Below are 115,599 nucleotides of genomic sequence, written 5' to 3'. Positions count from 1 at the left end.
GAGTCAAAGATTAATTCTGATTTTAACAACTATAATGTTTATATTTTCGATATATTAATAATTGAGTACGGTCTATTTGTCAAAATTAATATCATGTACTTTATCCATTATTCGCATTTATTTTATAATTTAGTGGAATTTTTGTCATAATTTCTATCGTCCTGATTAAGAGAACGTATTCAACTGATTTTAATAGATTATATGTAATTCGTAAAATATTAATGAATTGTATCAAATATTAATCTTACTGGAATTCTAAAGATTATGTCGCAATGTTGATGAGAGTGTTTAATATTAAAGAACGGTATTTCAAAATTCCATAGATTATTACGGGATTTTTGAAGGTATTGAATACAATCAACAATCTCACCAAATCCATATTTTATAAAATTTAAAAAAAAAACCAACAATCGAATGTTATCAGAATTTAATGAATTTTAAATAACCACAATTGAATATCATCATATTTTCAAATATAATTTAAAATCTTAATTAAATATTACCGAATTTTTTAACATAATTTATAATTTTGATTGAATATCTCAAGATGTTGATATATTTTTTAAAATCCGAGTTAAATGCACCGAGATTTCATAGAATTAAAAAAAAATTAAATCTTGATTGAATATCTCCTTTGAGCTTCAAATCCCTCACAAGAAGCTTGACATGCTTGTTTTTAGTAGTTGAGTCCGAATTTACCCGGTTATAAGTAGGGATAATCCATAAACCTTAAAATCCAGCAATAACTTGGGATGGTTCTCATAATAAATAAATAAATAAAAGATGATTCTTGTGTAGTCTGAAGAAATAATACTCACTGCTTTCTTAACTATTTAGTGATAAAATGGAAAGTTGCAATTCATGAGTCCAGTACAGACTTCAAGCAATCTTGCCTGCAGCCTCAGAGCAAGTCCAATAAGTTACGTATCTCTTTACTTATTAATAATATAAAATTATGAATCCTAGTAAGTCTTAATGATTTAGGTAATCTATTTTTAGTGTCAACTCCAATAGCAATTCCTATATTTGTTCTCCTAAAATTATTTTAATAATAAATTTGAGAGAGAGAAGGGGAAAGGGAGGGAACATACAAAAAAATAAGGAGAGATGATTATTTTATTCATAAATATTAAATAGGTAATAGCTATGGGTTACTTATAAATAGGTAATGGCTAGGAAATTTGAGGTTGTGCTGGTGATTTAAGTAACCACTAGAAGAGTGTTGGAGTGCTTTTTTTTAAGTACATTACCTAAATGTGAGTTAGAGCAAGTTTAGTTAACCTATTGGACTTGCTCTAGTCTTAGAAATGCAGCTGTTCTTCATTCTAAACTCTTCACTGATTTGTAGTAGATATTTACATCATCTATGTAATTTACCAACAAGCATACAGGGGAATATGTGGAGTAGATAATACAGGTTAGGTCCCGAAAACTAATTTTGACTAGGATGATGTAAATCCAGCCCTGCAAGCATATCTACCACATTGCTCATAGTTGGTCTTGCCCTTTCCTGATCTTCTACACATTGCAGAGCCACTTGAACAAGAGCTTCCATCCTAGGCCTGTCATACATGCCATTCATCCGAGGATCGACAATTTCCATCATAGGCAAGGCCTTTCCAGTTACATTGTCTACTTGCATCTTGTCTCGTATCCATTTCACCAGCATTTTCTGTTCAGCCCTGCTGCTTCCATCAGTGTCATCATACACATTTGTTGTTGGGCTCCTGCCTGTTATCATCTCGAGCACTACGATGCCATAGCTGTAGACATCAACTTTTGAAGTTATAGTCTGATTTGAGATCCATTCAGGTGCCATGTAGCCTCTTGTCCCTCTGATCCTTGAAAACCTCGGATTTCTGGCCACATCTCTCTTTAGTAGTTTAGACAACCCGAAATCTGCAACTTTTGGCTCGTAATTAGAGTCCAGGAGTATGTTATGAGGCTTTACATCACAATGCAGGACCCATTCCAAGCACTCCTCATGCAAATAAGCAAGGCCTTTGGCAGTGCCTAAAGCGATTTTATATTTCTTTTCCCAGTCAAGAATGTTCAAAGATAAGTTATCTGCTAAAGACCCGTTATCCATGTATTCAGAAACTAAAAATCTTTGCTTTCCTTTAATGCAGTAGCCCCAAGTCTCTATTAAATTTATGTGATTAAGCCTCTCGATGATACTAATTTCTGCCAAGAACTCTGCCTCTCCGCGGAAGTTTTCTTCTTTAAACCTCTTAATTGCTGCAACTCGGTTGTCCTGAAGCACGCCTTTGTACACGATGCTACTGCTCCCTCTGCCAATTTCTTGACTGAAGTTATTTGTCGCCTTCTTGAGCTCATTGTAGGTGAACCTTTTGAATGATGTAGCTACCTGATGGTAAACTTGATTACTTTTATACGTCCCCATGTTTACAGAGAAGAAGTAAGCCATGGCAATCATCTCGAATCCTCCTAATGCACATATGAACCAGAGCATATACTTAACTGAATCATTCGGACTATTCTTCTTGTAAGCTCTTCCCAGATGTATTATATCTTGGCCCGAACAATTTAAGAAGGGGGAGTCTTCCAAAGGGTTGGTCTTTTTTTCATAGATTTTGATGATATTTGTTGGTAATTTCACATAAACAAAGCTGTGAACATCAAATACTTGTTGTCCATTCAACAATCGGCTCTTGGCATAACAAAGATTTTCTCCTTTAGATCCTTTAGCTCTGAAAAGGAACCCTTTACAATTGTAATGACTCAGGCACTCTTCTTTACACCTATCGAAAGTGAAATTCACAAAGAAGCCGCTGTCATAGCCATAGAAATCAGTATGAGAGAACTGCAGAAATCCGAAAGTGCTGCCACCATCATCTGAAGGCTTAAAATCTGGCTCACATCCATAAGACCAATCCGTTGGAACGTTCATCTTGTGCCCTGGTAAGCATTTGCATTTTCTTCCGAATTTTTGAGAATAAGTACACAAGCTATTTTGTCCACAAATCCCATGTATTCGACATGGCTGAGAAATAGCCTGCCATGTAACTTCCCAAACTTTCCTCCTCTCATCTAGACTGTAAACATGAATATTCCCATCCGGCTCAAGTACCAATCTTCTCCAAACCCGCGATCTAAAATCTGATGTTCTGAATTGCAGATTATCTGTTGACATAAAATGACCATAATTATCAAAAACTGCAATTCTGCTGCTATTGTACATAGTCCTATTTGTCTCTGCAGGATGTTGCCAAGCATAAGGCCAATAAAGGCTACTAACTTCAAGATTGCTGAAAGATAACCGGAGAATGTTATAATCATCAAACCGAAACTTGTAGAAACCAGAAGAATAATTAGTACTACTTCTTGAAGATACTAACAATGTTCCTCTGGTAAGTGGTTGATCTGGAAGAAGAGTATCAGTTGGTGAATCAAAACTCTGCCACAATCTTTCGCCCCCTCTAGCGCGAAGAATCAGGTTCCCATTGTCCGCGAGACTTAATGTCACTTCTGAGGTGTTAGAGTTTGTAACAGATTCCCAGACAGGTGGATGCCATTGTCCTGCATCTATCAAAACAAGATTACCATTCTTCAGAAGGGAGAGTTTTGAGCCTTTCCCATTGACCGGATAGTCGCGATTCGCTATCCAAACTATGCTGTGATTTTGTTTGTTCAGTGACTGATCAGTGAACCATATGGCAAAGCAATATGCATTCACTCCAACACTGTAGAATCCTGCAGAAAAAACCTCATTTGCTGATACTAAAACATCTTCTTTGTATCTGACATCCAGGGAGGAGCCTGTGCTTAAACTTATTCGAGTCGAAAAGGATGGAACTGGTAGAGAAGAGGCTAGAAGTATTACTACAGCAACAAAGACCATGAATAACATATCCATGGTGAAGTTTATTAGCTAAGTTGTACGGAACGTGTCATGTCAGTGCTAGTATGATCGTACCCGAAAAAGAATAAACGTCTGAATGAATAGTTTCTTTAAAGAAATAAATAAAAATCTTTCTGGACAAGCTCAATTATGAAATTATGATGCTCAATAATGAAGAGGGGCCGTAGCACATCTGGCTGTTGAGACTTTAATTACTTGATTCCCTTAAAATTCATTCAAAGATGGCCAGAGACTTTATGCAAGACTTCGAACTAAGAATGCATACATGCAGTTGCGACAAATATGACCCGCAGTCTTATAGGACCAAATTAAAAGTTGATGACTTAGAATGTCATATTTTTATTTTACTTCTAAATTCTCGAACGAGCTAGAGTCGAAACAACAACACTTGGGCTAGTGTCGATATCTTAATAATACTGACAGGTACCTTCATAATAAGAGAACATTACAGAAGATAAGTGCTAAATATCTAGTTCTAAAGTTAAATGTTTATTTTTCATCCTAAAACTGTCGTTAGATTAATTTCTAGTGCTTCTTTTAACACGTAAACGTGTTTGTTGTGTGCTTACTAAAATTAATTTACTGAATTCCTTCTTATAATTAGTTTTTTCATTGTAATTGTTTTAGTATTATGCGAGTAAGTCGTTTGTTTATGTGACTGAAATAGAATCTCGAAAAGAAAAAATTTCAGCCAAGAGATTGCTAGTTAACTTAACACCTCCCCTGTAACCTCCATCAATGAAAAAATAGGAAAATTGGTTCTGAATTAAGTCAACTGATCAATAGATTTTAATCCGAAAATTATTTATGGACAACAAGTTACTACGTGTAAATATTCCCGGTCTTTTTTTATATTTGTTAGACGTTAAGATTTTCTGGGCCCTGATGACAACTACCTCAAAGCCCAATATTCCTCACAGGCCACAAATCAGGTTAGGCCCAACTAAAGAAAAGTAAAAAACAAGAAGAAAGAGACTTGGTCTTTCATATCGAATTAGATAGATTTTTTTAAAGTTGTTCTTTATTGGACCGTCAGACGATAAAGCTATAAGAAAACATCCCTGACAAAAACAAAATATGAAAATGATTTAACGATAATGAATCATAAAATAATAATTTAAAAGAGAAAAATAATAAAAAGTGTTTTAGAGATTCATGATAAACCAAGTAAAATTTAAGAAATTATAAAAATCAAAATATTAAAATCTACATTAAAGGGATGATAAAATCAGATATCTAATAAAATAACATAACAAAACACACACACATATATATGTATATATATCATAATAAATTTAAGGATTTAAAAATTCTGCCCAACAACATGAATACCAAATATCAAACTGAATAGCTTTAGGATAAATATAAATTAAAAATAATATATGCTATTAATAAAACTGAAGTTACAGTTTGCGAGAGTAACTCAAAAAGTTTGTAAAAACAAATGTACTCTACATTATGTACACATCAACTAATTTAGTACAAAAATTTTAATTAAATCATAAGATTGCGGATCATTCAGATAACGGATCGTTATGCGAAGAAACAAAGCTGACTGAAAACTTGAAATCAAATCATAAGATTGCGGATCATTCAGATGACGGACCGTTATGTGACGAAACAAAGGTGACTGAAAGTCTGAAATGCAAGTCTAATTACTGAGACGCCCCTTCCAAAGAGATAAATTGCAGTTTAATAATTTATGAGTGGATGAGAATTGAGCTTTTATTTTATAAAATAGTAAAAGAAAACTAAACCCATTAAAAAAATTTCACTTCTTTTTAAAATTCAAAAATTAATCAAAGTACTTTCTGGTTGATCTTAATCTTGCACAAACAATCCAATGCTCTAGGTAAACGATCACTAAAATCTCACTTCAATGTCAAAACAACCGCTTAGCTGAAGAATAAAACAGGAAATTGGAAAAAAATCCGTGAAATTTAATTTGTCATTTTATTAAATTTGTCATATAATTTAAAAATGTCAAACATTTTTTTGGGTCCAAAAATTATAGTCAAATCCTATAATTATGTATTGTTCGAATGATAAAGAGTAAGAGATAAATATGAGAGTCACAGCTATTAAAGACGAAAATATCTCTTTAATAACTTATATGTAGATGAGAATTGAAATTTTAGATTTATGAAATAAAAAACGATTAAAGTCATCAATAATATTCATTGATTTTAAAATTTTGAAAATTGATATCCTACACAAATATCAAGACATCTGTTACACAACAAACCGTCACTAAAATCTCGTTTAATTGTCAAAGTAATCGATTAGCAGTTACAATTATAAAAATATTTTTTTATGGCAGAAGATAAAATAGACATCCGTTACATGACAAACTGAAATGAAAATCTCATTTGATTGTTAAAATAACCGACTAGCTGCTATAATTAAAAAACGTATGGTAGAAAAAAACGGTAAAAATAGTTTAAGAATGAAGGCTGGTAAGTATTATAACTGTCGTTTTCAATTTATTTTTTTTCATTAATCGGTAACATGTGAGAATAAAATTTATGTATGGACAAAATCATCTGACTATCATATAAAAAACCAAAATAAAATTTATGATACGTATTATTAATGGGAGAAAAATGGAAAGAAACACGTGTTGAAAGCATAGAATGGAAAGAAACACGTGTGAAGGGAAAAAGGAAAGCGGTTGGGATTAGTGTAGAGCTCCAGTAGTTTAATTGACAAAAGAAATGAGATACAGGCTGGACTGCTCCACTGACACTGCTAGTAGCGTTCGTTCCCCGATTCTGCTACCATCTTTTGTCTTCTTCCCTCCACCTCACCACCTTCTCATTATTCCATCTCACCTGTCCACACGGACTAAAATCGCTTTGAGTTGGAGTTTGAAATTTCTTTGCAGTTCCTCCGTGTCCCGTTTAATTCTATACGTTTATTTTTAATTGCTCGACATGCATTTTAATACTCTCATAAAATATAGTTTCGTAATTTATTTTTGAGATTCTTTTTCTGTATAAATATATAACATCCAAACTTTAATTCAGAAAAAAATAATTAAAAATAGATTGCACAACTACACTTTGCATGAGTATTAAATTCCGTGCCGCGTCCTCGTCTCCCAATGTATACTACTCAGGGGGCGGAGGGAGTATAAGTCTATAACTAAATTATATTAGAGGGCCGTTTGGGTTAACTTAAAAGTGGTGACATCTTACTTATACTCCCTCCGTCCCCCTCAATTGTTTACATTGGAGGGGGACACGGAGACCAAGACAATGTATGAAAAATGAGTAAAGTTAGATGAAAAGTGGGTAAAGTGGTGGGACCCATCAATATTTAATAATAGATTTGAGATAATGGAGGAAAGTGGTGGGTGTAATAGTAGTTTTTATTGTTAAATATGAGATAGTGGGGGAAGATAGCGGGTGTAATTATGGAAAAAACTTACTATTTATGGTAACGTAAAGAAATGAGAGGGACATCCCAAAATAGTAACTGTAAAGAAATGAGAGGGACAGAGGGAGTAGTAAAGAAGTGTAGCAGAAATAAAAAATAAATAAGTTAATAAAGTATTTGGAAAAAAAGCAAATCTGAGAGAGAAGTTAGCATTCTCAGCTTCTTAAAAGTGATTCAACTTCTTTACACAAACACGTCAGAAAACAGCAACCGCTTCTTGCAAACAAACACCACCTATAATCACTTTTGTTACATAGTATATTTTTGTCATATAGTCTTGATAGTAAATATAATACTCCCTCCATCCCAAATTAGATGAGCTAGTTGACTTTATGCACGTAACTTAAGGTGGTTCCAATAATTATTTTTTAATTTTTTCTTTTGCAAACGAAAATTTCATATTTAAATTTTTATTTGCAAAAATAAAATTTTAAAAATAAGTAATGTAGTTATATGGTTAATGGATTTTAAAGTGCGTGCCCGAAGTCAACGAGCTCATTATCAATTTGGGATGGAGGGAGTATAAATTTTAGACGAGGGAGGGGAGAATCGAATCTAAAAAGAATATCTTTTGCAAAGAAGAATATCTTTGCATTTCATCAATTTCATAGTAAATAATATAGACACGTAAGTGTTTAAAAATTTACAATTTACTTAAAGTTTTCGATTAGTTTTCAAAAAAAAAATTCAATTACATTTGGATCTAATTAAATATTTTCAATTTATAAAAAATCCGGATAAATATTTAATAAATACTGAATTAATAATTCAACTGATTAGTTTTGCTCAAAACTAGGTACAAATTGCAATAATGCGTTTTGATTAAGAAAAACCAGGATATTGGAAAAACGGCCGCACGTATTTTTTTACTCTTTTATGAATAAAATATTACTACGTGATTGTTGGTGTAGAAAGGAGGAGTATAAAAGGAAGAGAAATTGAAAAGAAAGGATAGAGATAGGCGAGTATATCTACCTAGGCCTAGCTATCAAGCTTTAACAAATTGTGGTGTCCAGCCTGTCTGGAGTCAATAAAGTCCCAACCGTACGCTTCACTACTTCTCTCTCTCCCCTCGTTTTTATTAACTTCCAAAACGGTCGGTGTGTCCTCTCTTTATTCTCCCCTCTCTCCTCTCTAATTATCTCATTTCCACACGGGAATCAGAATTAATCGGTGAAACCATGGAACAAGTATTAATTCAGGATTAATTGAATTGATCAGAGATTAATCAGATTGAACAGAGATTAAATCAGTTCGGCGAGTTACGGAACATGGATTAATCGGTGATTAATCGTGATTAATCACCGACTTTTAAAACAGAGCATATCAACGGTAATCACAAAAATTCGAATTTTAATTCAGATTAATTTCACCGGTCCTCCCAAACTTCAATTCAAGCTGGCTCCATATCATCCGATTTTTATTTTTATATACGGATATATGAAATTATTTAAACTCTATTAAGCACAAATGAATAATATCCGACTCAAAGTTAATATATTTCTTTATATAGCAGAGCAAAGTTTTATGAAAACTCAAAGAGATTTACTAGAGCTAAATATATTCGAGATTTTTTAAAAAATAGATAAATTGCACAAATTCTATTTGAAAATATGATACAACCTCACCATCGCTAATAATCTAAAAATCAATGGCAAACTCAGTTATTACTGTGAGTGTATTTGTGAAAATAAATTTGAAAATTATATTTTTTTATACAAGTTATTTAATATAATATCTCGCATAACTAAATTCTGAGAAATATACTAATATTTTAAAATCCAATAACTAAAAACTCGACATAAAAGCACGAAATTCGAAACCGAAATAAAAATAAATTTTCTCCCGAGATTTCTGCTCACGCTCAAAAAATCCCAAAACCCAGCTGTACACCTCCTTCCCTCTGGAAACGACACCTGTCTATCTCCAGCTGTCTGACTGTAACTGCCCCCTTCCTCCCCTCTTTACATCCTCACCTGCTACCGTCCCAACCGGTCATCCCTATCCTCTCCACCCTCCCCCTCATATAAATACTCCCCCCCTCCCCTTTAACAAGACATCTTCAAGACTGAGTATGGATCGAGTTAAAGGGCCTTGGAGCCCTGAAGAGGACGAGAGGCTTGTTGGGCTGGTGGAGAAGTATGGGCCGCGGAACTGGAGCCTGATTAGTAAGAGTATTGTGGGCCGGTCGGGGAAGAGCTGTAGGTTAAGGTGGTGTAATCAGTTGTCGCCGGAGGTGGAGCACCGGCCGTTTAGTAAGGAGGAGGATGAGACGATTTTGAAGGCCCATGAGAGGTTTGGGAACAAGTGGGCCACGATTGCGAGGATGCTGAGTGGGCGGACTGATAATGCGATTAAGAATCATTGGAATAGCACGTTGAAGAGGAAGTGTGCGTCGATGTCGGAGGAGGATTTTGTCGGGTTTGACGGCGGGTCGGGTCGGGTGGTGTCTGGAGGGAGGGAGTTGAAGAGGTCGGCGAGTCTCGGGTCGGGTCAGGAGAAGGTTGTGTTTTGTAGTCGGGTCAAGCCGGGGAGCCCGTCCGGGTCGGATCTGAGTGATTCGGGCCATTCGGGTCTTCCGCCGGTTCCCGGGTCGGGTTCGGGTTTTCGACCTGTGACCCGACCCGACCCGGTTGTGGTGGTGCCCGACCCGCCGACTTCGTTGTCGCTGTCGCTGCCGGGGTCGGAGGAGAAGGAGAAGGGTGGGGATGAGACGGCGACGGAGAAAGAGTTTTTTAAGCCGGAGTTTTTGATGGTGATGCAGGAGATGATCAAGAAAGAGGTGAAGGACTACATGAGTGGGATTGAGCAGAGTGGAATGTGTTTGGAGAATGAGGCTGTGATCGGGAATGCAATTGGAAAGCGGATGGGAATTAGGGGAATGGATTAGCGGTTAATTATTAGCGGATTTTTGGTCTCGGATATGTTTTGGTTACAAGTTTCAGGTTTGGAATTTTGAATGGAGCTGAAAATGCGAAAACGGAAGGAAATTGGACTACTGCTGTGTCTTAAAGAATAGAAGAAAGGAGTAATAAAGTTTTGGGTAGTGTACAGAAGAGGGATGAGATGGGATTAATGTTAAAAATTACTTTAATCAAGTTTGTAGACTAGGATTTCATATTTTCTTATTTAAGTCTTTTTAAAAGTTCAACATTTTGTCTATTGTTAGCATGTGTTCAATCTTTAGTCCCAAAATCCATTTTCACTAAACTTGAAAAGAAAGTTTTCGCTCTGGTCTTTTATATAAGTCATTTTGATTTTTTGCACATTGTTTTAGGGGTATTGAACACATATTTAAAGTTAATATTTTTATTTTTTTATAAAAATATAACATGAATATCAGAAAAAAATTAAAAAAAAATATTTTTAAAATATGTGGTCAATACTCCTAAAATGTGCAAAAAGTCATGATGGGAATACTCCATGTCTGAAAATCTTGAATCGATTCCGAGGAAAACGCACTTTGAATAGCTTTGAGACTCTAACATTTCGTTGTACACTTTGAAAAGAATCATCAAAGAAAATATCAGAGTGTCCTAAACAAATAGGAATGGGACTCGATAGACTGTCGCGAAAAATGAAGATTAGATCAGATTAATCAGTTAAGATGATTAATTTTGATTGTTCAGAGTTTAATCGGGTGATTATTAAATAATTTCAAAAAATTTATCACTTGATCGAATTAGAGAACATGAATTAAATTAATAATAATAAATCATGAATAATTCAATTTTTCAGAATAATAATTTTAAATGATATTGATTCGGACAAAAATGTATTTCGAATAATTCTGATAATCCTAGTATTTCGGTCTTATACCTGGTGTTAATTCTCGTAACTGTAGTTCAAAACTTGAAATGGGTCCATGGGATTCAAATCGGATTTAACTGACCTGTAGTAATGTGCATTATTGCAGTAACCGTTCAAACAATCCCAACGAGTACCTAATTGAGCGGTTTGTTGAATACGACTTGAACCCAAATTTTCAATGCCGTTCAGGTTCTGATTTGATGAGTAATGAGCTGACCTGTCGGTCAGCAGTTTAAAAACATGATCCGATTACTCCATCTGTTTTGAAATATAAGTGTTTTAATTTTTTTACACGAATTTAAGTATTTTGACCACATGTTAAAAATGAGTATTTTCAAAATTTTCTTTTTTGAATAAAAAATATTATTGATATTTTTATTCAGAAAAAATTAATAAAAAATATTGATTTTAAACATGCGGTCAAAGGAAGTCAAACAACTTGTATTTCAAAATGGAGGGAGTATTATTTATTTGTGTGTTATGGATTTGAACTGTGAAACAAACTGGGTGTCCCTCTTTATCTTTAGTCTTGCTAATCCAATTATAAATGTCTTAACAAGAATTTATCTCTTATTTACTTGTAGTAAATAAATTTTATTTTATATTGGACGATTTTACTTGCAGCCTTGGATGAGTTTTAGGTGAGTTTTTGTAAAATTCGTAAATCAATAGTGCGAGTCGTAATAAATTGGTGTACACTCTAAAGTTTTGAAAATACCATCCCCTTTTTAAAATTGATATAATCAAAAGTGCAAAGTTAATATTGGTTTGATTTGATGATATTTAAAAAAAAAATTAAACATGAATATATATGCTCTGTGATTGCTACTCCCTCCGTTCGTTTTTATTAGTCTCTTTAACTTTTTGCACGTATTCTGAGATGCAATTAAAACGTATTTGTACACGTTTTTTTTAAAAAATTCTTTTCTAAATAAAAATATAGATGTTAAAATTCGAAAAATACTACGTGGAAGTATATTTTTTATACATCTAAAATTACGTGCACGAAGTCAAAGCGATTAATATTTAGGAACGGAGGGAGTACATCTCGAATCTAGTTCAGACTTGTTCAGAAATTTAAATATATAGTACCTATTCCATCCCATTTTAATCATTTTTGAATTTTTCACACATGTTTTAAGACAAAAAAAATAAAATTCAAACCTAACTATAATTTTGCCTTATAAAATTTATATCGCACAAAGTTTTAGAATTTAAACTTTAATTTAATATAAAATAAAAAAGTTAATTAAATATTATATTTTAAATGGTCAAAAAATCAAATTTTAAGATATTTTGAGTTGGACAAGCACTTCAATTTTAGTCCACCCCACTGCTATCAAATTCAGTGCACCATATATCCAAAGGAGCACTGTTATTAGCACTATTATTGCTTTGCAACCATGTTGTTTTCATCAATGCTTGCACTGGATGGTTGTAGATTTGCACTGATTTATTGCTAGAATAGAGTAACAGAACACATTGTTTATAATTCTAGGGATCCCAATATTCTCATATAATTCCCTATTTTTATATTAAATTATAGAAACGAAAATAAAATTGTATATAAATGCTTGTGAACAGTGATCCATTCTCAACTCAGAAATGGAGTTCGGAGTGAGTAAAATGTTACTCCTAATATCTTGAGTTTTCCTAATATCCTGGGTTATAGGAGAACCGGTAACTTAACATTCGTCGATTGCCGGTAAAAACATTCATGAACTGCATTGCATTTGCTCAGACTATTACAAACTATGTAGGAGGTTGTTTTCGAGTTCTAGCATGGCGTGCTTCTCATGCCTAATTGATACAAGCCGACACGAAAACAAAGCATGAAAAGTGTTTTATCAGATTTAGCCAAAAAGAAAACTGTTTTCTGAGAGGACTGCTAAAATTCCTAATATATACCGAATGATGATCAGCAGTTGATCATTACTAAAAAAAATTCTATATATTTTTATAAACAAATCTGCAGCAAATTTGTACACATCAACACGATTAGGTGGACGCGTAAATGAACACTCAGGTGACTGAAGGTTGACGCCTAAAAGATTTTGCTATGCAGGCCATTTGTTGGATTCAGACAAATTGCTTAAGTAAAATATGTAATTAAGAAGTGTTGATGTGAAACTTATGTGTAATTAAGCAAGAAAGTTGTTGTTAATCTAATACATAATCAGGAAAGTTGTTAGAAGAATTGACTTGCAAGTACAAGACAAGTTTATTTAACACTGATTATTCTTGCTTAAAGAATGGGCTAAATATTTGTTCTCTGCTGACATGCACTTTCGAAAAATTTGAAGAAAATAAGGATGCTTGCCTTGAGGTGGTTAATGCTTCTGGTTTACGCCAGTTTGGTGGGTTGCGAAAAGCACATAATTCTATTAGCCGGACAGAGCAACATGTCAGGCCGCGGAGGCGTTGTTAATGACACATGGGACGGTATCGTGCCTGACGAGTCGCGGCCTAGTCGATCAGTACTTCGGCTCTCTGCAGGGCTGGTTTGGGAAAAGGCTCAGGAGCCGCTTCATCGTGATATTGATGTTACTAAGGTTTGTGGGATTGGACCGGGATTGGCTTTTGCCAAGTCCTTGATGCACAAGGACTCGGGTGTTGGTCAGGTGGCGCTGGTGCCCTGTGCTATTGGTGGCACGAATATTAGCCAGTGGGCCCGGGGTTCCCCGCTCTACAACCAGCTCGTCCGGAGGGCGGTGGCTGCAGTTCAAGGCGGGGGCACCATCCGGGCAATGTTGTGGTATCAAGGGGAGAGCGACACCGTGACATTAGCTGATGCAGAGTTGTACAAGGGGAGGTTTGAAAATTTTGTAATTAACCTGCGCCAGGATCTTGTGTTCCCTCTGCTACCGGTGATTCAAGTAAGTAACAACTCGAAACCCGTCATTATTCAATTATGTCCGGGGCGGATCTAGTAAGAGGCTGGGGACACGTGTCTCCCTAAAATTATTATTTTTCAACATTTTCTCATCATTCTAAAATTTTCATTATAGAAGTGCTCAGAGAAAATTTGAAAATATACACGTCTTTTTTGAATATTTATTTGGTGCCTCTAAGAAAACAGTTCTAGATCCGCTTCTGATTCTTTCAATGCATGTTTGTTGTTCAAGTCTAATACGAGCTGGTGTGTGACATTTAAGGTTGCGTTGGCATCAGGATCGGGGCCATTTATCGCGAAAGTAAGAGAAGCACAGCTAGGAACCGAGCTGCCGAATGTATGGTGTGTTGATGCAAAGGGTCTGCAGCTGCAACCGGATGGACTGCATCTGAGTACTCCGGCTCAGATTCAACTCGGAAAAATGCTGGCTCATGCTTACTTGCAAACCATTCCTAGCCCGATTCATAGTGGTGCTGCTAGAAGGGTTCCAAAATTTGATTGCTTAAGCTTATTTCATAGGATAGCAGGTCGATAGTTCATTTGGTTTATGCATAAGGTTAGAAGAATAGCCATATCTTTTGTTTTACTGTGTAGTCTTAATCAAAGACCAAAATGTGCAATACTTTAATATTGGTACTCGGTATTTATTTAAATCCTATAATTTTAATATTCATTGATGGTACTCCGTATTTATCTAAATCCATAGTATAAGCATGTGATCTATGTCTATTCGGTTTATAATCGATCTAAATTGCTGACGGAATCAGGATTACGAAATACTCATGTTAAAATAAAAATATATTAAAGATTAGATAACGGAGGTTATCCGAGATTTCAAATCACATTTTTTTTTGTTTTGCAAATGAAAATTGTGGTTTATTGAATCAGTTAGTTCTCGTGATTTTCGAATTTTAGCCGAGACCATACATACTAGTGATACTACATAGACTGACCTCGGTCCCCCATCTGAACATGAAAATATAAATCAAATCAAGATCCAAGGCAAATGGATCAGATCTGAGTGATCATGACACAATTAATCAGATGGAAGCATTGTGTTTGATTAAAGCATGTTAAGTTTAACTAAAACCAACTACTAACTACCAAAACAAAAGATTAACCACTAATTTGTGTTTATGCAGTGGAGCCTAGCAGTCCAAATCTGATAATCCAGGCCAGAAAATCCAAAGCCGTTCCCAATTATTAAATATTAAATTCTTTCTCCAATTGAATGGAGCATGAAGATTGGCCGACCTATGCAGGACCCCAGATTTGGAAGGTATACTTATAAATTGGCACTGAATTGTCAGAAACAGAATGGGCTGACCAAAACTGAACCCGCTTCATAATTTGGGCTGGTAGTCCATCAATATACATTATTGGGCCAATTTACAAAATGTTGTGGATTTTGACAATGAGGTTGATGAATACAAGAAAAAGAAATAAGCAGCTTATCCAAAAGAAAATATCCATATCGAGTTCAACTAGGAGTTCGAGTCGAGCTCATAAAATTTCGACTTAGACTTGAGTTTTTCATCAAGTCCGATTTGTTTAAACTCTGACCGGAAAATCTGTTTGAGTCAAGTATATATTCTCGAGTCGAGTTCGAGCTTACTCTGTTTGAGTTATGATTCTAATGATTCCAGCGTTATAAACATCCTTGAGTGACGATCCTTATATTATGATTCTAATGATTCCAGTGTTATAAACATTTTATAATAGTTGTTACAGTACAAAATATTAACACGGCGACAATTTGATTCTGATGGGTGATGTGTCACAAATTATGTCGAAATAAATTTATTTTTAAGCACATATGCAAATATTATTCAATTTTTTGGATACGTATTCAAATGACGGAAATGAACATATACGAAGTTATTCGCACCGGAGAGTCAGAAACCAACAAATAAGTTGAAAAATCTAATGTGATAGGTTGGACAGTTCCTCGGCACATAATGTACACTCATTCAAAAAAATAAAATGACAACCTAGCTAGTCTGGTGTCTGCATCTACCTGCCGCCTAAAGTTCATTCATTCAGAGACATATATACTTGTATGGTCCCTTTCTCCTCCACAGAAAGTAGAACACCACCAATGCGCTCTTGTTCTCGCATTCTGTTAACCCGCTTTCTTTACGAGATGTCGAGAGTTTATCAAGTGTTCTCTTCCCGAACACTTAAAAGGCCGGATTAGAGAGAAATGCAACTAATTAATTGAATTTTAGATGTCACTATACAAAACTAGATAAGAACTATAACTACTACTATTATGAAACTCCTTGCAGATTCCAAACAAGACCACAAATGTCATTAATTCAGATTCCAGGATGTTTGGACCACAGTAGAATGGACCAATGTACGGTGTGATAGGGTATAACCCGGTCGAGATACACCCGGGTCCTGTAAAGGAACTCTTACCCCCGGGTAGCCACCAACACCACAGTCAACCCCTCAACCCCTCAATCCCTCCAGGATACACCCCCCGGGTATGACACTGAACCCGGGTACCTCTCAACCACACTCCTCGACCAGGGTCCAAACATGTACCAGCCGACATCTACTGCACGAGGCACAGACTGACACAATGAGGACAAAACGTAACGGCCAACTACTGACGATGGAGACAACCCAAGGAACATTCCAAAATACTACTCCTACGCTGACACCTGGACACGTGTAGGAGATCAAGCCCCTACACGTGTAGGACCAGGATCCAGGTACGCACCCTTGAACCCTAATCCTTGGCCTATAAATAGACCAAGGATCAAGAGTTCAAGGGTAACTTCATTCTACACACTCACTCTCACACACACTTACACTCAGCATACATTCAAACACTCTCAGCCACCAGCAACCACCAGCTAAACACCTTCACCCACCACACATAGATAACACTTTCTCTAGTCTTTATCCTTCCGAAACCTACGCTTACTCTCACGCCGGAGGCGCTTTGGGGCAAAACCCCCCCGCCGGCGTTGTTTTGTAGGCTCCCATCCAGCAGCTACACCGCAGAACCGTCATCCACGGCGGAGGAAGGACCGGGATCGGAGATTGGCGTTATCATTTGGCGCTAGAAGGAGGGGAAGGTGTCCTCTGTCCTGTGGTCACGGTGCCACTGGACTCATCTTCTTCAACAAACCCCCGAAACGGGGGTCCAAATAACACCAGTAAGCTTTCGTGAAACACCCAGCTTCTCGAAACCCTCAGCCATGGTTTTTCTTGATGTGTGCATGTTAGCAAACCCTGTCTGAGCAAAACCCTAATCTTGTCTCTAGCACATAAAATCTTTTTGTCTCACACCTGCACACATTTTGTCACTTAACTATTTGTGATACTTCTGAAAATAGTAAGTTGACTACCTGTACACACTATTTCTGTCATCCTGTCACTGTCTATACTATTTGTGGGCACTACCACCCAAAACAGCAACCATATACCCTGTGTGAGTTCTTGAAACCATGACAAAAAGGACACGCTCCCACCTGGGTCTTCCCCAGAACCCGGATAACCCTCAGACAGACCAGGATAACCCGAACCAGGATCATGCCTCGGGACCTCTCTTCACCCATGTAAACCCGGAGGAGAACCAAACCATCAACCCCAATGACGCCCGGGTCACGATCGAAGCGAACCAGTACAAGTACACCGACGTCCCGATCACCACCCTCCACCTGTCCCAGCTCACCAATGTAGAGTTGGCCGAGGCCATCCGGCAGTACCATGATCGCCGGGAAAGCAACCGCAGACTTGAGGACATCGGTGAGTCTGAGGACTCCGGGAACAGCCGCCAATCCCGGGGTTCCGTCTTTGACCGAATCGGAGACAAAGCAAAGAAAAAGAAACAAAAGGAAAGTGAGGAAACCCGGCTGAAAATCTTGGCTGAAAGGAAAGAACAGATCCGGAAAGAGGAAGAAGAAAAACTTGAGCAAAAAATCGCCCTCCGGATCCAACTCGAAGAGGAGAAGTTGACAAAAGGATCCCGGTCCAAGCGATACCGGAAGGAAACAACACCCGAACTCCTCTCTGATGACGAGGATGAGAGACCGGGGCAAACCAACCTCAGAGACATGATCAATGAGCTCAACAGGAAAATCGGGAATGATGCCGGGCTTGAAATTGGGGGAACCCTGACTCCCTTCAGCCACTCCTTGGAATCCATACCCCGACAAAAGGGTATGAAACACTACAACTTCGAGTCCTTCAATGGACTGGGTGACCCGGAGGAACACCTGCACTATTTTGAACAGATAGCCCTGATCTACTACTACAATGATCTGACCAAATGCCGCTTCTTCGCATCCACATTCAAGGGAGGGGCCCAGAGATGGTTCAGCCGGATCCCCTCCCGGAGCATCGGATCCTGGAAAGACTTCAGGGAAGCCTTCCTCAGAAGGTTTCGAGCAAACAAGACACACGAACTCCATATGTGTCACCTGGAAACGGTTCGCCAATATGACAATGAGGCACTCTCGGACTACATGAAACGTTTCCAGGAAGCAATCAACAAAATTTCCAACCTGGATGAGCGCGAAGCTCTGAGCATATTCCGAAGGAACCTGGACCCGGAACAAAATGAGAGATATGTGGTCGAGTTGATCAACAAAGAACCCCAGAGCCTGGCAGCTGCCTACGCCATGGCTGCAAAATTCATTAAGGAAACCGACGTACTCCAAGCCATGAGAATGACCCGACAGGGTAACTCAAAAGGAAAGCAGGTCGAGGATAGACCCAGGAGAGAATATCACCAGGATAAGAAATTCAAACCAGACAGACAGACAAACTTCATCCAGCAATCAGGTTCCAAGAGGACCAGCCAACAGGGATCCGGGTCCAGAAGTAACCCCGGTCCAAACAAAGCAACCAGGGAACCGAAACCAGAGCCCGAATGGACTTCTCTGAACAGATCCCGCGAGGACATACTCAAGGAGGTCCGGGACAAACCCTTCTACTACCCACCAAAACCCATGCAAACTCCCCCTGAAAGCAGACCTACCAACAGGCACTGCGACTATCATGGCACCCATGGTCACAAAACTGAAAATTGCATATCCCTCAAGTACTTCATTGAAGAACAAATCAGCAAAGGCAACATGGGGCAATACATAGCCCGGAACACAGCAAACAAAGGAGATGGTTCGGGGAAACAAAAGAACATAGTCAATGTGGTCTTGGGGGGATCCTGTTCCCCTCCTCCCAGCCCGGACTCCTGTCAAGAAGTCATGTCCATCCAAGCCTTCCCTGAACAAGTCATTTCCTTCAGCAGCAAGGACTTCGAGGGTGTTACCCGGGGTCACAATCAAGCCTTAGTGGTAACCCTTGACATGGCCGAAAATGAAGTGAGGAGGATCCTGGTGGACAACGGCTCTTCAGCCAACATTCTGTTCAAACACACCATGGATCGGATGGAACTAGGAAGCATCCGGATGAACGACTACAGGGAGGACCCCTTGTACGGATTCGGGAATAGCATTGTCCCAGTCCTAGGAACCCTTTACCTCCCGGTCCGTTTCGGCACAGCCCCAACCCAAGTCGTCCATATGATCAAATTCTACGTCACAGACACTCCTTCATCTTACAATGTGATCATTGGCCGCCCGGGTCTAAACAAAATCGAAGCCATCACTTCTGTCACACACCTGAAATTCAAATTCCCAACTCCGTTCGGGGTAGGCGAAGTCAAAGGAGATTCGGAAACAGCCGGGGTATGCTACAGCCAAGCTTTGGTCATGGCAGAAACACACCTGGACAACAAAAGAAAGGCAACAGTCTTCCAAAAGCAAAAAAGCAACAAGAAGCATCGACCTTACCCGAGAACAAACCCTAAGGGTGAAGTCCAGGTCATCGAGCTTGACCCGGGTAGTCATAACCCGGGAGCAACCAACCCTGATCCCAAACAAAGCAACCAAAAAGCAACCATGAGCTCCGCTCAAGATTTTGTGGAAAAGAACACTGACGCCCGGATCCAGCAAATGATCTCGGCACAAGAACTAACCAAGGTCGAAGCCGCGGTAGAGACCGAGTCGGTCCTGATCGAAAAAGACAACCCGACAAGAAAAATCAAAATTGGAAAAGGCTTGGATACTGTCTTTAAAGAGGAACTCATCCAACTACTCCGGAGCTATGCAGATGTTTTTGCCTGGAGCCCGGACGACATGCCCGGGCTGGATGAATCATTGGCAATGCACAGCCTGGACGTCGATCCCAAAAAGAAGCCTGTTAAACAAAAACGAAGAAACTTCGCACCAGAAAGGCAGAAGGCAATAGATGAGGAAGTTGGCAAATTAATGAAGGCAGATATCATCTGCGAGATCAAATACCCGGAGTGGCTAGCTAATGTAGTCATGGTAAAGAAAGCAAACGGAAAGTGGAGGATGTGTGTTGACTACACGGATCTGAATGCGGCATGCCCGAAGGACCCTTATCCTCTACCAAGCATAGACCAGCTTATCGATGCCACCTCAGGACACCTGATGTTAAGCTTTATGGATGCCTTCTCCGGGTACAACCAGGTTAAGATGAACCCAGCAGACATAGCCAAAACAGCCTTCATAACTCACCGGGCAGTGTATGCTTACAAACTGATGCCTTTCGGGTTAAGGAACGCCGGGTCTACATACCAGAAAGCAATGAATGAAATTTTCAAAGACCAACTTGGAAGGAACTTAGAATGCTACGTCGACGATATAATCTCCAAATCCACTTCGGTCCCGGGTCACATTTCAGATCTTAGAGAATGTTTTGAGAATATGAGAAGAACTAAGCTCAAGCTCAACCCGGACAAGTGCACCTTTGGAGTTGAAGCTGGAAAGTTTTTGGGTTTTATGGTAAGCAACCGGGGTATCGAAGCCAACCCAGAGAAGATTAAAGCTATACAAGAGATGCAACCACCTAGGACTCAGAAGGAAGTCCAAAAGCTAGCAGGGTCCTTAGCAGCACTTCGAAGGTTCGTCTCGAAACTTGCTGAAAGATGTCTGCCATTCTTTGAATTGTTGAAAGGGGCAAAAAATCAGAAATTAGTGGAATGGAATCCGGATTGCCAAAGAGCCCTTGATGAAATCAAAGCATATCTATCCAAACCCCCGATCCTGACAAAAGCCTTACCCGGAGAACCTCTCTACCTATATCTGTCTGCCGGTCCCTTTGCCGTCGGGGCAGCCTTGATCAGGGAAGAAGCCGGGCAGCAGAAGCCCGTCTACTATGTCAGCCAAGTCCTCAAAGATGCGGAGACCAGATACCCCAACTTAGAGAAATTTGCTTTCGCACTGATCACCGCATCCAGAAAACTCAGACATTACTTCCAAGGAAGAGAAATCAGGATTGTCACGGACCAACCGCTAAGGAAAATCATCCACAAGCCGGACATCTCCGGGAGACTAGTGAACTGGGCAATCGAGCTTAGCCAGTTCAGCCTAACGTTTCTACCCCGGACGGCAGTCAAAGCCCAGGTCCTGGCAGATTTCGTGGTGGAATGCAACTTCCCAGAAAATCAGACAACCCCCATGGAAACCGAACCTGAAGCCCCGGTAGAGTCTAACCCGGGGTCTTGGATACTCCATGTCGACGGTTCCTCAACAACCGAAAGGTCAGGAGCCGGGCTAATCTTGAAAAGCCCGGATGGGTTCACCATCAAAACAGCAATCTCCTTCGGTTTCGCAGCAACCAACAACCAAGCGGAATACGAAGCTCTCCTCGCAGGGTTGAAATTAGTCCGGACCCTATCTATCCAAAATCTCACCATCTACAGTGATTCCCAGATTGTGGTCAGGCAGACCAATGGAGAATACCTTGCCAAAGACCCGGTCTTGACCAAGTATCAAGCCTTGGTAAAAGGCTACCTCACTCTAATCCCCGGGTGCAAGATCCTGCAAATCAACAGGGAAGAAAATGCTGAAGCAGACAACCTCTCCAGGTTGGTCCAAAATTCAGCAGACCTGGATAGCTCAGTCTATTTCGAGGAATTGCACAAGCCAACAATAGATCATGAAGAAATCTTCGCAATCAACAACAACCCTACCTGGATGACTCCCCTGATCAACTACATAGAAAAAGGAGAGTTACCCGAGGACAAGGGAAAAGCTCAAAGACTAAAAGCTAAGGCAGCAAAGTTTTTCGTAGAAGGCGGGATCCTCTTCCGCCGGACCTACTCATCCCCAATCCTGAAATGCATAGGTCCGGAGGAGGCCGAATACTGTCTGAGGGAAGTTCACGAAGGGATCTGTGGAGATCACATGTCGGCAAAAGGCCTGGCCTATAAAATCATCCGGCAAGGATACTACTGGCCAACAATTCATCAAGACTCCGTCGAGTTTGTTAAGAAGTGCAAAAATTGCCAGCTATTCAGCAACGTGCCCCGGGTAAGCCCCGTCCTACCCTCCTCGGTCTTATCCCCGATCCCCTTTGCTGTATGGGGGATAGACATCATGGGACCCTTCCCCCGGGCTAAAGGAGACCTCAGATACTTGCTTGTCTCCATTGATTATATGACCAAGTGGGTTGAAGCCAAGGCAATGCGGACGATCAATCAACAAGATGTCATCCGGTTCATGGACAACATTCTGATGAGATTCGGGCTGCCAAGAGTCCTGGTCTCAGATAATGGACCCCAGTTCATCGGGTCGGACTTTGAAAGCTACCTGACCGAAAGAGGCATCAAGCACAAGAAGTCTTCAGTCGCCTATCCTCAAGGAAATGGCCAGGTAGAGGTCACCAACCGGATCCTCCTGAGAGGAATTGAGAAGAGACTTGAAGAAAGCAAGAGCAAATGGCCAGAAGAACTACCTCATGTCCTCTGGTCATACCGAACCAGTCCCCGGACAAGCACCGGCGAAACTCCATTCAAGTTAGCATATGGAACCGAAGCGATGCTTCCAATTGAAGTCGGATCACCCTCCTATAGAGCAATCAACTTCGATGAAATCGCCAATGAGGAGGGACTCCGGGTCAACCTAGACTTGGTAGATGAGGTCCGAGACCAGGCAATCGCAAAAATGGAGAAATACAAAGAGAAGACCCGGGATCACTTCAGCAAGAAATCCCGAGTTAGAAATTTTCAAGTAGGAGACCTGGTCCTACGAGACACCGAGGCCTCTGATCCCACCAACACTGGCAAGCTGATGCCAAAGTGGGAAGGCCCTTACAAAGTCAAAGAAGTCCTAAGGCCGGGCACTTACAAACTAGAGCATATGGACGGGTCAGAAGTGCCCAACACATGGCACGGACTCAGGCTAAGGAAATTCTATCAGTAAAGACCAGATGAGAAAGAAGAATCCTAGAAGAACAGCTATGCATACCTAAAAAGCAACCATGTATTTTGAATCATTCTCAAAGCTGTGTAATCATTTTAAATATCAATGAAGTCTTTTGCTGATCATGAATCTGCTTTATTATCTACTTCCAAAATTTCAAAGGCAACAAAGCAATCAACCCGGGTAGATGCTGCCCGGGTCAATCCATTTCATTTACTTAGAAAAAATTCTAAGTGCAATCATATTGAAAGCAGCCAACCCGGGTAGACTTTGCCCGAGTCCATCCATTTCATTTACTTAGGAAAAGTTCTAAGTGCAATCATATTAAAAACAATCAACCCAGGTAGACGTTGCCCGGGTCAATCCATTTCACTTAGGAAAAATTCTAAGTGCAATCATATTGAAAACAATCAACCCGGGTAGACGTTGCCCGGGTCAATCCATTTCACTTAGGAAAAATTCTAAGTGCAATCATATTGAAAACAGCCAACCCGGGTAGACTTTGCCCGGGTCAATCCGTTTCACTTAGGAAAAAATTCTAAGTGCAATCATATTGAAAACAGCCAACCCGGGTAGACTTTGCCCGGGTCAATCCATTTCATTTACTTAGAAAAAATTCTAAGTGCAATCATATTGAAAGCAGCCAACCCGGGTAGACTTTGCCCGAGTCCATCCATTTCATTTACTTAGGAAAAGTTCTAAGTGCAATCATATTAAAAACAATCAACCCAGGTAGACGTTGCCCGGGTCAATCCATTTCACTTAGGAAAAATTCTAAGTGCAATCATATTGAAAACAATCAACCCGGGTAGACGTTGCCCGGGTCAATCCATTTCACTTAGGAAAAATTCTAAGTGCAATCATATTGAAAACAGCCAACCCGGGTAGACTTTGCCCGGGTCAATCCGTTTCACTTAGGAAAAAATTCTAAGTGCAATCATATTGAAAACAGCCAACCCGGGTAGACTTTGCCCGGGTCAATCCATTTCACTTACTTAGGAAAAGTTCTAAGGGCAATCACATATAAAGCAAACAACCCGGGTAAGGATTGCCCGGGTCCATCCATATCATTCGCTTGGTAAAATTTCTAAGTCCAGACATATTTAAACAGTCAACCCGGGTAGATGTTACCCGGGTCCATCTATTCTTATTTTACTTAGAGAAATTTCTAAGGGCAAACATGTTAAAACAGTCAACTCGGGTAGATGTTACCCGGGTACACCTGTATGAAACAATATACAAAGCAAACGAAAGAATTCACAGGCAAATATGACAAGAAAATACTTAACAGAAAACGACGAGAGCAACAATCCACAAACCCGGGTCTACATAGACCCCGGGCAAATATTCAAATCCGAGCACAAAGCAATTTAAATTACAAAAGATTGTTTTAGAGACAATGGAAAGAAACTAAACAGACGGAATATCATCAGCCGGAGGATCATTGGCAGGAGTCTCATTGGCCAGAGATTCCGAGTCGGCAGAGGAATCAGAGTCCACCTCCTGATCCGGGTCGACATAGGGTTCGGGCTCCCCTCCCCCCGCAGAAATCTTGTTCTTAGCGGCGATGTACAGGTCGATGAAACTTTGAGCATTAGCAGCCGGATCAGTCTTAATATGCTTTTCAGCCACAGTCCAACAGCGCATGACTTCAGTGGCTGCAGCCTTCGCCAAAGCATCTGCATAGGCTGCGGATTTCTGAAACTCGGCAACAACCTCTTCAGGAGCCTTCCGGGTCTCCAGCTGCAACTTCAGGTCAGCAATCTCCTTCTCCAACCCGGACACCTTTTTGTCAGCCGCATCCGCCCGGATCTCGGCATCTTTAACTCTCTGCCCGAGCTCAGCTTCCTTGCGAGCTTCAGCCTCCTTGACTTTGGTAGCCAAACTCGATTCCAACGCCTCCCGGGCCGACCTCTCAATGTCGAGGTCCTTCTCCAACTTCACTGCTTTGGCGTGATTAGCGATAGAGAAATCTCTCTCCTTCTTCAAGTTGGCCAAAGCATGGGTGTTGAACCCGGCCAAGCGTCCACCGAGCTAACAGAGAAACATCAGACCCGGGTCAGCAAAACCAGAATTATAAAAAACAAGGAAAACGGAACAAAGTACAAAAGGAAATCGAACCCGGGAAGGAAAATTACCTGACCCCATAGATCCCCGATCTCCTTGAAATTCTCGACCAGACCCTGGTCCTCCATCATCTCCCAATCCTGGTCAGAAGGGAGCTCGGACATCAATCCAATCACCTTCTTGACCGGATACTTTCCAAACTTCGGCGTCGGCCGGGAACCACTCTCGAGGCCGACCTCCAAGCCCTCCGCATCCATAGCCTCCCTACCCGGGTCCTCCACCGTCATATCAATAATATCTTTATGAGAAGAACCAGTCTTCTTCTTCTTCTTTTTTGGCTCGTGGACCGGGCTCTCCACCTCCACGGCATCAACCCCCAGCTCCGGGGTCTCAACAGGAACCTCTGGATCCGGAGTAGCGCTTGAGTGCCCGGTCCCATCCGTCTCCTGGCGGGAAGACCCGGACTCCCCCCTCTTGGCGCCCCTCTTCTTTTTAGCCGACTTATCCTTCGGCTGTGGCTTCGGGAGGGTATGAACTCCACCCAAGTTTCTCAAAGCAGCGGCAAAGGAGTCATTAGCAGACATAGCTCTCCAAAGATCCGGGTTGAAATACGGAAGACCTGTCAAAAATCAAGAGAACCCGGGTCAATACAAAGAAAAATTGCAACAAAATATTCTAAGGAGCATGCCACGAATAAAAAGACCCGGACAAGACATTAACATACAGGTAACAAACAAGAAGACCCGGACGAGATACTACAAAAAATCACAAAAAAAAGTTAAGGAAAAAATGCAACTCACAGCCGCCCTCATGCAATTTATCGTGCTGCATAAAAGTATCCCGGGTCAACTGAAACCCGACACAACGGCAGAACTCGACCAACTGAGCCCGGAACTCCCCAGCCGCTCCGGGCGCCCCGGAGTCCGTCTTCACCTTCTTATCATCCACCTCTATATACGGCATGAAAGCCAGGTCCAGACCCTTCAGCATAATTACTTCGCCGTTCCAGCCCTTCAGGGAACTTTGATGCATAACCGGGCTCAAGAACCCGGATCCCAGTCCACACTCCTTTGAACGAAAGCGGAGTTCATATAGGGGCTTCACCCCGGATTTCTTAAACTGAAATAACATACGGAACAGCCTCAACGTGGGATAGTAATTCATCTTGTTGCAGGCCCAAAGAAACCAGGTCATCCATTTGACCGCATTCGGGGTCAGCTGCATCGGAGACACTTTCCACTCATACTTACATAAATGTTTGAAGAACACATGCCATCTGGGATTCCACCCGGATCGCAGATGTTCCATCCACACCGGAACGAAACCGTCAGCAGGCCGGTGATATATCATCTCCCCGGGCTCGGGCCACCTCCACTCGACCTCCGGAGGCAGTTGGAAAGCGGTCCGGATCATCCGATCAGCCACATCCGGAGACATTTCCCTGATATGACTCTTCAACGGGAATGGAACCCGGATTCCAGTCAGCTCCTGGAACTTCTCGTCGAACTCCTCTTTATTGTAAGGACCCAGCATCCCGTTCGGGTGCTTACGCCTATAGAAGCCGGCCATGTTGGTATAAAACCCCTTCTCCTCAACCAGGGGAGCTTTGGTGATAAAGTAAGATTTAGAATCGCACCACATCCCCTCCGGGGACATAATTACTTGCTTCCCGATGGTCTTCGTTACCTTCTGGAACTCGGATACCACTCCAGAAGAGGAGACCTCTCTCTCTGCCATCTTGACCCGAGCGCGGAAGGCAAGGGTTTGAACCTCGTCACACTCGGTGTCACTAGAGAACTCTCCGGGCACAGCTGAGTAAGCAACGATCTCTCTTCTTGGCGGCCTAGGGATCCGGACCATAAACCTAAATAAAGAAGCAACCCGGGTCAGTTTTAAGGATTCACAAATTATTTCAAGTTTTATTAAGGTCCGGATCCCGTCCTAAATCTATGTGAAGGATACCAAGCCGGAAGGAAGCAATTAAACACATACAAAAACAATAAGAGGAAGCCTATACCCGGGTCCTACTCATCAAGCGCACATGAAGAAAAATACCCTGTACCCAAATACTACCCGGGTCGGGAGACTCGTAACCACACCATCATTTTCCAAGTACCAGGCAATAAGAGAAAGCCTATACCCGGGTCCACATTATCTACCCGACTCAGTTACATTCACATCTTACAAACTAACCCGGGCTCCCTCCTTTTGCAAAACTACGAGAGAAGAAAAGCACTGTATCCTAGCAGAGGACCCGGATTCTATGGGTTATATATATACGAATTCCAGCACAACAAAATTCTCCCAAGTGCGAAACAAAGCAACCCAAAACCCCTACCCGGGCCGGACACATACACCCGGGTCGAGAGACCTACCCTTCGCAACTACGTTCACAACCGTCAAACACCTAAAACAAGCACCTCCTAAAGCTACCCAACCCGGGCATACACGTTATACCCGGGTTCAGTTCAAACCCCCGGAATCTCAAAAGCCACAAACAGTTTTTAAAAACCATTTCAAACCACAATCAAAATCAAAACCGAAACCCCACCTATACATACACTCATACATATACAAACACTCAAGAACACTATGGTGTTTCTTCAACTCAAACCCAAAAAACAAAAACCAAAACCAAACACATTCGACCATCAAAACCCAACAAATACAAGCAAAAAACCCAAAACTAGACTTCGCATAACAAGAACAACGGTGAAAAGAAGCACGAATACAAAGCATAATACCAACCAAAAACAAGCATTTCGAAGAAGAAACCATGCATTTCGAAATAACAGAAACGCGATGAAAAGAGAAAGGCGAAGAAAAAGACAAGAAACTTACCGGAATTTGAGACGGGAACAGAGAAACGAAACAAGCAGCGGCACTCGAAATCCGACGAACCCCAACGGCAGAACTCGAAGCGGTTTTGAAAGAAAAAGCAGAAAGAGCGAATGGAAACTGAAATAAAAAATGAAGAAGTAAAAAGGGGGTTTATACTTATAGCCCCAGCACTAGGCCACGTGGCCACTCGCTACTGGTCACACAGCAGCTATTACAGCCATGTTCATTATTACACTTCCTCAAAAGGCGCGCCCGTTCAAGTTTCGAAACAAAAAAAACAGCTGTGAATAAAAACCCCTCGGAATTCCCTCGAAAGAACTATCGATTCACTTCCTATGGACCCGGACAGCAACACTTCCACCCGGGTCCATTCGACAAACAAAACAAGACAAAAGACGGCAACCGCTACCCGAGTCCAAGGGAAAACCCAGAACTCTACTCGGGTCTACTCAAGCAGGGGGGCTTCGGCAAAACTCAAACCTCTACCCGGGCCAACCCGGACAGGGGGGCAAACACAAATCCTTACCCGGGCTCAACCCGGGCAGGATGGCGAAAGCATAAAACCTACACCCCCACCCGGGTCTACTCAGAACGAGAAAGCAAACAACTCATATATCTACCCGGACCGGGGGGCAACAATAAGCCTCTACTCTCACCCGGATCCACTCAATCGGGGAAGCAAAAGCAAAAAACTCTACTCTACTCCCTCACATAGAAAATCTATATAAGGGAGTGGGGGGCAAATGATAGGGTATAACCCGGTCGAGATACACCCGGGTCCTGTAAAGGAACTCTTACCCCCGGGTAGCCACCAACACCACAGTCAACCCCTCAACCCCTCAATCCCTCCAGGATACACCCCCCGGGTATGACACTGAACCCGGGTACCTCTCAACCACACTCCTCGACCAGGGTCCAAACATGTACCAGCCGACATCTACTGCACGAGGCACAGACTGACACAATGAGGACAAAACGTAACGGCCAACTACTGACGATGGAGACAACCCAAGGAACATTCCAAAATACTACTCCTACGCTGACACCTGGACACGTGTAGGAGATCAAGCCCCTACACGTGTAGGACCAGGATCCAGGTACGCACCCTTGAACCCTAATCCTTGGCCTATAAATAGACCAAGGATCAAGAGTTCAAGGGTAACTTCATTCTACACACTCACTCTCACACACACTTACACTCAGCATACATTCAAACACTCTCAGCCACCAGCAACCACCAGCTAAACACCTTCACCCACCACACATAGATAACACTTTCTCTAGTCTTTATCCTTCCGAAACCTACGCTTACTCTCACGCCGGAGGCGCTTTGGGGCAAAACCCCCCCGCCGGCGTTGTTTTGTAGGCTCCCATCCAGCAGCTACACCGCAGAACCGTCATCCACGGCGGAGGAAGGACCGGGATCGGAGATTGGCGTTATCACGGTGAGTAGGGTGTCTCGGACAGAAATAATACAGCTAGTTTGGCTACATTTGCCTCCCCAAACCCCCCAGGAATGCACAAAAGACAGTGTATGAATTTCACCCCGGGTTCGGGTTCGGGTCCATGACTAACGTTTTTTGTAGCTAATCTCATCGCGCTTTGTATCTGTATAAATATATGCATATCAGGCCAATATTCTTTCTCCGGGATAAAAATTACGTCTTGATACTTTAATGTAGACGGATAATAATAAGCGCGGAAAGTTTGTTGTGGTTGATGTTTGCTCTGGAGTAAAAATCATTCGAATTTACGGATATTTATATTGAAAATTTACTTCAAATATAATTACAAATGCAGCGCTGTCTAGTCCTTTTACTTGATGCTAATGGCCAGTGCTGAACATCAGCTTGGGACATTGATTTAGAAAATCTGCAGAGTGCAGGATGGATCAGCCATAACCCGTCCAGAAATTTTTTTCTGATGTGATCCGGATCTTATATCATTAAAATCATTTGGTAACAAGTGTTTTTAAAATATTATTCAAACAAAGGTCCTATACCATTAACCGACATATCACACTAATGTGGAGTTGAGGAGTGTTTAACAGGTAACACTGTTACCTAAGCTGGTGATTAATTCGGTGTTTGTGGCCAACACTAAGCCGGTGATTAATTCGTTCAAGCGGGGATTTTCAAAAAATAATGATAATTTTTACGAAGTCAAAAAAATATAATGAATTGAAGGTCGGATTCAGATTCGGATCCCCGTTCGGATAAACCAAGCCAGGAGTGGTTGATGATTTGCCATTACAGCGGTCACGAATGGTGTGTGGGCATTCTATCTGGCAACATACATGAATATCAAGAATCCTATCCCAAAACATAGTCTTGTTCCTATCAAATCTTATACACACGGACCCCTTTCATTAATATTTTGCAGTTCTTTCTTTGTACTTATATAGGTGTTACTATGTCCTCCATTTTCAGCATCTTCAACCTTACTACCACATATTTTGGTACCCTTTGCCTCTAGTAAAATTGACATTGATGTAATACTTTGTTTACACATATAGATGTGACGGGCTGTCACATGCCATTTTTGTAGAGCCTCGCTTTCAAGTTCAGCTGATTATCCCAATTCTCTGTAAATTTTTGAATTTTATGGAAATATGTAAGTTAGCCAATTATGCAAGTGTCCAGATCACTGATGTATTGTATTTAACCGAGGTTGTAAAAATCAGAAATCAGCGTCGTGTTTTTGAAATCCGAGTACTCAGTCGAATCTTCGAGTAATTGTTTTCAACATCAGATATTTCATCGAGTATTCAATAGACTTCTTATTTTTGAGTTGTTAACCGAATTATTGAGTATTTGTTTTCAATATTCGAATATCATCAAGTATTTTAATAAATCTCTAATTTTAGAGTATTCGACATTTTTTGTAATACTGTATTTTGTAATTGCAGAGTTCAACCTAACATAAGTACCCTTTCAGTATTTAGGAGCTTATGATCTTAAATAAAAAAAATCGATGATGTGGAATTGAACATATCATAGTCGAATTCGAGCAATTTAGAACAACTCGGTTCATTTAGAGCTCTACGAAACCCATGTTTACTAGGTCAAGCGAGGACTAATGAGCCGGGACCAAACAAGTGCAGAGAGCTAGCCAAAAAGAAGATCGAGATCGATATTAACTGGAACCAACAACTCTCGCTGCCTCATCATTGTCTTTATTTATTTTCTTTTTCTTTTCGAGTTGAAAAAACAGTAAAGTCTATTCTCTTAACTAACAAAAGGGACATCTCAGACAAAATCAAAAGATACTGTCCCTTATTTTCAACATTCCTCCCCTTTCACCTTTTCTTCCTTTTCTGTGTTATTAGTGTGATTATCATGTTGTTCAATCTCATCTTAACATTCTGATCACATATCATCTTTTTTTAATCCTCCCTTATCTCCCTACATTCCGGCTTATACATAACAGTGTCGGAATCAGGAGAGACTAATCCCGACTAATCACCAAACTCAACTCGAAAGATTCGTGAATAATTTAATAAAAAAATATTTAACCCTCTGCTGATTTGGAATAACGAAGGAAAAATAAAAAAATTAGATTTTAATCCCGGTCTTTTCAAATTCTGGTTCCGTCAGTTACTTAATATCCGCTAATTATAAATTTGAAGTGTAGTTTTTTTTTCCTTCCGGCTTTCGGCGTATAGTCTTCATAGTCTAGCTGAATCTTTCCACTTGCCGCAGCACAGAATAAATCTATATGTATGTGACAAGAAAAAGTGCATGTGAAATTATTGTATATTTAGGTTATCATCAGCATGCATGCAAGTTAATATGTGGAACAGTCAACACTTGCGCGCGCATGTATAGTCAGATATCATAAGTGCTGGATCATCAAGTGTGTGCAAAATTTTGCTGTGCTCAGATTACTGAATAATTTGATCATGTATATATGTATCTCCCAAAAATAAGATCTTTTAAAATCATTTTGTAGAAACCAAGTAATCGCTACCGCATTTTTTTGTTGGATTAGAGAATTTTGTTACTCATGGATAAGGTTGTACAAATCGGTTATCGGAACTAATCGGTTGACTAATTGATTCAGGATTTATAAGGACTTATTGGAAATTCTGGTCAAATCGAAGTGTAATAAATTAATGAAATTTTTTTATTAAAAATTATCAGGGATATTTAATAGATTTTAGAATTTTTCAGAGTCGAACCCATGACGACAGAGGATAAGCCCTTAACCCCGATCGTGCTCATAGATTTTAGAATTTTAGAACACTACTAATGGTATATTTTCATGTGAGAATTAAAATTTTCATGCATGACTTTTGCTTCCTAAGATCTCATGGTTTCATACATTGAATGCACTTAAGATGTGATCAACTGATATTTTTTATTTTTTTTTTGTTTAGTGGAAGTTTTTATAAAGCACATGCTTGCCTTGTAATGGGTGTCTTTTAACTAATCTCCATTGCCATAAGTCCAAAGCAACCTCTACTACATCAATTCTTATTATTATGTGGTAGATGAGAAATATGTTGATTTTTTGCACTATCCATGATCTATTAGCTGGCTAATGCAAACGGGTCTTTATATAATCTATCACCTTCCTTTGTTTACCGCAAACTATTACCATTTCACACTTAAAAGTCATTGTGCTATTGTTTGCAATTTCACAACTCTTCCCCTTTTTTACCTTGACAATAGTGCCTAATTCTCTTTTACCCCCTTTCTCTTTTTCTTTATCTTTTATGTTGACACCATGATTTTTAAAATAACTAAAGAAAGGGAGAAGAAATCATTATTTGTAAGGATTCATACACATGAGTATGAACATGTCAATACAATATTTTTTGACACGATACTAAATCCGTCCAATCTTCATCTGAAAATATAAATTAGAAAATGTTCACATTTGATTTGAATAATTTTTACTCAAAAATTGGAGATTAATGAGAGCAAAAATAATAATTAATAATATATTATCATATCGGAATCATGTCAGAATTAACTATTGTCGATATTCTTTCATCATATACTAGTTTCAAACTAGTTGCAAAAATTGTTTTTGCTCTCGTTAAAATCGGAAATCACGATTAATCATAAATTTTTTAATAAATTCAAAAGTTTTTAAAATACAATTTTTAAATAATTTAATGGTTTTTAAAATACAAAGCAATGTGAAAGGTTAGTGAACCAGATTGCTTAACGAAGTCTAGGGATGTAGCCATGGTCGGCGACTCATTGGTAAGCTCAAGATCTTAACAAAACACACACAAGTCTCCACACAGACTAGCACTTGTTACGAGGTCAAACCCCAAAAAAGAAAATTGTAATTTTGGTGGCCGACAATTCATCCCGCCATTCCACATCCAAACAAACTTCCCCTTCGTATCTCCCATTACATTTTCTCATCATTTTTCTTCATTCCTTTTTCTTTTTTCACTACCACCCCTTTTGCCCCTGGACCTTTAATTTCTAGTTAAAGATGCATAATTGAGGTACAAACCGAAATTTAAATATTCACGCACAAAATAGTATAGACAAACTACTTGACGATACATTACCTACCCAATTATCTTAATCAGCGTTGTAAAATCACAAATCAATCTTAATCGATGAAAACATGGAAAAAAATAATCGGTATAGAACAATATAGACTAGAGTTACTCGACGATATACTACCTACCCATTAATCGTAAAATATACTGTTAGAAATGAAAATCAGACTTAATCGGTGAAAACACAAAACTAGAAAGATTAATTGAAAATTAATTGGATTGAAAAATTAATCAGTTCGACGAACTACGAAACATGAATTAATCGGCAATTAATCACTTTTGAATTAAAGGAATTTATTATTGACATTATAAGAGTTTACAAGGAGAAATGAAATTTAACTTAATACTAATGCTCTGGCTATCTTCATGTTCTTCATCTCCTTTCCTGATAAAAAGCCAACCATCTCCACCTTCAAATCTTCACTAGCATTCGAAAAAAAGTATATAGGCAATTTAACTTTCATATGAAACGAAGAACATATCATTGTTATTAACCATACTACGAGACTAAACCGGACCTCCATAGAATACAAGACTCTTCTCATTGCAGGGGAATGCTGAGGTTATCCGCAGCTGCATTGTCAAAACTCGGCTGATGCTGATCCTTATCCTGGGCCTTTCTCTTCTTTGAAGCTGGCTCCGGTGAGGATGATACAGAGGCCAATGCAGGTGTGGTCACCGACCATAAATCGTTTGAGCTATCGGAGCTGAAACACAGATCCATTACCCCTCTTGGACTACCCGGCAAAGAACCAAACTTGCGTTTGTTAATGTTGCTACCATATCCTTCAGACACTAGTTCCTGGATTAGCTTGCGGCAGTCTTCCAATTTGCCCTATAACAATTACAAATGAACTATGTCACTTATAATTCTAATTTCCACAATGCAATTCACTTGTGAAATTCAAAACAAAGATAGACAGATAGTTACCTTATCGATCCCGAGAATTCCCAAAAGCTCGGTCTGGTAATCGATTCCATCACAACGCTCAACACTACTAATCGCAAGCAGCATTGTAGCAGTTGCTACTACAGAAGGAAGATAACACATGAACCTACAATCTAAACAAACATATATAAATCAGAAGCCATAGATATCCACAAAAATTGGTGGGTTCTTAAAGATTTAAGTCAACAAGCTTACCAGATATGATAGAGAGAAGAAGACTTTCACAGTTCTTGTGAAACTCGCAGCAAATGTAGCTCTTCAAACCAAGCTTCCTTGTCATACAATCAAGAAATGAAAGTGGTGTCACAGGATTCATCTTCCACTCCAGAGTTGACAGCACCAAAACCTCCATTCTCTGAATAGTTTTAGCCTCGAAGACATAAGCAGGCTCCTCAACCTACACACCCACGAATCAAAAACATTAAAACTCACTCACGCAAATCATCAAACAGGTAATGTGCACAACAAAACTCGCAGAAAAGAACACCAACCTGAAAATCCAACAGTAGGGGAACATCAACTTCCTCCATTTTAGCAGCGATTGATAAACAAGTCACCGAAACAAGCTGAACCATCCACATCTTCTCTCTCTGAAACTCAAACCTCCCCACAAACCTATCAAAATAGTTCACAGCAAGCACACCGGTGAGCGCAGAAAACGAGTAGAACCCCACAACTCTCAGCATCCACTCCACCGCGCCACGGCGAGCCTCAGCCAAAAAAGGGTCATTTACCAACCCATCAAAACCCACGTTCTTATCCTCTTTCAAGAACAATAAAGCCAGCCCATCTTCATTTTCTTCATCAAACTCTTGGGAAAGTACACCACCATGTTCATGCTCACCAACTGTTTGATAAATGTCCTCATCGAAATGGGGTTCTTCGCAGTACAGAGAGTCTAGGTGGAAACAAGTGGTGAGGTCTTGGGAAGACATCTTCTTCTTCGAAGAAGAGGCTTGATGGGTGAGTTCATTTCATTATGTAGTGTGAAAGATGAGTTCTAAAAGATTAGAAAGATTTGAAGAAGCTTGTGACTTATTTTTCTTCTGAATATAAGTTAGTGAAGTGGTGTGAACTGCTGGTAGAAGACTGGAAGTGCAGCGGGAACTGGGAAGTAGCTGAATCTTGATTTATATATCCTGCAAGGTGAAATGTACGTATATGTATATTATTATCTCCGTATAATATTTTTTTTAAATACATGTATTGATTATTAACGTGACTGGGATCCATAAGAAAAAAGAAAACATTATAAATAAATTTTAAGGAATCTAATAATTTCTATTATTTATGAAGAATTTTATATAAAATGATAGTTATTTTAAAATTATTCTTAAAAAAATCTCAAATTCGTGACATATAGAAATTAACTATATTAATAATGTTAGTAATTTTAATATATATATATATATATAATTAAATTAGAATTTGTAAAAGGAGAAATGTAGGAGAATAATGCGATAAAAAATTTTAAATGTTTGTTAAAAAAAATCAGTCGATCTATATAAAAATATGTGAAAAAATATATTTATCATGTAATAAAATATAGTATATTCTTAATCATCAACTTAGAAAATTTAAACACGAATAACATTCTATTATTTAATTTCTTAGCATTCTAAATAAAAAAATTGAAAATAGAAAGTCGTACGATGGAACTTAGTAGTATATCATAAAATAAATATGCAATGCAGATATGAATTATGCAGGCTCATGCTTGACACGTGATACTTGTACAACTAACGTTTTACATGGCTGGATCCCGCTACTTGCTCTGCGCTCTTTTACTTTCCGCATTAAGTATTTAAATTATATATTCTTAAATACATATATAAATCATAAAAGAAAATTTCTTTAAAAAATAATATTTATAACTTTATAATCAAGATGCTATAAAATATATGCCAAAATTTGTAATATATTCAAAAATCGAGAGAAGTTGATACTTTATTTAATATCAAGTTCAAAAACTACTCCCAAAAAACTGAATTTACATAATAATTATATGTTATTTTGAGAGAAAGTATAATAAAATTAGAGTAGAAGAAAATAAAATTAAAGTCTAAAAAGAAAAAATCGGGGGATGGAGATGGATGCATGGAAATGGACAAGCGAAGTTAAAAAAAAAGTTTATTGACTCGACTAATTTGACATCTAATTTACTTTCGTTTTGTATTTTTCCGTGTTCATACTTCCTTTATCTTTTTCTTTTGATGCAGGATTTTCAGTTTGATGCTTGAGACCGAAAAAGAATAACTATATATTAATATATAGGCTAATGATCAAATAGAAACCAATTTTAAAATAAAAACTAGAAACCAATACAAGTTAGTGATATTCTCAGTACAATTTAGTGATATTCTCTTTAGGATTTAGTGATCTGTGTTGCACGAATTAGTGAAAACTTAATCTCCAGATATGTTCCAGCTTAGAATCTCCAGATCTGTTCACGTTTTCGATTCAGATGATGGTGATAGTGGTGGAGATGGTGGATGTGAAGGTGGAGATGAAGGAAAGATGATTGTAGCGGAGGTTTGGGCGGCTTGAAGTAGGGGGTTGGAGCGTTGCCGGAATAGTGGCGGCTCCGCGTTTGAAGTTGAGTCGAGGTGGAGAAAGAAGTATGAACGGGGCTGAAAGAGGTTAAAACAACGATTAAGATGGGGCTAGTGAAGATGGAGGTGGAGGTTGTGTTGTTAGAGAAATAATGGAGGTGGAGGTGGAGATGGAGGTGGTGGAGATGGAGGTGGTGGTTATGGAGGGGGCGGGAGGCATAGAGGTAGTAGTGGTTATGAAGGAGGCGACGACGGAGGTGGTGGCGGTGGAGATGGGGTTGGTGAAGATGAAGGTGGGGTTGGTGAAGATGAAGATGGAGATGGGGTTGTTTAAGAATTTAGTGGTATTTGCTTTAGGATTTAGTGATATTTCAGTTTGGTTTTTAGTTTCTAGGATAAGGAGGTTTCTATTGGAGTAATACTCTTAATATATATTTGAGTTAACTGCAATAGTACAGGCAGAAAATGTCAACATGCTAGATTCAAGTTTAAATACACAACCACGCTTAACAAGAGAAAATGATTCGGGTTTTACAGAACTACAAATAATGCCGAAATAATAAAGTTGGAGAAAATGATTTCAAATATCATTTATTGATACTAGATAATTTAGTATTTGGACGAAAACGCTAAATCATGTTGTGTTTTATTCTGAAAATTCATACAAAATGTAAGACTATTTCACATTTCGGGAGTAAAACACTGTATGAACTAGCGTTTAAGGTGTCAAAACGCTGGACCATGCAACGTTAAGAAGGCAAAAAGAGATAAATGCTAGACAATCTAACGTTTTGGATTACGAATTGATAATTAACTTTCATCTTTTTCGCCGCTGATATTTGAGTCATTTTTTCAAATATGTGACAACCCCGACTTAAACTGTTGGCTCTTAACGTTACTCTCTGACACTCATTTTAAACCATATACAAATTTCAAATTTGTAAATTATTTATTTTTCTTGTCACTAAAATTTTATATCCACCATTATTTCATGTAACGCTTTGACTTATGACGTATGAGTTGAACCGATAGTAAACAATATTTATTTTAGTTGTTTTTCTTTTATAAATTAAGATTTACATATATGTTTATTTAAAAGTTTTAAAAATAATACTCCCTCCGTTTCAAAAAGTTTGACTTTTTGCACACATTTCAAAGTGTTTTGACCAAGCACCTAAAATCATCATTTTTCTTTAAAAAAATTATACTTTAAAATTTTGACTATATACTTTTATTTAAAAAAATAAAATTTAAAAAATAGTAAATATAAGTAAGTGGTCAAAGCACTTTAAACTACGTGCAAAAAATCAAAACGTCATACATTTTGAAACGGAGGGAGTATCAGTACGGTTGCTGCTGCGAACTCGCATCTGCTCACAACCTTTTACATTCTGTACGTTGATGAAGAAGATGGGCAACTCACAACCGAACCCATAACCATTGCTTCATCAATAAATTTTATGTCAATAAATTGGGAGTAGTTCATACAACCAATTTTAATATGGAACCTATAGATTATGGTTAATATTCGGGAATTGGTGCCATTATTGGTAGTTTGGGTACTGGAACACGTTTATGCTTTCTGCTCTGCTACGCTGCGTTTGTTCCTTTTTCTTGCATCTCCCTCCCCGAGAAAAATCTTGGCTCGATGTCCGGGTTAAAGATGATTGATTTCTGCAGGGGCTCGATTCAAGAAGATGTTAAAAGGGAGGCCGGACCGATTCATAAATTATCACGACATATCTTTTCGAGAATATTTTTTTAAAAAAGTCTTATATACTGCAATTTTTTTATAAAGAATATCTAAGATATAAAAGTGATAAGAAAGACTCGAATGTTACTTGTTAATGTTGAACAATTTAGTGTTTTGATTTTTTGGAAGAAAATATAATATCATGTTGCATTAAGTCCGTAAATCATTACAAAACATAACATTATTTGATGTTTTAGAATGAAACGCTATATGAAATGATGTTTAGAACTTCAAAAATTAGATGATCTTGTGTTAACGACTAACAGACCGATAAATACTTCATGATTTAACATTTTGAAATGTGAAATGATATTTGAGACTTTCTTTTGGATAATGATATTTAGGACCTCATATCAAAAAGATGATAGATTAGACCAACTCCCACGTTCTCTTTGCTAGAAGCTTTTAATACTCACCCCGTCTTAATTTATAGGTCCATTTTGAAAAGAAAAAAAAATTGTCTCAGAATACTTGTTTCTCTATTTTTTCAATACAAATTTATCTCTATATTAATTCTGATTTTTTTGAAACTCAACTCTATTCTCAATTCTCAATGCACTAAATCTCACAATTTATTGTGATTTTTTTGAAATTCAACTCTATTCTCACTTCTCCAATGCATTAATTCATGATATATGAGATAAAATTATATATAACCAATTTTTTTTTTAATATGCGTGTTTGTTCTAAAATGGAACTATAAAAGGGAGTATGATGTATCATGTCACAATCTCGCATTTCAGGTTGATAGGATTCTCGATTGCGTAAGATTTGGAAGTCGCACCGGTTCAAATTTGATATTGTAATCGGTAAATTAAGGGGTCATTTGGATTAACTTAAAAAAAATGACTTCTTATTTATAATCAATAATATGTTTGGAAAAGAAACAGAAACTGTGAGGGAGAAGTTTGCATTCTTAGTTAAGGAAAGCAGAAATAAGAAGCAGCTCCAGCTTCTTATAAACAAACACCACTTAAATTTGATTATTGCTTTAAACATTGGCTTTGTAAATTATCTTCTTCAAAAAAAATGTAAATTATCTAAATAATACTCCTTCTGTTTTTTTATATGACGCTTTGACTTTTGGCACACTTTTAAGTGCTTTGACCGTGTAGTTAAAAATATTATTTTTTGAATTTTTTTCTGAATAAAAATTTTGATTATATATTATTATTCTAAAAAAGAAATTTTAAAAAATAATATTTTTAATTACCCGATCAAAACACTTAAAAATGTGTACTCAAAGTCAAAGTATCATATAAAAAAAACAGGAGCAATAATATTATCAATAACACTGTAATAAATATCCGATTGGCAAGAGAGGCTTGAGGACTGTACTTTACATAGCGTGTATGAGTTTTACTCCGTAGCTTCCCGGACCGACGAAATGCTTGAAATGAGAGTCCTTCGAATTGTCTCTTCAGTTGTTTGAAAACTGAAGTGCACATGATTGTTCGATACTCCCTCCGATCTCATCCGGTTTTTTACGTTATTATCTGGTAGTCATTTTGAGGTTTTTATAAAATATACTTGCATAATATATATATATTTTAAAAAATTCTGAAAAAATATTTGACACTTAAACTTTTATTCAGAAAAAAGAAAAAGTTAAAAAAATATTATATAACTATACACTACAAGAGTTTTAACGTGTAAACAGTGTACGTAAACAATCTGACGGGACGGAGGAAGTACTACTTTACACAAGCGATAAAAAATGAAGATCTATTCAATTTTTGAGTTGAGACTTAAAATTTATGAACGTAGAAATCAAGAATCGGAATTAATCAGTTGATCAACCGATTCAGAATTAACCGAGTGATTTATTTAGAAAATTTAGATAAATTATAAATTTTCAGTCAAATCAGAGACCAGTAAAATATTTTTCAAACACCGATCTTCCAAAATTATTATGAATCATGACAATAAATTGATTTTGAGGTTGAGTAATCCCTGAAATTTTATAATATTTATTATTTTATTGACCGGAGAGCTGATTTTATCATTCTAGTCAAAAGATCAAATCTACTATACAAACACATGAAGCAAAGCAAACAGTGCACTCAATAATATCCTTTGAATATCTAAATATTTGAAAATAGAATTCGAAAGTGCTTTGTTATTACTCTATTACCACAATTGTAGCATAGTATATTATCAAAGCTCTAGAGCTAGTAGCTATAGCTAAAGCTGCAGTTCAAGCCCATGCCTCAATTTCTCTGTATTTCTTCGCTTTTTCTTTTTCGAAAATTAAATTATATCAACTGTTACTTGATAGGACCTCTGGTCTATTCTCTAAATCATCACCCACACTATTGCTGCTGTATTCGTGTAAGGTTGGCTGATATTATGATTGTGGTTAGAACTTTCTTTTGAACGTATTATTAGGTATCATGTCAGTTTCGAGTCGTATCTGATATTGTCGTTCATTCCCGACATTTCAACAAATATGTACTGTGTTATTACTGTACTATTATGTTTATCAGACTTTGATTAGAAAACATAAGCCATGCTATATTTGGGCACAGCTGTTATAAATGTATAATTAAATGTTTAATAACCATAACATCCAATGATAGTGTTTTGTTTCCGTAATCACAGGCTACAGAAGTACATAAAAGGTAGTAGTGTAACTGCCACAAGCACTTTGAGCCGTTTGTCCCTTAAAGTAACAATCGGAAGTGGCTGTACTAACACCGTGCCTTTACCAGAACTCGAACTCGAGATTGAATTCTGATATCATGTTAGGTTATAAGTCTTTCTAAAATATTAAAACTGAAAGCCTCGAGACTGAATTCTGATATCACGTTAAGTGATAAGTTCTTCTAAAATATTAAAACCGAAAGACTCTCGAAGTGATCTTGATTCAGTCTGTGTCTGATTTTCGAGTGCCCACCAAAATTGCCCACGTAACAACAACAATCGTTTGTTTGATATTGTCAAATGTGACAGTTCAATTGTTAGCTGTGTGATGATACATAATGTCAAAGTGTACTACATTAAACTTCACGAGAGGCTAGTTTTTTGTTGCAAGTGCGTGCATGAAAAAACCTAGAAATTGATTCCAGGTTTTTTCTTGTATTCGAACACATTTAACTGTAATCTCACAAACACATGCCTGTGATTCAGTACTTGTTCCTAAATCCAACGGCATCCAAGCTTTGTCGCGTTTATAAAGGGCTCACAGTTGTTCTCATGTTTGTCCATTCCCATCCAAGTTTGAATCAGCATTATTTTACTTGCTGTAAAACTTAACCAAGCATATCCAGTTTCATTCGGAAACAGAGAGGAGCCTGAGATCTGATACCATATTATGTGAACAGTTCTCCAAAAACCAAAAACTTCGGGATGTTAGGAGGAGGATTTACCACATTGGTGTTAAAAACGTGATTAATTGATGCGATGTATGACAGAAATCAAACGAGCAGCTCCAGATAAGAACTCTGCGGAAGCATGAGGTCCATAGAGTTTATTGGCATTGTGTTAACACATTAAATAGCATGCTTGGAACATATGTGCATTGCCTGGTCTATTTTACCATGGATGAAACAAATTCATTTATGCGAGTGACTGTACAAAATACGCAGGCTCCCCTTTGTCTGTATGGGCATCGGGCACCATTAATTCCAGGACCATCCTGAGTACTAGCATGGCAGCACCTAATTGAAAGAAAAGGAAGCGCGAAAGAAGATGAAATAAATACAGTTTAACAGAATGGGGCAATGCCATTAACATCCCTCCAAACATTTTTCTGTTCCGCAGAGTGAATAAGAACCAGGCCTCTGTAATTTACTGGCACATCGACGACTAATGTAGTATTTGCATTTCATTATGGACAGATAATACAGGCCATCCTCAGTGGGAGTATCGTGCCTGGCTAACACGACTGAGATGATTCAAAAATTCCTAAAATTCATGACACGGTGCATGTTTTACTCGAATTTATTATTGTTAAGGTACAAGATCTCTTGAAATAATTACTGTAAACGGTTTTGGAAGGAGAATTCTCCATCCTCTGTCAGTTCTCGCTATGAATAAGCATCGGAATGTCTATACTGAGGATGGCGATCAACCTTCAAGCAACATAAGAAGAATTAAGAGCCAGAAAATTAATATGACTTTACATGCTAATAAAATCTCAGAATAAAAAAATAATGTCACATTCTTATAAGCAATCACAAGTTCACAACTCACACACTGTGCCTCCCCTGGGCTGGGCCTGTTCATGAATGCTAGTGCAGAATAGTTATCTTCTTGAATCTTTTAGAATGGGCTACACTAGAATGGGCTGGATTCTAGAGCAATGGACCATATTAACTTTAACAACAATGCTTATGAATGATGCAGGTTCTCAGATAAAATACAGCATGGTAAGAGAGAAAAAAATTAACAGTAGGCATGAGATCAAGAATTAATTGGTAGAAGTGGCGATGGTGTGGTGGCCTGTCCGCTTGCCGCAGACATTTCACTGCTAATGATCTGGGCTTGTTGATCTGTTCTATTTTATTTCTGTTTCTTAACCAATTCATTTTGTAATCAAGCAGAAACATTACAGAGCTTATTGTGCATCAAATGTTGACTAGAGCGGTATTAGAATAACAATATGATCCTGGTAAGCTTAGGTTTTGGAATAATTGGTCACTCAACATGATAACATGGTATCAGAGAACAATATGATCCTGGTTTTGAGAGAATTGATCACTTAACAAGCGGAAACATGTACCCGACCACTACAGCTATTACCAGCTCTGTGACCTGAGTCTGTTGGCAAGACTTCTGAATTTCGCGACATTCCAAATGCAAGTAACTACGTAAAAATTAATCATTAGTAACTGAAGACTTGAAAATATACATATGATTAGTTAGTAAAGCCTCTATGATTAAACAACAATGTCACTGATGACAATTGTTTGCAGCATAGCCTCTGTGATTAAACATAATCTCCCCTAACAATTGCTTGCAGCACATTACAATGCTTGATCGGCCTTTTTCTTTTTGCTCCAGCGATATAGCACATTGCATAACACAATGTTTCAGCTTGCGGATTTCGAATTCGTATGCTTCGAATGCAATGAGAGTTGGCAGGGCTTTGTTTCTTCTTTTCTTTCATTTATGTTATGTGTTTATTACACTAGCAAAGAGGTGTTAAGTTGGTCTGCAAATTCTACATGATATCGAACGGCAAAATCATAAAAAACGCGAATTGGACTTAATCGATGAAACCCGTTTTAATCGACGGGAGCTTGTGATACCAATGTTTAGCTTTCGTCAAACGAGTCAAATATCTGACGGGGAAGCCGAAAATTTGGTCCAACTTATTGAATGCATTAACTAACATTACGCATCTTGTTCACATCATCACGTGTGTATGATAATTTCCTCCACGAACTCATTACTATTTCTTAAATTTATAAATTATTATACGCAAAATAAAAGAGAATGCTAGACATAAATTTAATATGATAATATTTTAATACTCCATTCGTTTCGAATTACATGTCCACTTTAAAAAAATCACATAGTTTAAGAAAAATGGATTGTGAGAAAAAAGAGGTGTATTAAGTCATTAAATGAACATAATATGTGGTGTATGGTTGATTTTGGAAATATAAATTAGTAATATGTGAAGGAGAGTTGATTTTGAAAATATAAATTTACATTGAAAGTTGAAGTGGACAAGTATTTTAAAACAAAACTTTTTTTCTAAAGTGGACATGTATTTTGAAACGGAGGGAGTAATATTCAAATTTAATCTAATTTTTGAAACACATATAGTTTGAGTATACCATCCAAATATTTATCCTAATCCAATTTTAATTTCAAAATTATTGATTTTTTATTTTGAAAAAATTTTGGAGCAGTGTGATTCCACTCCACAAGATTTTATTATATGTCAATCTAACTAATTTAAAAGTAGTTATTACATTTTTCAAGATTTAAAATCGATGCATTGACGCAGATAATCCTAAAATAATTTAAAATTTATAAATTTAAACGAACGATGAGTACTGACCCTACATCATAAATAATGTAATTGATTATATAAAATAATATTTACGACAAACTATATGTAGGTATAGTATAAACGATACCACAATTATAAATCACAAATAAATTTTAAATTTTTTGGCTTATTATTAATTTTCACGACAATAAAATAACCATGAACATAACATATTATATATATATATATATATATATATATTAAAAGATTTTTTGAATTTACATAATCAAATCAATACTTTTTTTAAACAAAAAATTTCTAGAAAATATTAAAATAATAATAAAATAAAATAATCTTAAATATGCTCATCAAACCCACCCTAGCTTGCAATAAATGAAAACCAGATAACCAAAAACGGGAAACAAACACCCCCAAAATAAGTAAAGCAACCCCGTTTTCAACTCCGTTCCTATCCCCCTTTAATAAACAACTCATCCAACCTATACATACAACCTCCCAACCTATACATACAACCTCTGCCGCACGAATATTGAGGCCGTTATTCGGCCGCCGTGAATGGGGCAGTCCACTTCGACTCCCTCACGGCCGATCTCCGACTCTCTCTCCCCTCTCTCCCCTTCAATCTCGCCGAGATTTCTTAAAGATCGTGTTTTTATGGATTCTACCGCCGCTTGCGATCGCGATCGCGATGTCGGATTTGATTATACGTCCTGCATACCTGATGAGTGTTTGGCGTGTGTGTTTCAGTTGCTCGGATCCGGCGATCGGAAAAGATGCTCGCTCGTGTGTCGCCGGTGGCTGAGAGTCGAGGGACAGAGCCGGTATCGTTTGTCGTTGAACGCGAGTAGTGAGATTAGCGGCGCGATTGAGAGGATTTTTGATCGGTTCGATTCGGTGACGAAGCTGGCGTTGAAGTGTGAGCGGAGATCTGAGAGTATCGGAGATGAGGCGCTGGTGTTGGTTTCGGAGAAATGTCGAAAACTCACGCGGTTGAAGATTCGTGCATGTAAGGAGTTGAGTGGGGTAGGGATGAGTGCATTGGCGAGGAATTGCAGGAATTTGAGGAAGTTTTCGTGCGGTTCATGTACATTTGGGGCCAAAGGGATGAATGCGTTGCTTGATAATTGCCCTACGTTGGAGGAATTGTCGGTTAAGAGGCTTAGGTGTAATCCTGATGGAGCGGCGTTGGAGCCGATTGGTCCTGGATTGGCTGGTGGTTCTCTTAAGACGATTTGCTTGAAGGAGCTTTACTCGGGGCAGTGTTTTGGTCCGTTAATTATGGGAGCAAAGAATTTGAAGACGTTGAAGCTTAATAGGTGCTCGGGGGACTGGGATAAGCTTTTGGAGGAGATTACAAGCCGTGTAACAAGTTTAGTTGAAGTACATCTGGAGAGGATTCAGGTTAGTGATGCTGGAGTAGCAGCTTTGGCGAGTTGCGTGAATATCGAGATATTGCATCTTGTTAAGACTCCCGAGTGTACGAATTTAGGGTTAATGGCTGTGGCGGAGGGTTGTAAGCTTATTCGGAAACTGCATATTGATGGATGGAAGACGAATAGGATTAGTGATGAAGGTCTTATTGCTGTTGCTAGACATTGTCCTAACTTGCTTGAGCTTGTTCTTATCGGTGTGAATCCTACGTGTGTGAGTATTGAGCGGTTGGCTACGAATTGTCAGAGTTTAGAACGGTTGGCATTGTGCGGAAGTGAGACTGTTGGAGATGCAGAGATTTCGTGCATTGCTGCAAAATGTGTTGCTTTGAAGAAGCTATGTATTAAAAGTTGTCCCGTTTCTGATCATGGTATGGAAGCTCTTGCAGGGGGTTGTCCCAATTTGGTTAAAGTCAAGGTTAAGAAATGTAGAGCCGTGACTTCTGAGGGTGCTGATTGGTTGAGGTTAAATAGGGCTTCTGTGGCTGTTAACTTGGATACTCCTGAGCCTGAGAACCAGGAAGTTGTTGCTGGTGATGGTGCTCAGGAAGTTAATGCTGCTCAAAATCTACCAGGAACTGCCCAAGACACAGGTACGAATGTTGCGTCAAGCAGTAGTGGTCGACCTAGGTCTGTTCGGTCAGCATCATTTAAGGCTCGGTTACGCCTTACTGCAGGGAGAAGTTTAGTTGGTACTCTAAGAAGATGGTCTAGCTTCAGTGGCAGCACCTCAGGAAGTAGCCAGAGGAGAACCTGAATGGATATATAAAAGAAATTTACAAAGGCTCTGGTCTTTCTCACATTATAATCCATAGTTTGCTTTTCATTATCCTTTGTAATTGACTTCTGTAGCTGTTTACTCCTCTAAAGTTTAAAATTTGCAATCTGCAATCATGCTGTATTTGTTTAGTTTTCTATATCATCTTAAATATATATAACTCAAACTGAAACACAGCACTTCCTAAATTTGCTATCTACTCATGTGTTTTTGGTTTTGTGTGAAGTAAAATTTAGAAAGCACTACTATTGCTTATAATATTGATTCAACAGAATTCAAATTTCTTGTTAGAGAATGTGATTTTGTAGCCAATGATATTTTCTTGTGATGTTGTGCATGCATTTTACGTAAAACTCAACAAGAGGCTCTAAAATGCTTTTACCCTACGCAACTTGTTTATTTTGTTTCGTCATATTCATTGTTTGTTTACATGTTAAGATTGCAAGTAGTGTAATGAGTGAAGGACTCTTGGACTATGCTCATCTGTCAGTTATTTGTAATCGGCGACAATTTAAGTTGCTTCCTTTTGTAGTCGTCATGCCTCGTTAAGATATAATTTATTTATGTATGTTGTTGACGTTGGTTTATGGTGATAAGCTATTATGACATCTACTTGTCTCGCTACTGAGATAATAGATATTTATCATTATTACTGTTCCGGTGATAGTCATATAACTTCTCTGACACCTATATATGAAGACAGACTTGCTCACTCATTGTTGTATACGTACTCTGATATTTGTCGGTAGGGAATTTTCATGCAACTGCTATATCAAGCTTACTGATATTCGATCACTCCAAACACCAAATTTGTAGTGATGGAAATAACAAAAATGCGTCATCTATCTGTAGAAAGAGTGACTAGAATTACGACCCAAATTAGATGCAGAAGCCGAGAAAGGAAAGAATTTAATTACAACCCTACTCTCTCCATCAATAAGGTATCGCGCATCTTTTTCCTGTAAAGAGTGCACATTACAATATATGTATATCTGAAAGTTGGAAGAAGACTGCATCATCTTTTTGTTCAGCTTGTTTTTAATCTATATTTTGGCTTTTCTAATATAAGATTTTAATAGATGAATTTTGTAAATATGGCTTTGGGTAATTTGCATTTCTGTAATGGTGGTATGTGTTTCGGAGACCTTCCTTCTTTCTTAGGTGCAGTGCATGCCCCGGGTAGGTGAAACAAAGCCGTTGAATGCTGCTTCTATATAAAAAGAAGTTTGGTGATATGCCCTCCCTCCAAACAAGAAATATTCAGCTTTTGTTGGTATGTATTTCAATTATGACCTGATATCAACAAATTGTGGTATTACAAATCGCATGAACTTTAAATTTGTAAGATATTGAGATAAAATTTAGGCAAGGGGTAGTCTATCATCTATGGACTATCGTAATGACTAGTTGCAGTAGGCAATAATGAAAGGTTTTCAAAGAGGATAGTATTGTCATCCAATAAGAATTAGTGGCGCTGCAGTCTCGGTGTAATCATCTTTATAGCTTAAATAAAAGAATGTTGAATCTTCATTCAATAATTTTAAAATAGTACCTACATATGAAGCATAGGTTTCATCCTAGAACTTCTTATGTAGTTTTCACAGTTTTTGTTATAACAAATGTGTGTTAAATATAGCACAAAATCGTAGGCTTCTTGGTCAAACTGTCATAACAGCGGTACATGAAACATGTTTGATGATCATTAAATACGAAATAGAGACAAAGTCGCGAAGAAATTGTAAAACTGTTTCTCCCATGAATCTTCTATTATCTTTTATTTTGAAAACGGCAACAGTTTGAATTATTTTAGATCTTTTGTTTTTCTATAGTCTTCTATTTGACTATGTTTATAAGGTTCACTCCTTTATTTCAAATGATCCACACTTTAGCAATGGTTGTCAGTTTTTATTACATGTAACAAGGGTGAATCAGTTAAGACTGAAGACTAAACAAGGAAGTGATAAGAATCTCTCTTCTCACTCTTTCTGTTGCATTTTTGCAGGTTATTTTGGCATCATTACATGTAAAAAAGTTTCAAATCCCCCAGTTACCTTCTTCAGTCAGGTTAGATTTTAGATTGCCAATATAACATATAGTATTTTGTTAAGAAGATACAAGGAGCAGTTCCTTTTCCATTTTGGTTCTTCATGAACGTGAACATATGCTGGTTGTTTGCTATTGTAGGTTTTTGTTTAGATGCTTGATTGGACACAGTTTTAGTAGTGTTGGCTGTGAAGATAATTGCTTTTGGAGCATCTGCAAAATCTTTTTACTTGGGTGTTTGAAATTTTGAACATGCAAATGATTTGTCCGTTATTGCATATAATTTATATTATTGGATTGCATACTGAATATTTTTATCTTTAAAAAAAAAAAAATCAGTCCCGTATGCAATATATAGTTTGCTTTCCTAAGATCTCGATTGCTATACCATATTTTTATTCTAGGGATTCCTTATATTTGGATCAGTTTTTCAATATTTTGTTTTGAATTTTGTCACTACCTCCTGGCTCCTACCACCTGCCATTCTCTTTTACTGACCCATTTCAGGTCATTTCTTTAATTAAGAGAGTCTACTGACCCATTTCAAGTTATTACTTTCAGTAAAAAATTATGCTTATATTATCCTTGATTGTTCTATCTTGAGATTATTAAGTAATAAGCTCTTTGTTTCTTTGAACTTTGGTAAGTCATCATTAAACAATATTGCATTCCTTTTTTAGTTGCCATACTAGCCCTATTCCACACATATGTCATGTTCTCATCATTTAATACCGATATCAGTAGCTTTTGCACCAGCTTAAACTCTGCATTAGTATGTTACCAATATTTAGTTTCTACTCTGTAGCTTTTTGAATTTTAACGCTATCCTGCTTGACAAATGTTGAAAAAATTGTTAACTTGCCTAGAAGTAATTCTCGTAAAAATATTACTTGGCATTTTTTGAGCTGCAGACACTATTGTATTGACTTGAGAAGTAGTCCTTAAAAGATTAAATAGCTCAATGGATCTAGGCTCAGCCTCGCCCTGTCCCCAATGATAGCTAGGCTCATCGTCATCTTCCCCTTGGACTTAAAAGCTAATATGTTGAAATATATATATATTAATGTGTACCAAAAAAGGAACTAGGTGATGGATGTAATATAAGGAAATGATGACCTAATTTGTGCAGGATTAAGCGAGGAGATGAACTTGGAAGGAAGAATTAGTTTATTCTTGTGATTGTAATGAGAGAAGGGATAGATAAAATCCATAATTTCAGCAAACTAGCCTTACAATTGATTGCCACTTGAACAGTTCTTTCAAGCCTGGAAAATGTGACATATATTGATTGTTAAAATTGATTATATATTGTGATTTCTGTCACTTATGGCTTAATAAATTAAATAGGAATTTGATTGTGGGTCTAAGCAAAACAATTAACCACGGTAATTTATAAAATTATTGCCTACATACTAAGCAGTCTTGATCTGATGTGGTAAATTAGTTAGATTAGGAACATGCTATAGCGATAACTATTTAGGTGTGTTCCCCCTTGCTGGTCCTCTCTTTTTCACTCTTAAGAGCCTTGAATTATATTGTCTTGTTATCGTAAATTTGATTCGAATCTTGTCTTATCTCTCTGTTATCCCTTCCCGACTAACATTACAAGGGGTGAGGAAACCTCTGTTCACAGAGGTGTCTTTTTTCTTTGGGATAGTTATGGTGTTCAAAATACAGGGATTGAAGCATTTGTTTTTCCACAAGTAGCTGGATATATGCAATGCCCTCCGATGCACCGTGTGTTATACGTGCAGCATTTGTTCTTCCAGAAGTAGCTAGATATATGGAATGTCTTCAGTTGGACTGTGTATCTGTACTTGCGGATAGATTGAATTAGTCTATTTTGAATTTGGAAGCAGGTGGCAACACAAAAGAAGGCACTTGTGGAGCATCGAGCATGCCGCTTCCCGCTTGTATTGAATTCAGACTTGTATGGTCTGTAGGGGTTTTGGTATTGTTGTAACTTGACAGAAGTCCACAAAAAAAATAAGTGTGTTTGTCCGAGCTTGTTTTGTGATAATAGTGATATATCTTTTCAAAATGCAGAAATAAGTATTTATTTTTAGAAAACATATATTTACCTATTTTTTTTAAAAAAAATTGGTGACTTATTTCTGTAAAATATGATAAATCAAACAGGATAGATGCTATTGTTAGTGCTCATTATGAAAATCACCACAATATACTTACCTTTATTGTATTATGAATATTTCAATTATTTCAAAATAAATTATGTTTCTGCCGCTACATCTGTTTCGCCAGAACTAAATCTCATCTGTACTCAAGAGTGGCAAATGTAACATATATAAACTGAAACAAAGTGACAACAAAGTTGAAACAAGAGGAAGAATACGGATTAAACTACAGAATTTCAGTGTCGGACGTTGAAATCCAAGTCTGATACAAGAATATTAATCTAAGAGCTGATTAAATTTAAGCTATATTTTTCTCCAATGTGTGTATCAAATGATTCCAGGATCATTTTTAACAAGTATGATGACTTTCTGATGTGGCTTCAGAGCAATACTCCCACAAACCCAAATCCCGTCTCTAATCTGTCTTCTTGTCTTTCTTGACAGGCCGCTTCTGGTATGCTATTATCTGGCCTAATATGGTGCCATTGGTCAATATGCCCACCACAGATCCCATGACAACTTCACAAAATCAAAGAGATTATATTTCTGATCAGAGACGGCATATGTTCATCAAAAGAAATTCATATTATAATACTATTGGTTGTGAAATGAATCAATGATAGAGCAGGCATTTTGTTATTATAGGTGTTTGTGTAAATTTAAAAGACAGCTACGTCAAATATTCAATTTGATGAAAAGGCTCAATATGCAATGATTAAAAATGGGATCTATTGGGTATGATAATTGACCGGTAGATGTTCAGTGAGCTAGGTCAAATATTCAACTTGATGAAAAAAAGGCTCAATATGCAATGATTAAAAATGGGGATCTATCGGGTATTATATTGACCAATAGATGTTCAGTGAAAATTGACAGGCTATGGAAAAGTTAGTCCGCAAGAAACCAAGTATAGCAATTTACAGAAGAAGCATACCACTTGTTGGAGCCTTTTCCTGAATGCTGGTAAAAACTCGTACTGCAAAAGAAAAAAAGGTTGGAATAATTACACGACAGATTGACTGGAGGCAAGTGATAATCCTTCAATATAATTTTTAGTTCTAATCATCTTGGTTCTAAAAAAGTGAACGAACCTAGGGAACCCGCACAGTTCATCAAAGAGGTTAGTGAACTGAGCTCTCCGGTACTTCGGTTCTGTTCAACCAGAAGGAAACAATAGTCAAAACAGTAGCTATTCACATAAAAGGATACTGTGTGAAGTACTAGAAATTATATATACAGCTGATAAAAGACAAATATTATTCCAACATAATGCCTCCCATATGTAAACATATTGTTTACAATTAAGCCAACTTTACCTCAATGTAATTAACAGGGATACAAATTAGACTGTCCATGTTGGGTGTTCCTTTTTCGACTTTCAAGAGAATCTAACTTTCTATTGGTGATATGAAGATGAAGAGATCACCAAGAAATTTGAAGAGTTAAAGATGGATATGGCCTAGCTAGTGGTCAGATGGAGTTGTGTATCAATCATCTGGGTTTTGTTTGAATAGTACACGGGTGGTTCTTTACTTCTGTTGGTCATTTCCATTTAATAGAATAGAAAGTAAAGCAAAAAAGGAAGAGGCACGTTAATTTATTGCGTATAAGTTCTAATATGACTACACACACCATTAAGGACAAAATAGGCCCATCCTGGAATCGATATTACTTGACGTGGGACAAAAATCAAAAATGATAAAATTACACTAAAAACTAAAAAGGATAAGCTCAGCTGGGAGTAATCACAAAAAATTCACAACTGCAACGATTGCTCAAACACACAAGAATTATATATGTGTACTGCAGCCAATATTAAGAAACTCATAATACAATACCAAATCAAAGTTTATATGCTATTGTTTATGTCATGCATAACATGGGTTATTATTAGATTTGCCCTAGAAGTCAGTCAACTTAGACACATAAAGCCTCGAAAAAACTAAAATGTTAATACCCAAGTGTAAAATCTATATAATTTAACCGCTGCTCCAAGTTGATCTCCCAAATGACTCATACTGAGAAGGGTATAATATAAAGGCTTTTCCTTTTACTTCGGTTCATCCGTAAAAAAATACAGACCCTTATATATGCAACACCACTCTATATATATGGAGATGAAGAGTGAATATTTTGGAAGGGAAAAGAGAGCTTCCAGGAACAAGTGGATTTTCATAATGATCACTGTACACAATATTAACCCTATTTTCTGTAAGATTATATGGTCTTAACATTGGATGTAAATTATAATGGTCTTAATTTGCAACAAGAGAAGGCATGTAACTCCATAGGTCAAGAAGTTCTTGTCCTCATTGTTAAAAATAATTGTGGAATTCAAAGGTGGAGTTAAGAAGTTTGAGTTCTTATGAGAAGATAAAGGAAGTATAACGTTGAAAGAGTACCTCAAGATGTTTGTACATCTCCCGTCACAATTAACAAGATTTGATCTTCAATCCATATGCTTTGCTATTAGGCTCCTTCACTCTTATTCAAGTGTCTTACTTTAAAAAAGGGCTAATATGTTTATAAGGGGAGATGCATGCGTAAATACAAGACATTGTATAGGACTATAGGTTTCACATTGTTCTTCCAAATTACTAGCGGACATGAATCCATCTAAAAAACCATGTGAGCTCCACTTGATAAGAGGGTTGAAAAAGATCTCCCACTTGATGGGTAAAAAGATACAATATTTCAGAGCTTTATGTGTCCATGCCATGTCGACATGTTTAACAGACACAACTAAAAGTAATCTGCCTTGCATAGGATTCAATCATTCAAAAAAAATAAAGTAACCTAATGTACTAAGGCCTACAAACATTTGAGCTTTATCTTGAATAATCTATATTACTATATATATGTAATAAAAAGGATCAAAATCGCTATTTATTCTCATTTAACACATACATCACTTTTCACTGACATAGGCAAACTTCTTAAATAAGTATACAGAAATTTTTTTATATATTTTTCTAGCATTCACCATCATATCTGATCTTAAATTAGGTTCATAGGGTCATGTTCCACTTAGAGCCCTTAGCATTATTTCTAGTATTAATTAGGGTTCTGCAGCAGAACTGCACATGCAAAAAATGTCGTATTTATATAATATATTTTGAAATTATTTTTGAACGCATACAATGATGCAAAAAACATGTAAAATTATTTTGAACACAAACAACGATGCAAAAAACATGTATTTAGATTTAGATCCTGAAAATCTATTTAAAATTTAGGGTTTTGCAGCAAAACCTTAGTGGTTCTAAGGTTCTATTTTAAGGATTCATTCTCTCCTGAGCGCGACCCTAGGTTCATATATCATAATCAAGTAAAGAAAACAATCAGAAGTGTTGTTGTCAATTGAATATTAAAGCTAAGAATTATTGGGGTCCCTCTGAGCTAAATGTTAATCACTGAATAAGAAGATGAAAACAGACTTTGCTGAAAAAGGTCGGCAAAATGACTAAATCCTCCTGGCATTGGCCAAGTAAACTTCACTTGATGTTATTAAGTCATTACGTTTAATAACATTACTGTTACTTTTCACATAAAAGCAGTGCATTTACCCCTTTTTAATACAACAGAAAGGCATAACACGTGACATAATTTTCCATCCTCTGAAGACAACTACTATACGACATGAACTTACCTTGAAGTTCGTATAAATTTGTGGGATTCTGGCAAATAAAAAGATTGCATGCTGGATTGCCTGAAAGACGTATTATAACACGAGAGAAGCTTAGATACTAGAAAAACATAGAAAGTGTAATAAATGTAAAATATACCATATTACAAGTCAATGCAGAGAATACCATAAAAAAAAGAAGGTTGCAGGAACAGAAATTTATACAAACAAGTGAATAACAAGGTTCATATAGAAGGTTCCCACTTACATAGAGAGCTTCAAAGAGAAGGGGATCAATCCGACCAGCTAAAATGGTTGGTGCAATACCACAATATCTGTAATATTTTTACTAAGGAATGCAACTACATAACAGTGTACAACAAGAGCAATCTCTGAATATGGCAATAAGCTTAAGACGATACACAGCTTAGGCCGAAAAACAAGTCAATGAAAAGAAAAAAGGATACAGCAGTGGTCGAATCCATGCTGACATACGCATAGGCTGAGAAAAATAATATATGATTGCAACTAATATTATAGCTGCATCATATAAGACAACAAAACTCAGAAGTATTAGGTTCACGAGGAAAATAGTAATCACTAAATAAACAAATAAAGAGGAATTCTGTATAGACTGGATTGATAATCGAAACTTATGAACCGAAAAATGTGGCTATGAAGCATTGGTTAGTAAAATAGGACTTTTAATTACTTAAGTAGGTCCATATTGTAACAAATAGATATCCACACACCAGTCGGCATCTTCTTTTCGGTCCACAGTGTCAGCCTATGTATCAGTTTCCATAAATACACAACACAAAACTGTCCAAGTTTGATAAATTATGTAACAAGTTTTTGATGAACAAATAGACGATAGTCGCTTGTTTAATCTTTTGATATAAATTTCTAGTTGGCAATAAGTCTTCTGAAATAAGAAAGTTTGCATGCTAAGCTTAAGCTAGTTGGCTTTAGAAGTTGTAATAAATCACTAAACAGATATGAGATATCCATGGTTCAGAATCTTAACCATGACCTTTTAAAAGTGAAATTGTCTGAATACAATTATATGCTTCTTCCCACCACATAAATACAATGAGAAAACACAGAAGAGATGGCAATAACCGAGCATTGCTCTTTTTAATATATCAAATTCATATGCCCTCCTTCTGTCCTATGCTTCACAATACTTTCAGTATATATTGCAGTTTTCCACTAATGTCCTCGGAAATACTCTATATAAAATTATAAACCAAAAATTACCTAGTAAATATTCTGCAAAATTGATAATATTGATGCAGAGAATTCAATCTATGTAAACACACACAGATAACTGGGAGAGATAGACACACACACACACACACACACACAGAGAGAGAGAGAGAGAGAGAGAGAGAGAGAGAGAGATTTTAATGCTGAAATTATGAGGAAAGAGAAGGTGCATGTGTAAGAAATAATATTCAATTTTTTTTTAATCTGCGTGCCCAAACAAAAGAGCACATCTAATTTTTGACAGGGTAATACTCATCTAGAAAAAAGGTGATGCGTTTTCAATTAAGCCCAGGAAAGAGGAAAAAGAGAAATCTATAGGCAATTATTAAGTCTGTTACTACCTTGGATAAGAAGAAATGCCAATTCCCCGTAAGCAGAAAAAGGGATTCCCTTGTGCAGACAATATGCCAAAGCTACGGTATAACCAATTACTTCAAGTTCGAAGGCAACAAGGCTAAGTCCTCTAACACTTTTATTTTGCAATATTCTTAATATCTGCAAACAAGAAAAGACACATGAGAGGATGAACATCGTTTTGGATCCTCAAACCTAACATTATTATTGATACATACCTCAAACATATGAAAAGAAGAAATCAAAATTCTTGACAGATCTACACATTTAATTCTTAAAAGACAAACAAACCAAAAACAGCATTTGGACCTCACTTGTAAGTAGTGGCTTGGGGAAGGTATACACACACCTTACTCGTACACCTAAAACTACTTGTAAAAGTAGAGAGTTGATTTTCATCTACATTCTAATTCTTTAAGAAATGTACAACATCATGATTTAGTAAATTCCGCTCCTAAACATAAAGTAGGGTAGTTAGGCGAAGGAACAAGGCCTGCCTCAGCCCCTACTCTGCTAAAAGTAGAGAGTCCATGCCGATAAACGTTAACTCACAGAAACATGAACACCATTAATATTGAGGCTAACTTTTTCTGCAAGGCTAATTTATTAAATTACACAACTATAGATCCATCCTTTATAACACATGACTTGATTCAAAAAAATCTTAACTTTTAATGACTATCCATATAAAACTATCCAATCTTTCTCATCTAATATCATCCTATATTGAATTTAACCCCATAAACCAGCAATCCCCAATACCAAATGGGACTTAATAATTAAACCCATATATCAAAATTTACAAGTGAACCAATTACAGAGAGAGGGGGAGAGAGATGGAGAGAGGAAGAAGATCAGAGAGAGGCAGAGAGAGAGAGAGAGAGAGACCTGAGGGAGCTTAACAGTGGTAGAAGCAGCAACAATGGCATAGCCAAGAAGCTTAGAAATCAGTGGAAGCAAGCAATCTTTCTGAGGAATTGAGCCATTACTGAGAGAATTGAAAGCACAGGTGAAATCCATTCCAAGAAACTGCATTGGGATCTTGTCCATCATCTTGATCTGCTCTGGACCAAACTACAGATTCAACAAGATTATAGAGACAAGTGGGCAATTGGGGTTCTGGGTAACTCAAGACTTATGTATCGACCTAGTTGGAGAAGATGGGTTCGAGCCAGGACTCCGGAAATTTGTCAACTTTCAAGTCCTTGTTGCCAACTAAACTTGGGAGTTGGGACCGTGTAAATTATTTGTTGTTTATATTATTTAGTTTTCAATTTACATTTTCTAAGAATTTGAGACTTATTTCAAACAATTATACTCCTTCCGTACTTGTCATTTGTGTCATAAATGAATTGTGCACAGATATTAAGAGAAATATAATCCTTCCGTCAAAATCATGATTTACATTTTTCTAATATAAACAAATAAAAAATTATATATATTTATATTCTAAAATATTTAGTTTTAACTAAAAAAAAGTTAGAGGTTATCATTAATTAGCATTCCGGAAGAAAGTAGTGGAATTGAGATTTTTTTTGTTCTTGCAAATTAAATATTGCAAGTGTAGATGACAAAATAATCTGATACGACGGACATCCGATCTGAACCCGATATTTTAGATTTGATTTTTATACCCTAATTTTTTGAATCTAGATTTGAATTCAATATTTACCAATCCAAAATCCGAAATTTGATCCAAACACGATCCATACCAAAAATTATAAAAAAATACCTAAAGTATTTTACACACACACCAGAATATGTATGTCATATGTCATATATACTATTTGGAAATTTGTATAATATGTTCCAATTTAGTTGGTCCTTTTTATAATATATCCTTTTTAATTTGATAATTATATATATATGCTTTATAGTTTAATTTTATCTTATTTAAATAAAATTTATTTGTATATGTTCATTTAAAAAATGTTCATTTATATGAATTAGATAAGCATTGCTGGCTAAGCTCCAGGATTAGAATCAGCATATCGTTTTGACGAAAAAATTTCTATTTATATGCGCTCCCTCACGCCTTGCGATTGCCCGTGCATATATTATACAAAAATAAATGTAATTTCAATCAGAAGAAGTTGTATGGAGACCGTTTTTATTGGAGACCATGTATGTTTCAGAACCAGAACATTAAAAAAGTTATTATTTTACAAAGCATGTTACATAAATAGTGCTATTTTATTGAAAATTGAAAAGAAAAAAGTAGCAAGCTAGACATGTTCCGGAGAACCTATATTTTGCACCGTCTTACTTGTAAAATATATAAGATTTTTCAAGATTCTTAATTAAATAATGATTTTCATAGAATGTAATTTACAAAATTTACAATTTTGCAATGTTTAAGTTGCATAACATGCTTGCTCGCCCATGAAAAGCGGTCATCGAAAAACTTTACTCCAGCATAGTAATTTAACGTAATTATTCAATATTTATAAATCTTATCTATAATTATTTTAAATTCAATAAATAATAAAATTCCTTATCATAGGTTGATTTGTGTATGCGAGACGCTGAGACATTCGTCAAAATTGGCATTTCAACCCGAACATGATTATATGGATTTATTAATATTAAACCTATGATTATTTTAATCTCACCATGTAAATTAAATATTGAACACATATTTCGCATAAGGGTTGTAACTTGTAAGTACGTGTTATATTTAACTATGGGAAATAATTCTCCACATGTCATTATAATCATTTACTTCCTAAAATATCGATAAATACGTTGCTTGCTCACTAATATAAATTTTTATTATTTCATAATATATCATGCTCAAGAGAGAACCATTTTGCTTAAAATAAAACCACAAAATCACTCAGGTTCTGTTGTACAACCCTATTTTTTAGGATCCAAATTTAAATGCATGTTTTTTTTCATCTCTGTGTGTGTTCAAAAGTAATTTCAAAATATAATACATAAATAAGACATGTTTTTTCACGTGTACTTCTGCGGCAGAACCCTAACCGATACTAAATACTAAATAAACTAATGATTGTAAGGTTTCTATGTCTAATAATTCTATATGTAACATGACCCCATATATGTATAATAATGACACCGTTCATCATTGTAATCGTTTCAATCTTTTATAATCTTTATAATCATTTACTTCTTTCATTTATCGATGAATACACTACTCACTCATTCATTTAATTTTTTAAATATACATAATATAATATTTCATTAACGATACCGCATATTATCGTAACCGTCTCGATATTTTATAATAAACTGTTTGATTAGAAAAATAATAACAGTATCACTCATATCTTCAACTTTCCTAATACATGAGAACACCAAAATTACATCTAACGTCGTCCATCAATATTACATCAGCCATCATTCACCAATATTACATCCCGCATTCATATCGTCCACACAAACCTCAACATATAATCTTGTACGTATATATTTTCCGACTATCCGGATATTTTTTTTTACAAAATAACAAATAATAGTAATATCATAATCCTACCGTTGGGTTCTGAGTCTTGACAGAGCACAATCCTAAGTCTGACAGCCCATTAGTCTATGACACAAGTCTCGTCACGTGCAAAACATATGTTTTGTACATAAACGTGTGTATATAAGTATATTTGTTCTCTTAGTATATTTGTTCCGCATTCACAGTCTTTCTTCTCCTGTCTACTCCATCTCGAGTCAACCCAAGTCAAGCCCTCTCTCCGTTTAACCGCCGACATGGCCTCCGGTGACTCCAACTCCGAGGATCATCAAGATTTTGATGTGAAAGACCCCACACTCATTGCCAGAGAGTATGTTTTGTTCTTTTAGTTTATTTATAATTATTTATGACTTGAATTTTGTTAATTTGTTTATACATCTCTGAGTAATCTTTGTTGGTTGTGATGAATGCTAGAATTTTTTATTTGATTATTTATCTATGACTTGAATTTTGTTTATTTGTTTATTCATCTATGAGTAATCTTTGTTGGTTGTGTAGATGTTGCTAGAAATATTTATTTGATTATTATCTTGGTGGTTGGGTGGAGATTTCTCTAATAAATTGTTCATATGTTATTGTTTGTCCCTTTCTGGTGTTAATGAATGATGATTTTGTGGTCCTGTATTATTTGCAATTGCTATGGGGCTGTGGGGTTTAAGAAATTAGGGGCTGTTTTTATTTTTTTTTTTTATAAAATTTTTCCCTCTGTTAATTTTATTATTCTTTTTGCTGTTGTTTTTGGGATGGAACGGTGAAGCGAAGAAAGGAAGATATTATACAATGTTCATTCTAACCCGGTGTCTTTTCAAATGTGAATTTTGGTGATAATATATGTATAGTTAATAAGACAAGATAGATTGGCGGGTCTTTTCCTGTACCGCGGTTTTACCCTTTTAATCATCTTTACATGACAAATTTCTAGAAAAACAACCTTAAAATTTACAAGGTTGCTGTTTCTAAATGATGAAACGTTAAATATTTTTTCTTTGTTATCTATGAACGGAAGGTAAAAGGAATGTGAATTTACACTTTCTCTCAGGTATCAGACAAAACTGTGTCAGAAAGCTTTGAGTGAAAACACAATAGCCTATTTGGGAACTGGTTGTGGGAAGACTCACATTGCTGTTCTATTAATTCATGAGATGCGACACTTGATAAAGAAACCCCAGAATAACATATGTGTCTTTCTAGCTCCTTCAGTTGCTCTGGTTGAGCAGGTGACACATTATTTGTTTTGTCATTTTTTGATATATTTTTCATATTTATCCACCAAAGCTTGATTCACGTAATAGTATCCTTTGTATTTAAAACTCTTTCTGTTTGAACACAAACTTATGTGCTGCTTGAATTATCCCTTATTTCATGGCTTGACATGTATGTATATATATAAAGCAAGCCAAAGTCATCAAGGACTCAATTGATGTTAAAGTTGGCATCTACTGTGGGAGTTCTAAGCATTTGAAGCGTCATACCTATTGGGAGAAAGAATTAGCACAACATGAGGTTTGTTTCACATCTATTTTATTACATTATATTGTCTCAATTTTCATTGCAAAGGTCCTTTGGAGGTACTTCACAACACAACTTTTAGTTGTTAATGTTGTTAGTAGTTTTGGCCATTGAAGATATACAAATGAATTGCTTAACCAGTGGTCATGCTTGTGCAGGTTCTTGTCATGACCCCTCCAGTACTTCTCCAGAATTTATCGCATTGCTTCATCAGGATTGAATTGATTGCGCTTCTAATTTTTGATGAGTGCCATCATGCGCAACCTGAGAGCAATCATCCTTATGCTGAAATCATGAAGGTAAGAAGCTATTATATCATGATGTTATTGCTTCGGCACCTCATGCATTTGATAGATGTCCATACACTTGGTGACTTTTTGGGCAATATGCAGGTATTTTACAATACCAGTGCAACAAAGCTTCCTCGTGTATTTGGTATGACCGCATCTCCAATATTGGGAAAAGGTAATCCTAATTAACCCGAATTTCTTCACCCGCTAGGTTAAAGGGGCGCCTCTTTCATATGTTTTATGGTCAGTGATTATGTATTTCGTATATAATATGCTTCCAGAGGACTTAAATGCAAAACTAAGTGATATTAAATGATGTTTCTCGATATTTTCTATTTAGTCTTATAAACATGAATATGTTCAAGCCTGTTGAGTTTTCTTTTGTAGATTTTCAAACCTTTTGTGTACCTGTCAGGACACGTGCAGACTAGAACAATGCTTAGGGGTTAAGTTTTTGATATATTAACAATTACACCCTTTTTAATAGAGACACACCTTAAACTTGTGGAATATAATTTACCTAAAATTCTGAAGGTGACGCCAAGCAAGAGCATATGCATGATAGTATCTGTTATTGTAGTATATATGTTTGTGAATCAAGACATTGATATGGACTTCGAATAGCCACTATCCAACATATATATCATTGACAATTATAACATATTTTGATAGATCACATGAAACTTAAATCAAGTTTTGTTGCTAGTCAAAGTATTGTCGTCTTTATTTAGCAAAAAAACAAAGTTATCGTTGTTACCAGTATCGAACCCGGGTCATCCAGTTGACAGGCGTACCACTACACTACATGTTAAGTCTTAATTCTATTTCCATAAAAATGGGTCTTTAATTAATTCTGTTCATTTATCTCTGTCTTGCTTATGTTGTGATAGTAATTTGGTTTGAAGAATGTAGAATTTTTTTTTTTCCTGTTATGATGTGTTTTAATTATTTGAAATCATGGCCCCCCCAAAAAATAACCTGAGTAGTGCTTAGATCTTTTTATTTCATTTTTTAGCAGTAAGCCGTCAAAATTGCAATCTATAGTGTGCATTTCGTGTTGTGATTTTAAACATCATCGTCGTTCATATTTTCAAATTTGAAGAAACGTGTCTTCTATTTAAATTATGTCATAGCCTTATTTTCGCGGTCTCGTTGTAATTTATTTTAGTGTATTGCACAATAAGAAACATGTCACCCCTTTATATATGGAAATAATTATGCTTTGTAAAAGATGTAATCAGAAAATTTGTTATATTCATCGGAAAAGAGAGGTAAAGGGATTTTGCCTTCTCTGGATCTTGTTACAGCTTGCTTTTATAATTAGACACACATTGACAAATGGATGTAATGTTTATTACAAGTGACAAGGTGGTGGAACTGATTATATGTACAATTATAGCCGCACTGACCTAATCATTGTAATTTTCATAGTTCTGTTAGTCAATCACATATTCTCTTTCCGTATATGTTAAGTTGACATGAAACTAGCAAGGTCCAGCGTATTCGGTTTAGTGTTTTTGATAATTTACATTGGACAATAATTTAGTTTGTCAATGCCGTTCCAACGGGATACTCTTGGCTGGTTCGTGGAAGTGTTTCAGGCAAGTTAAAAGCTGTGATGCTCGGACACGGAAAACCCAGCCCCTCCCGTGTCGGCCTGACCCGACCCTGCCCAAATACAGACAGGATCCTAATCAGATCCACCATCTTGAAAATGTATATTTCAACTTTAACAACCTATTTTTGAATTTGACAACCTATCTGAGAGGAAGCGAAGAAGAAAACATAAGAAAAGAGAGGTGAAAATGATTTAAATGTATAAGAGAAGAATGAAAGCTTTAAAATGTGCCTTGATTTGCGCAATTGTTTCTTAATCAGTCTGATTAGGTTCCCAAATCCCAATAATTTTGCTTATACAACTTTACTCTTTTTTGAAGTATAGCAAATTCTTGTCAAACGAATAAAAAAAGTATAACATAATACGATTTTTAATTATACCACGTTTTACTAACATTACTTTTACCATTTTAGCCATCATAAATTAATATCTATTATAAATACTGTTTCACCTTTTCTTTCAAAATTTTAAGTGTTATCTATATATAAAATGTTGGTATTTATATAGATAAAGTATCTAATAAAATAAGAAGAATAATATCCATGTCCAAAATCAAGTAATGGATCCTTATAAAACGTGCCACACTCCGTTGGATGTCTGAGCATTATAGGTAAAAGAGTATCTGGACAGTGTCTTATTGCTTAGCAGTCATAGAACCTCTTACCACCATGTCCTTTGTGAAATCCTCTGATCCTAGTGTAGCTTATGAGCTTGATACTAGAAGTCCTGACGAGCTCGTGTTTCCCAAGATCTCTACATGTGGTAAGGAGCTGCTAATATTTGTTGTATACTCTCTGACAAAAAAATCATCTTCTCTAGAAACCAAAGACAAACTCATTTACCGAGTTTATATCATCTTGTTTTATTTATTTACATATATTGTCATTTATTTATTACTCGGGTTTTGTTTAACTGTATGTATCTGTGCTACTTGTATATGTATGAGTAATCTTTGTTGATTGTGTATCTGTAGGCATAAATGTTAAGTTTTTATATGTTAGACAGATTTGATTAATTAGGTGGACGATTCTCTAATATATTGTTTATGTTTTGCCCTTTTTCTGATTTTAATAAACTATCTCGTGTTCTTCCATCAGTTGATATCCCTGATTCCCTGTGGGGCTGTGGGGTTTAAAAATTTAAGGGCTGTTTTTCATTTTTCCCCTCAGGACCTGTATAATATTTTTTATATATTTTGGAATGAATGTAGAGATGTTATGCATATACGTTTTGGAAATGTTATCTTTTCTGTTAGAACATCCATATCATTCTAATTGTAATTTTTGGCTAAAAAGCTCATCTTACCTGGTGTCTGTAATCAATATATGATGTCCATAAGATTGGTGCTGGTTCTGACAGGTGATCCCCCACCCTTCCTCCATAATAGTAGATTTAAGTAATTCTGCTTCAAAGTCTCTCTTGTACTGCGGTTTTACCATTTTAATCATCTTCCATGACAATTTCAAAAAAATAAAAACAACTAAAACAACCTTAGACGTTATTCAGGTTGCTGTTCTTAAATGATGACATTTTAATAATTGCATGCTTTGTTATCTACAAATGGAAGATAAAAGGAAAATAAATTCATACCTTCTCTCAGGTATAAGATGAAGCTTTGTCAGAAAGCTTTGAGTGAAAACGCCATAGCCTATTTAAGAACTGGTTGTGGGAAGACTTATATCTTCTCTAGACCAAAGAACTGAATTCTTCACACTAGAAAGATTACTGTCCATGTTACATTAATAATCTGATTTGTTTTTTTAGTAAAAGTAATCAAACCTCCATTCATACTTCTTATGTTAAATTTTTAATTTTTTTTATTTGAATATAAATTTATTGCGAACTGTATGTCGTACATATATCCTCTAAATTAATATTGCCTGATAATGTTTCAGGTGCTTCTATCCGTGGCCTCGAGTCTTTACTACATGCTAAGGTTAGTGTCTGTTGAATATTGGGATGGGTTACGAATTTATGTAATGATTTGGCTTCCTTTATTAAGTATAATATGTATCAAGCATGACATGAGTTGTATACGTGAATATGTCCTGATTTTTCTCCTAAAATGGTATGCTAAATCTTGTAAATAGGTTTATTCTGTTGAAGACAAGGAAGAACTCGAACGGTTTGTGACACCTCCCAAAGTTAGTGTATATTATTATGATACAGCAGCAGATGGACCATCTTCCCCTCTAGTTTATTCTAGTAAACTGCAAGCGATAAAATCCCAGGTGTTTATTAGCAATTTTTTTAATTTTGTGAACATAATTTTATGCAAGTTGTTTGTTATGAATTGCTATATTTTCTTTGCTATTACTCAATTGCAGTGTGTATCAACACTGGTAGAGAATATCAGCGACATGGATAGCCTAATAAGCTCCAAAAAGATGCTCCAGAAACTGCACACTAATCTGTGTTTGTGTGTAGAGAAACTTGGTGTTTGGGGAGCATGTCAGGTGAACTATCTCATTCTCATATTTACAGCAGCATTCACAACTTAAATTAGTGTTATAAAAGGCAGAGAAACTGAATATATATGTTTGGGACATTGCACCGTTCTGTTATATTATGATGTGAGTAAAGCTTTCCAGCTAAAAAAAAGGCTTGGCATTGATATTTTTTTTTTGAGTATTAGTATTTGAGAGCCTAAAAGTCAGACAGGGCTATGTAGAGTCATTCGGACGTTATAAAGGTAGTACTTGGTTGCGATGATATATTGCATATAAGGTTGTATTAAGCTGTGTGTGAAAGTTATTATAAGTAGTTGAGCTTCAAAGCAGTCCCAGATGCACACCAACACAGACACACACAAACATATTATTCCCTATCTGGATTACATTGCGAACTGGATAAATTTTCCACTCATCTTTCTCCTAAGGAAGAAGTCCTGAGAAAAAATTGTATGTACTAATGTCTTGTACTCTCATCTCAATGTTTATATATATATATACAAAGAGAACTCAAAGACAAGTCAAAAAGTTTGCTTATATGTTTTTTTGATAATATACATACATGATTATTGTTCAAGTAACACTAATAAAATATTCTTTTATCTATATTATCAGTTTATACATTCTTAGTGTATTATATATAGTCCTTTTGAATGGCAGTTACAGTTTGAACTTATATAGAATTTTTTAGTGGATGTTTTCTGATTAAGACTGACTAGTGCATCTTATTTTACTCTTAATCATGTAAGGCTGCTCAGATACTCTCAAAGGGTGACTGCCTTGTGCAAAATGAACTAATGGAGATGGAAGTGCAGAATTCGCATGTCTCTATATGCAACAGCTATCTTTCTCAAGCTGCCATGATATTTTTGTCGGATTGCAAAAAAGGTACAGGAATGCCTTAAAATTTTGTTCACTATTATGTGGTTCTATTTATGTATGTTCTGTATTCATGCAGATACGACACTAATATTTATCACCTTTGAGTCTTTGACAACATTTATCTTCCTCGTGGATGCTTGCAGATCGAACCAAGGAGAAGTTAAATTCACCAGAAGTCCTAGAGGAGCCCTTTTTCTCCAAAAAGCTCTTGCAACTTATTAACATCCTTACCAATTTCAGGTTAGTAATATGCTCCTCACTGTCTCATTACTGCAATGATTAGCGGATAAACTTATTGACATCCTTTCCAATTTTAAATTAGTAATTCAGTATTTCAGTTGATGTTTTGTCAGAACTCCTGCTTATGTGCAACCTCCCATATTGATAATCAAGCATACATTTATTAGATACAATCTTGTTGTTTTAAAACTGTCTCTTTTCATTTTCCACCTAATCGACATGTTTGATCATTCTCTCTCTCTCCCCCCCCCCCCTGGTTTGACAGGTCCCAGCAAAACATGAAATGTATAATTTTTGTCGATAGAATTGTAACTGCCATATCTTTGTCGTCTATACTTCAAAGCCTTCAATTTCTATCAGCTTGGAAATCTGATTTTTTGGTCGGAGTCAACTCTGGACTAAAGCGTGTGTCACGAAAATCTACTAACGCTTTGCTTGCTAAATTTCAATCCGGTGAGGTAATGTTCACATACACGAGTCGGTAATTCAGAAAATTATTGAAGTTTTTTTGACCGATTATGTAGCTAAATGATTTAAAATCCAAATGTGATTCTGCATGTATTTTTATGCGATAATTTGTTTGTTTCACAATGTGAATGTTGATAATTATTCTATCATGCGCTTTCTTGTTATCTGACGTATATACATTATCTTCGAATACAAATACATGTCACATTACTATAAACTGATGTTACACAAGAATTAAAAACAAGAATTTACGGATTAAACAATTATAAGATAACTCGAGTCAATTTCCCACATAAAATTTCCTATTGTCGTAAATAAGTAAGGAAAAGATCTGTTTATAGTTGTGTTACTATAACATGGAATGTTGCTAATAATCTACATGCTAAAAAATAACTACACTTTATAATAATAAGAATTGAGTAATTTACATTATGGACATCTAAGTATTCTCTTCTGTGCAAATAATCCTCAAAGGAAAATAGCATCCACTTTAAATCTTTGAGCTTGGGTTTAGTCGGTCCGATTCTTTTTCATCCCCCCCAAATATACCCTAGTTGGATGAACAGAGATAGAAGTACATATTGATTCCATCACCTGGAACAATGGCAAACAAGGAGAATGTGCTTAGTCGGGTTGATCTGAACCTATCCTATGTAGCGTCTATTAAGTGAAGGTATGCCCCTTCTTAACAATTTTTGGTGGGTTGGGTAGATCAGGTGGGTTTTTAATTTCTCTTTCGATTTGTGTATATATGATATATGTATCAACTTATGTAGAAAAGAAAGGGGGGGGGGGGGGTTGTCAAGCATTTTTGGTAGCAAAAAATGCAGTACTTACACTACTTCAACTTTATTTAGAATTGATATGCTCTTGATAGATTCACAATGTAATCTATTCATGTGTGCATTATGGATACTCATCCCAAAAGAAGTGTGTGCATTGACTTCCGTGTTTCTTGGCAGATAAATCTATTGGTTGCAACTAAAGTTGGGGAGGAAGGTCTTGATATTCAAACGTGCTGCCTTGTAGTAAGGTTTGATCTTCCGGAAACTGTAGCCAGTTTCATACAATCTAGAGGACGTGCTCGCATGCCTCAGTCAGAATATGCATTTCTGGTAGACAGGTACTATCTTCAAACATTTGTATATAACTCCTTAATTCATTTCTGCTCACCCAAAAAATATTAATAATTGTGCCCTACTGCATGTCATAGTGGCAATGAGAAGGAGCAAAATCTTATTGACAGTTTTACTGAAGCTGAGGATAAAATGAATGAAGAAATTGAATTCAGAACATCTACTGCCACTTTTTGTGATATTGAGGAGAAAACTTATAGAGTAGAATTGACGGGAGCCACAATCAGTTCTGGAAGTAGCATTTCATTGCTTTACCGCTATTGTTCGAAACTTCCACATGATGAGTACGGTTTAGTTCTTTTGTTTCCCTGTTGTGTCACATATAGTTAGGAGAATTAGATCTGGCAAATATTAGTTACTTTTTTCAAATTCGTGCAGATTTTTTAAGCCCAAGCTGGAGTTCTCATACTTCGATGAGGCAGATGGAACAGTCTGCCAGATAATTTTTCCCTCCAATGCTCCAATTTATCAACTGTCAAGTGCTCCTCAATCTTCTAAGGATGCAGCAAAGAGAGATGCGTGCTTGGAAGCATGTAAGCAATTACATCAATTGGGTGCTCTAACCCACTATCTCTTGCCCGAACGAGATGATGAAAATGAGGACCTGGAATCTTCATCAGATTCAGATTGCTCTGATGGTAAGCAAATGTGAATATTTATAGACTAAGTGCTGGCTGATTTTATACTTATACTGCAGCTTGGGGCTTCTTTTATTTTCAGACGAGGATACGAGAAGAGAATTGCATGAAATGCTTGTTCCTGCTGTCCTCAAAGAGCCGTGGAGTGAGGCCGAGGATTCTGTCCACCTCAGGTCCTACTTTGTGAAGTTTAGACCCCATCCACCAGATAGGGATTATAGACCATTTGGTCTCTTTGTAAAAGCATCTCTTCCTGGAGATGCTGAAAGAATGAAACTAGACCTTCATTTGGCACGTGGTAGATCTGTAGCAACAGAGCTTGTACCATTTAGAACTCTGCTATTTAGTAGAGATCAGGTAAGCAAATAAATTTCAAAATATTGAACCTTTTAATAAACCTGGAATGAGAGTGGAAGTCATCCGAAGTCAGCAAAGAGCTTCAAAATAATTATATTGAGAGCATCTCCAATGGGGTGGGGTTGGTTATAATCGTTGGCTAATTTGAACCTGTAAGACATTATGTAAAATTTGTTGAACCTGTAAGACAATGTGCTTCGATGGTATTGGCTATAATTTAAAAATAGTATTTTATTGATATTTAGATTGTTATAATTTGAATATATCAGTTTAATATAGTAATAAATGATGTGTAATCTTCCTACAGATTTCTTACATGCCTGTAGAGGTTCGACAAATTTAGCCATCCATAGGAGGTTGGCTAAAATTATAGACAAGGGGTCGGTGTGGTTGGAGTGCGAATTTTTGAAGAGATTGACTATATTTTCTATTTTTGGTATGCCAACTCAATTTTTAGCTAAGGGTCTTCATGATTGGAGATGCTCTGACATCAAACCGTACCTTATTAAATGACTTAAAAGACAGGTTCATGAGGGTGACGCGATAGCCTAGTGGTGAAGGCTTATCCTATGTCCATATGTTGATCTCAGTCACCGGGTTTATATGCCTGTATTCTTCCAGGAAGTTGTGAAAATAAAACAGATAATTAACAGATCATTTGAAAACCTATTTGCATTTGTACGGAAGAAAAAGAAATAATGAATAACCTTTTCATATTCATTTTAAATTTTGCAGCTAGCTTTGGCCGAGAAGTTTCAGGAAATGTTCCTCAAGGTCATCATTGACAGATCACAGTTCTGTTCTGAATTTGTTCCCTTGGGAAGAATTAATTCTGATATATTGGCTCCTAGAACATATTACCTCATGCTTCCTGTAATCTGCTATGAATTTGAGGAAGCAATGGTTGTGGACTGGAACCTTGTCATGAAATGTTTATCGTCGCCGATATTTAACATGCCAGAAGTTGCTAAGGCTAATGAGCTTCCTCAACCCAGCGAGAAATTACATCTCGCTAATGGTCCTAAAAGTGTCAATGATGTTGTGAATAGCTTGATTTATGTACCAAGCAAGAAATTGTTCTATTTTGTTTCTGATGTTTTGTCAGAGAAGAATGCATACAGTGACTATAAAGCATCAAAAAGTCACGTTCACCACTTCTCTGAGAGGTAAATAATGTGCATTGCCTTGTTCTCTTTTGAATGACATTTATAGAGCCCGTTTGGCTGAGCTTATGGCTTATGACTTAATGTGACTTATCTTATAAGCTGAGAGCTTAAAATGTCTGTCTGGGTAATTTTGACTTATTAATGACTTATGAGTTATTAAAAATATAATAATAAAAATAAAAGTAATTTATGAGTAACTTATGACTTAGAAGTAATTTTTATCAAAAAAAAAAGTTCAGAAAAATTTAGTCACCGGAAAAAGTACCTCAAACTAACTTCTGGCTTTAAGTCAATTCCGGGCTTATTTCTGACTTTAAGCCGACTTCTGACTTATTACACAAACATGCATTTTTCAGCTTAAAGCCAGAGATGACTTAAAGCCCGGGCTTTAAGCCGAGGCAAACACGCTCATAGTATCATGAGATAGGACCAAAAATAATCTCATAGTACAGATAGTATTTTCTCTTTTGCGTACTTAGTGTTGATTGATAGTGTATGGAATGAACATATGCTTTTTTGTTTTCCTTGAAAAAATGGAAGGGGACTGTTTTCTTTCTTTAGTTGGTTCGAGACTGATTAAGTATTTTGGTGTGCATTTTATATTGTTGTATGTAGTCTTAAATATACATATGAACTATGCTATTTGTCAGTCCATGTGCCATACTCGGTAGATTTTCATATCAGCAATATATCTGTCTGTGTGTGTGTGTGTGTCATATACATATATCCTTGCTGTGGCCATCACTCTTTCATCAAGCAATAGATTATATAAAGCAGCAGTATTTGCCTTCCCACTATTTTCCTTAATCTCAACTTGATAATATCTATTATTAGTGTGGTCTTCAATTCTGAGCAGGCTTCTCCTTACAGTTACTTTCTAGCACGTGTTTAGTACTTTTTGGTTCAATTACTATTTACTAGTTAGTATTCCCTTTGCTGTAATATTTTACTGACCTCCTTCCGGTTTCTGTTTTATTTTATACTTGATTATATAGGTTTGGCGTTCATCTTTTACATCCTAAACAAGCTCTTTTAAAAGCAAAGCAGCTCTTTAGTCTGGAGAACTTACTACGAAAGAAAGGAAATTTGGGTATGTGTTCAGTTGTTGGGTTTGTTTCTGCAATTAGCCTGTCAGTTACAGGACATGTAACCTTCTCCTGACACAGTATTGCTCATGAAATTTTAATAAAATTTATGGGCAATATGGAGTATTGGATTACTTATGCCAATATCAGAATATTTTATTTTTATTTTTATACGCAATATTGTATTTTAGGATTACTGATGCCAATATTGAGAACTGTGGTTAATGGTTTTGTTCTGTTCTAATGTGCTACATCAGGTTGGGAATAGCATATAATTACATTATCATCTCATTGTTAAATTGCAGGATAATCCCAAATTCCCAGAATATTGGACTTTTTATATTTCTAAAGTTGATCCATGGACTACAATTTATCACCACAGGTTCATTTAATTGGACTAATAATACTGATTGAGAGGGTGGTATCAAATAAATAAATAACCCCTCCTCAAATGAATGAAAAAGTTATAAACGATAGCCCGGTGGACTTCTAAGGTTTTAGTATGGTAAAGTGAGAGAAATTAGTAATTAGTCCCGTATTGGAAACAACTGCATCCCCTGATTTTAGACGAATCTGGAAGGCCAAGGTGGGACTAGACTACAAGAGTTTATTGTGGTACATAAAAGTGTTAAAAACGTATGAAAATTGAGAATACGATCAGTGGATTAAAAATGAATTAAATGGAATTTTGTGTTGCTGCCTTTTTGTTTACAGTATCTGACTTGAGTGTAAGTTGATTACAGTTTAAAATATGCTCTTTTGGATCTCACTTGACTTTACAACATGAGTGACATCCAGAAGCTAAGACAATTTTGGTTTGAAAAAACAGCATATAAAAGATATATTCCTCCTTTGTAATTGGATGACCTGAATGAGCTCTGTTGTTTAACAAGAAATTGCTTGACGAAGAGTGATATATCCTTATACTCATGATATCATTTAAAATGGAAAAACACGAGTTAAATACAAAATGAGGTTGGTGTTTTTTGTTCTATTGTTCTGTGTTTTTTCTATATCTTGGTGCTTCCTTTGTTTTTGACTAAACTTTTAATGACTAGAGTGTACACTGTACTGATCAGCATCTCATGCAGAACCACGAGAAAAAGAGGAGCACTTTGTTGAATTACCTCCTGAAATTTGTGAATTAAAGATAATTGGGTTTTCGAAAGATGTTGGAAGTTCATTATCTTTGTTACCATCAGTCATGCATCGTCTGGAAAGCTTGCTTGTTGCTGTTGAACTAAAACATTTACTTTCTGTCTCATTTCCTGAGGGAGCTGAAGTATCTGCTTCTCGTGTAAGGCACCTTGTCTTTTTACCTATTTAGTTTGATCTCTGATCATGAATTTTTACTGAAACTAGAATTATATTGCGAATTTGTGGACTTGGTAGAATCATCTACTGAATGAAATTAAAATGTGGTAAATAGAATAACTTTTCAGCATTTACAATAGTTATATCTGTTTGTATTCAGACCAAACGTATGCTTTTGTATTTAACTTTAAAAATTTAATTACACAAGCCTATTTCCTGTGACAGGCAAAGCATCAAAGCTATATATTTAAAAGGCTGTGGTTATTTGTAATTAATCCCTAAATGAGCTTTGGATATATTGATAACGATGTCCAGGTCCTTGAAGCACTTACTACTGAGAAATGCAATGAACACTTCTCTCTTGAAAGGCTCGAAGTTCTTGGTGATGCATTCCTCAAATATGCAGTTGGCAGGCGTCTTTTTGTCTTGCATGATGCCCTAGATGAGGGACAGCTTACAAGAAAACGTTCAAGTGTCGTCAATAACTCCAATTTACTGAAGCTAGCGATAGCAAACAGATTACAGGTAGCTTTTTGTTGCATGTTGGTCTGATGATTTTGGGTACAAATGGTGTTTCGAAGAGAGTCTTCAATCTCGGCTGTAATATTACTTGACATTAGTTTCTGTAATAGCCAAAATGTTTTGTTAACGTTTACATGATATTGTTCAGGTATACATACGCGACCAATCATTTGACCCATGCCAATTTTTCGCATTGGGTCGGCCTTGTTCAGTTGTTTGTAAATCTGAAACGGAAAAGACTATCCATTCATCACAATGTAGTAGGGCTGCAAATCTCCATATGGAATTAAGATGCACTAAATCTCATCACTGGTTGCATAAGAAAACCATAGCCGATGTTGTGGAATCTCTTGTCGGTGCATTTATAGTCGACAGTGGCTTCAAAGGTGCAGCTGCTTTTCTTAATTGGATGGGTATACAAGTGGAATTTGAAGGTTCGAAGGTTAGCCATATCTGTTCAGCAAGTTCAATCTATTTACCACTTGCTGCTCAAATAGATATAGCTGCTCTTGAAGATTCTATCGGGTATCAATTTAACAATAAAGGTTTGCTTGTGCAAGCTTTTGTCCATCCATCATATACCTATCATTCCGGAGGCTGTTATCAGGTATGCAACTAATTTCTGTAGATGAACTTTAACTTTTTGTTAGGTTTAAAGTTTTTTATCAGTACAATCTTTAACACATTGCTGCTTGAACAGAGACTGGAGTTTCTAGGAGATGCTGTGCTGGATTATCTAATCACTTCCTATCTCTATTCAGTCTATCCAAACCTGAAGCCTGGCCAGCTGACCGATTTGAGATCCACATGTGTCAACAATATTAGCTTTGCTAACATTGCAATACGTCGGTCATTCTATAAATATATTATTTCCGAGTCTAGTGGCCTCTGCAAATCCATGGAGAAATATGTCATGTTTTCTAGAACCCATCAGCTTACTGGAAATTTAGTTGAAGCGCCCCCATGCCCCAAAGTAAATACTGTAGCTCCTCTCTCTCTCTCTATATATATATATGTATGTATGTATGTATGTATGTATGCATGCATGCATGCATGCATGCATGCTTGTCTGTATGTATGTATGTATGTATGTATGTATGTATGTATGTATGTATGTATGTATGTATGTATGTATGTGTATGTATGTATATGTGTATATATAAGTATTTCTCTCATTATATTTATTTCATTTTTTTCCACTTTAATGTTTAAGACGAGTCTGCTTGTTTAATTTTCTTTCTTCACCATCCACTTTTTGTGGTGTCATATAAAAGGGATTTAAAAGCAACTACTAGATTTGATGTTAGCGATAGTAAGGGTCGGTGCTTGTTTGGTTGCCTTTCCAATACCCAGGTATTTAAACATCCGGGAAGTAGCAACTTCCATCCAATACCCAAGATATGCTTACCAAACAATTTTTCTCACCTCCTAGTAATTTTAATTACCAGGGAACCAAAAAAGCACCGAATTTAATCAATATTTGTAGTAAGTTTGTTCACAAAATTAATAGTAACCTCTATGAGAGTTCCTTTCGAGAAAGTAGATAACTTGTTGCTGCCGGCATTACCATGCCAATGTGATATGTATGCCTTCAGTGCATGAGAACAATATTCTACAGCTTCTTATTCACAAGGTTATCTAAAAATATCGAAGGATTAGTTTTTTGTTAGCCAACACTCTGTTTTTACATGATTAGTGTGGCCAAAATTAATCTTGTAGTATGGCTACTCGGAGAAACAAAAGTTTAGTTGATCAAGGACTTTCATATGAAATATATAGAATTCATTTTTTCCTTCTCTCAAGTATCATGTGAGGCGTGTTTGTACATGAACAGTTGCGAATATGGGATAATAGAGCCTTATAAAACTGCAACTCTTGGGTCGATAATAACTAGTATAGTATACTTAATTTTCCACTTGAATGTGACTTAATTTTTTTGTTCAGGCTCTTGGTGACATAGTGGAGTCATGTATCGGTGCCATTCTTCTGGACACGGGATTCAATTTAAACCATGTTTGGAAAACAATGCTCTCCTTTCTCGATCCGGTCATTCACTTTTCCGGATTACAGCTTAATCCCATTCGAGAACTTCAAGAACTAAGTCAATCGTACAATATGGAATTGAAATTTGCATCTTCAAAGAAGGATAATACTTATACTGTTGAAATAAAGGTGAATGGGAAAGATGTTTGTGAACATTCTAGTGCTAGCAACTTCAGCAAAAAAGCTGCCAAGAGAAGGGCTGCAAAGCAATTAATTCTGATTTTGAAGGTAAAATTTTCATGTCAATCCATTTTAACCTTGTTCAGAACTGGCACTATTGTGGGCTTCTTACTCTTTTCAAAGGTTCCTGCTGGTTAAATCTGTCTAGGAGATGTGCCTGTTGACTTTAAATTAATAAATTATGATTGTGGAGAGTGAAAAATGATATGCATATATATACATATCCAGAAATGCAATTCAAAGATTATAATATAGGCGCGCCTGAAGCGTAGAAAGGAAACTATCTAACAACAAAACTAATATACTAAAGGAAATCTCTTATAATGCCCAGCTTGTTTCAAAATCACAATATTTTAGATGGATTCAGAGGCAGTCAACACATCCATACTACTCCCTCCTTCCCCACAACAATGGATTTCATAGACTTTTTAACAGCGGATGGGCATAGGGTCATGGGGTTATTGGATTTCCATTGTACTGAACTTTTTGTTTTTAGTTTTTCAGATTTTGAGCATAGAGTCTACTTGTTACATTTCTTCTTGAACAAGACTAATATTTAGCTCATTGAGTCTTTGAATATGTTGTGGGTCCACATGCTTTTTAAACCGATAGTGATGCTATAGGTTCTCCTGTACTTGTCAAACTTAAGCTAGAAGTTTGGATGCAAGTAGTGTGTGTGTGTGTGTCTGCGGTGTTCTTCTTTAATCATAATGAAAGTCATTGCATCATTAGTCGTTACTGTTCTATGATTTCATTTCCCCTTCTGGTACTATTCATTAAATATTCATGTCCATTGTACAGGAGCATGGTTACAAATCAAAGAGTAAATCGTTAGAGGAGGTTTTGAAGTTGACCCACAAGATGGAAGCAAAATTAATTGGTTACAATGAAGCACCAACAGATGTTAATGATCCATATGCCACAATTGCTTACAATGAAAAAACACCAACAGATGTTAGCGCTCCATTTGCCACAATTGCTTACAATGAAAAAACACCAACAGACGTTAGCGCTCCATTTGCCACAATTGGTTACAATGAAAAAACACCAACAGATGTTAGCGCTCCATTTGCCACAATTGGTAACAATGAAACGCCAACAAATGTTAGCACTCCATATGCCAGAGGATTTGATATCTTGAAGGTGCAGGATTCCTGTACAAGTGGTTCTTCATCATCCAAAGTAAATCCACTCGGTGTACAACTGCATAGATCTGGAGGCATCAAGATTAACCCAATTATGCAAAAATCATCTCTCTGTGACACTCGTGAATATCAGACAACAGACAAAAAAGATAGTGATAACTGCTCTAGCGATTCTCAGAATCCAGGTAATCATCATGCAATTCAGATATGGTTGTATTTGATTCTATATCATATTTCTTATTGCAAAGTATCCCCTAGGTCGTTCAGTGAAGAAGTCAGCAAAGTCACTTTTGTTTGAAATTTGTGCGGCCAACGGTTGGAAACCACCTATATTTGTATGCTGCAAGGAGACAGGGGCAGATCACTTGAAAGAGTAAGTGGCCAACTTTTTTTGTGTGAACATTATAATTTTACATTAGGCTTCAACCAGATGCTTGCAACGATCTGTAAGAGTATTTATTATGTCTGAGATTATATGGTTTAAAATTAAAATTACTTGCCAAATTCTTTATGGAGAACATTGGTGTGAAAGAACTGCATGTTTCTCCTTGGAGACTGCCTGAGGAATCTGCATAAAATCTCTCTTTTTTTACTATCACTGCCGCTAAATATCATCCACACTTGCAGGTTTACTTTTACGGTGATCGTGAAGCCTGATAGTTTGGAAAAATGTTTCATTGAAGCAATCGGAAAACCAGCCGGTAAAAAGAAAGAAGCTGCAGAGCATGCAGCTGAAGGGGCTGTTTGGCTGTTGCGAGAACGTTATGGGTAGGTTTAAATTTATAGGCCGTAGCTTTGTTCTGAAACATGTACTCCTAGTTTGTCCAGGGAACAAAATCTGTATGCATCAAATATCTATGTGAGTAATAAACCTGTTAAATGAATATTAAAGGCATTCAGTCAAATATAGGGAAGCTTTGTAAAACTTTCCAAGTCAGGCACTGAATGTGGCATACTAGTAACTAGTTACAAAAACATGATTGAGATTGTGGCATGAATTAGTATAAGAACAAGTACGAGTACTAGGGAAAAAAATTGGGAATCATGAGGGATAATATTTGCCGCTGGTTTGAGACGATATAATTTTGGCAGTTCATCCTGTGTATCGCCTTTGTTAGCAGGGGGGCCAAAAGTGTTTTTCTTTGGAGAGACGGATTTTTTTAGAATTTTTTATTGAACAATGAGCTCTTCTTTATTAGCCGTTTAAAGAAGAGAGGCTATAAAAATACAACATTGAGAGAGTTTTGTAGTATGTATATTCTGTAAAATTATATACATTAAGTTTTAAAAATTAGGTAACAACTTTCAGGAGAATATTATCTGAAAATTTTGATAGCCTCATTTGTCTCCACCAGTATGTACCCTCCAAGTGCTAGTAGTTAATATGATTGTCTAGTAACAGAAAGTAAAGTGTAACATATAACTTATTTGTACAAGTCAAAGTTTAGGTCCAAATATTTGAAGAAGCATAGAGGAGAATATTAAAGTTGAATATTTTTCTGATTGGTTCTTTTATTTGTCGTGTCATATATATGTAGGAGAACTAAACATTTTAATCTGGCAATTAATAGTTATTTATTCTATTCTGTTCAGAGTTTCAAAAGCCAAGCCGGGGTTGTCTTACTTTGCTGATGCGGAAGGAACTGTTTGCCAAAAAGTTCTTCCTTCCGACCCTCCAATTAGTCAAGTGTTGTGTGACACTCAATCTTCTCAGGAAGCATGTAAGCAATTGCCTGAACAAGATGATGCAACTGAGGACCTGAAAACCTCAACAGATTCTAATTGCCTTAATGGTTAGCCCCTAGATGGTCATACAAACTTATTACCGAATATGCTCATGCAAAAACTTTATTGATTACTGCTGGCTGATTTTTTTCATACACTGCAGCCTGAGACTTACTTTTTATTTGCAGATGATAATACCAGAAGAGAACTCGATAAAATTCTTGTCCCCACTGTACTTAAAGAGCAATGGAGTAATTCAGAGGAAGTGTCATCTTTTCGTGACGCTCGTGAATGCCAGCTGATAGGAAAAAAAGATGACAGCTGCTGTAGTGGTTCTGTGACTCCAGGTAATGACCGGACAACTCAGATATGGTGGTATTTGATTCTATATCAGATCTCTGATTAAAAGTAACCCTCTAGGTCATTCAATGAAGAAGTCAGCAACGTCAATTTTGTTTGAATTCTGTGCTGCAAATCGTTGGAAACCGCCTCTATTTGTATGCTGCAAGGAGACGGGGGCCAGTCACTTGAAAGAGTCAGTGTCCACTCGCTCTTTTTGTGTGTGTGTGTGTGTGTGTGTGTGTGTGTGTTAATATAAGAAGTTTACATGAGGCCCGAGTCAGATGCTTGCAGCTATCTGTTACAATATTGATCGTGTCTTAGATTTAGATTTTTATTTCTAAAGAAGGTACTTGCTAAATTCTATGATTCTAAAGAAGGTACTTGCTAAATTCTATGATTCTTTAGTCAAAATTTCTAAGGTTATGTTGCAGAACACTAATCCTTGCTTTTATAATTTGCAAAGAAAAGAAAGAATCATATGTTTCTAATTGTGTAGTCTTTGATCGACAATCTTTTGAAGTTTTTCTACCATATAGATGACACTGGTTTCCCAAAAATGCACATGCTTATCCTTGCAAACTGCCTGAGAAATCTGCATAAAGTCTCTTCCTTTCCTATTGGCAGTATTGCTAACTATCATCCGCAATTACAGGTTCACATATAAGGTAATTGTGAAGCCTGATGGTTTGGAAAAATGTTTGATTGAAGCAATCGGAAAACCAGCTGGTAAGAAGAAAGAAGCTGCGACGCATGCAGCTGAAGGGGCTGTTTGGTTGTTGCGAGAACATTTTGGGTAGGTCAATATTTATAGGCTGTATCTTAGCTGAGAAACATCTATACTTAGTTTGTCCAGGGAACAACTATACATGCATCAACTACCAATGAGAAAGTTAATTAACCTGATAACTGAATATAGACATTCAGTCAACAATATACAGTAGAAACTCTTTAAATTAATACTCGGTAAATTAATAAACTCTCTAAAATAATAAATTTGGCCGGTCCTGACTTGGGCCAATATAAAAAATTGAAAAACTCGATAAAATAATAAGATAATAATTTTTCGGGAGATCCCTTTATAATTTTCGGTCCCAAAAAAATCATAAATTAATAATTTATAGAAACTTGCTTAAGAATACTCTACATCGAACACATATATTCTTCTTATTTACATTTACGATACAATACTTCAAAAGTCATTATTGATTTCCAATATATATGAACACAGTAGTTACTATGTTGAGTCCCAAGATTCGCTGCAATGTAATTCTAAAAGTCATAGACTAAGTTGCCATTTTGTTTGATATGTACGGTATATTAAGTTGAAAACTCTTTAAATTAATAATTATTAATTTATCGATAAATTAATAACTCTCTAAATTAATAAATTTCTCCGGTCCCGACATTATTAATTTATAGAGTTTTTACTGTATAGGGATGCTTTGTAAAACGTTCCAAGCAAGGCATTGAATGTGGTATGCTAGTTACATATAATTGTTTGATATTGTGGCAAGAATTAGTATTAGACAAGTATGTGTGCTAGAAAAAAGAATTGGATATTATTTTTGCAGTGAGCAGGAGCACCAAAAGGTTTTTTATTAAGTGGGAGAAACAAAAGATTTTGCTTTTCTTTTTCCTTTGTTAGCCTATTTCGGAGAGCTATCGAAAATGCGATAATGGGAAAGTTTTTGCAGTATATATTATCTACAATATTTAAGTACTTCATTAGTCCCACCAATATTTCCCTTTGAATGCTAGTTGTTAATATGACTTTTTGTTACAAGTCACAGTTTAGGTCCAAATACTGAAGGAGCTTATGGGAGAATACTAAAGTTTAATATATATTTCTTGCTGGTTTTCTTTTTTCACGGTCATGTCATATACAATATTATGTAGGGGTGATTAACATTTTATCTGGCAAATATTGATTATATTTTTTCTAATTTGTGCAGAGTTTGTATGCCCAATCTAGAGTTATCATCCAAAGTGCATCCACTTGGTGGAGAACCGTATAGATCTGAAGGCAGCAAGATCAAACAGACCGGGCAAATGTCGTCTTTTCATGAGACTCGCGAATGCCAGCAAATAGTAAAACAAGTCGATGATTGCCGCTCTAGTGATTCTCAGACTGCAGGTAATGATCGGGCAGCACATATATTGTTGTAATTGATTCTATATCATATTTCTGATTTCAAATTAATCCCCTAGGTTGTTCAATGAAGAAGTCATCAAAATCACAATTGTTTGAAATCTGTGCTGCAAATCGTTGGAAACCACCTATTTTTGTATGCTGCAAGGAGACGGGGGCCAGTCACTTGAAAGAGTGAGTATCCAACGTTTTTTGCTATTCCTCCTTCGAACATTATGATTTACTTGAGGCTACAAGCAGATGCTTGCGACTATCTGCTTTTATAGTTTCCAAAGAAAAGAAAGAACCATATGTCGCAAGTTGTAAGGTGTTCTCTGTTTGATAGTCGCTGGAAATATTTCTTCTAGATAGAGAACATTGGTGTCGAAAAACTATCTTACATGTTTTTCCTTTCGAACTGCTTGAGAAAGCTGCATAAGATCTCTACCTTTATATGGAGTATTGCTAACTATCATCCAAACTTACAGGTTCACATATAAGGTGATCGTGAAACCTGACAGTGTGGAAAAATGTATCATTGAAGCAATCGGAAGACCAGCAGGTAAAAAGAAAGAAGCTGCGGAGAATGCAGCTAAAGGGGCTGTTTGGCTCTTGAAAGATCATCTTTTGTAGGTTGAAATCCATAAACATGCACTCTTAGATTGTCCAGTGAAAGTTGGTTTACTTGATAAGTGAATGCAGCTGTTTTAAACCTTCATCCATTTTGTTAGAAATTTCTTGAGTAGTAAAATAGTAATGTTATGTGTGTCAGTAGCGGACCCAGGATTATACACGTTCGATATTTATTTTTTTCGACCAAAATATCAATTTTAGTACCTGATTGTGCCGAAGACAATAGGCTGTAACATCGATTTCGTGGTTATAGTGCATGATCACTGTCAGACTATTTTTATTATTATTTGATATATTAGTTAAGATTTGTTTATATCTGGTTTTAGGGTTTTATGTATCTAATAAACAATTTCTAAGATATTTTATAATAATTTTAATTAGATGAAATTTGAGTTTTTTGGGAAATTTCTCATCTATTGCGGTAGATTCTAACTTTATCTTATCGAATTTGTGATTGCGAATTCATATGTTTTATAAATGAAATGTGCCTGTCGATCCCAATTTCCGTAGAGGAAATTATTACAAGAAAAAAAGAAATATCAATCCTGTATAGGAAGCAATGTAAACAGAAAATAATCTGAAATACTTGTAATGTAAAGTGAAATATATTGAACCGAAGGTAAAATAAAACAATTTGTAAGATGTAAAACATCAATTAATCAAGTTGCTTAAAAGTTAAAACAGAGCAAAAATCTGGGGTGGAGAGTGTTGTGACCATCTGTCAGAGAAAAAAGAACGAACGGATACGTAAAAACAACTGAGAGGGAAATTATTTCCCAATAGTCGCGGGACATCAAAAGAATTGGAGCGAACTTTCCTTCAGACAAACTGATTTCAGATTCAATTCCTTCAGCATCCAAAAGATACAAACCAGACAACTCTCTAATTGATGGGTGGAGTTTTAGCAAGTTTGTGCAACCATGAAAGTACAGCCGCTCAACAAATTCTGGAATTTCAAAGTTGGGAGTTGTTTTCAAGTTCAGAGAGTCTAACTAATAAATTATCTCCCAATAGTAAAACTGCAGACTTCTGAATCCATCGACCTAATAAGTTATCCTGCGTAATCTGAATAAAATGTGTCTCTCGTAGATTAATGTTTGTTTATTCTGTGTTTTCGTATAGCGTCAATTTTAAAGAAAGACCTGATAGCAAAATACTTTTGTCAAGGTAGTCAATAATTGATATTCCTGTGTAATGATCTGGTAGGCTCTAACATTGATATTTTCATCAAAAAAGGGAAACTGTTAAAGGAAAATATCAACCTGTATAGGAAGCAACATAAACACAAAATTAACCGAAATGTTTGAAATGCAAAGTGAAATATATTGAACTGAATGAGAAATAAAATTAAACACTTTGTAAAGATGTAAAACATCACTTAATCAAGTTGCTTAAAACAGAGCAAAAATCCGGGGAGAGTGTTTTTGGTATCACATGGACAGCGCACATCTTCACCTTCATTGGTACAGAAAGAACTACTTCTGGTGCATTAAATATATACACATCTCTTTGAAATGAAATACGAATCTCATCTCCACTTCTTATTGAGATTTTATCTGCACTTATGCATTGTACCAGGGAATATACTTGACGACAATTAATGTATAAAGGGATCACACAGTACTTTGTTGTACCATTTGTTTTATTAGTAACAGCAGCTCTAATGCTTAAATTAGAACCCCGCCCTTTGCATGATAAATCCACCGAGAGCGCAAGACCTAATAAGTTATCTCCCAATTGTGGTGGGATATCAAAAGAGATCGTATGCCCACTGCTTTTGTAGCTCAACCAATCTGCCATCTTTGGTACCTTGGATTCATATAAACGGAGGTATTGATTTATTACCTGTAATTAACGAAAAAGATTGTAGTTAGATTTATAGAAGCGTGATTGTGTATCATTTTGGGATGGAGGGAGGGAGATCAAACAGAAACAAACCTGAAGGGGACTCTTTCTGGAACTAAATGATTTCTGATAGCTGCACCTACCAAAATTCAAATGACTCAATTCCTTCAATAATGAAATGTTTGAGACTTCTTGTAAGCTTGGGCAATAATAAACTGTAAGTGTTTGAAGATGATGAGGAAGTGGAGGCAGTGATTCAAGGCTGATGCAACGGATTATATAAAACTTCTTCAACTGTTTCAAGCTTGATAAATCGGGTAGATGTACCAGTGTTGCATGGTCACCTAGGCATAAGTGTGTTATATTAAAAGGAAGTTCCAGAAACGATGACCCAAAAAATGCAGAGCCATAGAATTCGAGAACTTGTAGGTTGTAAAGCCCAGAGAAACTAAATGGATTGGTTGATGATAAATTCTCACTCTCATCACAGAGAATTAAGTGTTCCAATGAAGGAAAACTTAGTATCGTAGGCAACCATAATCTTATATTACACTTCAAAGTCAAGCAAACCAACTTTGTATCTTTCACTGCATCAGGCAAATTAATTGCTTTGATGTCCTCTTGGGAAAGATGTAATGTTTCAAGTGACGCAAGATTCCATATATTGCTCGGCAGATATTTTAGCTTATGGCAATAAGACAAATCCAACAGCCTTAACCTACTAAGTAGTCCAATAGAATCTGGTACTTCTTGAATTGCTGTTCCGAAGACATTAAGAATTTCTAAGCATTGCATCATCCCCAATTCCTCAGGCAATCGCTCCAGCTTTTTACACCACCCCAGATTTAGTACTTGAAGCAACTGGAGCTTCCATATGCTATTTGGAAGATTCCTAAGGTTTTTGCAGGAGCTCATTATTAGAATCTCCAAATTAACGAGGCCTACAAATGAATCTGGAAGTTGTTCAATTGCACTACTATTTGCAAGAAATGTCCTTAAGCCTTCCATATTTCCAATCTGCTCTGGTAGCTTTCTAAGCTTCTTGCAACCATCCAATTTCATCCAAGCCAACTCCTTAAGCTGAGTAATTGAATCTGGCAGTTCCTCAATTGCAGTGTAACTTGCATCAAGCTCCTTTAGCCATTTCATATCACCCAATTGCTCTGGCAACCGTCTTAGATTGTGATAATGACCCAAACGCAAATAGCCCATATTAGGCCATTGTTTGACAGGCTCCGACAATCGTTTCACACTATATATTGACATTTCGTCTTTCAAATGGATGCATTCCCTCAAATCCAGAACATATAAATTAGCCAACTCTCTAATTGATGGGTGGACTTTTTGCAAGCTTTCACAACCAGCAAAGTATAACCGCTCAACAACTTTTGAATTTTTGAAGTTGGGAGTGGTTTTCAAGTTCACAGAGTAACTGAGAACTATAATCTTCAAACTCATGAAAGGCTATTAAAAAGAACACATACACAAGTTAGAAATTTAATATATTTTGAGGCACTGCTGGAATGCCCTTAAGATTCTTATTCTAGTAAAATACCATTAACCTTGTAATTAGTCATCTAATAACAAAAAATATCCTTCAAAAAAAAAAAAAAAATACATATATAGATGAGTATGGGAAGAGTATTGTATTCCGATTAATACCTGGGCATCATCCCAAAGCATCTTCAAATTGCTATATGGCAACACAAGAGAGATCAATTTTTGTGGTCGAAAACTAGAAGGTAATTTTGTCCACGTACAACAATTCCAATAGAAGCATCTTAACTCATGGAAAGAATTTTTGAAATGTCCTTTGATGTCGTGAGCATTTATGATCTCGAGTAATCTCAATCTGGGCAGCCTTTCAAATATTTGAGAGTTGATTTGTTTCTTCGTTGATTGACTTAAATCTAAGACAAGACCTTCAATATTATCTAAACCCTGTAAATATATAAAATTAGTAGATTTAAGAGAACAACAATCACATTGCAATATATATATAATTTTTCGGAGAAAAATTCTAAAACTAAATAATATCATGATTATATATCCTAGTTAATTAGTTTTATTGTCTTAAAGTTGTTAACCTTCTCAAAATATTAATGCCCTTTTATTAAGATATCAAAAATTTGACCAACTCTTGCGAGAATAAAATTTGTGCAAACTAAGTTAATATATGTTTTAATTACCTCATGATTTTGCAAATCTTCCCACGCGTTTGCTCTCAAGAACAAGCGTGTTTTCTTGGCAATATCCCGTCCCATCTCTTGTATAAGATCATGCATCCTTAATCTCTGGTTATCAATCGTGAGTAGACATCTTTCTAATAGAATTCGTATACCAACTTCTGGATAGTACTCACAAGATTCGAATATGTCAACAGCCTCATACTTGTACTTCCCGACGAAGAAGAATGCAATATCAAGAAAAATTGACTTCACAGACTCATCATTTAACTCATTATAGCTCAGTTGAAGAATTTCCAGTATCCCATTCTCTGGAATTTTTCGAACTTTTTCAAGCTTGGCTTTCCAGAATAACTCATCTTGAGTTCTACCACATAAAGATGAACCTAACACCTTAAGAGCTAATGGAAGACCTCCCGCATAAGCTACAAAGCTTATGGAGTGCTCTCTTAAACTAGCAGGTGGCTGTGGTTTTCCAAAGGCATGATAACTAAAGAGCTCCAGTGAATGAGTTTGTCCTAATTTATTCACCATGTATATATCTACGTCTGAAATATATATTTTTAATTGATCTAGAATGCTAACATCTCTTGTCGTCACAATAATTCTACTTCCAGCTGAAAATAAGTTGCAATGCCTTCCAAGAAATTCCGAACAAATTGATTGGTTCAAATCATCCAGAATAATTAGTGCTTTTTTGAAATGGAGAATTTGTTTCAACTGTCTAATTCCACTATCAGCATCAAGGACCTTGTAATTCTTTCTCCCAAGAAGCACAATCAATAGTTGCTCAAGTAAAGGAATTAGAAAATCACCTCCTTGAGAATATTGTTTAACATTTTCGACAAAGCAACAACAATCAAATATGCTATGATATTTGTTATAGAAAGCTTTGGCGATTGTTGTTTTGCCAATTCCGCCCATCCCACATATTCCAATGGCCCGTACATCTTTTGATTCCGTCCTTAATTTCTGATATATTTCTTCGACAGCAGAATCTATCCCATATAGATCTCCACCAAGGCGTAATACCTTTGTAGATACTTGTCGTGCCACATTCTCTACAATGCTTTTAATGGTTTCCGATTCATTCCTGTTATCAAATAAAAGTTTAGAATTCTAATTCCAAGATTAAATAAATCGGATATTTGTTTTGGGTCCTGGTCCCTGACAACTGGTTGTGAGGGACAGGTTATTTAACACACACTTCCAGGGCCGTCAGATCTCTATTTCAAGTTTTCCGCGAATAGGAATTTTCCCTATCCGCGGAGAATTATAGCGGATACTTAAAAAAACTGGTTTCAATCCCAACCCTTAAAATACAGATCTGATGGTAATAGAGCTGTGTGTTAGATAACACCTCCATGACAATCGATTGTCATGGACCAAAACCCATTTGTTTTTGCTTAAGTATATACAGCTCAAATAAGATAGTAGGACATACTCATTTGCATGTTTTTTGAGATGGTATCCTGATAGCTCTGCAGTTTGATAAAGAGCTGATTTCCACTTGTCTATTATGTCAGGAGAGTAACGCTTCTTATGATAATCAAGAGCGTCTCCGAAACTCCCTTTCTGGTGACGCACATCTGATGGATCAACATAATAAAACACTGGAACAACCTGATTCTCTGTTTTCTTGCAGCTAAGAATCTCTACGAGCTCATTAAGGCACCATGGCGAACGAGCATAGTTCTCAGAGATAACTACCACAAACATCTTGGAATCTGTAATTGCATTGCAAAGCCCAGGTGAAATTTCCTGGCCCTTTTCAAGAGCAGGATCATCTCTGAAGGTTAAAATTCCAGCTTGATCCAAAGCAGAATAAAGATGTGAAGTAAAGGTTTTGCGTGTGTCATCACCGTAAAAGCTCAAGAATACATCCCAGGCGATAGGCGGAGATGGAGATGATGATGATGACGATGATGGTGAAGAAGGGGAAGCTGCAGTTATTTCAGGATTACTAGTTGAAGCCATGGAAGAAAAATAACTTAAAATCGAAAAATTGATTAATTGGTTATGAGTAATGGGTAAAGAGACTTATTGTATTTTAAAGCTGTATGGAGATAAAGGCAGTCAATTAATATTGGTTTTCTTCTTTTGGTGGAAATTCATCTTAAAAGTTTTCAGCATTTTCGGTGGAAAAGGTGTTGAGTATGGCCCCTGGGCTGGTGCAGCGAATTTGCCTAAATTAAAAACTGCTACTTTCCTACATGTTATTTGTATTCATATGTTTATTGACATTTAAGAAAGTGAGTTAGAATTACAGAAACAATGTGGAATTTGAAGGATTTGTTTTTGCATTTGACTAAGTCTGCAATTTTACCTTTATATGCTTGCAAGTCGACTTTCTTGACTTCGTTTTATCTGTGTTTCTGTTTACGCGGTATACAAACCTAACGATCCATGTTCCAGGAAATTTTGCTTTAGGATTCAAGAGCTGATCTTTGTTGGTGTTTGTTTATGTCTGCTTAACCTCAGCAAAACTTCTAGGCTGAATTTAGTTACTGGCATTTGCAAATGGTGACCTGCTGTTTTTCCGGGTAGGATGATGTTTTGCTATTGATATGGAGTAGACAAAAAACAGATTGATAAAATGGCCTAGAGACAAGTCTTTATGTTAGCTATCTATGTCTTTATGTTAGCTGAACTTTCATGTTAAGGATGGTTTCTAAGACTTCAGATTCTGGATTAAAATCCGGAATTTCAAATGAATTCAATGTTGCTACTCTGTAGTATAACATAATTCTAGTTTTATTTTCAGAGCACATCTTCCCTTAATTTTCATCACATTTTTTCGATACAGTGCTTTCTGTTTACAAGTTCCAGACGACAATGTGAACTAGTATATTGTAACAAATTTTTATTTTTTTTCAATTACTGCTGATGAGGTATTATTTATGTCATGCAAAGCGTGTTTCTGCAAACATAAGAATAAGTCCTAGTTCATTGTGGGTAAAATTTGTTTCTGAACTATCAGTGTGTAGATATAATCAAGAAAAAAATGGTTAGATAGACAAGCAGATCATTTTCGGATTGGAAGATGTATGTGCTTTTTACATAACTACTTAGATTGGGTTCGATGTGTACTTTCTACTTCACCTTTTTGTTGAAGCTAGTTCCATTGCAGGTAAAAAAATTAGTTCAATTGAGCAAATTATCTGTCAGGTAATCAAAGAATTAAGTATATGTTACAAATTTCTTGATGGAAAGACTTTTATGCAGATTAAAGGTTACTTCCTGATAATTTTGTGTCATGTTCAAAGATACTGGAGAACATAGTAAGGAGGCACTGGTCCATTTTGTTATGTCTGTAAGTTAACCTCAGCTCATACGTATTTTTAATCGCGGTGAAGGTTATAAAGGGAGGAGTATGGTCCATATCATACAATCAAGTTATAGAGTCGATGATTATGCTTGTAAGCACTAAAGATGCCAATAATAAGGCCTCTTCCTGGACTGCTAAGGCTATTTCAGTTCAGTGAACCCCCAACTATCATGAAGCAGTTTATCACTTTGTTCGATCGATAAACCAGTCATAAAACAATTGTCAACTAGGCCCTCAAAAACTTTGATAAAGAGAAAATTAGAACCAGTTTATGAGTAAACCTTCATAATTCATAAACTGTTTTGAGCCAACCAGAGGGCAACAAAATGAAAAAAAGGCGGGCCTTGATGACTGACTGCGCTTTGGTTTTCAGGCAATATCTGGTGATAACAGAAGTGTAGTGGCTTCAGGCAAGATCTTGATCAGACTTATTCTTCTCGTGAGTGCCAAAATTTAGTACAAGATTTTCAGATATTTGTGAATCCAAACTAAATAATCACTATTAGACTATCTGTGTAATTTATCTACAATTTCTATATCATAATCACAGGTTTAAATATTCCATTTCTTCTAACTTCTGTGAGGCCGTCCATTGCTTTTTCATACAATCACCAATTGCTGGCATTTAAATTTATACAATTTCCAGTAAACAAGAAGTAGCCTTGTACTTATAAAATAACATGTCACTGTCTTATGTTCCGACATATATATCTACTGGCTGGCATTTGTCCTGGAAATATTGATCCTCGGCTTTACAGAAGGCTTAGATTGGAAAGACGTGGAGTTGTGTGAGTTCTTAATCACGCGGGTGCACACACACGAGACATGATTATATCATCTCTGGGTCCGGGGACTTGGCGTGAGTAATGAAATGACAGAAGGTAGGTCAAAATTAAATGTGGACAAGCATGGATGAGATGTGGTCATATTATCTATGGAGCTGGGCTATGTATACATAGTTGTCATGAAATGTGTCAATATGGAGTTGTTACTTGGTAGTAAAGAGATGTATAAGGATATCCTAAGAGATAAGGGTATGAAGAGGAAGGCACATTATTGAAGAGAAAAGAGGGCCTATGTAGTGGATGTTTAGGCCTTTTGTCTCAGCATCTCATAGTAAGTACTTGTCACATCCCTTTAGTTGCCTCTGCGTTAGGGTTCGTATTTACTGACCTGAGGCTTTCATGCTAGTTTCCTCTAATCCCCTTGCAAATTTATTACCATCATCTCTTTTTTTCGCTAAGTTATTTATGACCATCTTTGCGCTAGTTGCAACATTATTTGTGTTTTGTTATTCTGCGACGAGGGTTTCAAAATAGAATGAATTTGTGTGGGTGGGGGAGAAATAATGCAGATGAAGTCGAAAGCCAAAAGGTGAGTGGGAAACCTCATTTTAAAAGTCTAGGATATGCATGATACACCCCCACCCCCATAAAAAGCCTAAATTTATTGTGACAGAAAGGACCACCAATTTCTTAATGTGACTTCAACTGTGACCTGACCTGAGGTTTCTGGTTAAAATTTGAATGATTTGTTCTTTCTTTTCCAGTGACTCGTAAAATGCCTATGTAGAATCCTCGATGAACAATGGTGAAAGAATGCTACATCTTATAGAACTAGCACAGCCCTGAAACATACCAATTACCTTGCCAATATGATTCGATGTTTGACTCTGTAGGTTGATCCTCTTTTGTTATATTTGTTGTGGAGAATACTTTTAATGTCGACTGAGAATCTGTCTGTTTGATCCTATAAGTATTAAGTACTAATGTTCCCTAATACCAGTAGTGTGTGTTTGTGTGTCCTAATTATGTCAGTGAAGATCTTCCAAATCCTTTCGGGTCATAGTGGCAAAGATTTTGAAATTAATTATTGGGGCAGAGAACAGAAGCATGGCACAGGATGTGAGGTCATAATCTTACAGTGTTTGCCTTCTGGTGTAGATCAAGACCTCAAATTTGGACCACTGCAAGCTAGCCTCCGTGAATGACTGATACAACTTGCAGTAACACTTCTTACCATTTACAGATTACACTAGAACTTCAATCTGCGATAATCTTAGATGCTTCATAAATATCAAAAAGTGAAAATTTCCTAGGAATATCCTTTTGACTGAAACTGCTTCAAAGCTCTTTCCCCATGTTAATCCGTATTTTACCTCTACTACTTCCATGGTAAATTTCACCTGTATCGTTCTAATGGTAGTTTAAAAATAAGAAAATTACTTATTGAATTAAAAAAAATGTTCTCTTGGTAGTTCTGAGGTTACTTATTCTCTGATTTTTTTTTCCTGGGCTTTTCCTGCCTAGACTATTTTCTCCAATAATTTTTATCTGGTTTAAGCCAAATATTATTGTTCTCTTTAGAAACTTTCACTCACAAGTGTTTATGATCACACTCTTGTAGGTACCACCATACCAGGTACCTCTTCCTCTTGTTTCTTTGCCCTTTACCATTTAATTCTAATGATGATGACTGAAACAAATTTAATTAGACTCCCTCCAGGCATTTCGTATATATACATATCTACATATCCTTATCTCTAAATTTGTCCTTCCTCTCTTCTTTTCTTCTCTATAGGACAATGGAAGGTGGACTTCCCATGCTCAACTGTCTTTTACAACAGACACTAAGAAGCCTTTGTTCATTTAATTCAGATTCTTATTCTTCTAGATGGGTTTATGCAGTCTTCTGGAGAATCTTGCCTCGAAATTATCCTCCTCCAGAGTAAGCAACTTTCCATGTCCTTTGAAGCAAGACACTCTTTCGTCTCATGGTTCCTTTAGAGTCCTCGTAAATATGGAAGAATATTGATCTAAATGCAAATTTAGATGATTACTTATAGTATGAATTGTTCATGCAGGTGGGATCATGGAGATGGTTCACTTGAACGCGCCAAGGGAAACAAAAGGAATTGGTATAGTACAAGGCCAAATACTCATTTTAAAGTTTTGTGAAAATGATTTGTTCAGACTACATGAATTGCATTTTAAGATAAAATTTTTGTTTCAGGATTCTTGTTTGGGAAGATGGTTTCTGCGATTTTTCTGAATGTGAAAGGGCTGGTAATGGATATCTGGATGGTAGGTTTGGAGCTGATGTTTACTTCAAAATGTCTCATGAAGTCTACAACTATGGAGAAGGGTATGATTCTTTTACAGTTCAAGCTTTATTACTACTATCAGTCTGGAACTCTATCATCTACTGGTGAAAGTTGCCATTTGATCTTTTCTTTACTTGCATGCAGTTTGATTGGAAAGGTTGCTGCAGATAACAGTCACAAATGGGTATTTAATGATTCTCCAAATGTGAATGATCCTAGTTTTACATCGTCGTGGAATGTTTCCCTTGATCTTGTAAGCCTTACAAAAAGGATTTTCAGGTCTCCTCTCTTTTATGCTGTTTTCGTTTCTAACCAGTTAAATATTTATCAATTTTCGCAGCAACCAAGAGCATGGGATCTTCAGTTCAATACTGGAATTCAGGTATTTAGGATTAAGAATCACTTACTCATACTTGATTGAAGTTGATAATTCATATTTTTAAGAATTTGAAATTCTTTATTGTTCTAGACAATTGCAGTCATATCTGTCAGAGAAGGTATAATTCAACTGGGATCATTAGACAAGGTAAATGCTTATCTGATTGTCTCCATTTTACGTCTGTAATATATGTTGACACTCTCTCACAGTCTACTCATGATTTTAATTTATACAGATTGTCGAAGATCTCAATCTTGTCATAAGCATACAACGAAAATTCAGCTACATTCAGAGCATACCAGGCATATATGCCATGCAAAGGCCATACCTACCAATTAAACATCCGTACACCTTCAAGCCTAACAATCCACATATAGTGACTGAATCAAATGAAGCAGAATTCTGTATCAAAGAGAAGCACTATTTAAGTAGAATGAAAATGTTGCAGTATGAAAGGCAACATGATCAGTCTTCTAACAACTCTACATACTTGAGCTATATCAGTCCACCTAATGGCACTGTTCGATCATCACCACCCCTTTGGTCGATCCCACCTCTCTTGCCTTCCAGTTCCTGCAATTTCAGAGCTCTTTCATCAAAGTTACCTTCCATTTCACCTTTATACAATGCCACTGCAGGATTAGAATATAAAAGCAATGGTGATAATAATGCAAGCCAGAATGTCAGATTTGATGAATGTGGTAGGCCTACTGAAGTTCGAAGCTGTCTGAAAGTGGAGCCATCTTATGCTATGGATCAGATGGCTGCTCATCAAGAGACTACCAATTTCTTAAACCATAATCTGCAATTAACAGACGTTATCGCAGCAGAATCAGGGTTTATAGGACCTACAAGTGCATCTAAAGTACCCTGAATCTTAATTAATCAGTGAAATTCGACTGCATTTATTGGCTTCTACCAGCTTGGTATGTTGGCTGGTGGCCCAACAAATTTATGTTCTGATGTACAAACCTGTATTCATACAATAATATGATCAATAAATTCTGTTGTACTATAATGACCATTTTTAGAGGCTTTTAAAGCCAAAAATATTTCTGTTTGATCCATCTAAACAATACTGCAACAAGTTGGCAATGTTGTCATCTTCAAACTACAAGTAGCATCAGGCATCACCATCAAAATTATTGCATATAATGGCCACCCTGACAGCGATATCGATGAAAATATCAAAAATCTGCAGCTAACTCTTCTCTGATTCATTATTAACATGAACTTAGCAATGATGTTATGTTGATCATGACTGAATTTAAAGGACAAAGTAAAAGTGGTAGGATCAGGTTGAAAGCAGACAGCACCAAGAAACAGAATGGATGGTCCCCTGATACAATTGTTTTTTTTGCTTTATTTATTTTGTTAATGTTTTGGTCATGTTTCTCAAAAAGATGCATTTTGAGTTGTATGAAATGAGTTGTGGTAGATGTCATGGGAGATGCCCTTATTGTTAAAAAAGTGTCCACTAATTTCTTGCCCACTTTTAGTGATGAGTGTAGTGTGGATCTCAAATTGGTATTGCAGAAAAATATAAAAAATTCTCAAATGATAAATCCTCAATAAATCCTAAATTAGTAACTGAATCGATTAGTTCCGGTTCCTGATTTCTGACATGGTAAATCTCCTCTACCTTATATTAGAAATAAACATGTAGATTTTCATCATACATAGTTCAATACCAAACCTGTATTTATTTACTATATAAATTAGTTCAGGACTGCCATGAATTGCTAGTGCAGGCTGCAGAAATTAAAACATATTTACTTTACAGGATTAATAATAAGTTTCAAATGTAATACTGAAAATCAAACATCATACTGTACAAATCTCGAACTGAGTATCCAATTATTGACCCTCGGTTCCTAATGTTCATACCGGAACCTCACTAACTCTGCTGTTGTGATTTTGTCTCTGCTGTATGCTCCAGTTTTCCCAGAAAACATTACTCGAGGGCCCTTCGTGGTTCTTCTTAAGCAGTAACCTTCTTTCCTTTGCTTCCGTGTTGCCAGTTTGGAGTTGCAAGAATGCGCTGGATTGCCTTTACTCCCAATGGATTGTTATTACTCTGTAGCACAGCAAGAAAAGAAAGAATCTTGATCAAACACACTATTTTTTTTTTAAAATAGCAGTAATTATGGTATTTCATAAATCGATGAAACATGATTTTGACTAAAAGATAAATAAATAGTTCTTATTACCATCGAGCAGGTTCCTGCACGGACATTGCAGACTGGGTAATCATGAGGACAGCAACTGTAACCATCATCACAACAGGAAGCCCCCTCGAGAGGGCAACAACCCCAGGCAAAGCAGTAGCCGTAATACTCATACATGCAGCAGCAGGTGGTACTCATCGGACAAGTATAGTATTCATCACAAACACTTTCAGGTGTCTTAGGTGTTGGAGGAGATGGACCAGGGTTTGGAGGGTTCACGCCAGTCTTCACAGGGTAAGATGGTTCAATAGCAATTCCACATATGCCTGTCTTTGAGGAAATTCCGCGTTCCATCCTCAGATAACCGTTCTCTCCCCAATCTGCACCCCATGAGTTCCTCACAATCCAGTAATCTTTACCATTTTCTGTACCATATCCAACCACCACCACACCATGGTCCAGTGCTATCCCACATTTCCCCGTAAATATACCCTAAAAACATAAATTTGAAAAAAAAAACTTCAGAACCCAAAATCATGCACTGTCATCTGTATCAGAATCTAATCTACATCTCACGAATCCACAATCAATTAAAGAACAGACCTATGTACTGTGATTCTCATGTAGAGCCCGAAAGCTTTAACAAAATTCAACTTGCTATGCTTAATAGACTTTATATACCATAACCTATACTAGAAGCTTCAATTAGCTCAATAAGCTGATTCAAAAGCTATGAGGAATTAATCTGATTTCAGTGCTATAAGCTATTTGTTTGCATCAGAAATATTTTAAAGAAAGACTAAAAGATTTAAGGTATAATTCAAAACTGCATCACAAGTACAAGTCATTACCGAATCATAGAACTGGAAATCTCTGCCACTAGCTTCAATAGCAACACTGATAGGCTGGTTTGCTGCGGCCTTCTTCAATGCCAACTCATCATACGCAGGAACATCTTCATAAGAATCAATAGTCACAACTTTTGCATTTTTCTACACAAGTAAAAAACAAAAACAATCAATTCAAAAAAAGTGCAAATCTCCATAAGTTGTAGCAAGTTTGTTCAATAAGGTCTACTTCTACTTCTTTGAAATTCGGATAAATGAACAAAAATTTATACGTACCCTGTACTGATCACACTTTCCATCACGACCAGTGTAAGGATAATCAACATCCGTGTCAATGCCGCCATTGTTGATAATGAATTCAAAAGCGTAGTCCATGAGACCTCCATTACAACCTTCATTGTATGATCTGTCACAGTCCACCAATTCTTGTTCTGATAGTGTTATCAGCTTCCCTGTGGCTATCTGGTTTATTCCTTCAACTGCACTTATTGTCGAAAAGGCCCAGCAACTCCCTAATTCATTTCAAATCAGCTAGTTAATCCCATTTCTTATAGAGATCACTTTTTTCAGACAGATAGAAATTCTAAAGATTCTTTTAATAATCGGGAAAAAAAAAAAAAACATTACAAGAGATTATTTGAAATGAGTCAACCACAGTCAACTACCAAAAACTCTAGCCCCTTTTTGATGAAAATTCCATCAGACCTGAGACCACTTTACAATCAGGGGCGGATCTGGATTCGACATCTTAGGAGGCACTCAGCAAATTTTCGAATAAACACTTATATATTTTTAAATTTTGAGGACACTTCTATAATTTTGAAAATTTTAAAATGATTTAAAAATGTAAAAAAAAAATTAGGGGGACACGTGTCCCCCTGGATCCGGCCCTAACTACGATCATGATTAATGGCACACTGGGGCCCGCGATCATGCAGCAGCCTAAATGTTGGACTATGAACATGGACAACTGAATATGATACGCACAGAAACTAGTTAACAGCAAACTGCAAGCACAGTGACTTCATGCATGACGATCAATCATTGTACTATAATTTTCTCTTTTAAAACAGATAAATTCAAAAACATACTGTAATATCTTATATTAATTGCAAATCTTTTTTTAAAACACAATAACTTCATATTAAATTTGTTTTAGATGAACCAAAACGTATTTATCCCACAAAATATTTTTCTGGTCATCTGATAATATCATAACTCGAAAACACACAATCCTAAACAAGGTTGTAAAAATCAAGAATCTCGTAACCTATCGATTCAGGATTTATAGTAGATTTATCAGAGATTAATGGATAAAATTTATTTTACCAAATTAATCGGGATTTTTGGAATAATGTCTTGAAGTCATAAATCTGATTAAAATATTAATATCATAAAAAGGTGATGTATGTTATTATGGGAAACCCAAGTAGCACAGCAGCCGTGGGATGAAAGAATACTCATGGAGCTGGTTACAAGTAGAAGATTCAGATCGCCGATGAATCTGGCCGAAATGATGGCGATATTAACTTTATATTACCCAAATTAATAATTTGAAATTAAATAAAATATAATATATTCTCCATGTGACAACTTACCTTATTACAAGGTCCACCATACATATAAAGATCCAAATATATACATGACAGCTCAACTCCATTATTACATTGCAAGCCCCACCACCATGTTTAAACAATTCAACCCCTTTATCTTCTTCGTTTAAGAATAATTCCTAACTTTTAGCAAGCAGAGTTATATTAAGTTAATTTTTATTTTATTAAATATTAAGTTTAATAAAAAATAAAATAGGTATACCCTTTTGAAGTTTAATTAAACTTATTAAATTAATTTAATATCTAGACAGAAAATAAAAATATATATATATATAGAGAGAGAGAGACGGATACTCTATCCGTTAGATTTAGAAAACAAATTATTATTAGAAAACAGATCAAAATTCAATTACATAATTATTTATCAATTAAAGTTTAAACCTTATTTCTAATTCAGTAAGTCGAGAAATCAAATTTTATAAAATGGATTCGCAACTTATCTCTAGCAAGATACACGACCAAAGATTGACGAGTAAAAAACGGACAAGTGGCAATGGTACTAGAAGACAATTACAAGTACTATACCAAAGTCTCGACCAGTGGACCTAGTAAAATGCTTTACTGAAACAGTAGTGCTTTGTTATTATCATCACTTTTGCATATCAATTTCAAATTTTAATTATGCTTAAATTTTTTTTTTTTGAAATAATTGTGCTTAATTTATATGCAACAGCTATTTTGCTTAATTATAAATAAACTATACAAAACATATATGCAATTTTTCCAACACGTTACAAAAACTAAACAAATAATAATCGAGGTGAACGATAATCGAATTCTTAGAAATCAACACCACGACATAGATGACAATAAACAAAAAAAATAAAGATGATTAATTTATCAACTTTCTATATAAAATAAATCTATAGTCCTACTTAATGAGCAAAGTTAATTAAATTTTAATCAATAATTTAACTCATATAATTGACCATAATTAATTAGCAATAAATAATTACTCACCACAGCTCCCTTGATCCTTAACGGTAGCAACGGCGCCGGACTCTCTCCAGTCGACGGACTCCGGCAAGCTCTCACCGGAAAGTGTAGCATACCTCCCACTCTTCGCACTCACTTTCTTCCTCAAATCCTTACTTTTGATCCCCGTATACTTTGACCTATACTCCTCATTAGTCAAGTCAGCGAACTTATTTAGCCCTAGCTTAAATCCCCGGTCCTCGACGAGGTTCTGCTCGTCGATGTACCGGAGATTATTTTTAAATATTTGGAACCTTTTTTCTTTTTCGCCTAGGGCGTTATATGACTTGCCGTGTGTCACAAGCCACGACTCGAAAAGAGTCGTGGCTTCGTCGTCGGTTTTGAAACCGACGGCGTGGGTTTCGTCGTAGGTGATTATGGACATGTCGGTGGCGGCGGCGACGGTGAGGAGGAGGAGGAGGAGGAGGGGGAGTGTGAGAGTCTTCATGGTGGTTTTGGAGATGAGAAGGTGAAATGGTGTGGGCTAAAGGTGGAATGAAAGGTGTGCTTTTAAAGCCAAAAGAGGGAATCTATTATTCTATTTCTTTGTATAATTATTAACGTTTTTCTCGATTTTATGTACTTCAAAATTTCTAAAATATAAGAAAATTCATATTTGTTATTTAAATATTCTATTTTACCCACTTTCTAAATTAATTCACACTAATTTGTATATTTTTGTTGATCATTTTTGTCAAGCTCAATGTAAAGAATGGGATATGATAGAGAAAATACTTTAAAATCTCGTGAATTTTGATGGAATTTTAAAAAGTATAAATACGTTGAACAATTCCATAAAATCCATCATTTTATTAATTTCATAAAATTCAATAAGCATTTGAATATAATCAGATTTTTAAATATAATTTAAAGTCATGGTTGAATATCACGAGATTTTGTAAAATAATTTAAAATCTTAATTGAATATCCCAATTTTCAAGATTCTAATACGTTTTTTAAAAATCCGAGTCAAACATCTGTGATTTCATGACTGAATTTTTTTTTTTTTAAACCTCAGTTGAAATATTGAATACACCCCATTAATTTTTTATTGATGAGTTCATTTCTTTATGAAATTACCTAAAACGATAACTTTTGACAAAATACGTGGTGAGAAATTTAATTTGCATATCGCAATATGTAAACAGATATCTTATTTTTAAAGTTCTTAAATGAATTGTTTCTTCTAATAGAATGGATTGTCGGAATGAAAATATTCAGGAAGAAATCATGAGTTCCACCACTTAATTATTTTAATTATATTTCAAAAGATATTATTTTTATTATAGAAAAAATAAGATCTGTTTTTTCGTAAAAAATTCTGTATACCTTTTTATAAAGATTAATTAATAATCTCATGAGCAGTATGTTTTAATAATATCTCCTGTTTATTCAAAAGATTCATTAAACTAAATACATTGTATTAGTTGATGACTTTTTGCTAATTACGATCTTTATGATACGTCGTAACAACGAATCTATCTCCAAGTCTTGTGATTTTTCGTTCGGTAAGATATTTTATTAGATTGCGTAAGACAGTATATTTGTTTGATCTATGACTTGTTGGGTTGCGATAAGAGATGTATTTTATTAGGCAAACATTTGGTCATTGTTTAGAGGAGAAAAAAAAGAGTGCAAACAGGAATCTTGCGATTATTGGTTGTTGTCTGATGTAAAGGAATAAAGTATAAGTTGGTGGTGGGGTTGGGATTTCGCAAAGTCTGCTAATTGATCGGTAAAAACAAAGAAATGGAGGAAATTAGATGGTGAAGCACTTGATAAGTGTCTGGTACTCTTCTGGCTGTTCAATTTATGTGATATTTTGATCGATAAATCGAGGTGTGCTAGGTATTCAGATCCTACCGAAAAATGAAAGATTTCCGGAGCCGTTTGACGAACTTAAAAAAGGTGGTTTATTATTTAAAGTAAAAAAATGGATTATAAACGAGAAGTTAATTTAAACTTATAAATTATCAGAAGTGTTTGGATATTGTGATCTAGAAGTTAAGAATTTTTATCGGAAGAAGTTGTAATCTAAAATAAAAACTTGCTTTCCTCACTTTTTTTTGAGCTCTTAAGCCTTAGTATAAGTGTTTCTATTGATGTGCCAAACAGTCTCAATTAAACCGAAACTCTTCTATGTAGAAAAAGCCTAGAAGTTAGCTAGCCAAACACCCACTTTATTTTTTTTCATTTTTGTGTTATTTTAGACATAAGTTCGTGATTTCTCCCACTTTATTTTTTTTTCATTTTTGTGTTATTTTAGACATAAATTCGTGATTTCTCGACTTTTTTCTAATATTCCATTCCAATATTTTGGATCGTTAACCAGAGGTGGGGATCTCATTTTAAGAAAACTCGTAATTCATTCTAGAGAGTATATAGTTTTTTTTATTAATATGCGTCCTTAAAATATTAATTTATTTATAAATGTTCATAATTTACTCTATTAAATTTAAAATATAGAATATTAGTCTTTCAAAGTTATTTTTATAAAAAATATATTAAGATAAATAATTCGATTGATAAAAAATGACGAGGATATAGTCGTCGTAAAATGGTGATCAGGTGAATGTGATCGGTAAATCGATCATAATCTCATTTTGTCCACGCACATGCAGCTTGGAAGTAACGTCTTCTAATCTACCATTGACTTTTAAGCTTACTTAAATTACTTCTTTAATTGACGTTCCAGATGCATGCTTATTTTACACAGGTACGTTTTTTATTTTTTAAAAGCGCATTGTTTGGTATTTATTGTCCGTTAAACTTAAACTCCTCTCAAATACTCACTCTTTTCACCCCATATGCCAAAAATCTTATTGTCCTCAAAACAGTTGTTTACAAGCTGAGTATGTTTGTAAACTCAATAAACCATCTCAAACTCCTGAAAACGCGTGTCGATAAGCTAAACGTCAAATATTTGAAAACAGAGGTGTAAACTATCGGAGCATTGCCAAAAAACTGTTTGTGAAGATTAAAAACCAACAGTGCCCCATAGGCATCTTATTCAAGATATTATTTAAATTCAGATCATAGATTTAAGTGCATTACACCAGTACCCAACAAATGATCAATAATCTAAAGAAGCCCCCATAAGCATCCTATGTTATCATTGTTGCCTTAATCTCTTCAATCAGACTAGTTAATTGATTAAATGATGACCCTCCTTCCATGACTGCACCTCTAGCCTTGACTCCAATCTCCTTTGCTCGTCGTCTGATCATCGCGGACTCATCAGAACCATCCATTAATCTTGACAATGCATTCTGAATCATTTCTCTTCCCAGCAGAGGACTCTTGATTTCAAACCCTGAGTTCCAGACCTCAGCACCTACTCTTACACCAACCTTAAGAAGCTCAACAAGCTTTTCATTGTAAAAATGCTCTGCAAATAAAGGCCATGTCACAAGTGGCACTCCAGCCACAACTGCTTCCAACACTGAGTTCCAGCCGCAGTGAGTCAGGAACCCTCCTGTCGATGGATGATCCAGGATTTTCACCTGGGGAACCCAGTCTCGGACTATCAACCCCTTGTTATTTTTCAAAATTCTTTCTTCGAACCCTGAAGGCAACCACGTTTCTTGATTTTCTTGATTTTCAATCATTTTGCGGACTACCCAAATGAACTGAGTGTTGGAGGCCTCGAGGGCTAATGCGATCTCAGTAAGCTGAGCATCAGAGAATCTGACCATACTTCCAAAACATATGAAGACAACAGATTCAGACTTTTGTGAATCTAACCAACTCAAACAAAAGTGTTGCTCAGATGGAGAGCCACTAGATCTTTCAGTTTCAGCCTTTTTGAAGAACTGAAAAATGGGACCAATGTGCCAGAACTTACTTTTCTTGATTTCACCATAATGATCTGCATAAGCAGGCTCAAGCTCATAAAAAGTGTGATGAACCAAACCATAGCTCTTCTGCTCAGACTCTTTAATTGCTTTGATCAATTCACCATACCTTGTTTTAATCTTAACATGCTCTTGCAGCTGACATCTTTTCATCTCAATCTTTTCAGGAAGATTTGGAACCAAGAAACTCTCTGTTTCGGACTCAACACTATCATGAGGCGCATAAATACCAAGACTATGTGTAACACAATGATACAAGAAGCTTGATGGATAAAACATAAGCCTTGGTATCCCGAGCTCACTAGCAAGATCAGCTGTCCAAGGATAAAACATATCAGAAAAAATGCAATTAGGCGAAAGCTTCCTGATCAAATCTTCCATAGGCTTTCTGAGTAGCATGATCCCATAAAAGACCTTACTGGACATTTCACTGGATGTTATGGCATTGAAATTCTCTATTCCTTCAGGCAAACCAACTTCTCTTGAAGGGAAATTGAGCTCGTGGACCGCGATGTGATGGCCTGATTCGAGGCCTTGTTCAATGGAGGACCGAAACAGGAGAGCATTGTGTGGAGTGGTTATTATGGTCACGGTGACACCACGGGCTGCAAAGAGCCTCCCCATGTCAACCAGGGGGATCATGTGGCTTGGAGTGAGGTATGGCAGGAATAAAACATGAAAATTTTCTGGAATTTCCATCAGAGCCTCAAGAACCTTGGTTGTTTAGTATGACTCTTAGTATAATGTTAACCTGGGGAGGGAAGATTTGAGACAATTGATCTTGGAAATCTTAACTTATTGTGGTGAACACGAGAGTGAGTGAAGTATACTGATAAATATTTTAATGCGGTAGGTACACCAGATGTTACCGTTTGAATAAAAATATTTTTACTCACAGAAAATCATACCAGCACTCTCTGGTGTCGACTCTGTGCTCTGTGCCCGACTCGTATATTATTAAGTAACTGATCCATCTAAAATACTGTGACGAGGGAGGAATGCTTATCAGGATCATATATTTTTCCGCATGGATCTCTGCTTGATGCGAGAGTGTTGTGCCTTCGGATTGGATTCTACTGCACAAATGAAAAGGTATGAGCCAAGCCACTGTCCGTGACTACTAAATAAAAATATGAACTAAATTTTCACAAGGGGGAAGAGCTGCTGGAAAAAATAGTGCATAGGTTAATGTGTAAGAATCTGTTGTTCTTGTGGACGGCATTCCTGACCAGTGATTAATTAATTTCGGTGACAAAACCAAGGGATTGAACTTATGTATCGTCCCTATGTACTTGTTTCTGGTTGTTTAGTAAGGAGAGATGCAAGACAATAGGTACTTAAAATGGAAGTCTGGATCAACTATCAAGTAGCATACGTAAATCTGCTCTGCAATGGACATGTTTGGCTGCACAAACGTAATTTATGACTTAAGTGATTTATGTGATAAGTTTGGAACTTAAAATATTTGTTCAGGTAATTTTGATATATTAATGATTTACGGGTTATTAAAAATATAATAAAAATAATAAAAATAATTTATAAGTAAATCATGATTTAAATGTAGTTTTTATCAGAAAAAATTCAAAAAAAGTTAAATCATCGAAAAAAGTATCTCAAATTAACTTCTGACTTTAATTAAGCTTATTTCTAACTTTAAGTCTACTTCTAATTTATTACACAAATCGACATTTTCGAAAGAGTTTTGAATCCGACTTTAATCAAGGACAACACATGGATAGTTCAATGTGCTCATTGGCGTGTTCGAAAGAGTTTTGAACCCGACTTTAATTAAGGACAAAGAGAATCTGTATCTATTATGAGCAAATTAATTCTAATTAAAATGACATTAACCCCCTCCAAACCTGAAAAGTGAACCTCTCATCTCATAATTTTGATTCCAATTAAACTGAAAGTAATACCCTTTCGAGCCTGTAAACCTCTCTCGTCTAGCTCAAACCAACGACTACTATCTTTTCTTCGTCTCTCCCATTTGTCTGTCTCAATTGAAATTATGCGATCATCCATCGGTTGCTTCCATCTGTCCTCTGCTAGTTGTGTTTTCCTTTTTCCACTCAACTCGCCGACCCAGTTCTTACCCAGGCAGTTGCTGGCTGCTCTAATGACGATAGTGCCGGAGGTAGTACCCTTTAGTATTTCCAAGAAAACCCATTAATTATATATCTTGTATTTGTATGTTTGTGTTTGTGTGCGTGTGGGTTGATCAAATATTCACATTGCGGTAATTTCTTGCTTAGGGGTGTTGATTTTTCGATATTAGGTTCTTGTGATTGCGTTAAATAAGAAGGGGATGTTGTGATGTTTGAGTGTTTTACTTGTGAGTTGTTTAACTGTTTGTGCTTGCAGAAACAGCAGCAAGAGATACATTGGAACAAGTTATGAGCGAGGCCTTTCGGAAATCAGGATCGAAGAAATCAGTTGTTCGAGCTGTTTGTTTAGGTGTATCTGGTGTCAATCATCCGCACAATCAGGCAAGGATATTGAATTGGTTGAGGTTGGTTCTAGTTAAGTGTCGAGCTGTCTATACAAAGTTTATGTCTATATCTAGCTTCTTCACTGCAGTTGGGATTGTAAAATGAATTGAGTTGTGCCTGAATATCACAGAGCTTGACGTCAATTAATCAAGACATTGCTGGGCTCAAGTTTTATTCGAAATTGAAAAATGTTTTTTCCCAAAAATATATAGTTTTAAAGTTCCGATTCTTGAAGATCAGTTTTTAGTTTTTAACAAATTTTATCGAGTTCATCTCAATATAAGCTCGATTATCATGTTTGTGAATACTTAATGTAGTTTCACAAGCCAGAGGTCACTGTATGCTTTCATATATTAAATTCTTTCTAGGTTTGTTATTGTTCCCTAACATCTATTAGGTTGGTCACAAGTTCAAATAACCAAACTACTCCATGTTCAAGTCCGGATCATTTGTAGGTTGGAGCTTGACTATAGTTTGTTTGATTTTTGAATAGACCACAAACAAGTTTTTATCAAATCATTAAGTCCAGAAAGAACTAAACTCCTTACAGCCTTAAGTCTAATGATTACATGACATAATTAAATTGCCTTTTTGAAAGGACGGCAATATAATAAGATAATGGAGCTACTTAAAGATTTAAGATGTAACATGGTTGCAAGATGTGCTTTGTTAAAGAAGTACCAAATCATATTATTTCTTAGTTTCATCCAGGTTACTTGTACTAATCTTGCAATGTCTAATTGTCCAGTTTATCGCTGTAGGTTCCAGGCAAATATGGCTGCATACCAGAACCTGATAACAAAATCAATGTATGACAAACAGCTTGATAGTGGAAAGGGCAGTCTTCTTCACCTATGTGATGATGTGGTTCAGCAGGAAGTGAGTTTGTTTTTGGCCTTCTTCAGCTGTGTAGTTCTACTCTGTCATCTAAATATCAACCTTTTGATAAGTTTTCTTTATTAGATTTTTAAACATTAAATAAAGTATATCTTAAATATATATAACAAAAAACTTTTCAATTGAACGGGGCGTGTTTTCCTCTCTAGTTTACTAATAAACAAATTCCACAATGACCAAAGATTGTGCAATGATTGGTGAACATGAAAATTTTGTTAATTAAATATAAGTTAAGAGCTACTATTAATCGCTCTTACAAGTAAGGAGATAGAAGAAGTTCTTGGAGTTTTAAAGAGCCTATAAGAGTCTGTTGGAGCTTGATTTTGAGCCATGCTCTTTAATTTTTGACTTAAGAGCTTATTTGAAGAGCCTATTGGAGATGCTCTAAGCATCCTATGTTATCTTTGTTGCCTTAATCTAACTAAAAGCATTAATCTCTTCAATTAGACCCGATAATTGATTAAATGATGACCCTCCCTCCATGACTGCCCCTCTAGCCTGGACTCCAATCTCCTTTGCTCGCCGTCTGATCATCGCAGACTCTTCAGAACCATCCATTAATCTTGACAATGCATTCTGTATCATGTCTCTTCCCAGAAGAGGACTCTTGATTTCAAATCCTGAGTTCCAAACATCAGCACCTACTCTTACACCAACCTTAAGAAGCTCAACAAGCTTCTCATTGTAAAATTGCTCAGCAAATAAAGGCCATGTCACAAGTGGCACTCCAGCCACAACTGCTTCCAAAACTGAGTTCCAGCCGCAGTGAGTCAGGAACCCTCCTGTAGATGGATGATCCAGAATTTTCACCTGTGGAACCCAGTCTCGGACTATCAAACCCTTGTTATTTTTCAAAATTCTTTCTTCAAACCCTGAAGGCAACCATGTTTCTTGATTTTCAACAATCTTGCGAACTACCCAAATGAACCGAGTGTTGGAGGCTTCGAGGGCTAATGCGATTTCAGTAAGCTGAGCATCAGAAAATCTGACCATACTTCCGAAACATATGAAGACAACGGATTCAGGCTTTTGTGTATCTAGCCAACTTAAACAGAAGTGTTGCTCAGATGAAGAGTCACTAGATCTTTCAGCTTCAGCCGTTTTGAAGAACTGAAATATAGGACCAATGTGCCAGAACTTACTTTTCTTGATTTCACTGTAATGATCTGCATAAGCAGGCTCAAGCTCATAAAAAGTGTCATGAACCATGCCATAGCTCTTCTGCTCAGACTCTTTAATTGCTTTGATCAATTCACCATACCTTGTTTTAGTCTTAACATGTTCTTGCAGCTGACATCTTTTCATCTCGATCTTGTCAGGAAGATTCGGAACCAAGAAACTCTCTGTTTCAGACTCAACACAATCATGAGGTGCATACAGAGCAAGACTATGTGTAACACAATGATACAAGAAGCTTGATGGATAAAACATGAGCCTTGGTATTCCAAGCTCACTAGCAACATCAGTTGTCCAAGGATAAAACATATCCGAAAAGATGCAATTAGGCGAAAGCTTCCTGATCAAATCTTCCATAGGCTTTCGGAGTAGCATAATTCCATAAAAGACTTTGCTGGTCATTTCACTGGATGTTATGGCATTGAAATTCTCTATTCCTTCAGGCAATCCAACTTCTTTCGATGGGAAGTTGAGCTCATGGACCGCGATCTGATGGCCTGATTCGAGGCCTTGTTCAATGGAGGACCGAAACAGGAGAGCATTGTGTGGAGTGGTTATTATGGTCACGGTGACACCACGGGCTGCGAAGAGCCTTCCCATGTCAACCAGGGGGACCATGTGGCTAGGAGTGAAGTATGGCAGAAATAGAACATGAAAATTTTCTGGAATTTCCATCAGAGCCTCAAAAACTTTGGTTGTTTTGTATGAAATTTATAATGGTAAAAGGGAAGATTTGAGACCATTGATTTTGGAAATCTGCACTTATTATGGTGAAAAAGAGAGTACGTGAAGGTACTGATGAATTTTATTGCAGTAGGTACACCAACAAGTTCCTCAATCGTTGGTGACAATTTGAAGATGTTACCGTTTGAACAGAAATATTTGTACTCCCAAGAAATCATACCGGCACTCTCTAGTCTCAAGCCTGTGCTGCCCGAGTCGTATGTGAGACTGTTGTTCTTGTGAAACGGAATTCATGACCAGTGATCGATTATTTTCGGTGACAAACCAAGGGATTGAACTTATTTATTTATAGTCCCTATGCACTTGTTATATGTGGGGCTAGGTTCAAATTTTGAGACTAAATAGTCACAAAAGCCGAATGCACCAGTTCATTTCTTGTCGTTTAACCTGCACTTGTCCAAACGAGGCTGTGTGCGGGGCAGGGCTAGGCAGGTCATGATAATATTATGCTATTGCGGAGTTAGATTCGTCTGGCTAATAATAGTAGGGATTTTCTATGGTGTGTCCAAGAGCACACAATAGTTCCTTAACTCCAATAAAAATAGCTCACTCTGATTGGTGGATGAATAATAAATGCTAATAGCCTCCTACATTCACATCAACTCGACCAATCAAAAGAGGTCATTTTTATAAAATTTAGTGTTTATTGTGTGCTTTTAGGCACACATTAGAAAGACCGATAATAGTATTAGAGCGAGATTATATAATCTGTATCAATTTCATGACGTATTTCAGAAATGATTTAGAAATAGACGTATGAATTAACCTGGATGGGTTTCAAGGATGAGGCAAATGAGCCTTCCGACTTAGACATAAGGGAGGCAAATAATCATATGTACTTTCGGCATGAATTTTAAGGCCTGATAAGTGAAGTGTGAAGAGGGAGATAGAGAAGTATATAATTATAATATAAGTTGATAATAACTTCAATATCATGAGACTTTTTTTAAAAATCTTATAATAAAACCGAGCGGGATATATCTGAAACGGGTATATATCAAGCCCAGCAATAAAACCGAGTGAGACATAAGGGAGGCAAATAACCAGATGTACTTCCGGTATGAACTTTAAGGTGTGATATGTGATATGTGAAGAGGAAGATTGTTGGGAATTATCCCATTGTAGGAAAAGTAGATATATTATTAACTTCAATAATACGAGACTTTTTGAAAATATCTAAAACTAAGCGGGATATGCCTCAAAAGAATTTTAAAAATTATAAATAACTCTTGAGTTAAAAAATATACAATTTAATTTCACAAATCATCTTCCTCTGCCTTACAAATTCATCATTACACATGCAAGCACGACGAGCAAATTTTGAAAAATATTATAGACCCTGAAAATCGTCTTATAATAATGAAACTCAATATAGAAATTTTACAAAAATGGATGGAATAAGCGCACCAAGCATGTCTTATCCAAACACCTTTCATTTTTTGTCGAAAGGAATAGTAATTTTAACTTAATATAGCAATTATTTAGCTTGCACAAAAACATAATATGAATAAAATATTATATATTCATCAATAATTCAGTCGACTTTGCGTAAGATACGTAAATTCATCAACGTCCCCGACTTTGACATGTCATACCCCACCTAACACGTGCACTACAAACAAAACTATATAGGAGCCGCAATTCTATTATTACAAGTCAATAAGCAATTTTCCTGAGATTTACTTTCAAGACGCAAATGAATAACTCACATATATTTTGTAAACATATAAATTTGTTGGTCGAGGCTAAGATAATTATTTGTGATTTAAATAATGGCGATGATATTGTGAGAATAGTTAATTTGTGACAAAACAAGAATAGTTGTTCAGCATTTTTAAAAATTCAGAACAATTATTTTATAAATATTTTATATATTGTATTATTAACAGAATAATACAATATATCAAACTAACTTAATAATAATAATAATAATAATAATAATAATAATAACTAATTTTTTTCATAAACACATGTAAATAAATTTATTGACGAATTATATTTTAATCTATCACAAATTTAAGAAAAGAATCTAAGATTGCGTTGTCGGACCAACTTATATTTGATAATAGATTTGAGATAGTGGAGGAAAGTAGCCTGTATAACAGTGTTTATGTTATTTTAGAACGGAGATACCGGAAAAAAGTAGTTGTTGGAATGATGTTTATATTATCAAAAGTTACTATTTAATGTATAGAAATGATAAGACATCTCGAAAAAGAAACTATATAGAAATGAATGGAACGGAGGGAGGGAGTAAATTTTTATAAACACATGTAAATAAATTTATCGACGAATCATATTTTAATCCATCACAAATTTAAGAAAAGAATCTAAGATCGCGTTGTCGGTCGTCGGCCGATAAATGTTGGAGTTATCTTGAAGAGAAGCTCAACGTGGCGGCTGTGTATCACAAAACAGAGTAGCAGCCAAGTAAGAAACTCCAAATGCGTGCTGTCAATAAATTCTTAATAAAGTTTCTTCATTAGTTGTCCATACCAATCTAATCTTGTTTCTCGTTATTTCCTATTTTTATGTTCTCACTCGAACCCCTTCAACTCCAAAACTCCATGTCGACTACATATTTGTCTCTTTACCGGTCATCCATCTTTTCGGGTTCGGAGTATTGATAAATAATAATATATTTCATCATATTTATTATATATAGGTTAAATTGAAAATAAATTTTAAAGATAATTTTTTTAAAATGAATTAGTTTTTTACTTGTAGTTGATGATGTAATATTATTAAAAATTTAATTCTAAAATATTTAACATTTTTTCCGCAACTTAGTCTTAAGATATATAAAGATTTTTTAGCTTATATCGTGTAAGGGGCGCGAGCCCACATGAATAAACCATAATTTTTTAAAAAATATTGTAATTATTAATATCTAACTACTTAATTTTCGTGATCAGATATGATGCAATAATTATTGACGGGATTTATATCATATAATACGATGTCGATATGTGTTATAATTAAGTAGTGTTTTAAAAATGCCTCATTAATTTTGTAAAAGAATTAAAATTTATCGATTATACTCTGACTTCACTAAACATTTCCGATTTTTTTCAAAAGAATCTTTAATAAATCTCCCGCAAAATTCTGACTCAGTTTCGATTCCGAATTTTACGAGGCTTATAACTAGTTTATGCTGCACACAGCCTATATAAATGCAACTAGCTTTGCGAGAAGCGCTTCTTGAAACTCCTAGCTAGTTTATAAGTTCTCCATCCCTTATTTTTCTCCGGTGCTCCCAAGTCCCAAGTGTCGAATATTTTTCCAAAATTAATTTTGTGCGATGGAGAAAAGAAAGCCAAGGGCGCAAAAGCAAGACAAGCCCAACCCTTACAGAGGTATAAGGATGAGAAAATGGGGGAAATGGGTGGCTGAGATCAGAGAGCCGAACAAACGGTCTCGAATCTGGCTTGGTTCCTACTCTTCCCCGGTGGCTGCAGCCCGTGCCTACGACACCGCGGTGTTCTACCTCCGCGGCCCATCAGCACGGCTTAATTTTCCCGATATCTTGGCTGATCATCGAGATGAAGGCTACAGTCATCATCAGGAGCTGTCTGCGGCTTTTATTAGACAGAAAGCTACTGAAGTTGGCGCTAGGGTTGATGCCCTTGAATTATCCGCGGATAAATCTTCTAGGACCTTCCTGAAGCCGGATTTGAATGAGTTTCCGAGCCCTGAATCTTCTGATGATATGTGAGAAATCATGAAATTTAGTGAAGAATTCTACACATGCACACACAAATCATGTGTAAGTTGTACAAGTATATTTATGCTGCTGTAATGATATTTGTGTTATTTGTTCATTAATTGAGTAGCTTAGAGCCTGCAGGCTTCTGGTATACAATTTACTCCCTCCGTCCGGCAAAAAGTATACAATTAGGATAGAGGATCAACAATTCTTGTAAAATATAGTTCTATAAATTATCATAATTTTTTCCGAATAAAATTTTAATGTCTAATATTTTTTAACAATAAGTTAAAAACCTACTCCCTCCGTCTCAATAAGTTCTATAAAAAAACTCCCTCAATCTCATTTTATATGACCTCCTTTCCTTTTTCGGATGTCTCAAAAAAATGTACCATCTACTTATAGCATACATTTAAGATTATTACAAGTACACATTCATATATAATACACTTATTTTAGCACACACTATCTCATTTTTATGGTTATCATTAAGTCAAGTTTTAATCTCTTTAACACCGTGCTAGTCAAACAAGGTCACATAATTTGAAACGTAAAGAGTTGTAAAAGTAGGTAAAGTGATGACACCAACTAATATTTAATATATGAAGTGGAAGTAACGTGAGTAAAGTGGTGTGACCGACTAATATTTAATGTATAAAGTAATTGTGGTGTAATAAAGTAGTGCGTGTAGCTGAAGTTTATATCATAAAATCTTATTATTTTTGGAATGTATACGATTGATAATACGTCTCAAAAAAGAAATTTGTATACAAATGAATAAGACGGATTGAGTGTATTTTGTTTGAAAAATTAAAATATGTGTCAGTGAAATAAACTGTATAGATATTAAGCGGAACGCAGAAATTAGTAGATAAGTCTCAAAAGACGGTTAATATATTCGTTTAATTTTTTTATTGATTAAAAGTGTTAAATAATAATTAGATCAATAATTTTGAAGACAAAACAGAATCGGGCAGAGGTCGGTTCGCGAGGAGGAGATAACAGAAAACACGTACATATGGCCTGTGGCCCTACACTAACATACACAACCAGTTAGCTAGGTTGTACTTACCGAGTTGTCTGTACTCTTGCGGTCTCTGTTTCATGTTTATCCTTGAGTTTTGATTTCACACGTAACAATATATAAATGAATGACATCTATACTATATTATAATAAGCCAACATGGGTATAATTTGTAGTCCAAGATTTTAGTTATATTTTTTGGTTTGGTACTGTCCTTTTGGTACTATAAGTCTATAACTCTACAAATGTGGAGTCTATTAGTATATTGTTAAACAGTTTCAAATACTAAAAACACTCATAACAATCCATTATCATATAATAATTAAACAGTTTCAAATACTAAAAACACTGATAAAAATACATTATCATATAATATTTCATTAAAAAAATTATAATGATGTTATAAATAAAATTATAAATATACAATTTTGAATATTTTTTTTAACAACATTCATATAACTCTTTTTAACTTTAACGTATTATATCTCAAGATAAACACGAACCATTACATAACCATTTATAACTCTAATCTTAAAAGTTATTGTTGTAAAAAAAACCAAGATTACAAAATTATGTTGAAATTCGATTGATTAGATTACTGAATCTTTCAAAAGTATTACACGATCGGTTATGTTTGGAAAAGATTTGAATTTTCTGATTTTTTTTATTTTTAAATCTACGTGTACTAAATTTGGATAAAATGTACTAATATCCTCGTATGAAAATATAGTCAATTGAATAATATAATTTAATTAAAACTCAATCCATTAATACTAAAATATTAATAAAATGATGTTAAATTTTAAAATATAAATAATAAATTACGACTATATATCCGCCCGTGCTTCGCACGGGTTAAAGGCTAGTAATCGTAAAATTTAGAATGTAAAAGATATATATATGATTTGGAATAACGTGCAGAGGAAAATGAGAGGTTCGTAAATTAAGGGTGAAGAAGCAGATAAGATGATGCAGGTCGGTTCGCTGTTCTTAGGCCCATAATCGTGACACCCAGGTGAACATGCATATAAGTACATAACATATGATTTTTAAAGAAGGAAAAAAAATGTACATAGATAATAAATAATATGTCAGAAAAGTAATATAGAAAATTATATTTCAAAATAAAGAAAAATTTATTAGGAGGTAATCATGGCCTGGTACGTGGAGATTCCGAAACTTGAGTGTCTGAGTGTATTCGATTATTGAAAGATACTTTTGTTGAATCTGTTAAGTGAGTCATAATTTTACGATAATAATATTTTTCATTTGGATTTATTCATTTATTTCTTGACATATTCTTGAAGATCTCATATTAGCGAAATTATCTGATTTCTATTTTCTATATTCAAGTTGTTTGCTCTTTTTATGAGAAACAAATTCTCGCAATCTTACAGCTTGTAGGTACTTCTAACATGTTGTTTAGTTTAAACAATGATTAACCAATATTTAAATATTTAATTTTATTTAATAACAAGTATAGAAGTATATATCCTTCCAAAAAAATTAATAAACTCTATATCCGTCTTTTAGAACATCAAAATTCTAGATTTCGGGTATTCGACTATTTTATCTTTCGATTTCCGTAAAAAGTTATAAAGCTAACAAAGAACAAATATTTTATGTGTGTTTGGGTAACTTTTTTACTTCGTAGCATCTGTGGCCCAAACCCAGAAAGAGACATGCTCTGATTCTGTGCTTTCTGTTAACTTCTGGGTTTCTCAAGACTTTCTCTATTGTTGGGTTTTTGCTATAATACATACATCGACTGTCGGCCGAGCCCATATCAGTATTCGATTATCAATTTTTACCATCTCATAAAATATTTTTGTAAAATATAGTTTTATAAATTATTATAATTTTTTCTGAATAAAATTGTAATGTCTAATATTTTTTTAATAATAAGTTAAAAAACTACACTCTCCGTCTCAATGAGTTAGTTCTGGACAAATGGTTGTGCCACGGAGGTTAAGAAAAAATTTTAATTTAGTGAAGTAAAGTATTCGCTCCGTCCCATTTTATATGACCTCCTTTCCTTTTTCGGATGTCTGAAGAAAAATTACCATCTACTTATAGCATATATTTAAGATTATCACAACCACACATCTATATATAATACACTTATTTTAACACCAACTATTTCATTTTTTGATTATCATTAAGTCAAGTTTTGATTTCTTTAACACCGTGCTAGTCAATCAAGGTCACATAATTTGAGACAGAGGGAGTAGTAAAAGTAGGTAAAGTGGTGGCACTAACTAATACTCCCTCTGTTTTTTTTATATGTCACTGTTGACTTGGGCACGTATCTTTATGTGGTTTGCCCGATAGTAAAAATTATTATTTTTAATAATTTTTTTTTTGTGAATTAAAATTTTGATTACATATTTTTATTCAGAAAAAGAAAATTTCAAAAATAATACTTTTAACTACCCGGTCAAAGCACTTAAAAGTGTGTCCTAAAAAGTCAAACATCATATATTAAAAAACGGAGGGAGTATTTAATATATAAAATGGATGTAATGTGAGTAAGTAAGTGGTGGGGCCAACTAATATTTAATGTATAAAGTAGCTGTGCTGTAAGAAAGTAGTGTGTGTAGTTGAAGTTTTATATTATAAAATCTTACTATTTTTGGAATGTATACAATTGATGGGACGTCTAAAAAAAATATATACAAATGAATGTGATGGAGGAAGTATATTTTATAAAAAGTTAAAATATGTTTTCGCAAAATAAATTTAAAAACTGAACCGATACTAATGGATACAGCTCTAGTTTCAAGTGAAAACCGAACAGTAGAAAAACGAATCGAACCGATATTAAATAATTATAAATATTATTTTTCCATATAGTTTGATAAGAAAAATATATAGACTAAATTAATATCTCATAGTGTATCATGACTTATCAAACAATATATTAATTATATGCAGTAGTATAATGTAGTGAGATATAGTGTGATTGTCATATTACTGGTGAATAAGCATAAATATATATTTTAATTACTATAAGCATTTTATCATGTTATCATTAAGTTAATTATCTAATTAGGTTTTTGTTTATATCTTCGTTACGCTGGATACAATAAATAGTTTCTTCTTTAAGTGATTGTTTAAATTTCAAAATTTCTCTTTAACTATTAATCAAATTAACTAATTTATTTATTAAATTGGAATTTGTTTATCGATTTAATTTTTTGCGGTTTTAAAATCGAAATCGAAGCGATTAAAACGGAAACGGAAACCAACAGTTCGATTGCAGTTTTCAATTTTTAAAATCGAGGACTTGTGGTTTCAGTTTCGGCTTCACCTAGAAACCGAACCGAAACGAGGTTTGCTCTCTCTT

At 36.0% G+C, this 115,599-nt stretch overlaps 13 protein-coding genes across 17 annotated transcripts; 6 read left to right on the top strand and 7 right to left on the bottom strand.

Moving 5' to 3' along the window:
• Positions 1-1,161: 1,161 nt before the first annotated feature.
• Positions 1,162-3,988, bottom strand: LOC108215384 (putative receptor protein kinase ZmPK1). The gene has a single exon (XM_017387883.2). The coding sequence runs from the start codon at positions 3,875-3,877 to the stop codon at positions 1,433-1,435; it is 2,445 nt and encodes an 814-aa protein (XP_017243372.1). The 5' UTR covers positions 3,878-3,988; the 3' UTR covers positions 1,162-1,432.
• Positions 3,989-9,370: 5,382 nt separating this feature from the next.
• LOC108215385 (transcription factor MYB44) lies at positions 9,371-10,483 on the top strand. The gene has a single exon (XM_017387884.2). The coding sequence runs from the start codon at positions 9,396-9,398 to the stop codon at positions 10,209-10,211; it is 816 nt and encodes a 271-aa protein (XP_017243373.1). The 5' UTR covers positions 9,371-9,395; the 3' UTR covers positions 10,212-10,483.
• Positions 10,484-13,330: 2,847 nt separating this feature from the next.
• Positions 13,331-14,656, top strand: LOC108213648 (probable carbohydrate esterase At4g34215). The gene is made up of 2 exons (XM_017385450.2): positions 13,331-14,007; positions 14,287-14,656. Exons 1-2 carry the CDS (start codon positions 13,444-13,446, stop codon positions 14,557-14,559), a joined length of 837 nt encoding a protein of 278 aa, XP_017240939.1. The 5' UTR covers positions 13,331-13,443; the 3' UTR covers positions 14,560-14,656.
• Positions 14,657-33,984: 19,328 nt separating this feature from the next.
• Positions 33,985-35,761, bottom strand: LOC108211165 (cyclin-D3-1). The gene is made up of 4 exons (XM_017382688.2): positions 35,148-35,761; positions 34,852-35,053; positions 34,639-34,769; positions 33,985-34,542 (listed from the first exon to the last, which is right to left on the bottom strand). Exons 1-4 carry the CDS (start codon positions 35,589-35,591, stop codon positions 34,249-34,251), a joined length of 1,071 nt encoding a protein of 356 aa, XP_017238177.1. The 5' UTR covers positions 35,592-35,761; the 3' UTR covers positions 33,985-34,248.
• A 9,540-nt stretch (positions 35,762-45,301) lies between these two features.
• On the top strand, positions 45,302-47,247 carry LOC108214163 (F-box protein At1g47056). Its single transcript, XM_017385990.2, has one exon. The coding sequence runs from the start codon at positions 45,482-45,484 to the stop codon at positions 47,111-47,113; it is 1,632 nt and encodes a 543-aa protein (XP_017241479.1). The 5' UTR covers positions 45,302-45,481; the 3' UTR covers positions 47,114-47,247.
• Positions 47,248-51,465: 4,218 nt separating this feature from the next.
• LOC108214164 (mannose-P-dolichol utilization defect 1 protein homolog 2) lies at positions 51,466-57,787 on the bottom strand. Its single transcript, XM_017385991.2, has 8 exons — positions 57,449-57,787; positions 56,548-56,701; positions 55,405-55,477; positions 55,206-55,272; positions 54,962-55,021; positions 52,404-52,464; positions 52,247-52,288; positions 51,466-51,831 (listed from the first exon to the last, which is right to left on the bottom strand). Exons 1-8 carry the CDS (start codon positions 57,611-57,613, stop codon positions 51,728-51,730), a joined length of 726 nt encoding a protein of 241 aa, XP_017241480.1. The 5' UTR covers positions 57,614-57,787; the 3' UTR covers positions 51,466-51,727.
• A 2,392-nt stretch (positions 57,788-60,179) lies between these two features.
• Positions 60,180-82,228, top strand: LOC108214228 (dicer-like protein 4). Of its 4 annotated transcripts, none has more exons than XM_017386098.2 (32): positions 60,180-60,354; positions 61,084-61,261; positions 61,437-61,547; positions 61,712-61,852; positions 61,946-62,018; positions 65,357-65,397; positions 65,552-65,692; positions 65,789-65,917; positions 66,661-66,799; positions 66,937-67,033; positions 67,299-67,491; positions 68,464-68,624; positions 68,715-68,921; positions 69,016-69,275; positions 69,358-69,632; positions 70,368-70,798; positions 71,794-71,888; positions 72,963-73,180; positions 73,513-73,722; positions 73,868-74,326; positions 74,420-74,692; positions 75,664-75,990; positions 76,744-77,272; positions 77,355-77,460; positions 77,715-77,855; positions 78,681-78,880; positions 79,001-79,159; positions 79,233-79,347; positions 79,807-79,947; positions 81,107-81,288; positions 81,363-81,477; positions 81,771-82,228. In XM_017386098.2, exons 1-32 carry the CDS (start codon positions 60,281-60,283, stop codon positions 81,913-81,915), a joined length of 6,066 nt encoding a protein of 2,021 aa, XP_017241587.1. In that variant the 5' UTR covers positions 60,180-60,280; the 3' UTR covers positions 81,916-82,228. The 4 variants fall into 4 exon arrangements, with proteins under 4 accessions (XP_017241587.1, XP_017241588.1, XP_017241586.1 ...); XM_017386099.2 differs by having other exon boundaries at positions 60,182-60,354; positions 72,975-73,180; positions 77,346-77,460; XM_017386097.2 differs by having other exon boundaries at positions 60,182-60,354; positions 77,346-77,460.
• A 977-nt stretch (positions 82,229-83,205) lies between these two features.
• LOC108214822 (disease resistance protein RUN1-like) lies at positions 83,206-88,159 on the bottom strand. The gene is made up of 5 exons (XM_017387031.2): positions 87,391-88,159; positions 85,950-87,039; positions 85,423-85,701; positions 83,854-85,224; positions 83,206-83,760 (listed from the first exon to the last, which is right to left on the bottom strand). The coding sequence occupies exons 1-5, from the start codon at positions 87,921-87,923 to the stop codon at positions 83,290-83,292; spliced, it is 3,744 nt and encodes a 1,247-aa protein (XP_017242520.1). The 5' UTR covers positions 87,924-88,159; the 3' UTR covers positions 83,206-83,289.
• A 3,397-nt stretch (positions 88,160-91,556) lies between these two features.
• On the top strand, positions 91,557-93,775 carry LOC108214823 (uncharacterized). 2 transcript variants are annotated; one of them, XM_017387032.2, is made up of 8 exons: positions 91,557-91,695; positions 91,855-92,001; positions 92,138-92,191; positions 92,287-92,418; positions 92,522-92,630; positions 92,718-92,759; positions 92,847-92,903; positions 92,992-93,775. In XM_017387032.2, the coding sequence occupies exons 2-8, from the start codon at positions 91,859-91,861 to the stop codon at positions 93,628-93,630; spliced, it is 1,176 nt and encodes a 391-aa protein (XP_017242521.2). In that variant the 5' UTR covers positions 91,557-91,695; positions 91,855-91,858; the 3' UTR covers positions 93,631-93,775. The 2 variants fall into 2 exon arrangements, with proteins under 2 accessions (XP_017242521.2, XP_063945922.1); XM_064089852.1 differs by lacking the exon at positions 91,557-91,695 and having other exon boundaries at positions 91,731-92,001.
• Positions 93,776-94,436: 661 nt separating this feature from the next.
• LOC108214496 (low-temperature-induced cysteine proteinase) lies at positions 94,437-98,873 on the bottom strand. The gene is made up of 5 exons (XM_017386507.2): positions 98,346-98,873; positions 96,049-96,284; positions 95,776-95,916; positions 94,967-95,416; positions 94,437-94,833 (listed from the first exon to the last, which is right to left on the bottom strand). Exons 1-5 carry the CDS (start codon positions 98,806-98,808, stop codon positions 94,738-94,740), a joined length of 1,386 nt encoding a protein of 461 aa, XP_017241996.1. The 5' UTR covers positions 98,809-98,873; the 3' UTR covers positions 94,437-94,737.
• Positions 98,874-101,337: 2,464 nt separating this feature from the next.
• LOC108214915 (nuatigenin 3-beta-glucosyltransferase) lies at positions 101,338-103,271 on the bottom strand. Its single transcript, XM_017387158.2, has one exon. It carries the CDS (start codon positions 102,911-102,913, stop codon positions 101,465-101,467), a length of 1,449 nt encoding a protein of 482 aa, XP_017242647.1. The 5' UTR covers positions 102,914-103,271; the 3' UTR covers positions 101,338-101,464.
• Positions 103,272-105,801: 2,530 nt separating this feature from the next.
• LOC108214916 (nuatigenin 3-beta-glucosyltransferase) lies at positions 105,802-108,014 on the bottom strand. The gene has a single exon (XM_017387159.2). The coding sequence runs from the start codon at positions 107,452-107,454 to the stop codon at positions 106,021-106,023; it is 1,434 nt and encodes a 477-aa protein (XP_017242648.1). The 5' UTR covers positions 107,455-108,014; the 3' UTR covers positions 105,802-106,020.
• Positions 108,015-110,696: 2,682 nt separating this feature from the next.
• LOC108213173 (ethylene-responsive transcription factor RAP2-1) lies at positions 110,697-111,344 on the top strand. The gene has a single exon (XM_017384941.2). The coding sequence runs from the start codon at positions 110,825-110,827 to the stop codon at positions 111,236-111,238; it is 414 nt and encodes a 137-aa protein (XP_017240430.1). The 5' UTR covers positions 110,697-110,824; the 3' UTR covers positions 111,239-111,344.
• The last annotated feature ends 4,255 nt before the right edge of the window (positions 111,345-115,599 follow it).

This window comes from Daucus carota, chromosome 3 (genome assembly GCF_001625215.2).
Source record: "Daucus carota subsp. sativus chromosome 3, DH1 v3.0, whole genome shotgun sequence".
In the NCBI taxonomy this organism is placed as follows: Eukaryota; Viridiplantae; Streptophyta; class Magnoliopsida; order Apiales; family Apiaceae; genus Daucus; species Daucus carota.
This window is presented reverse-complemented; position numbering and strand designations above follow the sequence as displayed.

Excerpts from the sequence above, each read along its gene's own strand:
- LOC108215384 (XM_017387883.2), bottom strand. The coding sequence starts at position 3,877 with ATGGATATGTTATTCATGGTCTTTGTTGCTGTAGTAATACTTCTAGCC.
- LOC108215385 (XM_017387884.2), top strand. The coding sequence starts at position 9,396 with ATGGATCGAGTTAAAGGGCCTTGGAGCCCTGAAGAGGACGAGAGGCTT.
- LOC108213648 (XM_017385450.2), top strand. The coding sequence starts at position 13,444 with ATGCTTGCCTTGAGGTGGTTAATGCTTCTGGTTTACGCCAGTTTGGTG. Across the intron at positions 14,008-14,286 it reads CTCTGCTACCGGTGATTCAA|GTTGCGTTGGCATCAGGATC; the intron begins GTAAGTAACAAC and ends GTGACATTTAAG.
- LOC108211165 (XM_017382688.2), bottom strand. The coding sequence starts at position 35,591 with ATGTCTTCCCAAGACCTCACCACTTGTTTCCACCTAGACTCTCTGTAC. Across the intron at positions 34,770-34,851 it reads TCTTCTCTCTATCATATCTG|ATTGTAGGTTCATGTGTTAT; the intron begins GTAAGCTTGTTG and ends ATGTTTGTTTAG. Across the intron at positions 34,543-34,638 it reads GAATTCTCGGGATCGATAAG|GGCAAATTGGAAGACTGCCG; the intron begins GTAACTATCTGT and ends TAATTGTTATAG.
- LOC108214163 (XM_017385990.2), top strand. The coding sequence starts at position 45,482 with ATGGGGCAGTCCACTTCGACTCCCTCACGGCCGATCTCCGACTCTCTC.
- LOC108214164 (XM_017385991.2), bottom strand. The coding sequence starts at position 57,613 with ATGATGGACAAGATCCCAATGCAGTTTCTTGGAATGGATTTCACCTGT. Across the intron at positions 56,702-57,448 it reads CCACTGTTAAGCTCCCTCAG|ATATTAAGAATATTGCAAAA; the intron begins GTCTCTCTCTCT and ends TCTTGTTTGCAG. Across the intron at positions 52,465-54,961 it reads AAATTTATACGAACTTCAAG|AACCGAAGTACCGGAGAGCT; the intron begins GTAAGTTCATGT and ends CTGGTTGAACAG.
- LOC108214228 (XM_017386097.2), top strand. The coding sequence starts at position 60,281 with ATGGCCTCCGGTGACTCCAACTCCGAGGATCATCAAGATTTTGATGTG. Across the intron at positions 73,181-73,512 it reads CTGAAGTATCTGCTTCTCGT|GTCCTTGAAGCACTTACTAC; the intron begins GTAAGGCACCTT and ends AACGATGTCCAG. Across the intron at positions 77,273-77,345 it reads TAGCGATTCTCAGAATCCAG|GTCGTTCAGTGAAGAAGTCA; the intron begins GTAATCATCATG and ends AGTATCCCCTAG.
- LOC108214822 (XM_017387031.2), bottom strand. The coding sequence starts at position 87,923 with ATGGCTTCAACTAGTAATCCTGAAATAACTGCAGCTTCCCCTTCTTCA. Across the intron at positions 87,040-87,390 it reads CTCAAAAAACATGCAAATGA|GAATGAATCGGAAACCATTA; the intron begins GTATGTCCTACT and ends ATTTGATAACAG. Across the intron at positions 85,225-85,422 it reads TGCTTTGGGATGATGCCCAG|CCTTTCATGAGTTTGAAGAT; the intron begins GTATTAATCGGA and ends TCTTTTTAATAG.
- LOC108214823 (XM_017387032.2), top strand. The coding sequence starts at position 91,859 with ATGGAAGGTGGACTTCCCATGCTCAACTGTCTTTTACAACAGACACTA. Across the intron at positions 92,419-92,521 it reads GTCTACAACTATGGAGAAGG|TTTGATTGGAAAGGTTGCTG; the intron begins GTATGATTCTTT and ends ACTTGCATGCAG. Across the intron at positions 92,760-92,846 it reads AGTTCAATACTGGAATTCAG|ACAATTGCAGTCATATCTGT; the intron begins GTATTTAGGATT and ends TTATTGTTCTAG.
- LOC108214496 (XM_017386507.2), bottom strand. The coding sequence starts at position 98,808 with ATGAAGACTCTCACACTCCCCCTCCTCCTCCTCCTCCTCCTCACCGTC. Across the intron at positions 96,285-98,345 it reads TAAGGATCAAGGGAGCTGTG|GGAGTTGCTGGGCCTTTTCG; the intron begins GTGAGTAATTAT and ends GAAATGAATTAG. Across the intron at positions 94,834-94,966 it reads GTGCAGGAACCTGCTCGATG|AGTAATAACAATCCATTGGG; the intron begins GTAATAAGAACT and ends GCTGTGCTACAG.
- LOC108214915 (XM_017387158.2), bottom strand. The coding sequence starts at position 102,913 with ATGGAAATTCCAGAAAATTTTCATGTTTTATTCCTGCCATACCTCACT.
- LOC108214916 (XM_017387159.2), bottom strand. The coding sequence starts at position 107,454 with ATGGAAATTCCAGAAAATTTTCATGTTCTATTTCTGCCATACTTCACT.
- LOC108213173 (XM_017384941.2), top strand. The coding sequence starts at position 110,825 with ATGGAGAAAAGAAAGCCAAGGGCGCAAAAGCAAGACAAGCCCAACCCT.